Here is a 144,179-nt window from a genome sequence, read left to right on the forward strand (position 1 = left end):
TTTTGCAGGCCATCCTCTTCATAGGTCATCAGGTCCACGTGAACTCCTCTCCAAAGGTCTCATTCATTCTCCGCACGCACTCTCAACCGTGCATCTAAAACCAATAGAACACAGTAAACAAATGCATCAGTCTCAAATCATGCATATTCATAAAATTCATATAAAATCTCAACTTCACAACACCAACCCCAGACTGAGTGATAGTGAAGGGGAATTACAACCTTTGACCTTTATCACTTAACTTTATTGTAGTTGCCCGAAAGTTTTTAATTTCTTCTGAAATTACTGAGATGATTAGTATTATTGGACTATTGTGAAAACCATAGTTAAATTCCATCCACCTGGTTGAAAGGGGCTCAACATGGCTTTGGCTACATGTACTCGATGTACCACCCACAAACACCTACCCAAAGGTCATTATAATCAAGCAGTGACGGAAAAAGTACTCAATTGTCATACTTCAGTAAAAGTATAGATACCTTAATAGAAAGTTACTCAAGTAAAAGTGAAAGTCAGCTAGTAAAATACTACTTGAGTAAAAGTCTGAAAGTATTTGGTTTTAAATGTACTTAAGTATCAAAAGTAAATGTAATTGCTAAAATATACTTTAGTATGAAAAGTAAATTCCTTATATTAAGCAAAGCAGACAGCACCATTTTTAATTAATTTTTTATGTATGGATAGCCAGGGGCACACTCCCAACACTCAGACATTATTTACAAACGATGCATTTGTGTTTAGTGAGTCCACCAGGCCAGAGGCAGTAGGGATGACCACGTGTTCTCTTGATAAGTGCTTGAATTTGACAATTTTCCTGTCCTGCTAAGCATTCAAAATGTAACGAGTACTTTTGGTTGTCAAGGAAAATGTATGGAGTAAAAAGTACAATGTTTTCTTTAGGAATGTAGTGAAGTAAAAGTAGTCAAAAATATAAATAGTAACGTACAGATATCCCAAAAAACTACTTAAGTTGTACTTTCAAGTACTTTACACCACTGCAAGCAAACTACAAGTTTTGCATGTGATACGATCAGTGCACAGAGCTACAGTCATGTGAGTTCAAGTACGAAACGGAATTTTGGCTAGAACCTGTATCAAACTCATGAATACTGTTATTTTCAGTTAAACTGCCAATGCAGTTCTGATGAGGCAATTAGTAATACAACAAATTACTGGAGGCTATAGTAGCCACTCTAGACCAGGTGGGTGGAATTCAATGTCTGTTTTCATTTCTAATTTGAAACATGTAATATATAACTTGAAACATGCAATAGAGCCATATATGCACTTTGTATTCCAAGGACAGGGAGTAATACAGGAGTAATAAACCTAGTGTTACACAGAAACTACTTTTACCTGTTCTCTACTCTGGCGACCCTTCTTTGCATGGTTCTCCAAGATTGTTTCCCGTGTTCTCTGGTAAACCTGTTCGATACGCCCGCCTCACGTTCTCACAATAGGTGGCACAAGAACCTGCATATAAGTAAAAGGTTAATTTTATAGTGTTTTGATGGCCAGGCCACCGGTGCAGAGCCTTACTATCATATGTAAAAAAGAGCAATAAGCAAACCTTGACAGAATCAGTCTTTTTTTTAGTGTTTGAATGAGAAAACTGAGTACAACATTAACAGCCGGTGACGTGTTCGTGCTCTTTGATAATGCACAGACACATTGTGCCGCCCTTGCTGTCTCTGCCTTTCCGGTTCCCCTCTTTCCACTGGGATTCTCTGCCTCTAACCCTTTTACAGGGGCTGAGTCACTGGCTTACTGGTGTTCTTCCATGCCGTCCATGGGAGGGGTGCGTCACTTGAGTGGGTTGAGTCACTGACGTGGTCTTCCTGTCTGGGTTGGCGCCCCCCCTTGGGTTGTGCCATGGCGGAGATCGTTGTGGGCTATACTCGGCCTTGTCTTAGGACGGTAAGTTGGTGGTTGGAGACATCCCTCTAGTGGTGTGGGGGCTGTGCTTTGGCAAAGTGGGTGTGGTTATATCCTGCCTGTTTGGCCCTGTCCGGGGGTATCATCGGATGGGGCCACAGTGTCTTCTGATCCCTCCTGTCTCAGCCTCCAGTATTTATGCTGCAGTAGTTTGTGTCGGGGGCTAGGGTCAGTCTGTTACATCTGGAGTATTTCTCTTGTCTTATCCGGTGTCCTGTGTGAATTTAAATATGCTCTCTCTAATTCTCTCTTTCTGTCTTTCTCTCGGAGGACCTGAGCCCTAGGACCATGCCTCAGGACTACCTGGTATGATGACTCCTTGCTGTCCCCAGTCCACCTGGCCGTGCTGCTGCTCCAGTTTCAGCTGTTCTGCCTGCGGCTATGGAACCCTGACCTGTTCACCGGACGTGCTTGTTGCACCCTCGACAACTACTATGATTATTATTATTATTATTTGACCATGCGGGTCATTTATGAACATTTTAACATCTTGACCATGTTCTGTTATAATATCCACCCTGCACAGCCAGAAGAGGACTGGCCACCCCTCATAGCCTGGTTCCTCTCTAGGTTTCTTCCTAGGTTTTTGGCCTTTCTAGGGAGTTTTTCCTAGGGAGTTTTTCCTAGCCACCGTGCTTCTTTCACATGCATTGCTTGCTGTTTGGGGTTTTAGGCTGGGTTTCTGTACAGCACTTTGAGATATCAGCTGATGTACGAAGGGCTATATAAATACATTTGATTTGATGTAAATCGGCGTCAGAGAGAATGCAAAAGTGTTACATTTGTGTAAATGCTATAACTCAATTCAACAAGCTCTAGAAGAAACTACTTGTCGAGCTAATTGCCTTTACATAATGTATGTCTTACTAGGTGTGTATGTATGACACAACAGGTTTTGAACCGGTGTTGATGACAGATCTGACTGCTAACATCTGACTGACAGTCACACCGATCTGTGTCTCAAAAAAACTTTTGGATGTTGATTTGCTGCTTCTCTCCCACAACTCCACCGCATTAGTTACTGTTGCTAAAACTAACAGGCGTGTGGGACCAGTTCTCTGTAAAAGGGGAGACAGATCGGGTAAGCAAGGTGCTGAAACAAAAGCTAGCAACATGACGGCTAATATGTAGCTAGCCATCTTAGATAGCTGGCTATGGTAAGAGGCAACAGTTTGTTCTTGTTATAGTGTGGTTGAGTGGGCTGTATCACTTTGCTGTGTTTGTACCGTTTGTTCATGGCTGTACACCTTTTATTTATTCGGTTGAAAGTAAAAGGAAAGTAATGTTGAATTGCGTGTGGGCATTCCTTGTCAAGTTACTACATCTTTTTGGCGACGAGGATAAAACTGGATCAGCATGTATAGGGCGATGTGCTAGCTAACTAAGAAACAGTGGGGGTAGTTAGCTAGCAAGCTTAATGAGCAACGGAGAGCAGCCGCCGCTGGAGGGCAACGCCGACGGTGACAACCAGCAGCACATGGAAATCGCTGATGAGGATCATAGACAAGTTGGCGTTATAATGGCAACATTGGGACTATCACTGAGTTTGTGAACGACAACGAGGACTTGACGGAATATGTGAAAAGGTTTGGACACTTTTTGGCAAATGGAATTACAAATTCTATTGAGTGTGTGTGGAGCTAAAACCTACAAGCTAATGAGGAATTTGGCTATACCACGGAGACCGAGAGAAATTCCATTTGTGGATCTAGTTGCTCTCATTCGACTCACCATAATCCAAAGCCTTCAGTGATTGTCCAGAGGTTCAAATTTAACTGCCATTTTCAGAAAACAGGTCAGTCTGTTGCTAACTTTGTTGCTGAATTATGTGAGCTCTCTGAACATTGTGAGTTTGGGGCTATGTTAGAGGACATGCTCAGTGACAGATTAGTCTGTGGCATTAATGAGGACAGCATACAGTGCCGTTTGCTGGGGGAAGCCACACTGACTTTCAAGAGAGCATTGGATGGATCAAGGGATGGATATGGCCGCTAGTAATGTGAAAAATATTCAAAAGGCCAACAGTGTAAGTTGTGCAGTGCATCAGGTGACAAAAGAGGTGGCAGGAAAAAGGAAAAGCAGTGGAATGTTTCAGATGTGGGGGAACACATTAAGTTCAAGCATACTGTCTGTCACAATTGCAACAAAGAGGGACATTAAGGAAAAAAATGCAGGGGTCCTAGGAGCAAGCCAGAAAGTGGGCAAGCTGGGCAAGGCAAGTTCACAGCAACGAAGCCACAGTCAACACGCACAAAGGCTTGTTCAGGTACAACCGCTTGGTTTTCGGATTGGCATCCAGTCCAGCCATTTTCCAGAGGACAATGGACAATCTGCTGCAGGGGATCCCTCATGTAGCAGTGTACCTGGACAATATCCTGGTTACAGAGGAGGAGCACCTCCACCATCTGGACCAGGTGTTAGAGAGATTCTCCAAGGCAGGGCTGCACCTGAAGCGTAGTAAGTGCACATACCAAGCACAGAGTGTGACATACCTAGGTCACACTATCACAGTGCAGGGTCTGTGTCCTGTGGAGGACAAAGTCAGGGCAATCAAGGATGCTCCAAATCCCAAGAACGTGTCTAAGCTCAGGTCGTTCCTGGGCATGGTCAACTATTATGGTAAGTTCCTCTCGGAGCTGTCAACAGTGTTGACTCCACTTTATCAGCTGCTCCACAAAGACTGTAAATGGAAGTGGGTGCCAGCTCAAGAGAAAGCTTTCAAGGAAGTGAAAGCACTACTACAATCAGCACAACTGCTGGTTCATTTTGACCAAGACAAAGAGATCATTCTGTCATGTGACACCTCGCCCTATGGCGTCGGGGCAGTACTCTCTCATCAGATGGAGGATGGGTCAGAGAAACCCATTGGATTCGCCACACGCACGCAGACGAGTGCTGTGAAGGGTTATTCACAGTTAGACAAGGAAGGTCTGGCCATAGTTTTTGCTGTGAAACGCTTCTATCAGTACCTCTACGGTCGTCATTTCACCATATCCACTGACCACCAACCACTGATGAGCCTTTTCAGTGAATCAAGATGCATTCCTCCCATGGCTTCAGCAAGGATACAGTGCTGGGCCATCACACTGTCAGCTTACCAGCACACTATCGTGTACAGAGTGGGGAAGGATAATGCAAATGCAGATGCGTTCAGCCGTCTCACGCTACCAGAGATACTGTGGTGCCTCCCGAGACAATTTTCCTAATGGAGAGATTGTCAAACTCACCTGTAAATTTCAAACAGATCAAACAATGGACAGACCGGGATCCTATCCTGGCCCAAGTGCAAAGATTCCTTATGCAAGGCTGGCCTCCTGTAATAGAGGATTATGCCAAGTGCAAAACTGAGCTAAGTGTGCAGGGTGACTGCATACTCTGGGGGTCCAGAGTGGTTGTTCCACCCCCTGGCCATTCACAAGTCATGGATGAGGTCCATGAGACTCACCCGGATGCCTCCCGGATTAAAAGTTTAGCCAGATGTGGTGGCCTAACATGGATCAGGAAATAGAAAACAAAGTGAAATCATGTTCTGAGTGCCAGATCAACATCTGTGTGAGTGGCCTGATCGCCCATGGTCCAAGCTGCACATAGACTTTGCAGGCCCTTTTGTGGGCCACATGTTCCTTGTCATGGTGGACGCGCACTCCAAGTGGCTGGAGGCTCACATCATGAGCAACATCACAGAGACCACAACCATCGAAAAGCTTCGGCAGGTGTTTGTAACCCATGGTCTGCTTGACTCTCGTGTCCGACAACGCCACCTTTACCTGTGATTTGTTCCAAGAATTCATGCGGAAAAACGGGATTCGCCATGTCCGCAGCGCGCCGTTTCATCCGGCCTCGAGCAGCTTAGAGGAGCAGGCAGTGCAGACACCGAAAGAGGGGCTCAAAAAGATGACTGGGGGAACCATTACAACTAAGCTCTCTCAGTTCTTGTTCCAGTACCACGTCATACCACAAACAACAACAGGACAGGCTCCAGCTAAGATATTGATGGGCAGAAAGCCAAAAGCTCACCTGGATCTACTATGTCCGGACATCAAAGCACGAGTAGAATGGAAGCAGGAGAAACAAAAAGAGAGACATGACCACCTCGTGAGGGAGAGACAGTTAAAACCCAATGACACTGTCTACATCCGCAACTTCACAAGCAGCCGACGTTGGTTGCCAAGTACCATTCTGAATCAGAGTGGCCCAGTCTGCTTTGTGGTCAAACTGACTGATGGTTGACTCATGCGCAGACACCAGGACCACATTCGCCTGCGCTATGACAAAGAGAATGCCATGTTTTCAGACGGAACAGCTGAGGGTGGTAGTATACAAGTGGAAACCCCACAGGAAACAGTTCATGAGGAACAGAGGAATTCAGTGGTTCTTGCAGAGGGTGATGGACTTCCTCTAACAAACACCCAACCCGCTCCTGTGCCCTCAGACCCAGCTCCACTGGGACACGCCTTACCTGTGTCTCGTTGCACACCAGGAGTACTGCGCAGATCACAGCGTGGTCACGAGCCTCCTGAAAGACTAACTCTGTAGTTGAGACGAAGAGGCTTGTGGTGTTAGTGTTTGTTTGGAACAGCAGACTTAATTGAAAAGAAATAAGGACTGTCAATTTTTGTTTGTTTACATTTACAGTAACACTAACAGAAGTTCTAAAATGTTGAAAAGAAAACACTGATGGGGTTTTACTTGTTAATCATGTGTTCTTTTCTCACAGGGGGATTGAAATTAAGGGGGGAGAAGTGTTATAGTGTGGACACTATATAAATAATTACATTGAATATGTTATTGTATTTACCTGCAATAGAGTATGATTACTATTCATGTGTTCAAGGTTATTATTGGCATTGGCCTTGACCTTTCCCATTTGATGTCATCACCCAGAGTTGTAACTGGGCTGTATCACTTTGCTGTGTTTGTACATGGCTGTACACCTTTTATTTATTAGGTTAAAAGTAATATTGAATTGCGTGTGGGCATTCCTTGTCAAGTTACTACACACTGTAAACACCTAAACCAACCAAAGCTATGTAAATTATATGCTACGATTGGAGAAGAACACCCCTTCTTGTGTCCACGCCTTCTGGTGCAGTCAATGTACGGGTGAACGTCTGTGTTCTAATACAGTGCGCTGTCAATGACAAGATGGGAGTGAGTGAATCTATGAAGTGTCTTTTATTCTACCTCTGCATCTGTAGTCATGTTTCTACTGTGGACGCGTGGGAACTCACCCTGCTTCATACCAACGACGTCCACGCAAGGGTTGAGGAGACGAGCAACAGTTACGGCAAATGCACCAAGCCTCCGTGTTTTGCCGGTGTGGCAAGGAGGTTTACGAAAATACAGGAGATCCGGAGCCGAGAGAAGAACGTGATGCTGCTGGACGCAGGCGACCAATTTCAGGGAACCGTTTGGTTTAATGTATATAAGGGAGCCGAGGCTGCCTATTTTATGAATAAACTTGGCTACGATGCGATGGTAAGCAGTTTACATCATTCCAGTAGAATATTAATGTGGGCGACTGTATCATTTCATGACGGAGGATGCTCTCTGGGTGATCACATTTCAAATACCCAAATGCGGAACAACAGGATGATTAGGCACGACATTCTCCGTACCACTATTTCAAAATAGGCCATCATCACTGCCAATCGTGAATGATAATTCTTCACGTTTTACGGTGAAACGTGCAAACTGCATGGGAATATCTGCATTTAGAATTTGTGAGCAAATTAGAGCAGATGGTTTTAAACTTCCAGTATTTTATTTCAGTAAAAGCACATCCTGCTCAGTGACGCGCGCTGTTAAGTTTTGGCCATATATATATATATATATATATATATATATATATTTCAGCTATCTAGCTAACCATCCTAAAATCTCATAACAAATGAGGTGGTGTTTTTGGTGTAACAGTAACGTTATACTATGCTGTTATGTTTGTATCCGATATGTAGAATACTAATGAATCATTATGATATTCCAAGACATTGATTCAGCTTTGATCAAACTTTACTAAAGGACCACTATTGTGAGAAGTGGCGGTGCGACGCTAACCCTGCTCAGCTGTTTTGAACTAGCTAATTGAAGCGCACCAAGACAAGCCTACTCAAATACCTCGGGCAACATTTGGTGACGCAGAATCTTGACCACTGTGTGGCTGTTTTATGAAAATCTAGAAATATGTGGCCAAGGAAACATTTTCTGGTTGGTGTAAGGGAATGTAAAACAATTAGGAAATGATCCTTTTTAAAACGGGATTGAGTGAAGTTGCGGAAAATATGTTGAATGATCAACTAATTAGCTACCCTCTACCCTAACAAGTTTGAAGAAATTACCTTGTACACTATCTTTCAGTTACTTACTTCGGTAGCTCTTCGTCACAAGCACGCGTTTTGTAAGTATTATTGTTAGGCCTAACTGTCCTCTCCAAGCGTAGCTGGAATTTAGCCGCAGAATATCAGATCTCAACAACGATTGGAAAAGTCTCTAACGCAGCCTTTCTTAGAGTATGGGTCGCGGACCTGTTAATGGTGGGTCGCGACGTGTCAGAGTACATGTATCATTATTTAGTGAATTGATTTGGCCAAGTGCAACTGCGGAATTTGTTCAGTGCAGTGCGCTCACTGCTTAGCAGCGGTCTCTGCTCAGTTTGGCAGCTGCGGGTGTGCTTCTCGGTTTACCAGTTCTTTTTTCCTGGAGTTTTCTTGAAGATCACTCAGCGCTGTCGTTCAACAGCAGATGATGCGCTGTCAGCCACTGACTCAGTGATGCCAATTTAGCAACTTTTCAGACTACCCTGGACACTTTTTTTTTTTAAACAGCACCTAGCAACAAATGTAGCTACTTTTAGCAACTTTTGAAAAGTGACTCAAACGCTAAAATGCACGCATTTTCCATCTAAATGACAAAAACGATTTTCTTTGTCACGACACACGTGCCTGGCTGCAAAAGTGCATTGTGAGTGACGTCTACAGCAGGCCAGCAGCAATTTCAGTAAATTGCAAATCATTGTTGGCTGACTGCAGCAGCAGTTGTAGGGGTTCGACGAGCCAAACCCAATGAATATAGTTGGTCACGAATGTTTGATCTTGAACAGAAATTACAACATCAATCAACAGGTCTCAATCAAAATTGTACAGCCAGAAGTACAGAAAAGAGTGGGAGTTTGTACCTGAACAAACGTCAAATCGTATTTTTTGCGGAGATGGCCAGTCAATTTGAGTAATGTTATTGTGTAGCTACAAAATAACGCAGTTTTACTTTATCACGCAATGACATCACAACGTCATTTTGCAACTTTTAGCAGCAAATCATCCTGCCTCTAGCAATTTACCCTGAAAATGAGTTGGCAACACTGCACTGACTTGTCATTCCCCCTCGCCAAATGGACTCACGCTAGCAGCAAGTTATGACTGAGCTCAATCGTCATGAAAAGCCAATACACCGACGTTTCTTTCTTTCATACAAACTGAGAATTAACGAGGAGCTCCCTCAATGTGATTTGTGCGGGGAAGTGCTTAGTAACCTAATTAGTTAATCATAATGGAACAAATTCCTGTAACGACACGTCCAGACCAAACATCCACAGCATGGCGGTATACCTAGGGAATTCTTTCAGAACAGGGCAGAATGCTTCAGGAAACAGTGTTTCGACAGTGGAAAAGTAAGTCAGCTAGCAAGGCATTGTTGTCATTTTATAAAAGGTGATGATAAGCAGAAATAAGGGAGTACTATCTCAGTAGTATATGTGAGTTTCTCTTTCAAACAATCCTCTGGCCTTGTACACAGCTAATAGCTAACGTTAGGCAAAGCAAGTTAGCTAGCTACTGATAGTTCAACCCTAAGTAACAGTACAGATGAAGATGAAAAGTGATCGGGCCTACTGTACATCTTGCTGTAGAAATTATTGTTGAAAACAAGTCTAGGTTGGAACCGTTGCTGTCAAAATACAAGTCATTTTTATTCTGAACTGGAATAAACTGATTGAAGCAAGATACTTTGAGGCAAACACACAGTTCTGGGTTGTTCTACAGCAGGAAGCTGTCTCCTGCCTAACTGAGAACGCACTAGATGTTCTGGTCCTGTTTGGCTCCACATACCTATGTCAGTCAGGGTTCTCAACATGACCAGTACCACATCCTTATGATATATTTAAGCAATATATGGCCAATATACAATATGTGGTATATGGCAAATATACCATGGCTAAGGGCTGTTCTCAAACACGACAGTGCCTGGATACAGCCCTTAGCCATATACCACAAACCCCCAAGGTGCCTTATTGCTATTATAAACTGGTTACTAATGTAATTAGAGCAGTAAAAATACATGTTTTGTCATACCAGTGGTATATGGTCTGTTATACCACAGCTGTCAGCCAATCAGCATTCAGCGCTGGAACCACCCAGTTTCTAAATATTTTTATAAGCGCAATGTGACTGCAAGAGACGGGTTGGAATGTTGAATGAAATACAGGGCAAATTGACCTCTTCTCAATAGTTTTTTCTTGCTCAACAAACTTGCATTAGTAGTAATTTAAGGAAACACTTGTTTTGAAAAACTGAGTTGATTTTATCATTCTTTTTGTGAGTGTACATTTCTAAAGAGCTAATTATACAGCCCTCTGAATTTATCTGCTGTTGGCCTACTCAGTCCAAGTTTCATGTTTGTACTGAGGAAAATACAATTTGACAGGACTGTGTTAAATGACGGCTGTCATTTTGGTCTCAGAACGTTGATGAATTGTTCAGGAATCACTTGGGAAATGATTTGCGATTCACATGCTGTAATATGTTTTTATATTTTGTATTCATTATTTTTTGTGGAATTCAATTTGTTGATAAAATGTTTGATTGTGGGATGTGGGACAAAGGGCCAAAATGCGGGAATGTCTTACACAAGCCGAGAGAAGTGGTCACCCGTGGTGCTGGTCTTTGAGCTTTACACGCTTTTAATAATATTAGACCTTTAAAACATTGTAAACATATTTTTCCCATACAATATTGCATGATGGTTAGGCTTGGATATATTTGTTTTTTTCCAATCATACTGTATCTAAGACAGTTTACTAGTGGAGATCAATTAGCACTTTTAACCAACTAAACTCTTAGGCCCAGTGCAGTCAACTGCGATGTGTTTTACACATATTTCCACACTATGAGGTTGGAATAATATTGTGAAAATGATGGTAATCCCCTTTCAGTGTAAGAGCTGTTTGAAAAGGCTGCCTGACATTTCTGCCAGTTTTGGTGGGATGGAGTTTTGGCCATCCATGGTGACATCACCCTGCGGTAAATCAGTTAATAGACCAATAAAAAAGAGTTATAAACCCCTGACAATAAAAGCTAATTTTCAGTTTTTCCCTACCCACTCAGACCACTGCCAGACAGTCCTAGCAAAATTCTTGCTTGAGAAATTGCCCTTTGCTAAGATGCTATTTTTGTTTATTTTAGACCATTTTAATTGAAAACAATCACTGTAAGGTACTTAATTGTTACCCAGAAATGATTTAATAATGACATAAAAACAGCTGCATTGGACCTTTTTGTCATGATTTTAAATTTGAGCATCATTATTTCTAAACTCAGCAAAAAAAGAAACATCCTTTTTCAGGACCCTGAAATTCTTAAAAATCCAAATAACTTCACAGATCTTCATTGTAACGGGTTTAAACACTGTTTCCCATGCTTGTTCAACGAACCATAAACAATTAATGAACATGCACCTGTGGAATGGTAGTTAAGACACTAACAGCTTACAGACGGTAGGCAATTAAGGTCACAGTTATGAAAACTTAGGACACTAAAGAGGCCTTTCTACTGACTCTGAAAAACACTACTGACTCTGAAAAAGAAAGATGCCCAGGGTCCCTGCTCATCTGCGTGAATGTGCCTTAGGCATGCTGCAAGGAGGCATGAGGACTGCAGATGTGGCCAGGGCAATAAATTGCAATGTCCGTACTGTGAGACGCCTAAGACAGCGCTACAGGGAGACAGGACGGACATTGTCCTCGCAGTGGCAGACCACATGTAACAACACCTGCACAGGATTGGTACATCCAAACGTCACACCTGCGGGACAGATACAGGATGGCAACAACAACTGCCCAAGTTACACCAGGAACGCACAATCCCTCCATCAGTTCTCAGACTTTCCGCAATATGCTGAGAGGCTGGACTCAGTGCTTGTAGGCCTGTTGTAAGGCAGGTCCTCACCAGACATCACCCGCAACAACGTCGCCTATGGGCACAAACCCACCATCGATGGACCAGACAGGACTGGCAAAAAGTGCTCTTCACTGACGAGTCGCGGTTTTATCTGAATGAGCGTTACACCGAGGCCTGTACTCTGGAGCGGGATCGATTTGGAGGTGGAGGGTCTGTCATGGTCTGGGGTGGTGTGTCAGCATCATCGGACTGAGCTAGTTGTCATTGTAGGCAATCTCAACGCTGTGCGTTACAGGGAAGACATCCTCTTCCCTCATGTGGTACCCTTCCTGCAGGCTCATCCTGACATGACCCTCCAGCATGACAATGCCACCAGCCATACTGCTCGTTCTGTGCGTGATTTCCTGCAAGACAGGAATGTCAGTATTCTGCCATGGCCAGCGAAGAGCCCGGATCTCAATCCCATTGAGCATGTCTGGGACCTGTTGGATCGTAGGGTGAGGGCTAGGGCCATTCCCCCCAGAAATGTCCGGGAACTTGCCTGTGCCTTGGTGGAAGAGTGGGGTAACATCTCACAGCAAGAACTGGCAAATCTGGTGCAGTCGACAAGGAGGAGATGCACTGCAGTACTTAATGCAGCTGGTGGCCACACCAGATACTGACTGTTACTTTTGATTTTGACCCCCCCTTTGTTCAGGGACACATTATTCCATTTCTGTTGGGCACAGGTCTGTGGAACTTGTTCAGTTTGTCTCAGTTGTTGAATCTTGTAATGTTGATACAAATATTTACACATGTTAAGTTTGCTGAAAGTAAACACAGTTGACAGTGAGAGGACATTTCTTTTTTTGCTGAGTTTATATAGCCTACACCAGGGATTCCCAACCTGCAGAGCTTCCCTCCTGTAGGTTTTCTGCTCCAACCCCAGTTGAGTTTATCAACCAGCTTATTATTAGTATCAGGTGTGCTTAATTAGGGTTGGAGTAAAAACCTAGGTTGCTTTCCAAACATTTAAAAGACATCCCCTCAGCCCTCAAATTAAGTGGACACTTCTGATGACGTTTCATGACGTTTGAAGAGTATACACCGCTCGCAGGTGGCGAGGAAGGAAGGAATTATTTTTAAATGGACCACCCTTGGCCGGAAATTCGTCACGCGTTCATCCCTCTGTGTTTTCAGCCACTGGTAACTTGCGCTACAGTCAATTATGAGTGCATGTCTACTTATATTAAATATATAATTATTAATATATCTATGATAACTAGCAAATCAATTAGCTAACTGACGTTAGCCTGCCCAGTTGGAACTTCTGAAGAAGGAAAATTGTTTTATTTCTACACTTTCCAAAAGATAACCAAACAAAAACAAACTTTTTCCATAGTAGCAACATTTCTAACTTATTGGCATTCGTTTTTACTTACACTTGCATGTTGACTTCTCCATTGATGTTGTTTTTAAGTTTTCGCAGACATTTCTTAGCGGATATACAATTGTCGCGTATTGAATTATGGGGCGTTTCAGGCCCGGAGTGAACATAATTGTACACTCGCAAAGCCGACTGAAAACGAGGGCTGAGGAGCTTACGTTGCAAACTTCCCTTGCTTGGCTAATCATTTGGACCACCCTCCAAGATGGCGATGGAGATTCCCCCAAGGGCATAAGGCGAGAGTAAGTGGGTGTGTCTTAAGTGTTTGGACCACAGCCCTATAGGACGTTAGTTTTCCAGGAACAGGGTTGGAGAGCCCTGGCCTACACGTTCTCATTTTGAACTTCTAACGCGGGTGGGATGGGTGTGACTTTGTGACTTTAATGCAGGGAAACTTAAATCAGTTTTACCAGCATGTCACATGTGCACCCAGAGGAAAAAGAACTCTAGACCACCTTTACTCCACACACAGAGATGCATACAAAGCTCTCTCCCGCCCTCCATTTGGAAAATCTGACCATAATTCTATCCTGATTCCTGTTTACAAGCAAAAACTAAAGCAGGAAGTACCAGTGACTCACTCAATACGGAAGTGGTCAGATGATGTGGATGCTACACTACAGGACTGTTTTGCATAAATTCTACACATGGGTGGTCCCGGGAATCAACAAGTGCGTCGTCCCCACAGTGACTGTACGTACATAACCCAACTAGAAGCCATGGATTACAGGAAACATCCGCATCGAGCTAAAGGCTATAGCTGCCACTTTCAAGGAGCGGGACACTAATCCGGACAATTATAAGAAATCCCACTACGCCCTCAGATGAACCATCAAACAGGCAAAGTGTCAATACAGGATTAAGATTGAATCTTACCACACCGGCTCTGACGCTTGTCGGATGTGGCAGGGCTTGAAAACTATTAAGGACTACAAAGGGAAATCCAGATGCGAGCTGCCCAGTGACACGAACCTATCAGACGAGCTAAATGCCTTTTATGCTCGCTTCGAGGCAAGCAACACTGAAGCATGCATGAGAGCACCAGCTGTTCCGGACGACTGTGTGATAAGACTCTCGGTAGCCGATGTGAGCAAGACCTTCAAACAGGTCAACATTCACAAAGCTGCGGGGGCGGAAGCATTACCAGGACGTGTACTCAAAGCATGCGCGGACCAACTGGCAAGTGTCTTCATTGACATTTTCAACCTCTCCCTGACCGAGTCTGTAATACCTACATGTTTCAAGCAGACCACCATAGTCCCTGTGCCCAAGGAAGTGAAGGTAACCTGCCTAAATGATTACCACCCCGTAGCACTCATGTCGGTAGCCTTGAAGTGCTTTGAAAGGTTGGTCATGGCTCACATCAACAGCATCCTCCCGGATACCCTAGAACCACTCCAATTCCCATACCGCCCCAACAGATCCACAGATGACACAATCGCAATCGCACTCCACACTTTCCCACCTGGACAAAAGGAACACCTATGTGAGAATGCTGTTCATTGACTACAGCTCAGCGGTCAACACCATAGTGGCCACAAAGCTCATCACTAAGCAAGGACCCTGGGACTAAACACCTCCCTCTTCAACTGGATCCGGGACTTCCTGACTGGCCGCCCACAGGTGATAAGGGTAGGCAACAACACGTCTGCCACGCTGATCCTCAGTACTGGGGCCCCTCCTGTACTCCCTGTTCACCCACGACTGTGTGGCCAAGCACGACTCCAACACCATCATTAAGTTTGCTGACGACATAACAGTGGTAGGCCTGATCACCGATAACGATGAGACGGCCTATAGGGAGGAGGTCAGAGAACTGGCAGTGTGTTGCCAGGACAGCAACCTCTTCCTCAATGTGAGCAAGACAAAGGAGCTGATCGTGGACTACAGGAAAAGGCGAGCCGAACAGGCCCACATTCTCATTGACGGGGCTGTAGTGGAGCAGGTTGAGAGCTTCAAGTTCCTTGGTGTCCACATCACCAACGAACTATCATGATCCAAACATACCAAGACAGTCATGAAGAGGGCACAACAAAACCTTTTTCACCTCAGGAGACTGAAAAGACTTGGCATGGGACCCCAGATCCTCAAAGTTCTACAGCTGCACCATCGAGAGCATCCTGACCAGTTGCATCACCGCCTGGAATGACAACTGCTCGGCATCTGACCGAAAAGGCGCTACAGAGGGTAGTGCGTACGGCCCAGTACATCACTGGGGCCAAGCTTCCTGCCATCCAGGACCTATATAATAGGCGGTGTCAGAGGAAAGCCCATAAAATTGTCAGACTCCAGTCACCCAAGTCATAGACTGTTTTCTCTGCTACCACACGGCAAGCGGTACCGGAGCGCCAAGTCTAGGACCAAAAGGCTCCTTAACAGCTTCTACCCCCAAGCCATAAGACTGCTGAACAATTAATCAAATGGCCACCAGACTATTTACATTGACCCCCCCCCAATTTGTTTTGTACATTGCTGCTACACTGACTTGGTTACAGTACCCCCTATATATAGCCTTGTTATTGTTATTTTGTTACTTTTTAACATTTATTTTTTACTTTAGTTTATTTGGTAAATATTTTCTTAACTCTTCTTGAACTGTAGGCATTTCACGGTAAGGTCTACACTTGTTGTATTCGGCGCATGTGACAAAGTTTGATTTGATTTAATTATCAGGTAGAACAGAAAACCAGCAGGCTCCGGACCTCATAGGGTAAGAGTTGAGTACCCTGCGCTATACAGTGCACTACGTTTGACCAGGGCCTTTTTTGTTAAAAGTAGTACACTATAAAGAGAATAAGAACAGGGTGCCATTTGGGATGCACCTTGGTGTGTAGAGATATATTTTCCGTTGGGCCTTTAGGGATAGGGTACTCCGCGGTGTATTCATCTGTGACGTACAAGGGACAAGTAGCCTGGAGCAAGGTGTCAACGTAGTGGACAAGACTAGTCCAGACAAAGGTCTTCAATTCTCAGTGTGACACTGGCTGGAAATAATTGAAGCCATATTCATAATATGGTCAGGAAGCCTACCCCAGGAGGATGCTAATTAGTCATGTATAAAACAAATAATAGAGTTCTTTTTTCTTTCCATCGGTTGTTTGTGGACATGCACTTACGTAGCAATTAGATGAAGAAAAACATTAGATAAACTCATCTAAAATGGACTTGGCAGCACAATAACACCAGAACAGTATGGTTGGTTGAACATTGTTAATCGGGAAATATTGTGGTTGACCTTTGCCTTTGTTTGTAACTTTATAGGCTCTGGGGAATCATGAGTTTGACAATAACGTGGAGGGACTTATCAAGCCATTTCTCCAGGAGGTGAAATGCACAGTCCTCAGTGCTAACATCAAAGCAGATGACACACTTGCCCCACACATCAGCGGTCTTTATTTCCCATATAAGATATTTGATGTCGGCTCTCAGAAAGTGGGCGTGGTTGGATACACTTCAAAGGAAACACCTGCCCTGTCACAAACCGGTACAATTATGTTTTGACTTGATTGAAGTTTTAGCTTCTCTACATCCTCCTTCCTCCCCCCCTCTCTTAATGTATCTTCCTTCTCTCCTCAATCCTTTTATTCTCCCTCTATTCAGCTTCATATTCATGCATTCACTCCTCTCCTCCTACTCTCGTCACAATAATCCATGTTGATCGCTCTGTCCAGGTTGCTTCATGTTTGCTTCCAATATTTACACTATGATTTTAATAATGCCTTCCTCTAGATCAGGGTTTCTCAGACTCGGTCGTCGGGACCGCAAGTGGTGCACGTTTAGTTTTTTGCCATAGCACTACACAGCTGATTCAAATAATGAACTAATTGCCAAGCTTTGATCATTTGAATCAGCCGTGTAGTGTTAGGGCAAAAAACTAAATGTGCACCACTTGGGGTCCTGAGGACCGAGTTTGGGAAACATTTGAATAATTTCCCTGATATAAAATGTATTTTTGTTCCTCATTCTGTTGCAGGACCTAACTTAGTGTTTGAGGATGAGATTGATGCCCTTCAGCCCCAGGTCGACAAACTCATCACCCTGGGGGTCAACAAGATCATTGCCCTCGGTCACTCTGGCTTCGTTACGGACAAAGAAATAGCCAAAAGGGTGAAGGGTGTGGATGTGGTCATTGGAGGACACAGCAACACATTTCTGTACACAGGTACGGTATGCATTGTTTACCACAGAGTACTTTTGTTTAACACTTACAATTATAGTAATTTCATCTGCCAGCCAGGGCTCTCTCTGAGCTTGGGGACGAGGTTACAATCATAGTAGAGATTGTATTTCATCCAAACACCATCTTTTTAACTGTCATAAGTTTTTGTAAGGAATTGTGGAACCTACCATGAAGCGATCCAACCATGAAATCAAGTAACAAAAAACAGACTGGAAATATAATTGGAAGCATCAGCGGTCTCACTCTAACCACAGCACCAAAGAAACTCCAAAACAACAAACATGTTTTATGTCCAACCAAAGCACATACATTCTGCCTTCAGTCCTGAAGGAAGAAGGCTTACTAATAGCTCAACCAACAACCACACCATGCTGTTTTTGCCACACAGGCAGTATATTACTTTATGCCTCAGCAGCTCTTGGTCTGTGATTTGAGGCCATCCACATCCATAATTAGTGCAATATCAAAAAGCTGGAACAATGAGTATCTGCCACCTGTCTTACCTGATGCCGATCCTGGCCTTTTGTTTTTCGTGCGTCCCAAATGGCACTGCCTACAAAGAGATTAGGGTGCCATTTGGGATGTAGCCCCAGTTTAGCTTGTGCTCTGCTGAGCTTTTTCCACAACAGCAGCCATGATTCATATTGGTTAGAATCAGTCTACTGGCTGGTTCCCATGCTTGCAAGTTCAGTACCTATGCTATGCTGCTTCTTTTTTTTTTTAAAGAGAGGACTCTGTGATGGCTATAAGGATTCCCTTTGATGTGAGGCCTACACTTTAGAACAGTTCACTAAACCACAAACAGTAAGCCCTGTGTTTAGTAATTCCGGCTGTAAAGTCAGTGTAGTTCAGGCTGATGTGGTGGGAAAGTAAGAACATAAGAATCCAAGAAGTCTATGGCCTAGATTCATTCCATTATACAGCTGCTAATTGAAACCCAGTCTATATCTTAATGCATTCATACAGTTATTTAGGTGTTGTTTAATTGCTAGGCTGTTTTCTTAAGCATGATTGCAATGCAACTGATGATTGATATAGAAATCATTCATTCATTCCATTGTTTACATTCACTGTTTCGATAGGAGAGAAACCTTCCTCTGAGGTTCCGGCAGGTCCTTATCCCGTCATGGTGAAATCAGAGGATGGGCGGGACGTCCCTGTGGTGCAGGCCTTTGCTTTTGGGAAATATCTGGGTTACCTCAAGGTGACATTTGATGAGGCTGGCAATGTGGTCCAGTCTACAGGCAACCCCATCCTGCTGGACAGCTCTGTACCAGAGGGTGAGTACAGTACTACTGAGTAACATGAGGTGAAGTTGCCAGTAAGTGTGTCTTAAATGGCACCCTATTCTCTACAGTATATAGTCCACTACTTTTGAACAGAGCCTTATAGGCCCTTATCAAAAGTAGTATAGGAAATAGGGTGCCATTTCGGACCTACACAGTGAAATGGACTTCCGATTACATCAACAGTGCTGCTGTTATCTTATCACTTGTTAAGTAAGTGTAAAAATAACAAGTTTGGTTTTCTTGACTCTGTATAGCATGGTGATACTGTTCTATGAACATTACTGTGGATACATACCATTGTTGACCTTTTACTTCAGGCTTTTATTTCATATTTACTAATTCAATGAGAATGCGTTTCACTGTGTCTGAAGCATGAGTTCACTGTTACCAATCTGCTACTTATTAGAATTGTAACGTGAATACTACGTCAGTTTCAGTACCACTATCAGTATCATTTTTATTCATATATATAAAAGTATTCAACTTCATATAGTAGGGTCGTTCCACGAATTTAGTGCCTTTTGCGTCCCTTTAATATGTCTATCTCCGATAAGCTACCCAGGAAAAGACTGAAAATAGCCCATATTAATATATGTAGCCATAGAAATAAGGTTCATGAAATCAATAACTTGCTAACGTCAGATAACATTCATATATTAGCCATTTCTGAGACTCACTTAGATAATTAATTTGATGCATCAGTAGCAAAACAAGGATATAACATTTATAGAAGAGACATAAATGCTTATGGGGAGGAGTTGCTGTATATATTCAGAGCCATATCCCTTTAATGCTTAGAGAAGATCTTATGTCAAGTGTTATTGAAGTGTTGTGGTTGCAGGTTCACTTGGCACATCTAAAGCCTTTTCTTTTGGGGTGTTGCTATAGGCCACCAAGTGCTAACAGTCAGTATCTAAATAATGTGTGTGAAATGCTTGATAGTGTATGTAAACAGAGACGTCTACTTTCTTGGGGACCTGAATATTGACTGGTTTTCATCAAGCTGTCCGCTCAAGAGGAGGCTTCTTGCTGTAACCAGTGCCTGTAATCTGGTTCAGGTTATTAATCAACCTACCAGGGTGTTTACAAACACCACAGGAACAAGATCATCCACATGTATCGATCACATTTTTACTAATGATGTAGAACTTTGTTCTAAAGCTATATCCGTACCCATTGGATGCAGTGATCACAATATAGTGGCTATATCCAGGAAAGCCAAAGTTTCAACAGCTGGGCCTAAAATGGTGTATAAGAGATAATACAAAAGATTTTGCTGTGACTCTTATGTGGATAATGTTAGAAATATTTGTTTGTCTGATGTGATTAATGAGGAGCATCCAGATGCTGCACTTGATGAATTTATGAAATTACTTCCAGTTATTGATAAATATGCACCTGTTAAGAAAACTGACTGGTAGAACTGTGATGGCTCTGTGGGTTGATGAGGAATTGAAAAACTATGGTTGAAAGAGATGGGGCAAAAGGAGTGGCTAATAAGTCTGGCTGTACATCTGACTGGCTTACTTACTGCAAATTGAGAAATGATATGACTAAACTCAACAAAAATAAGAAACTATTATGAAGCCAAGATGAATGATGGAAAAAACTGGAGTACTTTAAATGAAATTATGGGCAGAAAGACATTCAACTCCATCTTCCATTGAATCAGATGGCTTATTCATCACAAAACCATTTGATGTTGCCAATTATTTTAATGATTATTTCATTGACAAAGTGGGCGAACTTAGGCAGGAAAAGCCCACGACAAACAGTGAGCAATTATATTCATGTATAACAAAAACAAATGGAAGAAAAGCAGTGCAAGTGTGGGAGAGGTGGAAAAATTAACTATCAATAAAGACAAACCTCCTGGCATTGACAACTTAGATGGAAAGCTACGGAGGATGGTAGCTGACTCTATAGCCACTCCTATCTGTCATATTTTTCATCTGAGCCTAGAGGAAAGTATTTGTCCTCAGGCCTGGAGGGAAGCCAAAGTAATTCCGCAACCCAAGAGTGGTAAAGCGGCCTTGACCGGTTCTAACAGCAGACCTATAGGCTTGCTGCCAGCTCTTAGCAAACTGTTGGAAAAAATAGTGTTTGACCAAATATAATGCTATTTCTCTGTAAACAAATTAACAACAGACTTTCATTATGCTTATAGAGAAGGGCACTCAACATGTACTGCACTGACACAAGTGACTGATGTTTGAAAGAAATTGCTAAGAAGATTGTGGGAGCTGTACTGTTAGATTTCAGTGCAGCCTTTGATATTATTGACCATAACCTGTTGAGAACTTAAGTGCTATGGCTTTTCAACCTCAGCTCTGAATCCACAATATGGCAATCTATCTAATGGAACTCGAAGGGTTTTCTTTAATGGAAGCGTCTCTAATGTCAAGCATGTAAAGTGTGGTGTACCGCAGGGCAGCTCTCTAGGACCTCTACGCTTTTCTATTTTTACCATTGACCTGCCACTGGCATTAAACAAAGCATGTGTCTCCATGTATGCTGATGATTCAACCATATATGCATCAGCAACCACAGCTAATGAAATTACTGAAACCCTTAGAGTTGCAGTCTGTTTTGGAATGGGTGGCCAGTAATAAACTGGTCCTGAACATCTCTAAAACTAAGAGCACTGTATTTGGTACAAATCATTCCTTAAGTGCTAGACCTCAGCTGAATCTGATAATCCATGGTGTGGCTGTTGAGGAGCTAATATTAATACTATGCATGCATGCCAGTCTCTCTCGGCTAAGAGTTGAGGAGAGACTGACTGCATCTCTTCTTATAAGAAACATTGTGTTGAATCCCAAATTGTTTGCATAGTCAATTTACACAAAGCTCTGACACACACTTATCCCACCAGACATGCCACAAGGGGTCTTTTCAGTCCCCAAATCCAGAACAAATTAAAGAAAACGTACAGTATTATATAGGGCCCTTACTCCATGGAACTTCCTTCCATCTCATATTGCTCAAATAAAACAGAAAACCTGCCCAACGCCTCTCCCTTATTTGACCTAGATATTGTGTGTATGCTTTGATATGTAGGCTACGTGTGCCTTTTTAAAAAATGTATGTAGTTCTGTCCATGAGCTGTTCTTGTCTAATGATCTGTATTATGTTTTGTGTGGACCCTAGGAAGAGTAGCTGCTGCTTTTGCAACAGCTAATGGGGATCCTAATAAAATACCTTGATTAAAGTAGAAATTGTGCACCAATATTGAATTTTAAAAGCCTGTTCTGTTAAATGAAGTGCACTTTAATATAGACACATGGAGAATTCAATAAAAAAAAATTATATGAATAAAGGCTTGCTAAAGTGCCAAAATTCAGCATCCGTCAAACCTGTCACTTCTAGGAAGATTTTAATCCACTGTCTCCAAGTTTCACCATCATTGTAAAGCCCTAGGTATTTTTCGACAGTCACTTCGGAAGATTACTATTTATTTCACGTGATTAGTGATTAATTTACATCTGACCCTTATTTTAAGGTGATCTGAACTCTCGTTTAAAAAGGTGAAACTATTCCATTGAACATCTAATAGTCAAATCACATAGTAAAAGCAGGTGAGCAAGTTCTCTTTTTGGCCATTTTCTGGTGGAAAACTGAGCGGGTCAAGCATAACACGTCAACCTAGTTACCCAGCTAGCACAGTGGATCTGGGCCGATTCCGGCTGAGAGTCAGACTCGGCCGATATCTTGTGGCCTGAGTCTGGGCCGCCTTCGGCAGTATTACTTATGGTTAGGATGCAGGGATTTGAACTCGGGCTGATTACAGTGTGAGTTATCTGGCCCAACTGTATTACTTGGGTCTCGGGCCGATTGGGGCTACTCTCTGGCAGATGATTACACGGGCTGCTTTATATAAATAACATTTCAACAGAAAAATAAATATATTCTCAATGTTTGATCAAAAAATACATATTAATTTCTTTAAGAGTCCTGTTTAAGTAGTAGTTTGATACTTTGTGCAAGGCAATTGATAAGCATTAACTTTGTGGCTGGAGCCTCCCGAGTGGGGGAGCGGTCTAAGACACTGCATTGCCACAGATGCTAGTTCGATACCCGTGCCGGCCACGACCGGGAGAGCCATGAGGCAACGCACAATTGGCCCAGAGTCGTCCGAGTTAGGGGAGGGTTTGGCCGGCCGGGATGTCCTTGTCCCATCGTGCTGTAGCGACTCCTGTGGCGGGCCAGGCGCATGCACGCTGACACGGTCACCAGGTGTACGGTGTTTCCTCCGACATACTTTTTCTTTTGGGTGGATGGGTATAATTTGTATGCATAAAATGTATAATAGTAATTTTGTATACATTCATTTAAATTTGCATCAGGCCGCTTCTGGGGGAATTCTGGTAAGATGCCGGCAAAGTTGACTGAATTCCAGTAGATGGAAATGGCCCGATGTACTTGGGCCAATTCTGGGCAGTCATTCATTTTGATTCCGGGCCAAGTCCAACACCCAATTCTGGGCCGACTCAATCAGTTACAGCCCCCCAGAAGAGGTCTAGTTTTTTTTATTTTCATTGCTAGCTGTTTTAAATCTGTCTGTTTTGTGAAGCTTGCATTCAATTGCCACTCCCTGTTGCACACAAGCTTCCATTCCCCGTGTCACGAGTTTCTTTATCATTGGCACTTACAATAGTCATTTTATTTAACCTCTTGAGATGGGGAAAACATGTCATTTAAAAATGTATCATGAACGAATGTTAAATTGAGGTGAAATCAAGTTACACTTCTCAAAAGGCACCGATTTAACCCAGTAACTGCATATGATTTCCTCTTGTCAGACCCCAGTATTCTTGCTGACGTAAATGAGTGGAAAAAGGCCCTAGCAAATTACTCCTCTCAGTATGTGGGGGAGACCCTGGTGTATCTCAATGGAACGTTTGAAGAATGCAGGTTCCGAGAGTGCAACCTGGGAAACCTAATTTGCGACGCTATGGTGAGTTAGGAGTACCCAGGACAGCTACCCAAACCTGGTACCTTTCGGTCAGTCTGTAGCCAACTGATGAAATCCTGTTGTTTTGCTGTAGGTACACCACAACATTAAATATGCAGATGAGCTTCAGTGGAACCATGTCAGCTCCTGCATCATCCAAGGGGGATCAATACGGTCATCCATAGATGAACGCAGCCGAAATGGTGTGTATGCCTTTTATGGGGCTGTTTCCCGGATACAGATTAAGATTAATCCTGGACAACAGCAGAATTCTATGGAGATTCTCCATTGAGCTTCTGTTTTTTGTTGTTGTCCAGGACTGGGCTTAATCTGTGTCCAGGAAACTAGCCTTGTGTGTTTGCCATTTCTGGGGTTTTTTCCCCTCAATGTGGAAACTGAGTGAAATGTATTTTGTTAGGTTCCATCACAATGGAAGACCTGATTACTGTGTTGCCATTTGGAGGCACCTATGATCTTGTGCAGCTGAAGGGCTCCACTCTGAGGAAAGCTTTTGAGCACTCTGTCAGGAGATATGGAGGGAACACAGGGGAATTCCTTCAAGTATCAGGTATCAGTCTTTCATTTTCATTGGTAAAGAGGGTCATAATGTGACCTAAACCAGTTGACATCAGGCACTTGTCTCCAGCTATCTATCCCCAAGAACCTGTGCACCTACATTTTTTTTATTTAACCAGGTAGGCTAGTTGAGAACAAGTTCTCATTTGCAACTGCGACCTGTCCAAGATAAAGCATAGCAATTCGACACATACAACAACACAGTTACACATGGAATAAACAAAACATAGTCAATAATACAGTAGAAAAAAGAAAGTCTACATACAGTGAGTGCAAATGAGGTAAGTTAAGGCAATAAAGGCCATGGTGGCGAAGTAATTACAATATAGCAATTAAACACTGGAATGGTAGATGTGCAGAAGATGAATGTGCAAGTAGAGATACAGGGGTGCAAAGGAGCAAGATAAATAAAATACAGTATGGGGATGAGGTAGATAGATGGGCTATGTGCAGTGATCTGTGAGCTGCTTAAAGCTAGTGAGGGAGATATGAGTCTCCAGCTTCAGTGATTTTTGCAGTTCGTTCCAGTCATTGGCAGCAGAGAACTGGGAGGAAAGGCGACCAAAGGAGGAATTGGCTTTGGGGCTGACCAGTGAAATATATCTGCTGGAGCGCGTGCTACGAGTGGGTGCTGCTATGGTGACCAGTGAGCTGAGATAAGGCGGGGCTTTACCTAGCAGAGACATGTAGATAACCTGTAGCCAATGGGTTTGGCGACGAGTATGAAGCGAGGGCCAACCAACGAGAGCATACAGGTCGCAGTGGGTAGTGTATGGGGCTTTGGTGACAAAACGGATGGCACTGTGATAGACTGCATCCAATTTGTTGAGTAGAGTGTTGAAGGCTATTTTATAGATGCCGAAGTCGAGGATCGGTTGGATGGCCAGTTTTACGTGGGTACATTTGGCAGCATGAGTGAAGGATGCTTTGTTGCGATATAGGAAGCCGATTCTAGATTTAATTTTGGATTGGAGATGCTTAATGTGAGTCTGAAAGGAGAGTTTACAGTCTAACCAGACACCCAGGTATTTGTAGTTGTCCACGTATTCTAAGTCAGAGCCGTCCAGAGTAGTGATGCTGGACGGGCAGGCAGGTGCGGACAGTGATCGATTGAATAGCATGCATTTAGTTTTACTTGCATTTAAGAGCAGTTGGAGGCCACAAAAGGAGAGTTGTATGGCATTGAAGCTCGTCTGGAGGTTAGTTAAGTGTCCAAAGAGGGGCCAGAAGTATACAGAATGGTGTCGTCTGCGTAGAGGTGGATCAGAGAATCACCAGCAGCAAGAGCGACATCATTGATGTATACAGAGAAGAGAGTCGGCTCGAGAATTGAACCCTGTGGCACCCCCATAGACTGCCAGAGGTCCGGACAACAGGCCCTCCGATTTGACACACTGAACTCTATCAGAGAAGTAGTTGGTAAACCAGGCGAGGCAATCATTTGAGAAACCAAGGCTGTTGAGTCTGCCAATAAGAATGTGGTGATTGACAGAGTCGAAAGCCTTGGCCAGGTCGATGAATACGGCTGCACAGTAATGTCTCTTATCAATGGCGGTTATATGTCGTTTTGGACCTTGCGCGTGGCTGAGGTGCACCCATGACCAGCTCTGAAACCAGATTGCATAGCGGAGAAGGTACGGTGGGATTCGAAATGGTCAGTAATCTGTTTGGGGGCTTTGGCGGGTAGTTGACCGGGGTAGGGGTAGCCAGGTGGAAAGCATGGCCGGCCGTAGAGAAATGCTTATTGAAATTCTCAATTATAGTGGATTTATCGGTGGTGGCAGAGTTTCCGATCCTCAGTGCAGTGGGCAGCTGGGAGGAGGTGCTCTTATTCTCCATGGACTTTACAGTGTCCCAGAACTTTGAGTTTGTACTACAGGATGCAAATTCCTGTTTGAAAAAGCTAGCCTTAGCTTTCCTAACTTCCCTGAAAAGTTGCATATCACGGGGGCTATTCGATGCTAATGCAGAACGCCACAGGATGTTTTTGTGCTGGTCAAGGGCAGACAGGTCTGGAGTGAACCAAGGACTATATCTATTCCTACATTTTTTGAATGGGGCATGCTTATTTAAGATGGTGAGGAAGGCACTTTTAAAGAATAACCAGGCGTCCTCTACTGACATCAATATCATTCCAGGATACCCCGGCCAGGTCGACTCACAGAAGTGTTTTAGGGAGCGTTTGACAGTGATGAGGTGGTCGTTTGGTCGCAGACCCATTACGGATGCAGGCAATGAGGCAGTGATCGCTGAGATCTTGGTTGAAAACAGCAGAGGTGTATTTAGAGGGCGAGTTAGTTAGGATGATATCTGAGGGTGCCCGTGTTTACAGATTTTGGGTTGTACCTGCTAGGTTCATTGATAATGTGTGAGATTGAGGGCATCAAGCTTAGATTGTAGGATGGCCGGGGTGTTAAGCATGTCCCAGTTTAGGTCACCTAGTAGCACGAGCTCAGAAGATAGATGGGGGGGGCAATCAATTCACATATGGTGTCGAGGGCACAGCTGGGTGCAGAGGGAGGTCTATAGCAAGCGGCAAGAGTGAGACTTGTTTCTGGAAAGGTGAATTTTTAGAAGTAGAAGCTCGAATTGTTTGGGTACAGACTTGGATAGTAATACAGAACTCTGCAGGCTCTTTGCAGTAGATTGCAACACCACCCCCTTTGGCAATTCTATCTTGGCGGAAAATGTTATAGTTAGGGATGGAGATTTCAGGGTTTTTGGTGGTTTTCCTAAGCCAGGATTCAGACACGGCTAAGACATCCGGGTTGGCAGAGTGTGCTAAAGCAGTGAGTAAAACAAACTTCGGGAGTAGGCTTCTAATGTTAACATGCATGAAACCAAGGCTTTTACGGTTACAGAAGTGAACAAATGAGAGCACCTGGGGAGTGGGGAGTACAGCTAAACAAACTGGCTGTCTAGCACGTTCGGAACAGAGTAAAAGGAGCAGGTTTCTGGGCACGATAGCATAGATTCAAGGCATTGTGTACAGGCAAAGGTAGGATGTGAGTACATTTGAGGTAAACCTAGGCATTGAGTAATGAGAGAGATATAGTCTCTAGAGACGTTAACCAGGTGATGTCATCGCATATGAAGGAGGTGGAACATGGTTGGTTAAGGCATATTGAGCAGGGCTAGAGGCTCTACAGTGAAATAAGACAGTAATCACTAACCAGGACAGTAATGGACGAGGCATGCGTAGCCAAGTGAACATGAGTCCAGTAAGTGGTTGGGCTGGCTGGGGACACGGCGATTCAGACAGTTAGCAGGCCGGTGCAAACAAGCTAGCAGATTAGCAGACCGGGGCTAGCAAGGTAGCAGATTAGCAGATCGGGCAAGCAAGCTAGCAGATTAGCCTTTGGGAAACATCGCGATAGAGGTAAGTCTGTTTTTGCCTCTGTGCGGTGACGTCGATAGACCAGTCGTAGATTAGTAGGGTTCCAAGTAGCTCTAGGTAGCTAGCAGGCCGCGGTTAGCAGAATGGGCCTTCAGCGGATGTCACGCCTGAGGGGCCTGTTGGAATCCTCGGGCAGATTATGTCGGTATTCCAGTCGTGGAGGATCAGCGGGGTTCCGTGCCCCGTACCGGCAGTAGAAGGGGTCCAGATATTGTAGCCCAGGAGCCCAAGCCGGGCTAGCTTCAGGCTAATTGGTGCTTGCTCCGGGATGGAAACGCGAGCCAGGAGAAGTCACCCGGGATTGCGGTTAGCTAGTTGCGAAGATCCAGATGAAAATGTTCAGTTTGCGGTAGGAATCCGGGGATATGGAGAGAAAAAAAAAATAGGTCCGTTATGCTCTGGTTTGAGTCGCGTTGTACGAACTGGCGAGAGCTCTCCGAGCTAAAGGTTAGCTAATGACCGCTAGCAGTGGTTTGACTGATAGCTGGTAGGTTAGCTGGCTAGCTTCAGTTGAGGGATTCCAGATCCGAAGTAAATAGAAATACTTTAGAAAGAAAAAAAAAAACAGATCCACGCCACATTGGGTGAGGCGGGTTGCAGGAGAGTATTTAGAAGTTGAGGTTTAGGAAAATCTTTTAAAAAGATATGCAAGGGACACGACAAAGACGTCAGACTGCTACGCCATCTTGGATCAAGATTGAATTTACTATCGTTTTGCTTTTCCCTCTTAGTCAAACTACATGGAGAGGAATGAGGACAAGTGTTTTGGACTGACTTTATTTCACTCCTATAATCCCAATAGGATTCCATGTAGAGTATGATATGTCAAGGCCCCCAGGGGAGCGTGCCAGGAGTATCAGTGTGCTCTGTACGAACTGCCGGGTGCCTGTCTATGAGCCACTGGACGACAGCAGACTATACAAGGTGGTCCTGCCCTCCTACCTGGTGGAAGGAGGAGACGGATTCTCCATGATCAAAGAGGAGAAGCTAAAACACGACAGTGGTGAGCTCACAGAATTGAATAGATTAGAACACTGGTTGTCTCCAATGGCACCCTATTCCCTGTATAGGGCACCAGGATTGGGGTCAATTCAGAAAGTAAACCAAATTCCACATTTTCCTCAAAGCATTAAAGTGTACTTCCTGAATTGTCTGCAATCTGAAATGTAATTGACCCCAACCCTGTAGTCCACTAGTCTTGACCAGAGCCCTGGTCAAAAGTAGTGCATAGGCCAGTGTGCCTTTTGGGACGCAGATAATGTATCTCTAGGGTTGAGCTCCTTTCTGCAGACTCATTACTTCCTTATGAACAGGAACCCCTTGAGCATTTTCTGTTGCACAACTATTACTTATCAGATAAATTGTTGGTTAACTGGTTCATGGGGATTGAAAATAGTTTCTTACAGGTGACATGGACATTTCGGTGGTGGCCAGCTACATTACTGAGAGGAAGAAGGTGCATCCAGCTGTAGAAGGACGTATCAAGATTTCCAACTCAAATTCAGGAGGATCTGGACACACAACTCTGTTAATCCTGATAGGGCTGGTGATAGCTCTGTCTAGGAGCCTATGAGATCCCTGCCTGCAACGCTAGCTCGCCATTGGACGTGTTCTTCCCAGCATCCAAGGGAAGAGCTCAACTCTAGTTAGTCTAGTGAGAGTACAAATTTTAAGGACACTGGTGAAATATCCATTAACAATGCGCTTAGATATTTCTATATAAATATGGCAGCTTGATATGCACTGTAAATGACACACTGGACATCTCCAGACAGGTTTTGCTTTGTCAAGTCTCATGTGAAGTAACTGCTGTCAAGCTCTTGCTCAGAAATTCTGTTTATATAATAGTACCAACATAAGCAAACTTCAACAGAGGTGGAAACAGATGACCACTGTCTGTTTTAATGTGTGCACTGGGCAGAGTATGCTTGCTTAACCAGCATTAGTTTATGGGAGAAGATATACAAACAACGAGCTCTGTTTTAAAGCTCTTTGGGACCAGAGAGGTATCTCGAAAGGAGATAAATGAGTTGGTGATCAACCTTCTGTAAATATTTATAGAATTCTTTACAGGGCAAATTAGCAACTTTTCTATGGTCATGAACGCTATACTAGCGTTTTTATATAGGATGGTCTAAAGTTGGTTAGCCTGTTTCAAATCCCCCTCTAATTCTAGAGAAATACAAAGAGGTCATGTAAATGGAGTTTTTGTCAGTTGTAAATAGCCTATGTGAAATGTCATGTTTTATATGTGGCTTAGTTGTGATGTTGAAATAAGCTTGGTAGCAGTACATTTAGACAGATGTGTCAATGTTTGTCTAGCAGATATTTCTGATGTGATTTAAAAGCTGATCTTGAACTGGCTCTCATGCAAAAAAAAGTACAATGCCTCATTCCATCTAATGTAGCGTTTCAAAAAGGAAACAATATGAAATCCCTCAGTAACTCAATTGTGTGAGTGGTGTGGCTCTCACCATTGATCAGAACTGTGTCTGGCTGGCACCAGTGGACTGGGAATGCACATGGTATTACCACGGAAAGTATCTCCTTTTCACAGTGGGAGAAACAAGACTCCAAGGGAGGGCAGATGCAGGACACAACCTCAATTTAGAAAACTGAGACGCTGACTTTAAACTAGGATGTGAGAAACTAAACATGCCCCTAACCCCACAGGTCTAAGCTCAGCTTATTGCTCCAGCCTGCATCTCTGCTGTAAAAATACACAAATTAAACCATAGTTACCATACCCTCTGGATAACAGTCCTCTTACATTGACACATCAAGATGGACCTGGGTGCAGCCGGCAAGGAATTAATTAAGCCAGATAAAATGACATTTGACCACCCAGTAAAATCAATAAATATATTTTATTATTGTACATTGGAATGTCGATATGATCCCAGAGACATTGGAATTTGCATTGCACTTTTGCTCCAGGGAAGCGTGCTGTTATCTACATCCACTTGCTATTATCGGCCGATGGCTCTCTCTGTCCCTGCTGAATAGACAACATTATCACGGTATCTGCAGGAAGGTACACAAACTACATCCTGGTACCTTCCTACTTTATAAATAAGCGTGTCGTAAATGTCTAAATAGTTTGGAAAATACATGGTTGGCCTGTGTATCCGATTCTTAGGAATTTACCTTGCCGAGCTCTGGAAAAAGTTCTTCGACAGCAATATCCATCAGAACGTAAGTCATCTGAGGGGCAGAGGACAGAAACGAGAGAAAACAGAATGCAAAACGAGAGAAAACAGAATGCACCATGAGACCTTGGCTGCAGAGAAAATTGTCTCATTGGTTGGCTTTCAGCTTTACCTGCTTGTTAAGAAGTGGCTGCTGAAAACCATCAAAGAGAAGCCTGATGCCCTCGTATTTGGCCTCCTGTCCGATGCACTTTTCCACAAAGTCTATGAGGTGAAAAGACAGAAAGACATCAATACAGTACAACTGAGGCCCACTTTATCCATAAAAACAACTATACCTTTGGCAGGTGATTCCATCAAATGATTACTATTTCCATGGATGATGCCATTGCACTTGTTCAACATGCAGCGTTTCTGCCAGGACATGCTTTCGAAAGTAGGACCAGGCTTCCAGAGATTAGAATGAAACTGATAATAAAATCAGGGAGTGTTCCAAATGGCACCCAATTCCCTTTATAGTGCACTACTTTTGACCAGGGCCCATAGGGGCATATGCACAGGCAATGGGACTTATTGAAATGATGAAATTGAAAATATCTGGGCTTGGAGAAAACTATTCTCTGTGTCTGGATGTAATTTGTCAACACAATGTAACAAAAAGGAACTTGCTCGGTGGCTAATGAACTGTGGTTAAGACATGAATCCATCATGCTGAGAGCTAGATATCTTGTGTAGAGAGTGCATACTGGATCTGTGCAACAGTTGGAAGCAGATGAATACGGCAAAAGAATACTAGAGAAAATATCAGTTGTCAGCCAATGCTTGGTAGCCTGAGTTCCAGTCTGTTTGTATAATAATTTGGTGGGTGCTTATATTTTCTTATATCATGTGTGTCATGCCATGACCAGGCTAAAAGCTTGGGTCTAACCTGGCAAATAATTAATCATCTCTTCGAATGCCTTCTTGGCTCTTCTCTGCTTGTCTCCTGTAGCGAGTTCCTCACTGGTCTCACAGAACACAGCATCTAAGATTGGGCAGAAAACATCATCATGAGTCTGGGAGAAGTGGATCAAGGCAAGGCAATTACAGAACTTAATGGACAGGAATTCACAACAACAACATAGTGAGATTGGCTAAGCACTGAAGTGGAACAGCATATCTACAGTGATTGTGTGTATTTCCCCAAAACCCTTTGGTGGAGCCTTAAGAAGGAAATAGGAGGGGTCGGGGATCAAAAACAGTCAAAAGGTTTATAAAAGGAGGAAACATTACTGAAGCAAAACGCACACCGTACCTCTGAGCATGGTGACGAGAGAGACGACATGGTGCTCCTGCAGGATCATGTCCAGTTTGTGCTGGATGTAGTTATCCATGTAGGCTTCCAGCGTGTTCTTGAACAAGATCCGTCCCCCTGACAGGATGTGGTGCAACCAGTCTGGCATGTGGAACACCACTCGACCTGTCGGTCAAACAATCATTTCATGAAATGTATTTTGTTACATGGGCAGTTGTCACAAACACAGTCTCTCAACACAGCACCAAACACAATGAGAAGAATCATGGCTGGGTAACCGGTGTGGGTCTGACAGTCCTGACATGCAAACCTTCCTTCAACTAGCGCTGTGACGGTCACAATTCTGTTGGTACACTTGCTTGCATGAATATGGTTCTTAATAAAAAGCTATTTTAAAAAGCCATTACACTTTGTTATTATCATCATGCCCTTTCATTATTATTATTATTCAGGTTACTTATAAATATGAATCAACAAATTAAGAAATGCCAGGTTGGAGAGTGTGTCGCATTTTCGTATTGACAACATTAATGGAGACAAAATAAATATATATGCCTACTTTGTCCTTGTGTTGGCTTTTCTGCATACCATTTATTTTTATATACAGATCCTATTTTGATGCACAAAACGATTCAAATAAAGTCTGATGGGTTTTCTCCCACTTTTTCCGAAATATTCGCATAACGTCACAAACCCTGCTGCTGTCATTAGATGGCATTGGCATATGTTCTTCAAAGAGAGGATGCCGTAATGAGAAAAATGTAGCCTAAGCTGCAGAAAGTCAAATCAATCAAAGCAAATAGGCCTTTTACAAGATTAAATCATGACAGGAGTATTTGATTTTTATTAAAAGAGAGAGTCCAGATGGGCTACTTTAGGAAACTTTCTGAATGGGCATATAGGCCTATAGAGAGAATCAGCGAACTCGCACACCCCTGTTAAAGCACCTGCCACCTGTCTTTATATCTTTTAAATAACAAAAACAATTGCAATAATAAATACACGCAACATAGCCTATTTATTTACAAGAAGCAGGCTAGGTACTTCTATGCGTGCTTAGGCGCCCACGCTCCGTCAACATTAACAGGACAGAGAAACCAGACAAATGCTCATTGCTAACATGGTGCACGTAAACAATGGCATGAAATCAACCAAAACTTTATTCTGTAGCAAGTTCTGAACTCCGCAAGCAACGTTTCCACTCCGAGATTGAAATTACTGTAATTAATACATGTATTAACAGAAATTAATGTAACCAAATGACAGGGATTAATGGTAAATTGACGGTTTTACAAACGGTTGGCTACCACATGGGCATTCATAAAAGTGCATTGCGGGCGAAACTGTATAGCTTAGGCTACTATTCTACTTTGCAGGGATAGGATGGCAGCATTTTTTTGTTGTCTCGCTTAGGGTGGCATATCAGCCAGGACCGGGCCTGATCAGCATTGATTAGTCTATAAATTAAATAAAGATTGTTATTATATCATACCAGGTTGGAGAGGATTGGCGCATTGTCCATTTTTTTGCACAACATTAACGCATTCTAGGCCTCAGAGCCAGATTAATCTTGTCAACTGCTGTTGAATAACTAATGAATAGTCAAACGCATCAAACCTTTTTTAAAAGACCCAATTTATTTATTTACTAGAAAACAAAAATGTGGATTGTATAACAAGAAATTCCACAAATCAAGCAATTTGTTTACTCAAGTGTCATAGCCTATAATGCTGTACACTCCTGCTCATCTAGTGATTAGCTGCTGTAGCATCAAAGGACAGATGGAAATAGGAGATGTAAAACGTTTAATAGACATACTAAGTTACAGAAACAATTCCTTATAATCATTAGTAAACACTCCCGCTATTAGGTCAAGTGTATCTACATCTCCTTTGCACCCCAGTATCTCTACTTGCACATTCATCTCCTGCACGTCTACCATTCCAGTGTTTAATTGCTATATTGTAATTACTTCGCCACCATGGCCTATTTATTGCCTTAACTCCCTTATTTTACCTCATAAGCACTCACTGTATATAGACTTTTTGTTTTCTTTTGTTCTACTGTATTATTGACTGTATGTTTTGTTTATTCCATGTGTAACTCTGTGTTGTTGTATTTGTCGAATTGCTATGCTTTATCTTGGCCAGGTTGCAGTTGCAAATGAGAACTTGTTCTCAACTAGCCTACCTGGTTAAATAAAGGTTAAATAAAAAAAATAAACATGAAAATAAAGTTCATTAAAAAAAAAATCAAAATACTAAAATGAATGTAGGCCTAAATAAAATGTTTAGACTGTTATTTTACTTTCATGTTGGACTTCATTCATTACCGTCAGTTACACGGCTATTCAATTACAGTCACAAGCCTACCTACAACCTTCATATCATTACATGTACTGTAGTGGCCATCACTGGCAATACTAAAACCCTCCATATTCTTTCACTAGATTCACTTCTAATGACAGCCGTATTATGCTCAAGATGTTTGTTTTATTTGTGTGACTACCATATTTCAAATCATGGTTCAGTCACAGGGGACTACTTCTTCCCTGGTGCCTGGTCACTTACCCATGAACATCATGTAGTCATACATCCCTTCCACTGAGATCACCTCCATAAAGCAGTTCCGGTTGTGTTTCTTCTCCAGGCCCTCGGGCAGGTTAGCGTTGTTTTTGTACAGGTCAGTGAATAGCTAGGGAGATAGGAATCTTTTATATTGACGAGAAATGAAAGACTACAAAACACACAACTCAGTCTTTCAAGGAAGTTCAGAGTGAATCAAACCAGTCAGTTAAAGCAGTTTCTAACTAACAGTCTGACACACTTACTTAATCATTTAAATCTGAGATTTTACATGCAACATTTCCATGGAATATGTTCTTTCAAAAGTGCTAAACCCTGGAATGACCGGAACATTCTCTCATTATGGTTAGTGGAAGGAACATGCAAATATTTATCATTGTGACTGAAATGAGCACATCCTGTGAAAGAGCAGAGCTAAGTATTTGACACTGTGACAAAAATATTTTTTTAAACGGAAGACACTAAAATATTTCGTTCCAGCATTCATCGTGGGGTCATTTGTAAAAGCGCCTGAGAGTTAAGAGAAATGGTTTTAATTTATTAGTTGGGGTCAAGGCCAATGCTTCTTCAAAATGTTTTTCGGCACTGAGCAAATTTCAGGTCTGCTGAGCACAAGCTTGTACGTTGTGAAAATGCAGTGCAACTTTCAGCGCTCGTTTACTGTGAACACTGAGGCTGTACCCACTTTAAGTTAGTTTCAGACAGAGGTCAAGTAGGCTACTGTGGCTATTTGATCATAATGTAGGCCTACCAGAAGGGCCTACCATCAAAAACAATGGAGTAAATTCATCCCATAACATTTTAACACAGAAATAGCTGTTCTATCATTCAGCCTACAGTAGCAGGCAATGTTTGGTGTTCAATGTAGACCCACATTCCAGGAGACTTCTGAAAAAAACATGTAGGGCTTGACATTAACCTGTTTATGCAGTTGTCCTTTAGACAAGGAAGGTGACTGAAAATTAAACCACTTTACAAAATAAAATGTATTCTTGTTCCCATAACATTATTATAAAGAATCAGAAATATTATGCTACACTTTGCCTATTGGCTACTTAGCTTATTCAAGCCTGTCTTTAAACTCGGACAAAACAGAGATGCTTGTTCTAGGTCCCAAGATAGAAAGATAACCCTAGATGTCCCTAGAATTTCTAAGCAAACAGCTGGAGGCAGGGCTTTCTCCTATAGAGCTCAATTTTTATGGAATGGTCTGCCTATCCATGTCAGAGACACAGACTCGGTCTCAACCTTTAAGTCTTTACTGAAGACTCATCCCTTCAGTAGGTCCTATGATTGAGTGTAGTCTGGCCCAGGAGTGTGAAGGTGAACGGAAAGGCTCTGGAGCAACGAACCGCCCCTGCTGTCTCTGCCTGGCCGGTTCCCCTCTCTCCACTGGGATTCTCTGCCTCTAACCCTATTACAGGGGCTGAGTCACTGGCTTACTGGTGTTCTTCCATGCCGTCCCTAGGAGAGGTGCGTCACTTGAGTGGGTTGAGTCACTGACGTGGTCTTCCTGTCTGGGTTGGCGCCCCCCCCTTGGGTTGTGCCGTGGCGGAGATCTTTGTGGGCTATACTCGGCCTTGTCTCAGGACGGTAAGTTGGTGGTTGAAGATATCCCTCTAGTGGTGTGGGGGCTGTGCTTTGGCAAAGTGAGTGGGGTTATATCCTGCCTGTTTGGCCCTGTCTGGGGGTATCATCGGATGGGGCCACAGCGTCTTCTGACCCCTCCTGTCTCAGCCTCCAGTATTTATGCTGCAGTAGTTTATGTGTCGGGGGCTAGGGTCAGTCTGTTATATCTGGAGTATTTCTCCTGTCTTATCCGGTGTCCTGTGTGAATTTAAATATGCTCTCTCTAATTCTCTCTTTCTCTCGGAGGACCTGAGCCCTAGGACCATACCTCAGGACTACCTGGCATGATGACTCCTTGCTGTCCCCAGTCCACCTGGCCGTGCTGCTGCTCCAGTTTCAACTGTTCTGCCTGCGGCTATGGAACCCTGACCTGTTCACCGGACGTGCTACCTGTCCCAGACCTGCTGTTTTCAACTCTCTAGAGACAGCAGGAGCGGTAGAGATACTCTCAATGATCGGCTATGAAAAGCCAACTGACATTTAGTCTTGAGGTGCTGACTTGCTGCACCCTCGACAACTACTGTGATTATTATTATTTGACCATGCTGGTCATTTATGAACATTTGAACATCTTGGCCATGTTCTGTTATAATCTCGGCCCGGGCACAGCCAGAAGAGGACTGGCCACCCCTCATTGCCTGGTTCCTCTCTAGGTTTCTTCCTAGGTTTTGGCCTTTCTAGGGAGTTTTTCCTAGCCACCGTGCTTCTACACCTGCATTACTTGCTGTTTGGGGTTTTAGGCTGGGTTTCTGTACAGCACTTTAAGATATCAGCTGATGTAAGAAGGGCTATATAAATACATTTGATTTGATTTGTCTCAAAATACAACACCTCCCCTTTAAGACAAGAAAAAGCTTTTTTACCCGACTCACTTTTCAAAGATGCTCTTGTAGGAAGCAATCACTCCCCCATTGCTGACTACAAATTATCTATAACTAGGCTAATAACTCCCTAACTAGCAATGGATATGAACAAATGTGCACATGTGGCTACATGCAGCTCTCGCTTTGATCTCAAAACAAGCCTTAGAGGGAACATTGGTCAAGGTTGTCCACTGAAGCAGGACACATCCCTAGATATATCTGAGCTTGATGGGAGGGATGTATACAATTAGTGTTCACTGTGAAGTGTGTACGTGGTCCCAGGGCAAATGGGGAGTTTTGCACCGTTGGCACGCACAGTAATTGTAAAGGTAAAACTAGGGAATTTGGGGGAAATGTGACCCTACTTTAGGATTTTTTTGGGGAATTGTGCAACCCTAGCCTCACCTTCTTGTTCTTCTCAGCAGTAGGGCTGAGCATGGTCATCTCTGGTCTGCTAGGTTTGGCTTTGGGAGATTCACAGGAGTTGAAGAAGGACTGGATGAAGGGCTCCAGGTTCTGTCCTTTCTGGCAGGCAGAGATGCAGAGGAAAATAAAGACAGAACATTGCGATTAATATCAGTCGACTGAGCCGGAATATTGTCTGATCATATCTACTTCCTTTTCAAGTTAAATTGAGTCTCAGAGATGAACTATAACATTGATATATTGGTATTGGCCGGAACCCCAAGAGATATTCTACTATTAAAAGCACACTGGAAAAATGCCTCTTACCTCTTTTATAATTTTTCCAGGGACAGACCTGAATATTTTACCTGAGAAGGAATAAAATCAATTAATCAACACAGATCCACATGGAGCTACATAGCTAATCAATAATGAACTTCTCATGTATTTCACCATGGCATTTTTAGTCCTATAAATTCTGTATGAATGCATGGCCAAAAGTAGTGCACTATATAGAGGATAGGGCGGCATTTGGGACGCAGAACATGTACTTCTCCAGGGCATCTTTAGCCCTCCTCGTGTTATAATGTATGAATGTGTTAGAAAATGCTCCATAGACGTTAATGATGTACTGTATGAATGTGTTAGAAAATGCTCCATACCGAGGTTTACATCAGGCAACATCTTGTCCATGAACTGAGACTCCATGCTGTGAGGCGATAGGAAGTCTGCCAACAACTGACTGTTACTTAGCTCTGGGTGCTGCATCAGTCTCTGTTCCCAACACACGCACGGATAAAGGAATGGATGCAGGCACGGATGCACGCATAGATGCACACACACACACACACAATACAAATATGCACATGCACAGGACTCACCAAAAGCAAGAGAGATGAAGATATAGAGTAATTTGATTGATTGTTGTTTAAAGCCTTGAATGCACTACAGTTACTGCACATTATGCAGAGCAACAGGCCTATGAATGATTACCTGCAAATATTCCTCAAATTCTTCCCTTTTGGATGACAAGAACTCATAGTTCTTTGGTCCAATAATTCTTTTCGAGGGAAGCTGTGCATCTGCAAATGAGCCTGTGCAAAAGTGAACAAGGTCAATTTACTAGTGACATTTACAGTGTCAAAAATGAAAAAAGTTCTGTCTGCATCCACCAGCCACAGGACTGAAATAAAGCCAAAAAGGTATACTTCCTCTGTTGAAATGTGTGAGAAAGTATAAGTGACATCTTACCATGGAACTCTGTGAGTTTATTTTCTAGAACGTAGAATTCCATGTATCTTCTGAAGATGGACCAGTTCTCCGTTTCATGCCCCACTGAGAAAACCGCTCAAGAGTCAACAGAATTGAAAACCAACATCAATATTGCAGTTGTATATTTCCCAATCCCCACTGTCACAATTCATCAAATGTATGGCTGCTTCCCAAATGGCACTTTATTACCTACATAGTAGGTAGGCCAATATATAGAATTAATTCGATTTATTTGAATTTATGCTTCAGCGCGATGTTCCAAACGCTTGTATCGCAAGAATCAAAAAGTACATTTTTTCCCTGTTTTTATGAGCGTTTATGTATTTTTGGTCTCATCTCCTTCGCTCCTTCTGTGCACCTTCTCACTCGCACACAGACACTAAGCACTAATGCCACTCACAACAACAAACGATAACTTTTTGCTCTCTGACAAGAAGCAGTTTAAACTTGCTATTTGCATTTGAGGTTTGGGCCAACAGAATGGGTCATATGGACACCGAAATACTTAAAGACATTATTTTTCTGTAATAGAGGAGAACGATACTCTTTTTATATGTCGCAACTCCCAACATTCATAACAGAGCAGACCCTACTAAAACGGGAGTGTCAATAAACATGACTGTGGAAAATTCATGCTCAGTTTCTGACTCGCTACTGCTAGCAGCATTTTAGCCACAGACTTATATACTAGCTGTCTTGTCTGGGTTTTTTTTATAAATGTGCAATGAGCATAAAAATAATAATTTATATAAGGAATTGGCAACTCATTGTCATTCTGAGAAATAAGCATCTTCTTATCGAGGTAGGCCACTTGATTTCAACAACTAAACAAAGTGAACAGGCTATGCTGTTCAAACAGTAGAGACGGACAGGACGGTCTATTCACCCAGTCTTCCCTATGGCTCAGTTGGTAGAGCATGGTGTTTACAACGCCAGCATGGTGTGTGCAACGCCAGGGTTGTGGGTTCGATTCCCACGGGGGGCCAGTACAAAAAAAAAATAATCATGAAATGAAATGTACGCATTCACTACTGTAAGTCGCTCTGGATAATGACTAAAATGTAATGTAAATGTATTCATAATAGTTCAACTGTTCTACCTTATTAGCAAGCAAATAGAAAGCTTATGGTAGAAGGCTTATATCTTAGCCTAGGTATAATTTTATACGCCCTGAATTCATTAGATTATTGCTGACTGTTTGAAATGCAGCATATTTGACCTTTAATTGTGCAACAAAGCTTATTTAAACGTTAAAAAAAGAATCAAGATATTTATCGTAGGGGTGGACGATATGAACAAAAATTCATATCACAATATTTTCCACTGTCCGGACGATAACGATATACTGTAAACAAAAAAACATTTCATGAGCCCTTCAAAGTTAATAAATGACAAAATATTGCTTTGAACCTTATAAAAACAAAGGGGGCATTGCACATTTTTGTATACATTTTTGTTTACTTCTGTGGTAAACCTGTGCAAACATGAAACAAAAGCTATACGAGTTAAATAAATATGCAGTAGAATTAAATACAAATATTTAATGCACTCAGGATTTAAAGAAAATGTATACTTTTTTTTGTTTTGTTTTACTTTTTCCTGCCAAATATAAGAAGTGCAGTCTTTTTTCCGCATAACACCGGTCATCGCCATCATTTCATTTCAGAACCTCCGTCTTGAACAAATGGAGGACCGGCTTCAGATACGACACACTCACGTATGTCTCTCCTGACATGGCATTTGCTCCCAAGTGGCGTAGCGGTCTAAGGCACTGCATCTCAGGGCTAGAGGCGTCACTACAGACCTTGGTTCGATCCTGTGTGGGATCGGGAGTCCCATGGCAGCACACAATTGGCCCAGCGTTGTCCGGGTTAGGTGAGAGTTTTCCCGGGGTAGGGCGTCATTGTAAAATAAGAATTTGCTCTTAACTGACTTACCCATTTAAATAGAGGTTAAATAAATAACATTCTAAAAATCCTGTGAAATCCTGGAGGTGCTGCCGTGATGGATTCAAAGACCTCACTGTCTTGCCAGGAGGGTGCAGGGTGCCGTGTATTTTGTCTGTTGCCAGGACTTGTGCGACGGCCTTTTCCTGCACCAGGACTCTTTCCATCATCTGCAGTCGAGATACAGTCGGGGATTCCGTGATGAGCTTGTGGAGGGGCAGGCTCACTTTATCCTGTGTACTTGTCAGGGCCTTCTGCTTCTTCCACAAGTAGGAAAATATGCTGACCACTTTCTTGCACACTCCTGTGGCCTGGGAAACCCAAGGTTCGTTTTGGACTCTCTTCTCTGAAAAATAAAAAGGTGAAAAAGATTTACATATTCATCACAATTATTCAATAGAAATAACATTGCATCTGCTGTAATTACAACAATTTAGAGCATGGACACTGGACATAATTACAAATTGAATCCATCTATAGATTTACATACAACTGTTGTGATTGAGAGCTTTGTTGCTTTAGAAAATGGGATCATTTATTGAGTAGGCTATTTATTATTGAAAGAGAGAAGAAAAATGAATATACTGAAACCATAGCCTAACGTATCAATATTAAATAAAAGCAATGTAATCCATGAAATGTTTGGATATTGCACCCATTTACAAATAAATATTATAGATTTGCATAGCTGTGTGTGTGTATGTGTATATATATATATATATATATATACACACACACACACACACATATGCAAATCTATAATATATTCGGCTTAACATATACTAGACTGCCTGTTGCTTCTTATAACTTCAAACAGATAAGGAATACAATAAGATATTTTAAATTGTTGTTTTTAAGTTACGTTATTTGTCTACCTAGCTCTGTGTGTTTTGGATGTTGAAACTTACCAATAGCAATGTGTAGCCTGTGTCCGAAACACCCTAGTCTTGTCCATTTGTTCAGCTCCAATGCCTTGACCATGTTCGATCCGCTGTCGGTAGTCATACATACTTGACGCGACTCTTTCAAGCCCCAGGTTGAAAGTGCCTCCCCTCAGCCCAGCTGCAACTATTTCTCTGGTGTGGTCGTCTGGGAAATAAGAGGTCTGAAGGCATTTGCTTTGCAGCTTCCAGTTGTCGTCAATGTAATGAATCGTGAGGCTATGTATTGCTCTTTGGTCCAGCTTGACCATAAATCGGCTGTGGTAGAGAAGAATGCAGCGTCACGGATTTCGTTGGCAACTCTGCCCCAACATTCTGTGTAGAGTTCTGGTAGACATGTTTTGCTGAAGTTTTTACGGCTCGGGATCTTGTCTCTTGGGTCTAGAGTTCGAATCAACTTTCTGAAACCATCTTTCTCCACAGTTTGATTTGGTTCCATGTCTTTCGCTATGTGATACGTAATTGCATTAGTTATTTCATTCCACTTCTTGTCATATGGATTACCACTAATGACTGATGCTTTGAGTGATAGCTGAGTGTGGTTCTGGCTTGAAGATGTCTTGGGACTTGCTCTGCTGCTCCGGGGGTTTGTTGCATGCATTCTGGTAGATTCTTCCTATTCGCGCACATGCAGGGTTTTCAGATGGTGAAAAAGATTGCTGGTGTTTCCACCTTTGGCTAGCACAATGTGTCTACACAACTTACACAATAGTGTTTGTTGGTTGTGGTCCGATATCATAAAGCCAAACCAGTTCCAAAACGACAGAGGCCCCCTTTTTTCGAACCAATTCTTCGTTGTCCTGCAAATCAACCTCAATAGCATTATTTTCCTCGTCTTCAGTCATCTGGACACTTTTGCTAACGAAAGGAGTTTACTTCACTAAATGTTTGCTTGCATGTTTGTTTGTTGACTTCGATTGGCAGGCAGATTGTGTGTAACATCCATGCTCCTACTTTTTTTCTTAGCTAAAAAAAAAGCTATGTAAAAGATAAAACAATTTGAACTAGCCCACTAGGCTATATCACTCGACAGAAATTTTTTAAACAAAAACGCCTTATTTCATACATTTATTAATTTACCATGATATGGCAAAATCCACATCATGGCACAACGTCATACCGGTATTCATGTTCATACCAGTATACCACACTACCCCAATATATCTTGAATCACCCATAACTATCTTTAGGCCATATCCCCCAGCCCTACTACATAGTGTCCTACTTTTGACCAGGACTCTCTGATCAAAAGTAGTGCATTATGTAGGTAATAGGGTGCCATTTGGGACTAATTCATAAACACCTCTGGGTTGTGCCCTCACCTTCCTTCCTGTCGTTGCGCTCCACATCGATACAGAACACAGGGACCCTCTCCCTATCGACCTCATCAACGTAGGGGATGGTGATGCTCCAGGCTGACAGGTTTCTCAGGACTCCTGGAGTACTGCAAGCCTCCACTGGGGTGTTATCCTCCACCACCATAGTGGCCTCCTCAATCTGCAACACATGGGAGGTGTGGGACAACAGTTGAACTAAGCTCATGAGGCACTTATAAGTTATATTCTTCTAGAATCATATAATTTACATAAAAGTCAAAAAATGTATGTACCAATAGCAGAATGCCCCTTTAATTGTACTTAGCTAAAAAAAATAAACCCTTTGGTGATAATAAACATGAAAACCACTTATTCATATACAGTGAGGGGAAAAAAGTATTTGATCGTGGTCCCCTGCTGATTTTGTACGTTTGCCTACTGACAAAGAAATGACCAGTCTATAATTTTAATGGTAGGTTTATTTGAACAGTGAGAGAGAATAACAAAAAAATCCAGAAAAAAGCATGTCAAAAATGTTATAAATTGATTTGCATTTTAATGAGGGAAAAAAGTATTTGACCCCTCTGCAAAACATGAGCAAAACCCTTTTTGGCAATCACAGAGGTCAGACGTTTCTTGTAGTTGGCCACCAGGGTTGCACACATCTCAGGAGGGATTTTGTCCCACTACTCTTTGCAGATCTTCTCCAAGTCATTAAGGTTTCGAGGCTGACGTTTGGCAACTCGAGCCTTCAGCTCCCTCCACAGTTTTTCTACGGGATTAAGGTCTGGAGACTGGCTAGGCCACTCCAGGACCTTAATGTGCTTCTTCTTGAGCCACTCCTTTGTTGCCTTGGCCGTGTGTTTTGGGTCATTGTCATGCTGGAATACCCATCCACGACCCATTTTCAATGCCCTGGCTGAGGGAAGGAGGTTCTCACCTAAGATTTGACGGTACATGGCCCCGTCCATCGTCCCTTTGATGCGGTGAAGTTGTCCTGTCCCCTTAGCAGAAAAACACCCCCAAAGCATAATGTTTCCACCTCCATGTTTGATGGTGGGGATGGTGTTCTTGGGGTCACAGGCAGCATTCCTCCTCCTCCAAACACAGCGAGTTGAACTGATGCCAAAGAGCTCCATTTTGGTCTCATCTGACCACAACACTTTCACCCAGTTGTCCTCTGAATCATTCAGATGTTCATTGGCAAACTTCAGACCGACATGTATATGTATTCTTGAGCAGGGGGACCTTGCGGGCGCTGCAGGATTTCAGTCCTTTACGGTGTAGTGTGTTACCAATTGTTTTCTTGATGACTATGGTCCCAGCTGCCTTGAAAACATTGACAAGATCCTCCCGTGTAGATCTGGGCTGATTCCTCACCGTTCTCATGATCATTGCAACTCCACAAAGTGAGATCTTGCATGAAGCCCCAGGCCAAGGGATATTGACAGTTCTTTTGTGTTTCTTCCATCTGCGAATAATTGCACCAAATGTTGTCACCTTCTCACCAAGCTGCTTGGCGATGGTCTTCTAGCCCATTCCAGCCTTGTGTAGGTCTACAATCTTGTCCCTGACATCTTTGGAGAGCTCTTTGGTCTTGGCCATGGTGGAGAGTTTGGAATCTGATTGATTGATTGCTTCTGTGGACAGGTGTCTTTTTTACAGGTAACAAGCTGCGGTTAGGAGCACTCCCTTTAAGAGTGTGCTCCTAATCTCAGCTCGTTACCTGTATAAAAGACACCTGGGAGCCAGAAATCTTTCTGATAGAGAGGGGGTCAAATACTTATTTCCCTCATTAAAATGCAAATCAATTTATAACATTTTTGACATGCTTTTTTCTGGATTTTTGTTGTTGTTATTATGTCTCTTACTGTTCAAATAAACCTACCATTGAAATTATAGACTGATCATTTCTTTGTCAGTGGGCAAACGTACAAAATCAGCAGGGGATCAAATACTTTTTTCCCCTCACTGTACAGATAGTGGAAGATGAGGAAGTGAAATTGGTTTCTCTTTGGGTGTCAGTTTTAAGTATTGCACTATATCGGGAATAGAGTGCCATTTGGAGGGGAAGCGCTCACCGCTTCATCTTCAGCGTTGACCATGGCGTACGGCAGCATAGTCCCCTCCATGGCGGTGCTTTTGAAGACACCTTTGATTTTGCTGCCGATCCTGCTTATCCCGAAGGACTCCCCTCGTTTTGAGATGTTCCTTCACAGGCACACACAAAAACATGCGTGAACAACACAAGTGAACACACCAACTAGGAAATGGAGAGTCGGAAAGGGAGCTGTGTGTGACTGCATGTGTTCCTGTCAACAGTTGTTGAGGCCACTTATTCAAACGTCTGATGTTATTGCAGCCTTGCCTCATGTCAAAATGCCATGCTGATTTCCAAATCCGAAAAACACACAACGAGAGCACACATTATGAAACGCTGCACATTCAACTAACGGACAGACGAAAACAGATGAGAGGCACTTTGAAGTTGTGTATTACAGGAGTCCATGCTTACAGACTGAGGCTCATAGCTAGCCATATGTCAATAGAAGTTAGAAATGTTAGATGGGAACGTTAGTACAGACCAAATATTGGGGACAACCAATGAGGGTTGAAGAGAGATGGCGTGAAATTGAGGCCCTTCAACACTGCCCCAAAAAGGTGGACTTGGTCGGGCAGCTGTTACGCACAAGAAAACTATGGACGCTCACACAAGACATGGATAGATAGACCAAGAGAGAAACGGCATGAGAAGAGATCAGTAATGGGGCTATGGGCAACTCCATCGTCCTCCTCTTCCTCCATTCAAGCACTCGCGACTTTGTATATGCAACTAAAATAAAGACCAATGCATCTATCCAAAATGTAACATAGGCCTATAACCCCAAATCTTGTTCAGTTATAGCAATTCAACACAGTAAAGAGTAAGTCAATACAAAAACACATACAAACACTCGATTGCAAAAGTCTACTGAAGACAAGTGCTTATTGCCCCACAATGCTTTTGTTCTCAGGCAAATTTTGGTTCCATTCACTTCATTCTGGGCATATTAAGTCGCATACCTTGCATGCAGCTAAATCAACAGCAGCCAGCCGAGGGACATTAGTTTGGCCTGCCTCATTCAAAACACATACTCACCTCATATCATCCAAACTCAGACTATTCCTGGAATAATAGGCACAATGAATTACAGGCTGCCAGGATAAAGAGGACCAGCCCACAAATAGTACAAATTAGCCTCAGTGCCCTTTGTGGGGATGTGGTGGGCGTCAACAACAAAAAACTAATACACCACCCTAATGTAGTGTTGATGTGAACTTGATTTAGACTTGGAGGCATTCTGTGTATTACATGAATGACATAATGAAACTAGTCTTAACACTTCTGTTTGGAAGAATATTAAAGCTCTCCAATTAAGTCTCTATTTAGATGTAATGGGAACATTTGTGGACTATATTATATGACAAAAAAATATATATATAAAACTAACTACACTACACACTTCAGCTTAGAGTAATATTAGACCTCTTTCCAATGTAGTCATTGCTATCAGGAGCACAAACCTGTTCATTCTGGAGTCCATTTTTGGAGACTCCACCCCCCTCAGAAGGTGTCTGAAATACTGCAGAGAAAGAGAGCTATAAATGTGGGAAAATATTATCCATTTGTCAACTTGCTTTTGTATACTGAAACTTGCTTTTGTATATCGTTTGACTCGGTCATAGTATGTTTGCACAATGTGCAATTTAGAACACAGACGATAGTATAGTACAGTGTAAGCGCTGTACTTGGGCTCACCTCATCGCTGTGGCAAAACATGGGTGTGAAGACTCTCTCCAGCAGGGACAGCACATGCTCATAGGCCTCAAACAGGCAGTGCATGGTCTGCAGCTTCACCACTCCCTCGTACGGCCCCTGTGCAACTAGTGCCAATTATGACAGAGCGCAGTAAAATAAATTTAAAATATTAAAAAGAGCAAGTCATATATTTACATTTACATACATTTTAGTCATTTAGCAGACGCTCTTATCCAGAGCGACTTACAGTAGTGAATACATACATTTCATTTTCATTTCATGCATTTAAAAAAAAAAAAAAGTATTTTATTTATTTTTTTGTACTGGCCCCACAACCCTGGCGTTGCACACACCATGCTGGCATTGCAAACACCATGCTCTACCAACAGAGCCACAGGGAAGGCTTGGCTTGTCAAGGTTTGTGGACTTCGAGAAAATAGCACATATCTGATTGAAAAAGGCTGCGCACGTCACACTATGTTGAACGATGATTGTGTACTGAGAATCTAGCAGAGCTTACTGTTTCGTATTTCCTCGATGATGAAGGGGTCAAAGCTGATCTTGTCGATGCTTTCTTCTAGGCAGTAGGTCTCATAGAGGTGCTGCACCTCTCCATGCAGACGCTGCAGCTCAGAGTCACTCAGCTCCGGACACAGGATCTTATCATTGAACTCCTCTGGAATGACATGAAGGAGAAGTAGATGAATGCTGCGTTTCATTGATTGATCAATGTTTCATAAAACTTCCAAGTTCACAGTAGCGGTGCGTGGGTAAAATCACTGGGGAAGCCAAACCATGGGAAAAAAATCCATATTACAACCTACGTGTTGTGATACTTGCATTGTTTGTTCTATAACCTGTTAGTTCATATGCCTTGCGACCCTGATATATAGGCTTAAAGGCCGAGACAATAAGGCACAGTGGCAGAATAAATTCAACCACACCTTTGTTTCAACACAAAACCGGAGAGCAACATCTGTCCGGTGAAGTCCACAAAACATATTGCATGTGACAAACAGTTACATGATCTACAGCACTGTCAACCAAGTTAATGTTTCCGACATTTTTCGGACTACTAAACAACTACTGATTTAGAACACCGTAGGGTTAACACAAGTCGCAAAGAAAACAGGGAGCTGCCTCCACTATTCCAGCACCATTTCAACATAATCAAATCACCTATGCTTAGTTAAATACAGTGACAACTAAAAGATTTCAAAAACAATTTAGTCCAATCAACATAAGCTAGATATGTGGCTGTCCATGGTACTGATGTGTGTGCGCATGTGTAAGTAAGTACGTAAAAAAACATGTCGACTCACCCTACATGTAGAAAACCACCAATGCCATCCTCTCTTTCATGTTGCCGAAACGGTCTATGATTGTCATATAGTACACACTTAGTTTTCGTTGTCCTAGGCTACCTGGCTAAACTGCTTGCTGGCTAATCTGACTTCATGGGCAACGATTAGCCAGCTCGTTAACATTAGCCTACTACATCTAGCTACATATTGAACTTCCATCCTCTCAGGCCTGAGGCACAATGTATGAATTTATGGTTGGATCAGAATCACCGTTATAATCACTGGCCAGTACAGAGAATTAAAGCCACAAGTCGAAATTCCTACCTCCGTCCATGGCTAATTTAGGAAAGGGCCAATTTCAGCTAGCTAGCTAGCCACCGGAGGACAACACAACGAGATGCAACAATTCAAGTTTCTTTCTGTCAATTAAGTTTGGCTTGATCTGATGGTGTGAAGCCAAATCCAAACTGGCTTCCCTTGACAGGTCTATTCACAGCTGCGCTCACTCAGTTTAGCTCAAAGCTGATTGCCTATTATTGTATAACTGTTTATCGAGGGAGGACAAATGCTAGCTGGCATCCCTTGCATTCAATGCTACAGGCGGCAACAGAGCTGTGGCGGTCACGAAATTTTGTCAGCCTGTGATTGTCAAGCAAATAACTGTCGGGCTCACAGTAATTGACCGTATACTAACATACACATTTAGCATCTCCAGGCTTCCACACATAGCCTTATAAATCCGAGTAATATAGGTCTAAATAAGCATTAGTTTGATGAATATCTAGTCTACTTCAGAACAGAATAGCATACTCTGAGTTGTCCTTATGTTAGGTCCTGATCTGGCTATGCCAAATGGCTGTGGGCTACACTAGTTCATTTAGCAGACAAGATTTGCTTAGAATTCCATGGCATTATTTTATAGTATGAAGAATACAATTGAACAAAGCTGAATAAAATATCTATATTTTTCTCCAACCGATTTAAGGGCGTGCGCACATGCGGCTATTCTGTGTTGAGCGGTTAACATAAATGAGGTACTCCTATATGCTTCATTTAGAGTTAATGTAACTTTAGTTGTTCTACAAACGTTGGTCTATATGTTTAGATTTTTAATACATTGTAAGGCTGCACGATGCAACTAATGATTTGGAAAAAAAAAAAATAATCGCTTGAAAGGCATGAGCTCTGCTTTGTTTTTTGCGCAAGCTGTACACACTTCATTAGTCTCTCATTCACAATTTGACAAGTACTTGATAATGCCTCGAATTTCACGGCGGCATCCCCTTTGTGTCCATAATGCACCCTAAAAAATACATGCCAGTGGCCATTGTGCCCTTGGCCCGGAGTGCTACGCTGTACCCTTCTCCCTGAGTGCTGTACGCTCCTAAGCCCCGCTCACTCACATGGCTCTCCATCACGTGATTGGGTCTTTCTCACAGGCTCCAAGTGAAGACCGACACATCCGGGACGCAACTGTGCACGTCCTTATCCAATTTCGAGGTGCATATTGAAGATATTGGAAGAACTGTCCACATTTACTTTTCGTCAGCCAACAAGATGAGTAGGCCTAATGAACAGCAAAAGCACTAGCCTATGTCAATCTACTATCCCCCACAGTACAAAAGTCGACATATTCTATTCTGTGCAAGAAATAAATATTCCAAACATAGTCTGGGACAGTTGTGGAATGCAATAGATCACAAATTAATACAACCACTAGCAATGTGGCTGATGCAACAGATCAGAACATTTAGCTTAACATGTTTATGAAATATCAGGCTATTTCTTCACATTATAAGCGCAGCAATGCGCACATGGCAGTAGGCTATAAGCGCTTATGTTCCATTAGCGGGAAAAAAACATTATCAAAAGTGACCACAAATGCGATTATGTATTTAATGCTTTTATTATAAAAGGTGCATTATTATGGTGAAAATTATCTTCCCCAAACTTGAAACTCACGCACTGCTTATGTATGCTCTAAACCCCTTGTAAAGCAGATTAATGTGCTTCATTTTTAGAAGTTATTTGGCCACTTTAGTTGTGATACAAACCTAATCAAACATATAGGCCTATGGGCTAGGCTACAGGATGTGTGCGACTATGATTAGAAAAAGTCAGGGGGAAGGCAGTTTCTTATGCTGGGCATCATTCAGAAGTGATAATATATAGGCTAATATTGCCAACCATCAGACTATTCTTGACTTAATATTGTCTTTACATGTACTAAATAATATATGTGTAAAATGTGTTTTGATTTAAAATGGCCCATTATCATGCACCTGTCACGAAACAGGGGCAGCGGTAAAAAATACATGTCATCTATGCACTTAAGTAGCGAATGGTTCATTTTAAATGCCAGCCAGGTAGGCTATACTCCTGTTGTAAAGATAAACAAGGTGCTTAATATTAGGAAAGTTGAGAAATAAACATAGTAGGCCTAGCCTATAGAAAGATGATGGAATCCTCCTCCTTTTAAAATAGAGGCCATCACTCTGTTTTCTCGTGCAATTGCATAGTCTATAGAAATGTTGTGGAACAGGAGCTCATGGCCTCTCCTGAAGTGTTCGATTAGATTTTCAAACACATTTGCATTGATGTCAGTGATTAGAGGGACAATAGAGCGCTGAGTACCAGGCAGTTAGCAAGTTTGGTAGGCTACTAATGACCAGCAGCAGCATCAGAGCTTGGAGAAGCCTAATTACCATGACTAAACGGTCACGTGGAATTTGACTGCCTTCATGACTTGTGACCGCTGGTGTGGCGGTAATAGAGTCCTCGCAACAGCCCTAGGCGGCAACAATATCATACTCTTTTTGGCCAGACATCATCAGATAGATGGGCTACACATACAGAGGGGCGCATTTTTAATTGCTACCTCTGTATTCCTATGGGTCTCATTCAAAGCCATGATTATTTATACCCATTTTAAATGGTTCTAGTTCAAAAAGTATATATAGTACCAACAGGTTTTTGACAAGCAATCTAAGTAGGGTCAGTCTGAACATCTCAATGTTGGTTTGGAGTTAATAACAAACAGTAAAAGGGTTGATAAGACAAGATTATTCTATTTAAAAAAAAAAAAACATTTTAGTCTATGGGCCGTTTTTTTGCGATTGAAATTAGAGGGGAGCTCATTTAAATATTGCAGTAGTTAAAAAAAAGTATAAATGCTATCAAAAATATTTTCTCAAACAATCTAAACTGGGGCAATCTGGTTTCGTGTTAATAGCTTACATCTTTTAAGCTCTAGAGTGGGCCTGAAGAAGTCGAATAAGAAATAGTGTCTTGCCTTCAGCAAGCACACTAATAAAGAAAGAGGAGTGGGGTTGAGTGTTGTTACTCCCTTGACATCACTGGCTATGGTTACTCTGTGTCATCATGGACTTATGGTCTTCAATATACATGCCTCTCAATATGGGAGTAGCATGCAGGAAAGATGGCAATAAAAATGTATTTCTGTCATGACAAACAACTCAATTCAAAAAATATTTTAAGGGGTGAGAATGTGGTAGGAGGCAAACAAAAGGCCTTTTATAGCCTTGTATGAGGATCTCTGAAAGTAGTGGTGTCCTTACCCACAGTGAGGCAGAACTGAAGAACCTGCACGGCCCCCTCCTGCTTCAGGAAGTTCATAAAGCGGAAGAGCAGGTCCTGTTGCTCCCGGATCTCCTTCAGCTCCAGCTTCAGCACCTGGGAAACCACAGGCGGGGGGACAGCCACAGAGTTCAGAAACTGTGCTTGTCCATGCAAAACTCTAAACCAATACTTTAACTATTGCCTTCATTTGTATTATTTTGTCATGTCTACTGTTTTAGTTCACTGACTACCTTTCTAATTGTGCTTATTAGAACTAGGAGGGTACAGTAGTACAGCTATTAATTGTCAGTGGAATGGATACATAACTAACAAGGGCTTTCTGTTCCAAATGCCGAAGGGACTAAGTGCTTACAGATGTCTTCTTGGTACGAGGGTCAGCGTATTTCTGCAGGAATGGAACCAGGGCAGATGGTGGATCCATGGCCAGCTCAGGCTGGGGAAACAATTTGAGGAATAAATCACAAATGCATTACAGCATGATGCTTCCACATGAGGTTTGGTAAAACGCCCAATTTACTTACTGGAGAGTCATCAACAAATATTAGAACCATGTGGTTCACAGTATCCTGAAAAGCAACAGGAGGAATACATCAATAAGATGGAATATGTCAACCACCGCTCAGTTAAATTGCTACCATTCCAGAAGTACATGATCTGCACATTTATATCCATATCCTATATCACTAAGCACACAACATTCTACTTACAGGATCAGCCACGAAGTCCAAGGTGGGGAGGAACACAGACCCTACCATGACCTCTCGCATCAGCAGAGCTAAAGATCTGACAATCAGGAAGACATTGGATTCTGATAAAGTGCCTTATTTCAAATGTATTTAACAGTAGAGTTCTACGTTTTTCCTTGAGGAAGATCTGACAGAAAAAATGTTCACTCAGTATATTTAGTGGTTAAGATAAACAGTTAAATGTCAATCATTTTGATAACAAGATAGTGATAAGAATAATAAAATACACTGCTCAAAAAAATAAAGGGAACACTTAAACAACACAATGTAACTCCAAGTCAATCACACTTCTGTGAAATCAAACTGTCCACTTAGGAAGCAACACTGATTGACAATACATTTCACATGCTGTTGTGCAAATGGAATAGACAACAGGTGGAAATTATAGGCAATTAGCAAGACACCCCCAATAAAGGAGTGGTTCTGCAGGTGGGGACCACAGACCACTTCTCAGTTCCTATGCTTCCTGGCTGATGTTTTGGTCACTTTTGAATGCTGGCGGTGCTTTCACTCTAGTGGTAGCATGAGACGGAGTCTACAACCCACACAAGTGGCTCAGGTAGTGCAGCTCATCCAGGATGGCACATCAATGCGAGCTGTGGCAAGAAGGTTTGCTGTGTCTGTCAGCGTAGTGTCCAGAGCATGGAGGCGCTACCAGGAGACAGGCCAGTACATCAGGAGACATGGAGGAGGCCGTAGGAGGGCAACAACCCAGCAGCAGGACCGCTACCTCCGCCTTTGTGCAAGGAGGAGCACTGCCAGAGCCCTGCAAAATGACCTCCAGCAGGCCACAAATGTGCATGTGTCTGCTCAAACGGTCAGAAACAGACTCCATGAGGGTGGTATGAGGGCCCGACGTCCACAGGTGGGGGTTGTGCTTACAGCCCAACACCGTGCAGGACGTTTGGCATTTGCCAGAGAACACCAAGATTGGCAAATTCGCCACTGGCGCCCTGTGCTCTTCACAGATGAAAGCAGGTTCACACTGAGCACGTGACAGACGTGACAGAGTCTGGAGATGCCATGGAGAACGTGCCATGGAGAACGTTCTGCTGCCTGCAACATCCTCCAACATGACCGGTTTGGCGGTGGGTCAGTCATGGTGTGGGGTGGCATTTCTTTGGGGGGCCGCACAGCCCTCCATGTGCTCGCCAGAGGTAGCTGACTGCCATTAGGTACCGAGATGAGATCCTCAGACCCCTTGTGAGACCATATGCTGGTGCGGTTGGCCCTGGGTTCCTCCTAATGCAAGACAATGCTAGACCTCATGTGCCTGGAGTGTGTCGGCAGTTCCTGCAAGAGGAAGGCATTGATGCTATGGACTGGCCCGCCCGTTCCCCAGACCTGAATCCAATTGAGCACATCTGGGACATCATGTCTCGCTCCATCCACCAACGCCACGTTGCACCACAGACTGTCCAGGAGTTGGCGGATGCTTTAGTCCAGGTCTGGGAGGAGATCCCTCAGGAGACCATCCACCACCTCATCACGAGCATGCCCAGGCATTGTAGGGAGGTCATACAGGCACGTGGAGGCCACACACACTACTGAGCCTCATTTTGACTTGTTTTAAGGACATTACATCAAAGTTGGATCAGCCTGTAGTGTGGTTTTCCACTTTAATTTTGAGTGTGACTCCAAATCCAGACCTCCATGCGTTGATAAATTGGATTTCCATTGATTATTTGTGTGTGATTTTGTTGTCAGCACATTCAACTATGTAAAGAAAAAAGTATTTAATAAGATTATTTCTTTCATTCAGATCTAGGATGTGTTGTTTAAGTGTTCCCTTTATTTTTTTTAGCAGTATATATACGATTGTGACTGACAGTGGTGCATGGACTGCCTGGTTGGGTGGGCCTACCTGCAGTCAGTAGCTTTGGGTGGCATGAGATAGGCAAAGAGCATCTCTGTCATCTTCCTGAGATAAAGCAGCTCCTCTCTGCGACTGCGCAGGGCAACATGCAGGTCAGGGCCATACTCATCCAGAGCAGCCTGCTGCAAACCTTCAGTGTTCTTCACTAGAACACACACAGAGTATTAAACCTTGCACAACCAGTACACATTTTGTTTTCTTTATTGACCAACATCTTGCAGTGCAGAATACTTATTGTAAACCTTTTTGTTTGGCCTTTGCAATGATTTCAACGTGCTTCATGGCAGCTTTCATCATTTTGCCAGAAATAAGTGAGGGAACATCAACCTGTGTGAAACAATTATACAGTTAGTGTAGAGTCTGAAAAATAGCCACAGCACATCAACACAGTATTAACCATTAGCAATATGTGGATTCAAATGACATACAAAACTCTAATATATGCTAAGGTGTCTTGACAAAGGTTACTACTATTCAAAGAACAGAATGTGTGTGAAAGAGATGAATAGACAGAACTATATATCACCTTCTGAGCGCGTCGAACTAACACAGATGCAAAGAAACGAAAGGTCATTCTCAGTTCATCTACACATGCCTCATCATCGGTGATGTCCCTATAAAGTAAAGTAATAAAAAGCATAATGAAATACACATTCCAAAATCCAGACAGAAAACCCAAGTCAAATCGTTCAAAACTGTGGTAGAAACTACTCACCTGTACCAGGGATATACAAAATTCTCCAGAACCAACTCGAGCAACTAAGGGCCAAATATCAATAATTATTCATTGCATTTGTGATTTTCAAAATTAGATCTTTGAAATGACCCATTACTGTACCTCTGACATAGAAGAATCCACTTTTGAGTAGACTTTCAAGTCCAACCATGGCTGATAGTTTTCTAGGAGTAATGTTGGTCTGTGAAGGACACCATATTTCAAGTTTTTTTTAATTATATTTTTACATTTCAATGACAATTCAGTCATATATTTACCACACAATCATTTACAAGCAATTAATGGAATAGTGATGTGTGAATGTGTCAGTCGGTCCTGTGCAGCACATACTTAGAGTAAGTTTACATGCAAAGTAATAATTCAATAATAAACTGATTATGGCAGTAGGCAGATTACACAAGTCAAGTAAACGCCTTACTCTGCTCATCTTAAAATCGGCGTACGGTCAAAATCAAAGTAAGCATACGATAATTAAAACACCTGGTTTTCTGAGCAATCTTTCAAATTATTAGGACATGTAAACACCTTAAAAATCGGCGTTCCAGCGGTGTATTTGATCTGCGCAAGTGCAACCACCAGCTGAACGAGCGTCCCTCTTTAGCCTGAGTGAAGTGAGTTTGGAACAACTGAATGCATGCGTCTTATAAAGTTTGTTTGTGAAAACTACTTCTATGTCCGAACTCAATCTGAAGTGCTTCCCAAAAATAACATGGTCACGGTGGTAGAACTTTTATTTTGATTGGCGATTTTCTGCCATCAGATAGCCTGATTTCAGATGTGTCCATGTAAACAAGATTATTAGGGAAATCGTTCTTCTTGCAAAGCATGTAAAGGTTTTAATCAAACTATTACGCTATATTAATCTGACAACTGTAATCTTGTGTCCACTAGATGGCAGATTAACTCCAGATGCACCTCTAACCAATGGGGCAAAAATCCTTCTTGGCATGTTACATTTTAGTCATTTAGCAGACGCTCTTATCCAGAGCGACCTACAGTAGTGAATACATACATATCATACATTTCATGCATTTTTTTGTTGTACTATGTGGGAATCGAACCCACAACCCTGGCATTGCACACACCATGCTCTACCAACTGAGCCACATGTTACTCATCAATGCCACTGCTGTTCATTGCTCAACACAAGATTTATTCTTAAGCATTCACAATGTAAACGTGAGTTGAGAGCTGTAGTGATGCGCGTGTCAGCCGTTTGCTCACACCCACACAATTGCTAATAACCCATCTGCAACTGCCAGACTATGTGATAAAGTGAAAATGAGCCCTGCTCCCAACCCTAATCCACAAATATTGAAATTGTGCTGCACAGTAAGAGATGTCGGTACAATTTTTTGACAGGGGTGTGGGATTATCTTTTTTTAAGACCAATTTAGATTGGCCTACAGTACAAGTCAAAAGTTTGGACACACCTACTCATTCAAGGGTTTTTATTTTTAGTATTTTTTACATTATATAATACTAGTGAAGACATCAAAACTATGAAAAAACACATACGGAATCATGTAGTAACCAAACAAGTGTTAAAACAAATCAAAATATATTTGAGATTCTTCAAAGTAGCTACCCTTTGCCTTGATGACAGCTTTGCACAGTATTGGCATTCTCTCAACCAGCTTCACAGGGAATGCTTTTACAACAGTCTTGAAGGAGTTCCCACATATGCTGAGCACTTTTTGGCTGCTTTTCCTTCACTCTGTGGTCCAACTCATCCCAAACCATATCAATTGGGTTGAGGTCGGGTGATTGTGGAGGCCAGGTCATCTGATGCAGCACTCCATCACTATCCTTCTTGGTCAAATAGCCCTTACACCGTCTGGAGGTGTGTTGGGTCATTGTCCTGTTGAAAAACAAATGATAGTCCCACTAAGCCCAAACCAGATGGGATGACGTATCGCTGCAGAATGCTGTGGTAGCCACGCTGGTTAACTGTGCCTTGAATTCTAAATAAATCACCGACAATGTCACCAGCAAAGCACCCCCACACCACATCCTCCATGCTTCGCGGTGGGAACCACACATGCAGAGATCATCTGTTCACCTAGTCCGCGTCTCGCGAAGACACGGCGGTTGGAACTAAAAATCTCAAATATGGACTCAGACCAAAGGACAGATTTCCACCAGTTGAATGTCCATTGCTCTTGTTTCTTGGCCCAAGCAAGCATCTTCTTATTGGTGTCCTTTAGTAGTGGTTTCTTTGCAGCATTTCGACCTTGAAGGCCTGATTCACGCAATCTCCTCTGAACAGTTGATGTTGAGATGTGTCTGTTACTTGAACTCTGTGAAGCATTTATTTGGGCTGCAATTTCTGAGGCTGGTAACTCTAATGAACTTATCCTCTGCAGCAGAGGTAACTCTGGGTCTTCCATTCCTGTGGCGGTCCTCATGAGAGCCAGATTCATCATAGCGCTTGAAGGTTTTTGCAACTGTACTTGAAGTTCTTGAAATTTTCCGCATTGACTGACCTTCATGTCTTAAACGAATGATGGACTGTCGTTTCTCTTTGCTTAATTTAGCTGTTCTTGTCATAATATAGACTTGGTATTTTACCAAATAGGGCTATCTTCTGTATACCACCCCTACCTTGTCACAACACAACTGATTGGCTCAACTGCATTGAGGAAAGAAATTGCACAAATTAACTTTTAACAAGGCACACCCTTTAATTGAAACGCATTCCAGGTGACTATATCATGAAGCTGGTTGAGAGAATGCCAAGAGTTTGCAAAGCTGTCATCTAGTCAAAGGGTGGCTACTTTGAAGAATCTCAAATATAAAATACACTTTTTTGGTTACTACATGATTCCATATGTGTTATTTAATAGTTTTGATGTGTTCAGTATTTTTCTACAATGTAGAAAATAGTAAAAATAAAGAAAACCCTGGAATGAGTAGGTGTCCCAAAACTTTTGACTGGTACTGTATATGTGCGCATGATCACGCAGCATCCAGCCAGAGTTGTTCAACTTTGCTTGGTGGGTTTGCAGTTGTTCTGAAGTTTACAGTGTTGTAAATGTATTTGCAGATCCAGCAAAGAGTTCAAATTTGATGGAGAATAAACCGTGAAAGAGAACAGCACTGTGCCCTTTGTCGATGAGCCATACGAGAGCCGTTACACTGGTGCCGTGACCCGGATGATCCTCATGATCAGCCTGATGCATATCACCGGGGGAAGTGTTGATCAAGTGTGCTCTTCTGGTCAGATTTTTGGTTTTATGCCATAGGGCTGCTGATTTCAGTGTTAAGTGTTTTTCCAGTTTTTACTTTCTCTGTCAATTTCTTTTACTTTTTCTTTTACATTTAATTTGTTTCATCTAAGGGCGGTGTCAGGGCTCACAAATCTTCAACTGATAGTGAAATAGTTGACGATTTTATTACTCCTACTATTGCCAAGGGGAGGGGTGTTTGGTTTGGCAAGCATACAGGTAGCAATGCGATGTCCAGTGGGTTTCCTGGTCGGGGAGTGGGGATATATCAGTCATTAGCTGATTGTGTTAGGAGTGCAGATACACAGTTCAGGAGTGGGTTGATATGACAGACTATTTGAAAAAGCAAAGATGTGAGGTGCCTGATCAAGCAGAAGAGATCATGAGCAGGTTAATGGGAAAAGCCAGGAATGTAGTGAAGAGTCGTTGGACATTAAACAGAACCTAGATCTAATCTACCCCATCCTCCTGCAGTACTTCCATAACTCCTGCCTTGGTTCAACGCACAGCAGCAGCCAGATGAGATGGACATGTTGGAACTAATGATGGAGAAAGTGCAGCAACAAAACAGTGGTTCCCGTGAACACAACCCCCCTGCACACAACCCAAGGTCTCAACATCATACCAGAGACAAGGCCTGCAGGGTCTGTAATGATACTAGGCACTCAACACAGTCTCATTGCATGGGAGAGCGTATGTGCTTCCTCTGTTTCACTCCTAGTCACATGCATGCCCCAGGCTTTTGTCACAGTCCAGTCCGGCTGAGGAAAACTAGCCAGTCTGTGTTTTGAGGGAGGCAGTACAGGTAAAGATAAAGATACTCCCAATGCCAAAGCTCTATACATGTCAGCCAAAGACTAATGACATGACTGGATATGTTGTGTACCAGAACACACATATAGTAGGAAGAAGCAACAGCCTGTTTTACACACCTGTTGGTAACAAAGTGACTCTCGGCACTAAGCTTGACAGTGGGTCAATGGCGGGCACAATGAGTGAGATGGCTGAGCTGAAGTTTATGATGCTGGGGTAGTTGATGTGAAAAGCCAGTTTAACTCAGATGTCGTACTTGTTGGCTGTGGAGGACACCTTGTGAGGCCTAAGTCTGCATTCAACATAAACATTGAAGTCTATGGATGCAAGATGGTTGTTCCAACCTTGGTAGTAGAAGGTCAACATGATGAACTAATACTGGAAACCAACGTGATCAAGCACATCCTCCGTGAATCAAAACAATGTGACAATTATTGGAAAACAGTCTCGGCCCCCTGCATCACAGATGACACGGAATCTGAGCAGTTTCTCACCATGTTAGGTAGAATCAACCCTGGAGAGGCGACAACATCTCTAACGAGATAGGAACAGTGAGATGTAACTCAGCCATTTGCCTTGACCGTGGTCACGAGTATCTGGTTTGGGGTAAGCTAAACAAAAACCACTGTTGCGTCTCCTGGCAGCGCGGTGATGACAGAACCTACTACGTCTCGCTCAGCACTATGGGGGATCATGTTGGCAAGGATTGTTACGCCTGTGTGGGGAGACAGATGGGTCCCACTGAAGCTGATCAACACGTCTGGCCGTCCAGTGTGGCTGAAGCGCAATGTAAAGCTTGCAGACGTCTTCCCATGTGTAGCAATGGAGGACATACAAGACACCGAACCAGAACAGTGTAGTTCACCTGGTCAGCTGTCCTCAAGCCACGTCTGAGGCCGATGTGACGGGCCACATGAGACACGTTCCACGGAAGAGAAGCTAAGACTGCTGGAGTTGAGTGCTTTGGACCTCAGCCCCTGTGATGTGTATAAGAAGTGCAAGAGTCAGCTGGCTGACCTAGTAGTGCGGTGGTTCCCACCGTGAAGCATGGAGGAGGAGGTGTAATGGTGTGAGGGTGCTTGCTAGAGACACTCTGTGATTTATTTAGAATTTAAGGCACACTTAACCAGCATGGTAAAATCATTCTGCAGCGATACGCCATCCCATCTGGTTTGTGCTTAGTGGGACTATAATTTGTTTTTCAACAGGACAATGACCAAACAGGCTATGTAAGGGCTATTTGTCCAAGAAGGAGAGTGATGGAGTGCTGCATCAGATGACCTGGCCTCCACAATGACACGACCTCAACCCAATTGAGCTGGTTTGGGATGAGTTGGACCACAGAGTGAAGGAAAAGCTGCCAAGAAGTGCTCAGCATATGTGGGAACTCCTTCAAGACTGTTGTAAAAGCATTCCAGGTGAAGCTGGTTGAGAGAATGCCAAGAGTGTGCAAAGCTGTCTTCAAGGCAAAGGGTGGCTACTTTGAAGAATCTCAAATATATTTTAATTTGTTTTAACCCTTTTTGGGTTACTACATGATTCTACATGTGTTTATTCCTAGTTTTGATGTCTTCACTATTATTCTACAATGAAGAAAATAGTCAATATAAAGAAAAACTCTTGAATGAGTAGGTGTTTCCAACATTTTGACTGGTACTGTATATATGCACATGATCACGCAGCATCCAGCCAGAGTTGTTCAACTTTGATGGAGATTGCTAGGTGGGTTTGCAGTTGTTCTGAAGATTACACAGTGTTGTGTATGTATTTGCAGATCCAGCAAAGTTGTTAAACTTTGGAGAATAAACCGTTAAAAGAGAACAGCACTGTGTCCTTTGTCGATGTGCCACATGAGAGCCGTTACACGAGTCAAAATGTACATTTGGTTAATATTATATTAGGCTATGTGAGAGGTTATAGACCTACAGTCAATGTCCATATTTCAGTTAGTATTATATTTAACCCATCTGAACAGTACAGTTCCTTTCATGTGGCATATTTGATGACCCTGTCTTGTGACTGTCCAAAACATTAGGCTACTGTTCTGACCCACCCTTCTCTTTATTTTTAACTCTCCATTTTGCAGCTTTTGTTATTGAATTGAACTGTGACAAAGTCCTCTTTGCCTCAGTGGATCAACGTTAACTTTTCTGCCCAAGTTCCCAAAAGCATTTGGCAATTGGAGTGTATTTGGCGCGCATACAGTTATAAGCCTAAGTGCGTATAAGCCTAAGCTTTAGGGCCTAACACCAAATAAAAAATACAATTAAGAAAAACCTCAATGTAGCAAACCTCAATGTAGCCTATAGAGATGAATTGTACAATAATTATACATTATGAATTTTTTATGCATTGTTTTCTCTTTATAAAACCTGGCCGCGACCCGCCCTTTACATACACAATATTTAATGATCCTTAACACGCAGGCGCAGGGACTGCGGGTTATGAGTCAACCCTAACATCACTAGTGTGCTGACATACCTGTGACGTTTGCACTTTACTTTCCCACACACTGCACAGCTGTGTCCCAACGGAAACAGCTCCTGTTGCTCCTGCTGCTGTAGAAATAGAGGGAGATCCTAAAGCTACAAAACGTACTTTTGGATATCCCACTGACAAATGGGAACTAACCCATTAGAATGTTAAGCAACTGAGTCACTTCACCACCTGAGTGACACTGCATTGCCCTCCAACTACTGGTATTTGTGTTTTTAACATTCAACTTACTTTGTTCTTGGGCTTCATAGTGAAGAGGATGTTGGGCAGGAGGGATTCTGTGCCAAGGGAGCAGTAGAATGTAATCACTCCAGCCAGGAAGGACCAAAACACCATCAGAATGTGGAGATACCTGGAAGAAAAACCTGGTCAGACACATATAGCTAGATGTCTGGTTAATACCGGAACTAAAAAAGAAACATTGTGAAATTATGAGTTTTAGACAGGATGCTGAACTAACTTTTCCTGACACTCCAGAATGAGCAAGAGAACTTTAACTACATGTACTTCAAATGACATTATGACTGAGTCAAAACATTTGACATCCCACATGAACAAATATCCACTGTATGTGCACAAAACCTACCTATTAAGAAGTATAGTTGATAAAAGCATGAACACCAGAAGAAAGCAAATGACAGGGTATTGACGTCCAACTTCCCTCAGGACATCAATTTGCAGTCCTTGCTTCAGCTTCTCCAAATAAACTCGAATACGTTCCATTTTACAATGGGGTCTGTTGAAGTAAACATTAAAAAGCTAGATGGATACCCTAAACAAGTGACCCATAACACCAGCTAAAATGTACTCGCTAGCTCTAAAGTTAAATAACGTTAGAAGCGTATGCTAAAGTTAACAAGGAAGGCTCGCGACTTTAGCTACTTACTAGTACACAATATAATCCCATCAACTAGTACTTCAAACAAGGAACCATGTCATAATTTTGTGCAGGTTTCACATTGTTATCTAATTTCTTCAACGACAGGTCTTCCTTTTAATTATGGTTAGCATTTTTGTTATTTCCCATTTTAGAAAGTGTTGTGTGATTTCCTTGACAGATCACTTTTCCTTAATCCGATGGTCGTCACTTCCGGTTCTAATCCTCACCACAGGAAGTGCCAGCAGACCAGAGGGAGGGATAGGCGAAGCTAATGGAAAATCTTTAGTACTGTAGTCTCAGCTAGTAGTTGCTTGGTATTCATAATCATAAACTATTTCATTTCCTAAACGAAATAGTATGTTTGAAAGTAACACGAACTTCAGTGAAGAAATTAAATTCATATTTAACCATTGCCGTAAATTCCATACCAAGGTGTGGTGCACAAAGCAGCATGTTGAATTGATTGCGTTATTCCATAACATCTACATTTAAATGTATACAACTATGTTGGACGAATAGTCATAAATTGATCAAATACAATATAAAATATAAGACAGTGATGAAAATCAAGACCTTTATTTTAAAAATAAGTTTCATGAGCCTCACTTAACAGTGTAAAACAATTGATTTCCAAGAAATGCAAAAACAATTGTTAGCCACCAACAATTCTTTAAACTGGTAAGAGCTTTTCAAATAATTCTTTGTGATGATAGAGGGAGTCAACTGTGTACAAAACCTGATCAAGTTGTTGTCTCCTTTATGCGATCCAGGAAATACATCTCTCTCTTTTTTTAAACTGCAGTATCCCATTTGAACTGGATAAACCAAGTCATATCCAGCTAACTCAGCTACTAATTACATGCTCAACATGATGCAGATTCAAGACACTTGTCACATACTTAAAATGTGACAAAAAGGCAGCTCATAGATGTCTGATCGACATTCATGTTATACATCATGATTAGGCAAATTTCTGTACACAAAGTAGACTGATGGCTCTCAAACTTAAGTGTGTATGCAACCTTCCAAATGGGTTGCCTGAAAACCCAATGTTGAATTGCATATAATGCTACATTGGGTTTCCAGGAAACCAAAAGGAATGGATCATATACAACATACTTACTATCCCAGAAAGAAAAAGGACACTGCAATGCTTCTGAAAAAAGCATGTCTTTCTTTCAAACTTTTACAAGAAGTACCATTTTCCTAAACTAAACTACATTATCTGAATAAGCACATAGCCAATTCAGTTCAAACCATATGAAAGCAGGGCTTGTTCCTTAATTTGCTCATTACATGAGATGATTTAACATGCCCAATTTGACTGTTAGCAGTGTTGGAATAATAGCATGCAGCACCTATAATAAACAAATTACTGGTGCTCTGCTGTTGCCCTTGTGCTCAGTACTGGGTGGAACAAGCCCTGCTTTCATCAATTACGTTTCCAAACTTACAGTAGACAGGGCAGTTGTATCCTTTGTACTGAGGTAGTTAACCAACCCTTTAAAGACAAACAACCACTTTCCTGGAATGCCTGACCATTTATGCCAGGTGGTTAAACCTAAAAACCTGCTAAACATTATATTAAAACCAATCAAAATCAAAATAGAATTAAATATGTCTATTCCATCGTAAAGTTGCATTATGCATCAAAATATATATTAGCGTCAAGCTCCTCTGAGCCACTTCAAATTTAGACAAAGTGCAAAAGGCATAACTACATTTCGGGATCAACAGTCCACTGGGAACTCAACATCTTCAATTGTCATTTTAAAATGGCATATTCTTTGGATACATGGGGGAGGTGGCACGCGTATAAAAACAACGGCGTGGCTGTGGTTTGGGGTTTTCTGGAACCCCACTTGCCGTGGATAATGGGATTTCTACACATGTGCAGTATTTATTTTTTTTACGTAACTGCTGCCCACAGTAGTCTGCTCAGTGCTCCGCTGCTGCTTCCACTTAAATGTTGTAGCATATATATATATATATATATAGAGAGAGAGATGTTTTTTTTACAGTCCATGCTTAAAACATGGTCAACATGTTCAAACTATGCTTTCCATGCCTCAAGCGTGACTTAATGTTTTTTTTTTTTCAGGAGGGGTGTTACATGCAGCCATCATGTTGCACACACACGACATGATCGATGTTCGTACAAACTTTGTCGGTTGTAACAGTTGTTTGTTGCAAACATAAGCAGTCTAGCGAGTCCATGTTCTTTTTACCTGCTGAGTTAACATGCAGTTACTTAGGCAAGAATATCAAAACACGAGCAAGACACACAGGCAGTCAAAATAGTGATTTAATGTTATTTTCTCATCGCAAACATTGGCTAGTTATTTTTCCAGCAATCATCGCTACGATATGGTAGTATACTATGAAGATTATGACAAATAGTAGGCAGTCTAAGCAGTAGTTGACATAACGATGCAAGCAACAATAGCGCGCCGGGCGATGCAAAACACATTCGCCCATTGTCAGACACTGGTTACGGGTCAAAATACATGCTCACCTGTCCAGAGTTGGAACAGCTAGGCCGCTTACTCGTGCGGTACTTGCATGTTCATTGAAAAGCAAAATAGTAGTTAGTAGGGTCTGGGTGTGGTTGAAACGCTAATGATTTTTTGCCCCAATGCAAAACTCAAGTGGGGAGTTCCATGCAGCTATTTATGAAGCATATCAAACAAGCAAGACACAGAGACGCAGTCTAATTAGCGATGTAATGTTATTTTCTCATCATTACAAGCATTGGCTAAGCAGGAGGCAGACAGGCAGTCAAAGTAGTAGTGTTATTTTTCCCCCCAGGAACTCTGGCTAGTGGCTACGATATGACTATGAAGCATTAACCTACTTCACACAAAAATCTGATTGTTTTCTCTCCAATGGAATAAATGTGTAAGTGCTGCGTCCTGCTTGTGCAACTGCAATATCCGTTACAGACGATGGTTGTATAGACTTCATAATATATTTTGGGGAACGTTAGATCAAATCACTTTGTCATATTTCTTAACAGCTGAAATAACCCCAAAGACATATGCTTCATCAGCATGGTCCAGAAGAGGGTGAGTAAAAAGATAAACGTGAGGGAAGTGTGAGCAGCAGCTACAGTGTGCGTAAAATAACATGCGCATGAGCAGAATATGATCCGGATCCTTAGCTTTGAGAAAGGTTTTCAGAGGTGTGTAAAACTATTTGCAGCAACGGTCTAAAAAGTCCAAGCAACAAGTGTCTTGAGTTTGCCCTTTTGATTATCTTCTAATCTGGCAGATATGCTCCTGTAAAGTTGGAATATCATTGGACCATTGAGTTGACCTTACCATCACTTCAATTGGCAGCTTCCAGTATAACCTCACATAGCAGGTCAGTCTTCATAGTGACAGGTCAGGACCGGCCTCGACCACTTTTCCCTGCTAGTCAGGTAACAAAAGGACGCAATTAGAAGATAGATCACAACAGATGACCACATAACATCCAGCTAGGTACCTACAAGTAACTACAGAACACAGTCCAATGCACATTAAAGACAAACAAATGAACTTGAGTAAGGAAAAAGCAAAGGGGTTTCTAGTCATTCACCAAGACTTCTACACCCTTCAACTTCACATGCAACAAGGCTATGCCTTCAGGAAAAGGTAGAGCAGAACTGTGGCCATGCTGTGTTATTTTAAAGGTGACCAGAGTCAAGTGGTTGGGATATGGAAAGATTGGGGGTTATGTCCAAACTACAAGCACTACGTACAGACAGTTCATGCATGCCAATTATTCCCATCGTTACTCAATTTGAGATTGAGAAACATGTAAGATCAGTGTTAAGGCTACCAATGACTATGTAGAGCCTTCGGGGACAAGAACATCTTCACAGACTAATTTCTTAATAGCCAAAGGGATATATTTGAACTGGCCATCAGAGAAAGACTCCACTTTCATGGCATTTCTTTAAAACAGGAATCCATTTCATTTGGGCTACGAAATTGTGAAATCTAAATCGAGAATGTTTGAGATACGGTCTCAAATTAAAAAACTTAACTCAAATGGTGTATGTCTCTACACATACGTAACACTTGAATTGTGGAATATGCCGACTACTGAAATAAGTGATAACATTTTTTATGCCATGCAAATGTGAAGTTGCAGCATGTGGGAAACATAGGCAAACATTTAGTTATTTTCTTCCTTAAGGATTAAGGAGCCTTAAATTTGAAGGCAATTTGAAGAGAGAATTTTCCGAAACATGAATTTGAAACACAATTTGAGGTTTTGTACACTTCTGCGTGTATGTTTATTAAAGCAGACAAATAGCAAAAAAATACAAGCCAAAATGTAAAGCCCAATAAATAGGACTAGTCTTTTTTCTTTTTTACAAGAGACGCCATTTCCTAGCATTATCTTCTGTAAAATACAAATTGTGGTTTCATTTGTTTTAAGTAGGTACATGTTTAGGAGACATAAGTTTAGTTGCTGTTAGCTACTTAAAACATGGAATCACTAAAAACATACATAAAACTACAGCCAAATAAAACAGCTGGATCACATGACTGCACATTTTTAAATGTTTAAACCTGATTATGGAAATCGCATTAATCAACTTTGAAAAAATAAAAACCAGTTAGCCAAAAACAGTTAGAAGTGTGACTACTGTTCAAGTCCAAGCGGATTATTAAAATATATACAAGATAAATCTTGCCAGATGTCACCAAATTGGAAAAAAAAGTGAGGCAACCATATGGATTTAGAGCCAATCAGATCAAGTCTCTAAAAAAGGATTTGGAATTAAAGCCCTAATGTTCTACTTCCACTGTTGCCCAAAATAATCCTGATAAAACTCCTGGTTGTCAGATTTGTAACCATAGTTACCAGAATGATCACCACCTTGGAGCGGTTGCTGAGCAATGGGTTGAGAGCCCCAGTTCTGATTATTGGTTTGGCGCCGCTTGGAATCTGGCTGGTTGTACTCATCAGCTTTGCGCTTTCCTCCTACATTTCCACCGCGGTCACCCCTCCCACCACGTACCCCGCCGCGGCCTCTCTGTTGCACACCTTCTCTGCTTGATCCTGGACCACCTCTGCCCCTGGGAGCGCCTGGCCTGCCTCTGGCTGGGGATGCCCCCCGTGCACCTCTGCCCCCTCTTCCTCTAGCGGGAGCCTGAAAGTCTTCATAGCCATAGTAGTCGTATCCCCCGCGGTAGTTGGGGTAATCATAACCATAATAATCGTAGTAATCATCGTAGCCATAATAGTCGGGTGGGTAAGAATAACCTCCCCTACCCCGGCCGCCTCTTGTGGGAGGGGGCAACTGAGGGGGGCCGTAGTTGTAATAATAATCATCATCATACCTATGGAAGAAAGAAGCAGAACCTGGCAAAAACGTTCAAGGCACTGAACACACATTACATTTTAGTCATTTAGCAGACGCTCTCATCCAGAGCGACTTACAGTAGTGAATGCATACATTTCATACATTTTTTCCCCGTACTGGTCCCTCGTGGGAATCGAACCCACAACCCTGGCGTTGCAAACACCATGCTCTACCAACTGAGCCACACATGGACTCATTGTTCTGATTTGATGACTATAGCATTGTTCACACTGGCAGTTTAAAGTGACTCAAATCCAATTTTCATACATATCCCATTACAATCTGTCTAAACAGCCCAAAATCACATGGAATCAGATAATTCAACACACATTTCAAACCTTCACATATACATTCATGTACATACTACCTCAACTAGCCCGACCAACCTGCATTGTGTCCCGCCACACGCCAACCTCTCTTTTACGCTACTGCTACTCTCTGTTTATTATATATGCATAGTCACTTTAACCATATCTACATGTACATACCACCTCAAATCAGCCTGACTAACCGGTGTCTGTATGTAGCCTCGCTACTGTTAAAGCCTTGCTTCTGTGTATAGCCTCGCTACTGTATTTTTCACTGTCTTTTTACTGTTGTTTTTATTTCTTTACTTAACTATTGTTCACCTTATACCGTTTTTCACTGTTGGTTAGAGCCTGTAAGTAAGCAGTTCACTGTAAGGTCTACACCCGTTGTATTCGGCGCACGTGACAAATAAACTTTGATTTGAAACCACCTTCTTAGGTGGTTTGAAATCAGATACAAATCTGATTCCTAGCCATGCAACTTTTCTGAATGGTAAAATATGATCTATTTGCGCCAAAATGTTTTTTTTTTTACTGTTATTAGGCATATCTTGTTGCCTGTTAGCTGCTCTGTTGACAGTTTGACAAGAACAAACTGTAGGTAACTAGCTTGTTAATTGTTTACAAACAAATGAGTGAATGTGCTAGAAAGACAAACAGCTACCTAGCTAGATAGTTGACTGCTGTGGCTAGACAAAAAGGACTCATTTTAAAAGGCTTTAAGTGTTGTTACACTATGACACTCTTTGAACTTTCAAAGCAACAGGGAAACATCCATGGCAGGCATTGTTGTTACCTTAGCTTGCTACGTAACTTCTGATTGATAGAAGGCACAAGCACCACCAAATCAGCCTACACCACTGCACACACCCATCATTGCTATGACAACTAGCATAGCCATGTCAGCAAATAACTGCCATCTGAACACCCACAAATCTGATTTGGTCACTTGTACCTTGCCATTTTGACAGTCAGTACTCCAAAACGGATTTGAACATTAGGGCCTGCAGTGTAAACAAGGCCTTAGAATCAGTCATGCACCAATTTCAAATTGGGCCTTGAAAAGTGGAGCGCAAAAAATATATTTTGTACAAGACATGTCTTACATGTTTGTTTTGGCTGCTTGTCTCTGAGCTTTGCGTTCCTTCCTCTTCTGATCGGGGGGCTTTGCAAAGACTATGTCAATGTGCTCTCCTTCCAGAACTTTGCCATTCATTTGAGCCAATGCCTGTGGAGATAGTGGCAAACTACAGTCATCATACAATTAAACACCCTCAATGTCATTTACTTACCACAATGTATTCTCATTATATTATCACTCAATATAAAGTACCTTAACTGCAGCGTCCCTCTCATCAAAGTGAACGAAGGCGTAATCTTTCAGCTTTTTCACTCGCTCCAGTTTACCAAACTGGCTGAAGGATTTTTCAAGTATTTCTTCCGTAACGCTGTTCGCAAGGTTTCGGACAAACAAAACTTTGACCTGTGGGTTGAAATGCACAATGGGAAATGTGTTAAGAACTTCAAGTACATGGGTTACACAAAGGCATCAGTGTGATCTGCACCCACTTAAAGACTAGTGGTTGTATTTTGTTAAATGAAAGACATCCAAGGTTGATCAAGCATCACCCGCAAGCCTATAATGCAAGACTTCAGGTTGGAAATATATCAATGAAAATCTCCAGTGTTGCTTACAGTTACAGTTTTGACTTAAAACCAGCTTGAAAATCTATGGCAAGACTTGAAAATGGCTGTCCAGCAATGATCAACAACCAACTTGACAGAGCTTGAAGAATATTAAAAAGAATAATGTGCAAATATTGTACAATCCAGGTGTGCAAAGCTCTTAGACGCTTACCCAGAAAGACTCACAGCTGTAAATCGGTTCCAAATGTGATTCTAACATGGGTGCGACTACATATGTAAATGTGATAACGGCTTTCATTTTCAATAAATTTGCAAACATTTCTAAAAATGCGTTTTCACTTTATCATTTTGGGGTATTGTGTGCAGATGGGTGAGAAATCTATTTAATCAATTTTGAATTCAGGCTGTAACAAAATGTGGAATAAGTCGAGGGGTATGAATACTTTCTGAAGGCACTGTATATAGTGCACTACTTTTGAGCAGGTCCAATGGGCCCTGGTCAAAAGCAGTGCACTATATAGGGAATAGGGTGCCCTTTGGGACATAACAACTTGCTTCTCCAGTGTTTCATCACTTTGTAGTCAGCAGATCACTTACCTTGGCCATAACCTCTGGATCTGGGTCCTCTATGGGATCTGCCCATTCCACAGTAACCACGTTCCCCCACACTTTCACCTTGCCACTCATTAGCCTGCGTCTGGCCTGAGCAGCAGTTTTATGGTCCTCGTATTCCAAAAAGCAAAAACCTCTGTTCTTCTTTTTGTCATCTGGCTGATGGTACAGTATGACATCATTAAGACCCTCTGTTAGAAATAATACAAGTTAAGCAAGGTTTGAGCAAAATGTGATCATGTATTTAATTACAACTACAAGACATGTCGTTGACTTAATCAAATGAAAAGGGCCCATCTCACCCATCAACAAAGATCTTTCTTACCTGTGACTTTAGCAAACTCCTCCACAATCTGTTCTTTCGTTTTACTCTTGGGGATGGAGCCGACGAACAGCCGGTTATTGGCAACAGATATACACACTCCAATGTGTTTGCCGGGGCGTATTTCGTTATTATTACACTGGGGAAAGAGGAACTCATCAACCAGTGTGACAAGGATAAATATGAAACAGCCATGGCACAGACTATGCCAAAGTTCATACTTCCAAACTGACTGATAGGCTGAAGAGACAGCCCATAACTGGAAGCATGGGGAAACACTGACCAGGTTTACAGCCTCCGAGGCAGCCTCTTTAGTGCAGAAGGTGACAAAGGCGTAGCCCCTGTTCAAGCCACTCAGGGGGTCCATCATTAGACGTAGATCCCAGATAGGTCCCGCCTTCTCAAAGAGGGGCACCAGCTCATCCTCAAACAAGTCTCGAGGAATTTTCCCAACAAATATCTGCAAAGGGAGGTCATGAAACAAGTCATGAAAAAACATGTGTGAGCAGCTAAGAAAGTGGTCAGTTCTGGAAATGTAAAATATTTATGGGAATCAAGGAGACGAGAGCGGGGAAAAAAACATATAATTTGGCCCAGTCAGATCTTAGCGGTAAGCTCTCAGTGTAACAAGAGTCACTCCAGAATTACAAACGTCATCATAAGGCCAAACAGAGATTTGTCGACATTTGATGGTCTTATTCAAAAGTGTTTGTTCCCTGAAAGATAAAGACCTTACCTCTGTTCCAATAGTGGGTTGAGCACCTGAATACACAGACTCTGGGGGGCCTCCATACTTCCGCTGACCCGTTGTCACATCAAGTGTATAGATGGTTCTATCAAGCAGAGCCTGTCATTATCAAAATAAAAATATTTAATGTTGCTGTAACCACACACAGACACCGCTTGATTTTCACACAACCACAATAAATCAACTATGCAAAAAACGGGACCGCGTAGCCTAAACTGAAAGACTTTTGTAACACACTGACGAGCTAAGTCAAGATCAAGTCTGCCAACAAATGAGCAAGACTCTTACAATTGGTTATGCCAAGATATTGGAAAAGAGGCATGCCTTCATCTCTACAAAGTGTAAACTTCCTTCCTGGTGTTGACATACTTTTATTTTCGCCTCATCTGGTCCTTTCGTGGAATCTGAAACTTTGGTCCCTTGCTTCTCCCTCTGTCTATAAGTCTTCATTACTCCACAGAGGAAGGCACTTTTGTTCTGAAAAGGAAAGTTGAAGCTTTTAGTACTCCCTGCGTTGCATTAAATCATCCTCAACTAAGTGTAACGCAGCGGCCACTTACTTGCACATGCGACAGATCACTTTCCTTAAATTCAAGCAGGACTTGTAGAGCACCTTCTTCGTTAAATTCTTTCAATGCTTCAATAGCCCTTTCATCTAGGTCACTGTGCGCTACCAGGCCTGTAGAAGGGTGACATTTCAAATATAACCACTGTTTGCCAATGAAATCACAAAGAACTCATGGGATTAAGTCCAATCAGATCTTAGCGGTAAACCATCACAGCAACGTTGAGTTGCTCCAGTATTTGAGTATAGAGATCATCATGTGGACAACCAAAACCCCAAAAAATTGTCACCGTTGCTAGAAATAGTAACCAGCCAGGCTAGTTGTACATTATAAAATATGAAGAATAATGATTTATGCTTACAGAAACCAAGGAAATGCACACGAACAAGCTCATCAAAGGAGGGAAAAAGTATCTCGCTAACTGCACCCACAACCAAAAGCATCAATCCTACTGCATGAACCAGGTCAGCTGTACATGCACAAATCAATTCAGACATCTGAACACCCCCACTACGCTTTTCTTTTGCTCCCCCGGAGACCATATCAAGACAACAACACAACACCCCCCCCAGCGTTGCAGAGTTCCATCCTTAAATAAAAACATGCTCCGGAACTTTGGTTGGCAATTACAAACATACTTTAAAGCTCCTGCTTTGGGCTGGATGTGTCAATGTGTAGTTTATACGTGCATAACCTATTAGCAGAATTAGTGTTAGCCATAGCAAAGCTCGTCAACTCCACCCAGAAACAATGCATTCAAATTCACAGTTTTGTTATGGTGGGGATAGCTTTGTTTGTAAATATATCACACAAAGTTGCTTAGGTAAATAAATACAAGTTTCTAATAGAAATACAAACTAAAAAGGAAGAACATGACAACAACAAAAAAACAGTTAGGTTATGCATAACATGCACTTACCTGCTATGTAAATTGCATCTAGTTTTTCTGCAACTTCCTGTGGTAAGCCAGCATCTAATAAAGTCTGGAAACTGTCTGAATGGATAACTTCAGCTGTAGCTGTGTCCACTTCAGTTATGCCTATTGGTTCCTCTGTACCATTCCCATTTACATGATCGGTCATCTGATCGGTCGCCATCTGTTTAATGCAATGATGAGTAAAATGATTTGAATGACTGTTCCAATAACAGTTAAGCACCTACTGCACTTAGCCAATTCAAATAAGCAAAACATAACTTTCAGGCATATCATCATTGCTTGCCTGGAAATCCGAAGTTGAATTGCATTGAATACCATGTTGGGCAGAAATGAGTGTTTGAATCAGGAAGGTTTCCTCCCTCTACAAGCCAGAGTGTTTAATAAAATTATATTTTAACGTACTTTACCGTTTGTCTGTGCAGTTGGTCCTTTTGGCGGCAGCAATGTGAGACAATATATTCACAGGAAAGTACAATTACATCAACTCTGTAAAGTGCTTGTAGTGTTCAGATCTCTGAAGCATGCACAGAAGCATGTAAACGAGCTCGACAAGTATGTATGCATCTCCTGCATATATTTTTTATATTGTGAGCATGCTTCAGGTGAATGATTTCTTTATTTCAGACGAAGGGTATTGCTATGGGATCCCCCATGGTTCCTAACTATGCTCATTTGTATGTGGGTTACATGGAGAAACAGTCCATTTTCAATTCTCTCAAAAATGTTTTCTTGCCTAACATCATTATTTGGAAACGGTATATTGATGATATTTTTGTTCTGTGGAGGGGTGATGCAAAACAGCTCCAGGTGTTCCATGCTTTTCTTAACTCCTGTTCTGAGCATCTGAGATTTACAATGCAATCTGATACACGTCAAATCAGTTTTCTTGATGTACTGATCTTGTGTGAAGATAATGTTCTATACACTGATCTTTACAGGAAACCTACTGATCGTAACAGTTTGTTGAGGGCTGATAGTTGTCACCCACTTCCCTTGAAAAACAGTTTGCCCTACAGCCAATTCTGTCAAATCAAAATAATTTGTAAAAAACAATCTGTTATTGGCTGAGACCAAAGAAAATTCAAGGGGAGGGGGTACAAAAATGGTCAGATTAATACTGCCATTGAGAAAAATTCAAAACAAAACATGACCTTTTTCAAGGTCAGTCTTGCAAAAATAAGCATTCTTGCGTTCTAACTACCCGCTATTCAAAGTGCTTTGAACAAATTAAGGGAATCGTTCACAAACATTGGCACATTCTAAGATCCGATGATAGTATCGGTAATGTGTTTTCGGACCTTCCCTTGGTCGTATTCTCGCGGGGCAGAAACCTCAGAGATCAACTGGTAAACTCTGATTTACCACCCCAAGATATCCCCGCACAACGTGTATTTGCTCCCCTACTGGATGGAAACTACAAGTGTAATAACGGCTGTGCTCAATGTAATGGCACTTATACATGTAGATCCTTCAAACACCCCCAAACAGGGAAACAGATCCCAATCTAAGGTGTTATCACGTGCTCCACTAAGGCAGTTATTTATCTTAGAACTTGTCCTTGTGGTAAAAAATTATGTGGGTAAAACAAAGCGCGAATTAAAAGTACGTATCTTGGAGCATCGTAGCACAATTAGGCGCAAAAACTCGACTTACCCAGTTGCGGCCCACTTTTTGGAAGAAAACCACTTGATTTCGTCTCTACGTTATATTGGCATTGAACATGTCACCCTCCCTAGGAACGGGGGTGAACTCGACAATTTATTGTTAAAACGAGAGGCTGCTTGGATCTTTAATTTAAAGACCCTTGCTCCCTTCGGTCTCAACGTAGACTTTGATCTGAAGCCATTCTTGTGATTGTGCTACTGTAAATGTTTGTAGGCTTATGTAGCCAAATTGTATCTATGATCGTACGCTATCCATTCGTTTTTTTTTATGCTATTTTAATATGAGAATTAACCAATGATATCAGGCCACACCCGGCCATGATTAGACACATGTGTGTCGTTTGACACTATATAAATGAGTCATCCCGCAGTGTTTGTCATTATACCCTGGTGAAGACAGCTTGTATGTCGAAACATTGGACATAAATATTTTTTTGCATCTGAGCGCCTAGATTGTGCGGCTCTCCTTTATTTTTTTAAGTGTTCCACTCCCCTAGCCAGCACCTCGCATAAATAGGTGTGCGTTCTTTCGCCTCTAGCATCTGAATGCACGACCAGCGCTCTGAAAAGTTGATGTAATTATACATTCCTAATGTTAAAAGACCAACCGGTAAAGTATATTAAAATATAATTGTATTCAACATTCGGGACTGATTCAAAAGCTAATTTCTGTCCAACTTGGAATTCAATGTAATTCAACGTCGGGTTTCCAGGCAACATTGCATACAAAGAAGCATTTAAATTGTCCTGGCAAGTTTAGTGCACAGGTGACAAATCAACCCGCTGACGCTAATCACGAAACTACTACAACGAAGACATAGCTAACGTCATGATAAAAACCATCAGTTATGTTACGTCGATGGTCTTGTTTTAGCTAGCTACTATAGTGCCTGAACAATTTGTCAGGACACCAGGCATATACTGAACATATTGCTACTTAACTGAATTGGAGTCATTGGCTAACCGTTAACTACATTCAGTTAGCTAGCATTTGGTTTGTTGTTTGACTACCTATTCGAGCAGAACCAGCTAGTTACTTACTGTAGTTAACGTTGCACGTGCTTTTGTGCACACCGGTATTTTTTTTTTCTGGCGAAGTTCTTACGGTCTGCTACTTAATTAGCTTCCAATGCATTGCTAAACAAGCCAGCCAGTGCAGCTTAACGACGTTAAACGTTACTGTAACGTACTTGGAAACAATTAACTAGCCAAGAAATGCTTGAATGTTAACGACTTAGCTAATGTTTCAAGACTAAAATGTTTGCACTCCCGTTAACCAGCCCATACTCGAGACATCCACGCCGCGTAGCCATAGTTAGTTCTACGTAACCGGTTGCTAACTAAAGCGAATAACAAGTTAGCTAGCTAACGTTAATTAACCTTTGTCATGCGTGTCACACCGCTTCCGCAACGTTATTGGAACTACTCCATTGGCGCCGGCCTGGTCTCCAGGCGCAAAATAACTAGCTAACTCTGGAATTCACTTTCAAAATGTCGAGTAGGACTCTTAGGAGTAACGTTACTTAGCTAGCTAACTACATTCCACGTTTTTAAAAACACAGCCAGAACAAGTCACCTATCCGCGTAAATTCACCAGTTAACACATGTAAATACTTACCATTCGATAGTTCACGAAGGTGCACGTTGCTGATTTGTCTGATTTCAGGGTGTTTAAAAAAAATAAATAAAAAAAACTACGATTCCCGGCATAAGGTTAGGTCATGCTCCTGTCCGGATAATGTGAAATGGCGGCTAGTTGACTGACGCCGTGAGTGTTACCACAGCCACAGAGTCAAAACTGAATATAAATAATGAAAACAAAAATGAGTTTTTGATCTTAATATAAGATAAGGTTTAGGCATATGGTTAGCAGTGTGGTTAGATTTAAAGTCAGATTTTAAAAACAGATTTAGTATAAATAGCCGAGGTTTCTGACTTTGTAGCTGTGGTAACTAATGACGTGCCCTCCGAGTGCTTCAACATATGGGGTTTCAGCAACTGCTAACCACGGGCTGGTGTATTTTCGCGGGACTGGGAGTTTGGGTGGGAGCATGCATGCACCTTTTGGCACAGAACAGAAGCAATGGCATAGTAACTTTATTTGTCCAGAACAAACGGAGACAAAGGTGTTAAATATTTAAGGCATCATAGCTATCTTCATCACTCTTCATGTCCCATGAATTAGTTTTTCTCACAAGAAAAGGTATCGGACATATGGACCCAAATTAAAGTGTACAGTTCATTTAGAAAGTATTCACACCCCTTGACTTTTTCCACGTTTTGTTTTACAGCCTGAATTTTTAATTGATTAAATTGACATTATTATTTTTTTGGCACTGACCTATACACTACCCCAAGATGTCAAAGTGGAATTAGTTTTTTTGACATTGCTTAAATGAAACGCTGGGGTGTCTCAAATCCAATATTCAACCCCTTTGTTATGGCAAGCCTAAATACATTTAGGTGTAACCACCCCCCCAGGCAAAATCCTAAAGGTTAACCTAGTACAGTCTGCTTTCCACCAGACACTGGGAGATTAATTCACCTTTCAACAGGACAATAACCTAAAACAGAAGGCCAAATCTAAACTGGAGTTGCTTACCAAGTTAGTTTTGACTTAAATCTGCCTGACAATCTAGGCAAGACCTGAAAATGGTTGTCTAGCAATGATCAACAACCAATTTAACAGCTTGATTAAAGAATATTGGCCAAATGTTGTACAATGCAAGTTTGGAATGCTCTTCAGATTTACCCAGAAAGGCAAATAGCTGTAATTACTGTCAAGGTGATACTAACATGTATTGACTCAGGGGGCTGAATACTTATCTAATCAATATACTGTATAAAAGTGGAATTTTTCTTCCACTTTGACAGAGTATTTTGTGTAGATCATTAACAAGAATTACAATTAAATCCATGTTAATCCCACTTTGTAATACAACAAAATGTGGGAAAAGTCAAGGGGTGTGAATACTTTTTGAAGGCACTGTAGGTGGACCCAAGTTATGTAATCTTCAGAACAGTCAGACAAATAAGCATTTCAAAAGCATTATTTTTTTCAAGGCTTCACATAATTTCATAAAGAAATGTAAATTATTCTGGACAAGACAACCATCACTTCATATTACATTATGCAGTGCTAGTACTGATGCTTAGAGCTAATTTAATCTCATTCAGGTTTATGCCTCTGTCTCGGGGTCAGATGACTTGGATAAGTCAGAGTCAGATGATGTATCCAATTTAATATTTGAATCTGTCTTTCAAGAGCGGTACCTGGTAAATTACCAGTACCCCACTTTCACCCCTTCAGGTCATCTATTGCATTTTACTAGCACCTAAGGTACACAATTTAAGAAACATTTTTAGGGGTGGTTTCCCAGACACAGAATCTTCATTGAAAGTGCATTATAGTCCAGGAAACTGTCCCTTGAAATAAAATGAAGCTAAAATGTATTTACTTTAAATTTGTAGCTGTGGTTAAAAACAGAGAATTAAGTCAACAGGAGGATGTTCCTGGATAGGTTCTGCCTGAGGACTTGCAACCTCTGGGGGACTATAGTCCCATGCTCTCCACCTGCCACTGTTCAGTTTTTGGGCCTGACCACAGCTACCTGGGGAGGGAGGGAACACAATTTGCATTGCTTCAGTTGTGTTGCTACAGTAAAATGAAAAACATAGCTATATTATTGCAAAGTGATGGAGGCCCTCCCCTATGACCTTTTCCAATGGCTTTTGAGAAGGATGGGGGGAATTGAGGAAATATGAATTGTCAAAGGTACTACCGTCCTTCTTACATCTCTCCTCTGGCTCCATGGGCCAGGGCGACTCTTCAAACCCAACATCACGTGGTTCATGCATGTCATTACGACCTGCTCCAAGTGCAACACCATCTCCTCTAAAGTCCATGGTAAGGTCCTTGGTAGGGGGGAGGGGACAGGACATATGTACTCATTACAACTGGAACTATTAGTCTAATATCTTGTAGATCTCCACGTTGTGGATAATAAGCAATGCTGTGGAAAACTTTCACCCTTGAAACATGTTTTGATTGATAAGGTCCATGTTGAGAAAGCCATGTGCAAAGCATTTTAAATATCAGTTGTCAAACCTTACCTCTACAGAATAGTCTTTCTCCATTCTCTCATGACAATTGCTCCCTCACCTTGAGGCACTTATGCCAAATTCATTAGAGCTGTGTCATACCACTATGAAATTGAATATGGCGTGTTCCTTAGGAATTACATATCCCCAATAATGATTCTTTAGAGGACTTAGCTCTGTAGAATTGAAACAATGACACATTTTGTCATTATAAGAGCAGACATGGTGAGGTCATTAGATTCCACAAGCCATCGTTCTCAGCCAAAGGAGAATGATGCTTAGGCGACAAACGCCTAAGCAGTGAAACAAAAACTCAAGACAGAATGCACTTGGCTAAATTATCTTTATTAAAAGAAAAGTTAATACAGTTAATCCACAAAACACTACAGTCAATATGAAAAAAAACTCGGCGCTAATTTAGTCCTTTAGCTTTGTAAATTAAAATAAAGCAAAGCTGTAGTCTCCACATTGCCAGTGATGGTCAGCCCAGTTTCTGATACAGATCACAATGAGTATGATTACATGCACACAATAATACGATTATTGTGGATAGTCAGATTAATATAATAGTTAAAACATTTACATGCTTTGCAAGAAGATCAATTTCCCTAATAATCCTGTTTACATGGACACATCTGAAATCATTCTACCTGATGCCATGGAACTTAAATAAATGCTGAAAAATCGGCAACCAAAATAAACATTCTATCACAGCAACCATGTTTTTTTTGTTGCAAAGCCTATTTGATTCTGAGTTCTGACATAGGCTATAAAGTTTGTATGTGAAACCTATTGCTACAATGTACATTGCCGTGAAAAAAGTATTTGCCCCTTTCTGGCTCCCACATTTTGTACACTTTTTTTTTCAACTAAAACCTAATATTAGATAAAGGGAAGCTGAGTGAAAAACATGATTCGATGTGTTATTTCAAAGTGTTGATGTCTTCACTATTATTCTACAATGTAGAAAATAGCCATAATAAAGAAAAACCCTTGAATGAGTCAGTGTGTCCAAATCTTTCACTGGTACTGTACTTCCCCAGTGTCAGATGAACACGTGGATACTATTTTTATGTCTCTGCGTCCAGTATGAAAGAAGATGGAAATGCGTGTGAAAAGCAGGCGGGAGGAGGCGAGATCATGTGGGAATATTCTAGCAAATGAGAGGGCAGATGCACGTGTGAACAACAGGCACAACGCCGCTATAAAATAGTTTTTCTCAAAGTTGCCAGAATGTCATGGTCGTTACACACTGAGTATACCAAACATTAGGAACACCTTCCTCAAATTGAGTTTCAACCCCCCCCTGCTTTTGCCCTCAGAACATTCTCAATTCATCAGGGGATGGACTATACAAGGTGTCGAAAGCGTTCCACAGGGATGCTGGCCCATGTTGACCAATCCTTCCAGCAGTTGTGTCAAGTTGGCTAGATGTCCTTTGGGTGGTGGACAATTCTTGATACACACGGGAAACTGTTGAGCATGAAAAACCCAGCAGCGTTGCAGTTCTTGACACAAACTGGTGCACCTGGCACCTACTACCATTACCCGTTCAAAGGCAATTAAATATTTTGTCTTTCCCATTCACCCTCTGAATGGCACACATACACAATCCATGTCTCAATTGTCTCAAGGCTTAAAAATCCTTCTTTAACTCACTTCCTCCCATTCATCTACACTGATTGGAGTGGATTTAACAAGTAACATCAATAAGGCATCATAGCTTTCACCTGGATTCACCTGGTTAGTCTGTCATGGAAAGAGCAGGTGTTCTTAATGTTTTGTATACTCAGTGTACATCCTGTAAACTCATAACAATCTAATAGTAAGAGTGCAATAGCATGGCCTCCATTAATCAATCCACGCAGTGAGTCCAGATAAACGTTTAGAACTCTTTGGTTTAATTCCACCTATTCATATGAAGTGTATCAGTCTCTTCTATTCTTCCTTTAGAATTATAGAATGTTTCACATAAACAATGTTCATCCACTAGGAGCAGTGGTATAGAGTCGAGAGTCTTGATAGTCAACACACCAAAACAAAAGCACCAGTATGGTGCCTCAATAGTCAATGTATGCAATCAAACACTGATATACTGTAGCTTTAGACTGATAACCCCCAATGAAAATAATAAAGAGCAGTGGACTGATTTCTCCAACTATCAGCATGAAACACAAAAAGAAAGTTGTTTCTCAAAACCACTTACAGTATTCAACAAAGGGTAACAAAGTATTTCTCACACTTAGTAACCCTTAATAACCAATACCAAAATAGTTTCTCACTACCTCGTTGGTGAAATATCCAAACAGTCATCCAACCCATGACCTTGTAGATAATCAACCTTTGATTATCAGAACCTGAAAGTCACAAAGAAAATAGTCAATAAAATAAAATAATAAAGTTGGTTTTGTTTCAACTCAGTCCCTGTTGACTTATTTATTTCTGTATAGACAGGAGTAGGCTCATTAGGCTATATGAGCCTAATCCTCTGTAAACTGGTCATCTCGCTATACCTCTTCGCAAGACCCACTGGTTGATGCTTATTTATAAAACCCTCTTAGACCACACTCCGCCCTGAGATACCTACTGCAGCCATCATCCTCCGCATACAACACCCATACTGCCAGTCACGTTCTGTTAAAGGTCTCCAAAGCACACACATCCCTGGGTCGCTCCTCTTTTCAGTTCGCTGCAGCTAGCGACTGGAACGAGCTGCAAAAAAACACTCACACTGGACAATTTTTTTATCTCCATCTTAATTCAAAGCTTCAGTCATGGACAGTCTCTACCTTCTTGCCCTTTGTGCTGATGTCTTTGCCCAATAATGTTTGTACCATGTTTTGTGCTGCTGCCATGTTGTGCTGCAACCATGTTGTCATGTTGTGTTGCTGCCATGCTATGTTGTCTTAGGTCTCTTTATGCAGTGGTGTGTCTCTTGTCGTGATGTGTGTTTTGTCCTATATTTTTTACATTTTTAAATTTTATTCCCAGCCCCCGTAGGATGCCTTTTGGTAGGCCATCATTGTAAATAAGAATTTGTTCTTAACTGACTTGCCTAGTTAAATAAAATAAATACAATTTCGGCATTTAATTAAATTGACTTGTTAGTCCCCCATAGTAGAAAAGTTGACCTATTCTATTGGTCAACTTGTAGAGAAAGAAATAGCACAGACTCTGGGACAGTTGTGGGATGATAGATCCCAAATTCATACAACCAGTAGGCCTGGTAGGCCTAGCTACATGGTGCCAGTTAAATAACCTCTCCCTCAATGTCAACAAAACGAAGGAGCTGATCCTGGACTTCAGGAGACAGCAGAGGGAACACGCTCCTATCCACATTAACGGGGCCGCAGTGGAGAAGGTGCAAAGCTTGAAGTTCCTTGTCGTACACGTCACTAACAATCTGAAATGGTCCACCCACACTGACCGTGTAGTAAAGGACAAACAGCGCCTCTTCAATAACAGGAGGCTGAAGAAATTTGGCTTGCCCCCTAATACCCTCAAACTTTTACAGATGCACCATTGAGAGCATCCTGTATCACACTGCCTTGTATGGCAACTGCATCGTCTGCAACCGCAGGGCTCTCTAGAGGGTGGTGTGGTCAACCCAAATGCCATCACTAGCCGGCCTACACCCAGTACCCTGCCCTGAACTTAATCACTGTCACTACCTGGCAACCACCCGGTTACTCATCCCTCATCCCTGTACATAGACATGGAACACTGGTCACTTTTAGGTTTACATATTGTTTTACCCATTTCATATGTACTGTATTCTAGTCAAGGCCATCATATTCAACTATTGATGTACATATACTATTCTATCCATGTATTCTTTAGATATACACTATATATTCTATCCATAATGTCTAGACAGCCCATCACTAATACATACAGTGCAGTCGGAAAGTATTCAGGCCCATTGACTTTTTCCACATTTTGTTGCAGCCTTATTCTAAAATTGATTCAATTGTTTTCCCCAACACAGAATACCCCATAATGACAAAGCAGCAAAAACAGATTTAGAAATGTTTGCGAATTTATTACTAAAAAAATATTTAAATTCTGACCCTTTACTCTGTATTTTGTTGAAGCACCTTTGGCAGTCTTCTTGGGTATGACGCTACAAGCTTGGCACACTTGTATTTGGGGAGTTTCTCACAATCTTCTCTGCAGATCCTCTCAAGCTCTGTCAGGTTGAATGGGGAGCGTCGCTGCACCGCCACTTTCAGGTCTCTCCAGAGATGGTCGATCGGGTTCAAGTCCGGGCTCTGGCTGGGCCACTCAAGGACATTCAGAGACTTATCCCGAAGCCACTCCTGCATTCATTTGGCTGTGTGCTTAAGGTTGTTGTCCTGTTGGAAGGTGAACCTTTGCCCAAGTCTGAGGTCCTGAGCACTCTGGAGCTGGTTTTCATTAAGGATCTCTGTGCTTTGCTCTGTTCATCTTTGCCTCGATCCTGACTAGTCTCCCAGTCCCTGCCGCTAAAAAACATCCCCACAGCATGATGCTGCCACCACCATGCTTCACCGTAGGAATGGTGCCAGGTTTCCTCCGGACATGACGCTTGGCATTCAGGCCAAAGAGTTCAACTTGGTTTCATCAGAGCAGAGAATCTTGTTTTTCATGGTCAGAGTTCTTTAGGTGCCTTTTGGCAAACACCAAGCGAGCTGTCATGTGCCTTTTACTGAACAGTGGCTTCCATCTGGCCACTCCACCATAAAGGCCGGATTGGTGGAGTGTTGCAGAGATGGGAAAACCTTCCAGAAGGACAACCATCCCAACAGAGGAACTCTGGAGCTCTTTCAGAGTGACCATAGGGTTCTTGGTCACCTCCCTGATCCCCCGATTGCTCAGTTTAGCCGGGCGGCCAGCTCTAGAAAGAGTCTTGGTGGTTTCCAACTTCTTCCATTTAAGAATGATGGAGCCACTGTGTTCTTGGGGACCTTCAATACTGCAGAAATGTTTTGGTTCCTTTCCCCAGATCTGTGCCTCAACAATCCTGTCTCAGAGCTCTACGCACAATTCCTTCAACCTCATGGCTTGGTTTTTGCTCTGACATAGACTGTCATCTGAGGGACCTTATATAGACAGGTGTGTGCCTATCCAAATCATGTCCAATCAATTGAATTTACCACAGGTGGACTCCAATCAAGTTATAGATACGTCTCAAGGATGATAAATAGAAACAGGACACACCTGAGCTCAATATCGGGTCTCATAGCAAATGGTTTGAATACTTATGTAAATATGGTATATATATATATACACTCCGGACTCTGACATTGCTCATCCTAATATTTCTATATTTCTTCATTCCATTACTCACACCCTGATCAGTTTCACCTGTTTTTGTGCTTGTTTCCACCCTCCTCCAGGCGTCGCCCATTTCCCCATTATCCCTGTGTATTTATAACTGTGTTCTCTGTTTGTCTGTTGCTAATTCGTCTCATCAAGCCTACCAGTGGTTTTCCCATACTCCTCTGCCTGCCCTGACCCTGCCTGCCGTTCTGTACCTTTCGGACTCTGCTCTGGATTACTGACCTCTGTCTGCCCTTGACCTGTCATTTGCCTGCCCCGTTTTTGTAATAAACTTTAGTTACTTCGAACTATCTGGGTCTTATCCTGTGGTCTGAAAGTACGAACTGGCCATGACTGACCCTGCAGACTCGGACCAGCTCCACAACGCCATCTCCTCCCAAGGAGCCACCATTGGGAGAGACGAGGAGTTACTTCGAGGTCTTCTGGACGGATTCCAGACCTTGGCAGAACTCCATGACTGTGCCTTGAATACATTGCTGGAGCAATTCCGCGGATTACCTATGAGACAGCCAGCCACCACAGTAGCCTTTCAGCCCCCCAGTAACACCGCTGTCAGCAGTGCGACTCTCCAGGACACCCTTGCTTCCCGAGAACCTTCTTACCACCTCCGGAATGCTTCGCTGGAGGGTCAGGATTAGGGTTGCACCTTTTGGGGAATATTCAGAGGTGGAAACCTTCTGTGGGAATTAACGGGAATATATGGGAATTAACTGAAATATATGCAAATTAATACCATTTAAATTAAGATGTTTTTTTGCATTGGATATATTTACCATATCATATGGAGACAGAAACATGAGGTAAAATGTTTATCATAAGTAGACATAATTGCAAATGATTAAATCCTTCCAATAGAAATTTAAAAAAATTGTTACGAATTTCATTTTAATTAAATTAGTTGACTCTTCACATGGGATGATTTCACTGAACAACAAAAGAAAGGGACTATTGAATGATCCCCAATGATCCATCGCATCTCCCAAAAAACTTTATTCAACATACATCTGTAAAATGACAGTCTAGAAACTAAGGCTTTAGTTGTCTTCTTCTCAGGCTTCCATGTCTTCTCCCTGGACCACCTCTTGAACATCAGACTCTGAGGCCTTATCTTCACTGTCACTTTCCAACCTTGTTGAGGATGGCTTGTTGTCAGGCTCAAAAAGCCTCATATTTGCCCGACTGGCCACCAATTTTTCAACCCTTGTACTGGTCAGCCTGTTGCGTGCTTTGGGGTGTGTGTGTTCCCAAACAAGGACCAGTTGCGCTCTGAGGCGGCTGACGTTGGTGGGATTTGGAGGATGATGGAGGCAACAGGGGAAAGAGCCTCAGATCCACAAAGTCCCTTCCACCAGGTGGCTGATGAGATGTGTTGGCACGACTGCCATATTGCATCTCCATCCCAAAGCCCTTGCTTGGAAGTGTACTTCACCAGACTACCAAGAACCTTGCCCTCGTCCAGGCCAATGTGGCGAGACACGGTAGTGATGACACCATAGGCCTTGTTGATCTTTGCACCAGACAGGATGCTCTTGCCAGAATACTTGGGGTCCAATATGTATGCTGCGTATGGGCTTTAGGCAGAAGTCTTCACGCTTTTTAAAAAATGTATTTCAGAACTGCAGTTTCCTCTGATTGGAGCAACAGTAAAGTGGGCAGGGCAGTACAGATTTATTTTCTTACATCTGCAAGCAGAGTCTGAACATCAGACAGGATGGCATTGTCTCCCTCAATTCGTGCAATGGCTACTGCTATAGGTTTCAGGCTGCTTACCACTCTCTTCCAAAATACATCCTCCAGGAGAATCCTCTTGATGGGGCTGTCCATATTGGCAGACTGTGATATGGCCATTTCTTGGAGAGACTCCTTCCACTCCAGGAGACTGTCAAACATGATGACAACGCCATCCCAACAGGTGTTGATGGGCAGTTTCAATGTGGTGCTCTTATTCTTCTCACTTTGCTTGGTGAGGTAGATTGCTGTTATAACTTGATGACCTTTCACATACCTAACCATTTCCTTAGCTCTCTTGTAGAGTGTATCGATTGTTTTCAGTGCCATGTCCTTGGAGTAAATTCAATGCATGAGCAGCACAGCCAATGGGTGTGATATGAGGGTAGGACTCCAGAAGTGAACCAGTTGCATACACAGCTCGAGCAAGACATTCGTCAGCATTTGTCTGACTACGTTCCTCCATTGAGTCAAACACGTCTGATTCCAGGAGGACCATGAGCTGTTGCTATCGATAAGGTGTCTGATTCATCATTTTCACCTCGACTAGAAGTAGAGGGACTTTTGTCAGAGGTTGTGAGCTCTGAGGGAACTTTATATGCACTTTGCCAGATTCTGTGTCTTATGTTCTTCACATATGATTTGGCACAGTATTTGCAAATGTACACAGCTTCTCCTTCTATATTAGCTGCAGTGAAACGTTTCCACACATCAGATAGTGCCCGTGGCATTTTCCTTTAAAGATTAGAAAAAATAGATTTAAAAAAACCAAATACAATTCCATGTACAGATAAATAGTTAATCAGTTAGATTAAACAACTCCTTTGTAAGATGCATGTTTCATTTTAAAACATTTATGGAAACCGTGTGGGCTCAATAGCATCTCATTAGGGTGCAAGATCTTGAGAATCAGCTGTACATGTGATGGAAGAATGCACTGTGCATGCAGAGGGTTGCGATTCCATTGAATTGGGGATAGTTTAACCAAAATATGCCACAAGACCTAGAATTGCCTTGTGTATCCCACAAAGGTTAACTGTTAAAAGTTAACTTTTTTTTATGAATTTAAGCAAAATTCCCAGGCTGAACTTCCCATGGACATTTTTTGGAAAAATTCTGGAAATTTACCGGAAAGTTTCCGACCCTTTGCAACCCTAGTCAGGAACCTGTTGGGTATTTCTCTCCCAGTGTTCCCTTATCTTCGAGCTGCAGCCCTCGTCCTTCCCCTCGGACCGCTCGAAGATGGCGTGTCTCATAACGTTAATGTCTGGGAGGGCTCTTGCCTGGGCTACAGTGGTGTGAGAACAACAATCTGCTGTGTGTTTCAGCCTGGAGAAGTTCGTGGCTGAGGTGAAAAAGGCTTTAGATTCTCTGTTGTCCGGGAGAGAGGCTGCCTGTAAATTACTCCAGCTTTGCCAAGACTCCCACAGTGTGGCGGACTATGTGGTTGATTTCCACACATTGGCTGCCGAGAGTGCCTGGAACCTGGAATCCCTGTTCGACACATTCCTTCATGGTCTCCGACCGGGATCCTCAGTTCTCGTCCCAGTTCTGCAAGGCGTTCTGCACACTCATTGGGTTGTCGGCCAGCCTGTCCTCCGGGTTCCACCCTTGGTCTAACAGCTGGTTGGAGCGAGCCAATCAAGATCTGGAGACGACTCTTTGCTACCTGGTCTCTGCCAATCCCACCACCTGGAGCCAGCAACTCGTGAGACTTGAATACGCCCGCAACACCCTCCCCTGCTCTGCCACCGGGCTCTCACCTTTTCGAGGGTTCCCTGGGCTATCAGCCCACACTCTTTCCGGAGCAAGAGGAAGCGGTCGGCATACCCTCGGCCCAGATGTTTGTCCGTCGCCGTACCTGGATGAGAGTCCAGTCGGCTCTTCTCAAGACTACCTCCAGGTATCAGCGACAAGTGGACTGCCACTGGACCCTGGCTCCCCGGTATCGTCTCGGGCAGAGGGTATGGCTGTCCACCCGAGATCTGCCCCTCCGGGTGGAGTCCCGCAAACTTTCCCCCCGTTTATCGGCCCTTTCCCCATCTCCAAGATCATTAGCCCCTCTGCTGTTCGTCTTCTGTTGCCCCGTACCCTCCGTATACATCCCACTTTTCATGTGTCTTGACTGGGAGGGTTATAGCCCGGAGGAGAGGTGCTGGATCCCTGCTAGGGACATCCTGGACCCAGGCCTCATCGCTGAGTTCCAACGTCGGCACCCTGGTCAACAAGGTAGGATGCCAAGTGAAATTCTAATAGTTCGCCTAATTTCATTTTATATGACAAAACAAGCAATGTATAGTGTAGAGAATCATTGTACCATCTAAACTAATGTGAAATATATTTTCAATAACCAGAAATATTGTATTTTTAGCTGTTTGAAGCTGGTGTACAAAACCGAAAGTAAAAGACGCAAAAATGAAACGTATGAACTGGATGCATAGAAATAGCTGACATGGAACAGTTCTACCGCTTCTTTGACTTGCTTTCAATGAGAGATATATCTATAACTCACATTTCTATGTGAATTTGGTCAGTCTCCCAAAAAGTTACATATTACAGCTTTAAAATCTGATTTTAAACCTAACCCTAACCACACTCAGTGTTGGGGAAGCTACTTAGAAAATATAATGTAGTTAACAAGCTACCAATTACTTCACACTGGAAGAAGTTAAGCTACACTAAAGCTACCCGTAAGAAAAATATAGTTTACTTAACTAAGTTACTTTGAGAAAGTAGTTCACTACATACAAACTACTTTGTGATAAATTATCATATTTAAATCTGAAGTGTCAGACAACAAATTGAAAGAATAAATCCCTCTGGAGTCAGATGTTAACAGAATGTGTAATGTAGCATATTAAACACATCAATTATGTTTCGAAGGAGAATTAGGCAGTTCTGATGCCGAAAAATAAAGGAAATTCTTCCCTACTTCACCCATATTTTATTTTTGCAAAACAAGTAGTGTGTAGTTTCAGTAGCTAGATACACAGCAAAACAGTAATTAACCACTGAAAGCACTACCATGATTTGAATGTAGTTCAACAACCACCATGCTACTGCAAAATGGAGTTAAATTAGTAGTGGAACTACATGTAGTTCACTACTCACCAACACTGACCACAATGCTAACCTTATCCCTGACTTTAAATTAAGACAAAAAGCATATTTTTGTTGTCATTCATTTTTAAGATATAGCACTTTTTTATTTGCACGTTTTGTAACATATTTATTGTCGAATTCATCAAACGATTCAAATTTGCAAATTCAGGCATTAGCGAAAGTATCACGTAGGTAATTATATATATTTTTTTATCCAGCCAATGAAATCGCGTTTACTCGCTCCAAAGGCGCTGATTGGATGCATTCATTTATGATGCTGATTTTTGACGTATCAGCTAGGCGCGGAATTTGAAATACCCTACCAGCAAAGTCCGTTCTTATTATAGCTCAGTGGCAAAGACAGTTTCACAGTACTCTGTGACGCCAGCCATGCTAGCGACACAGATAGAATAAGCCACCAGTGTCTTTGCTAGCGACGTGAATGTAATACTTGGTATTTAGTTACTGAATTAATGTAACTTAGATTTGCGCGTAATTGCTCATATTTGTGTTGTTGGAATTTGGAGTGGGAACCGCCAGTCTGCTGTTCAGTCCACACCATGAATGTTGGTTCACTTTTACAGTAAGTTCGCTAGCTAGCTAGCTAACTGATTTTATTTTTCCCCACCCAGCTAACGTTAATCCTGATTCCTAGCTAGCTAACTAATGTTAAGTAACTATTTCCTATTTTCCTGCTTGGTGAATAATACAATATTTGATACTAGAGGTTCTTTGCTGATACAACTTACAGTAACACTTTGTTTTGATTGAGATGAACATATTGTTATCCATGCTAGAAGTTAGCTAGCTACAGTAACAGTTAAGCAGAAGAGAAAGGGGTTCAAACTGCGGTTGAGTTTTTAATCAAATTAATTTGTTTTACAGGAGCTTTGAGGAAAGTTTAAGCAACTATACTGGAGACGACCCCCTAGATCCATGGGACAGGTACTGTTTTCATTTTTTATTTTATTTTTTACATTTTTTTTTTCTCACCTTTATTTAACCAGGTAGGCTAGTTGAGAACTAGTTCTCATTTACAACTGCGACCTGGCCAAGATAAAGCTTAGCAATTCGACACATACAACAACACAGAGTTACACATGGAATAAACAAAACATACAGTCAATAATACAGTAGAAAAAAAAGAAAAAAAAAACTCTATATACAGTGAGTGCTTATGAGGTAAGTTAAGGCAATAAATAGGCCATGGTGGCGAAGTAATTACAATATTGCAATTAACCCCTCAAATGGTAGATGTGCAGAAGAGGAATGTGCAAGTAGAGATACTGGGGTGCAAAGGAGCAAGATAAATAAATACAGTATGGGGATGAGGTAGGTAGATAGATGGGCTGTTTACAGATGGGCTATGTACAGGTGCAGTGATCTGTGAGCTGCTCTGACTTGTGCATGCGTTTTATTCCATTATTATCTTCATAGAGGGGGCCACCAACGAAAGTAAACAATTAAGGGTTATGCATCTGCCATTGATGGGATATTTTTGCATGCAAATCTCACTTGGTTTGGGAGCAACAACTTTTTTTGTGTGAATATTTATTGGTGTGTAACTATCTTTATCATACTTTTACATAATTTCAGATTTATTGAATATCTAGAGAAGAGATTACCTGCTGAAGACGCCAAGGGGATGTCTCTTGTGCTAGATCGTCTAGTACAAAGATTTCTCCAAGAGGAGCGCTACTCCAATGACATCCGATACGTAAACTACTGCATCAAATGTGCAAGTTATTATGATGAGCCCATCAAACTGTACAGTCACATATACAGTAAGGGTATTGGCACCAGAGCTGCAGTCCTGTATGTGGCGTGGGCTCAACAGTTTGAGCAGCAGGGCCTGCTTCAACAGGCTGACGCCGTCTACCAGAGAGCCATGGAGAACCAAGCTGAGCCAGCTGACACTGTCCTTCAGCAATACAGGTAACCTCCAACACTTAGTTAGAATGCAAATTATTGCATTTGAATTACTTGTCAAAATTAAGGACTCTATTGACTGAAACTGATAAAGTTTTAGCCTTTCCATGTTGTGTTTATTGTTGATACATCTAAATGTATTAACAGGAGGTTCCAAACCAGCTCTTCTAGAGGTGGGACAGGGGCATCAGGTGAGACTGTTTTCTTCCTTGTGGACTGGTTCTTTGACTAACGTATCCATAATCTAACCTGAATTTGTTTATGAAAACAGAAGGTGTACGGAATCCTCTTCAGACTTCTCACTTGGTAAATCAGCTGCAATCCCACAGAGAGCCTGGCCCACAGTACAAGGTGAGTTACCACCTTTTTTTGTCTTCAAAATGTTTATGAATTGCTTCAGAATCATTTCTCATGTTTGTTCATAGAAAGTGATCAACAGAGAAATATAAATGTTTCTGCCACAGGACCCCGAAGGTCTGTCCCAACCCCCTGCAGACAGAACAGTTCGCATGTAAGTCTTTAACGTAATAACAAACGTTTTAGTGTGTGTATGTGTGTGTGTGTATTATAATTAAAAAAAAAAAAATTTTAAGTTACATTGTATTCCCTCTAATGAAACGACTCTCCCACAGAATCTCCCGGTCTGAAAATGTGGTGGTAAATAAACCCAATCAAGGCCCGGCTGTAAACATGCAAACAGTGTCGATGTACCATACTGAAGACCTCATCTGCGAAGGGTCTGAACTTTGCTTCGAGGAGGTCCGAGCCAGACGATACTTTGTGAGATGCAAGCAAGTGGAGAAGCAGAGAGAGTTTGGTAGGATCATATGGCTTTCTAACGCAGCGCTATTGCATCCCATTCCTCTAACAGACTAGAAATGCAAGGCTGTATTTTATCGTATAGTCAGACATCAATATGAACTGGCCACATGACATCCTTTACAGACACCCTTTATCCAAATCAAATGCACCAACAGCTGAGTGTGTGTCTCACCACCACAGTGCCAACTGTGAGTTTTGACCAATGTTTGTTTGTGTTATATTACCAGAGGAACGTCAGAGGTTGGCTAGAGAGCAGGAGGAGGAAGTGATAAGGATGAACCAACTGCTGGAGGAGCTGGAGAGTAACCTCGGTGTGAGCTCTACAGTCCAGGGAAGCTCAGCCATTTCTCCACCAGTGCAGGTAAGAGAATCCACATGGTTCCTTAACTTCAGTTGTTTCTATTGTCGTGGTTCCCCTAGAATTTGTAGGACCCTTTTTTAAATATGGCATGCACTTCTGTTTTCAGGCATCCTGCACACCTGCAACAAGACTGAATCCTGGGTTCCTACAACAGTCCTTTAGGCACCCTCCACTCTCAAACAACCTCGGAATCAAACCCACTCCAGGCTTGAGACTGAACAGTGGACAGGACTCCAGAAAAGGCACGGTGAGGGAACCTGAGGCCCACTCTCAGCACGTCCGTCTCAGGGTTCCCATCACAGACACCCTGCACTCACAGATGTCCTCTCCCCCATCTGGACAGGTGGAAGAGGAAAACACCTCCCATAGCTGCTCCTTTCACCTGCCAAAAGCACCAATTGGTCACTTGCGTCAATGTACAGAAGCACCAAAACCATCTGCAGTTGCTCCCCAGGCATATTCTCTACAGGCCTCTCTGGTTCAACCCCAACCAGGACAAAACCCTAAGCCTATTGGATTGTCATTTGGATCGGCCCCACAGAAGCCAGCAGCCTATGAATCTGAGTTGCAGCACGGGGGAGATCCTCTCCAGGATGTTCGCTCCCAGTCCCAACTTGGTGGCTTAGTGAACTACCTCAGCAGCAGCTTCCAGCAGCACAATGGCAGAGATTCCCAGTAAGTTATGAGTCATCATGTCTCTAGATTAGTCCTGGTTTCAGATGTGTCATTATTCACAACCAGAATTTATTATGTCTCTCTAGCCTATTTAGCTCTGGCAGGGCGAGACACCTCAGATGTAGATAATGAATTTGTTTTTAATTATTTAGCCTCTTATCATCTAAGCTAATCATTTCCCTTTTGTTTTTCCAGTGAGGTGTCTGTCAGTGATGCTACTGAGTCGGAGGTGAAATTAGATGGTAAGTAAAATATCATAATCTGGGCTCTTTATTCCCCTCATTTGTTTTTCGTATGTGAATTAAAAGGTTTAACCTCACTCTCTCTGTCAGTGTCACAGGGAGGGACTGGGAACCAGTCCCATATCACTCCTAACACTTCTCTGGGACTGGTGCAAGCCACCCCGTCCAGGGTTCTCCCATCCCCCACAGTCAACACACGGGAGGCACTTGGTGAGTGGGGTACTCAACTCGTCTTAATTTACTGAAGTGAAGGAATTTCTTCATACATGTATTGGTCAATCAGTCATAGTGTATTGTGTTCAGATATTGGTGATTTAAATTCAAAGGCAGAAAAAAAAAATTGGTGCTCAAATCAATCACTTCTGTTGTGCTATCTGCTACACTCAATCCCTTTTTTGGTGGAGATATTCAAATGTATTACCATACATGTGTATGGTAAAGGCAGTACAACCAATGGAGATTTAGCATAGAGATCCTATTAAATTACTAGAGGGGCTATGTCATGAACCTGAATAAAAGTTTCAGAATGGGGTGAAAATGGCAGCCATATTGGTCAGGGAGGAATGAATGGCAGTACAGTGATAATCCTGATTTTACTTATGCAGGAAAATAAAACTAAGGCAGGTGATACAGTGCATTTGGGAAGTATTTAGACCTCTTCCCTTTTCCACATTTTGTTACGTTACAGCCTTACTCTAAAATGGATGAAATAGTTTCTTCCTCTCATCAATCTATGCACAATACCCCATAATGACAAAGTGAAACAGGTTTTTAGAAATTTTTGCAAATGTATTACAAATTAAATACTGAAGTACCTTATTTACATAAGTACTCAGACCCTTTGTTATGAGACTTGAAATTGAGCTCGGGTGCATCCTGTTTCCATTGACCATCCTTGAGATGTTTACAACTTGGTTGGAGTCCACCTGTGGTAAATTCAATTGATTGGTCATGATTAGGAAAGGCACACACCTGTCTATATAAGGTCCCACAGTTGACTGTGCATGTCAGAGCAAAAACCAAACCATGAGGTCAAAGGAATTGTCTATAGAGCCCCAAGACAGGATTGTCGAGGCACAGATCTGGGGAAAGGTACCAAAAACATTCTGCAGCATTGAAGGTCCCCTAGAACACAGTGGCCTCCATTATTCTAAAACGAAAGAAGTTTGGAACCACCAAGACTCTTCCTAGAGCTGGTCGCCCGGCCAAACTGAGCAATTGGGAGAGAAGGGCGTTGATCTGTGAGGTGACTAAGAACCCGATGGTCACTCTGAAAGAGCTCCAGAGTTCCTCTGTGGAGATGGGAGAACATTCCAGAAGGACCACAATCTCTGCAGCATTCCACCAATCAGGCCTTTATGGTAGAGTGGCCAGACAGAAGCCACTCCTCCATAAAAGGCAGATGACAGCCTGCTTGGAGTATGCCAAAAGGCACCTAAAGGATTCTGACCATGAGAGGCAAGATGTTCTGGTCTGATGAAACTTTGGCCTGAATGCAAAGCATCATGTCTGGAGGAAACCTAGGGAAAGATGAACGGAGCAAAGTACAAAGAGATTGATTTTTTACATTTATTTTTTTATTTTTCAACCCTTTTTTTCTCCCCAATTTCATGTTATCCAATTGGTAGTAGTTAGTCTTGTCTCATCGCTGCAACTCCCGTACGGACTCGGGAGAGGCGAAGGTCGAGAGCCATGCGTCCTCCGATACCCAACCTAGCCGCACTGCTTCTTGACACAATGCCCATCCAATCCGAAAGCCAGCCGCACCAATGTGTCGGAGGAAACACCGTACACCTGGCGACCGTGTCAGCGTGCACTGCGCCCAGCCCGCCACAGGAGTCGCTAGTGCGCGATGAGACAAGGATATCCCTGCCGGCCAAACCCTCCCCTAACCTGGACGACGCTGGGCCAATTGTGCGCCACCCCATGGGCCTCCTGGTCGCGGCCGGCTGCGACAGAGCCTGGACTCAACCCCAGAATCTCTAGTGGCACAGCTAACACTGCAATGCAGTGCTTTAGACCACTGCGCCACTCGGGAGGCCCCACAAAGAGATTCTTGATGAAAACCTGCTCCAGAGCGTTCCGGCTGGGGTGAAGGTTCACCTTCATACAGGACAACGACCCTAAGCACACAGCCAAGACAACACAGGAGTGGCTTGGAGACAAGTCTCTGAATGTCCTTGAGTGGCCCAGCCAGAGCCGGACTTGAACCCGATCGAACATGTCTGGAGAGACCTGAAAATAGCTCTGCAGCGACGCTCCCCATCCAACCTGACAGAGCTTGACAGCATCTGCAGAGAAGAATGGGAGAAACTCCCCATATGAAAGTGTGCCAAGCTTGTAGTGTCGTACCCAAGAAGACTCGAGGCTGTAATCGCTGCCAAAGGTGCTTTTACAAAGTACTGTGTGAAGGGTCTGAATACTTATGGAAATGTGATATTTCAGTATTTTATTACATTTCTAAAAACCTGTTTTTGCTTTGTCATTGTGGGCTATTGTGTGTAGATTGATGAGGGGGAAAGAACTATTTAATCAATTTTATAATAAGGTTGTAACGTCACAAAAAAGTGGAAAAAGTCAAGGATTCTGAATACTTTCCAAATGCACTATATATCAGATTGTGTAATGGAATTATCAACCTAAAATATTGTCATATAATTAATTATACATAGTTTATACAGGTTTTATACACGTTTTCTGTATAAATAGCCTTTAAAATATATGGAAACAGACCATAAATACTTCTGATTTTGTTTTCTTGGAAAACTGTGAGTGCTATTAGATGATAGAATATCAGTAGTCGTTGCATTTACAACATGTCTAAGTCCTATCATCAACTGATTTCAGCCAGTATATTGATAATGGCTGTGGATTGACTATATTGTTTGAATGGAATGTTGGCATATTGACAGTTAATTAGAAAAATGGATGGAATTATTCCTGTAAAACTAGCTGGCTAGCTGCAGTAGCTAACAAACATGCAGATGATAAATGATTCAAATTCATTATTTTACACTATCTTATCACAGCACTGGCAAACCATGGTTTACCAATTCCCTGACCAAAATGGCTGACCTTTATCATCCCATCCATAAGAAGGTTTATGTCCATTCTAGAATTCTAATTCCTAACGGTATGGTCCTTTTTAGTATCTCACCTCTCTTTACCTTCCCCTCCAGATGCGATCATGGACATGTTCCAGGCTCCAACCCTCATGCAGGAGGAACAGTTCCCCAGCATGTCAATGCATCAGGCGGAGAAGAGCTTTGATTCTGTCTACCAGAGAATGGGTAATTCAATTCCCCCTTCGATTGTAACTTCTCAACTTTTTGTTTGTCTGTAGGTCAAATCAAAAGTGTATTTACAATTGCAAAACACTTTACAATAAAATGAGAGGTAAAAGAAATGCATAATGGCAGGTTGCCCTTTTTGATTTTACATTGTGGTTAAATGTCTGGGTTTTGTTCCTTCTCTTTTTTTACAATTATTATTTAAAGGTGGCACCTCTTTGTTCAGCAAGCCCCCCGATGCAGTGCCTTTCGCAATCTTTCAGGATGAGAACGAAAACAAGGAGAACTGCAGGTGAAGCATGTGGTTCTTCTCCTGCATCCTATTTTCTTTGCTATCTCTTTAACTCTCAAAGTAAATTTATGAACACTGCTTTATGGTGCTTTTCCTGCTCCATTTAGTGCTACTATGGTGGACAAGGATAAGCCACCAAGGGCCCTAGCAGAAATCTCTGTATCTAAAAGAGAGAAACAAAATGTAAGTGCAAAATTACATGGTGACGTACCCATTTTCATTTCGCAAGGACTCAATGAAAGATATGGTTGGGTTAAGTTATGTACACAATGCAAACCTTTATCATTTCGTGTGTGTGTGTGTTTGCTCAGGAATCTCCTTTGGAATTGATACCAGATGAAAGCACTATGTGGGGAGCACGCTACAACTCCCTAGCCACCTGCCCCAACAGCACCAGAGACTTTTCCCTGTCTGCCCACCTGGTCTCCACGCCCTTCCAAAACAAAGCTCCTTCCTCCTGGAACTTTGAGCAGGACCAAGGTAGCCTTCTATCTGAGTTCATGCATAGGATGCATGCATCCCAATTGCCACCATAGGGCTCTTTTCAAAAGTAATGCACTACATAGGGAATAGGGTGCCATTTGGGATGCAATCATAAGCTGTTCAGAAATCAAATGCCCTCACCTGGTAAAAGGTGTCTGTAGTTCAGAACAACAATGTGGTCTAAAGCAAGTACTTGACCTTTTTTTGGCTGACTTTTTCTCTTCTCCCTCTAGAAAATGATCACCCCAGAGGCTTTAGTGGTCCAGAAGAGGGCCCTTTCCTGCGACAGCCCACTAAACTCAGGTACTTACCGGTAACCTGATATTGTAGACTACCAGTAACTGCAGTGTACTGTACGTTTTCACTCGAATGCTCGTTGGTGAATGTTTTTGAAGTGTAGTCAAGTGTTTGGGTCAAACGCATGTAGTTGCCTCCATGGTGGAGCTAATGAGTTTGTTTTCCTCCCTCAGCCCTATCATAGAGCAGAGCCCACCTGATGGGATACCTGAGACCGGCGCTGAGTGCTCTATGAGGGCGCAGGGCTTTGCTGAGCAGGGAACCATCGTGGGGGAAGGGCTAGCCCTGGCCCAGCGAAGCCTGGCTACCTGCTCCATGACTGAGGTGCAGCATCATGCCCCGGCCGCACTGTCCTTCAGAGACCAGACTGCCCCCCTGGTTCATACTGAGGGGGCAGGGGCCAAAAGCCCTCCTCCCAAGGCCTCTAAACCAGACTGGGATGTCTATGTGAGCCCAGAGCAGTCTTTAAAGCCAGCCTGTCCTCTCTCACAGCGTGCACCTGCGGAAGAGGCAACCCTTTCAAAGAGCCAGATTGATGCCTTCAAATCCAGCTTTGATGTTTCAACTAGTCCAGAGAAAGCCCCAACACCTGCTTTCGATATCCCAATGAGCCCAGAGTGTGCACCAAAGCCAGACTGGTTAGTGGTAAAAAGCCCAGAGGTTGGGGTTGAACTCGACCTGGACTTGGATGCCTTCATGAGTCCCTGTCAGGGTCAGAGAACAGATGGCTTCCCTCTGAAGACCATGGACATCCCTATGAGTCCAGAACCATCAAAGTTTGGCTCTGATGTTACCATGAGTCCAGTCCATCTGTCATCAAAGTTCAGAATGGATATTCCTATGAGTCCAGCTCCAGAGGTGAAGTACGGCATGGATATTCCTATGAGTCCAGACCAAGGGTCAGAGGTGTTCTCTGACCCCTGGGATGATGAGCTGATCTCCTCCCTGCTCTCCAAACTGCCCATGCCACTCACCTCCCAGCCAAACTTCATCACCTGGCAGTGCAAAGTCCCCAGCATCACACCCAAGATGACCATCAAGATGGGTAAGAAAGTCTTGGTGTGTTTACTGGCAGTGACTTAAAAAAAAAAATCGCCCTAATTTTTTAAATTGTAATCTAAAAATCGCTTTGATGGTCATCCACAGGTGAAGGCTCCTTACGGGTTGACTGCGTCCTCGGACAGGGTGCCTTTGCCACGGTCTACCAGGCAACTGACCTGACAACCTCAGAGAAGATGATTTTAAAGGTAGGAATATTAATTTAAACTTGGTAACTCCCCTGACCTTTCATGAATTGGGTAGTGACTGTTTTGGTGCTGCCATTAGGAAGGCCTGATAACATGACGGCTTTATAGTGACCTTATCCTCACAATTCGTGCCCTCCTATTGAATGCTTGATTGTCAATTCTTGTATGTATCTTGATCTGTACATGTAGGTACAGAAACCAGCCAATCCGTGGGAGTTTTACATCAACACTCAGCTGAATGCCCGGCTGCAGCCCAGCGTGCGCCACCTCTTCAGCAACATCCACTCTGCCCACTTCTTTCAGAACGGCAGTGTGCTATTGGGCGAGCTCCACAACTGTGGCACCCTATTGGTGGGTAGTAACCCCTCTTCATCACCCACCATATTTTCTCAATCAATTGAACATCAGGGCTACAATCCCTTCACTGATTTGAAAGGAAATGACTGGTAATAAAAATATGATGGAAACTCCCTGTAGCCCATGTCTCTACCAATCCAATGCTTTTAGATATGTGGGAAGTAATGAACAAGTTTACACGAAAGGTGAAAGGAGATTGGGATGCACCCAAAGACGCCACACCGGAGCACTGAATGGAGTTAAACATGTTTATTATTCCCCTCCCAGAACGCTGTGAACCTGTACAAAAACCTGATTGACAAGGTGATGCCCCAGCCTCTGGTGATTTACTTCACTGTCTGCATGCTGCACATGGTGGAACAGCTGCACAGCATTCACATCGTTCACGCTGACATCAAACCAGACAACTTCCTGCTGGGAGATAGGTAGGGATGGCTCCTTACTGGTGGTTATGTCTCTCGGATGTGTTTTTGTTTTCCCTGTAGTCATTTCTAGTAATGGGTGGATGCAGTACTCTACCAGGGATTACCAGTGGCTCTTCACTGTGCTAATTGTCTGTTGTGTTTTAGGTTCCTGGAGAACAAGTCTTTTCACCCAGATAATCTGGATCATGGCCTTGCCCTGATTGACCTGGGTCAGAGCATTGACATGACTCTGTTCCCAAAGGGCACTTCGTTCACTGCCAAGTGTATGACCTCAGGCTTCCAGTGTACAGAGATGAAGAGTGGGAGACCATGGAACTACCAGGTAAAGTGTGTCTGTCGGTGTCAAGTGCGTGTCCTGTAGTGATATGGGTGGATGTCCGATACCTGTTGAGAATATTAACTACGTTTCTTTGTGTTTTAGACCGACTACTTTGGGATAGCTGGAACGGTGTACTGCATGATTTTTGGAACATACATGCAAGTAACACAGGAGGGTGGTGTGTGGAAGACAAATGCAGTATTTAGAAGGTAACCCTTGAGTAGGAGTGCTAATGGATTTTATGGTTTCACTACTTTTTGTTGCTCCGAGTAATCGCTTGAATATTTTTGTTTGGGTTTTGAAAACGACTCCCCCTTTTGACCCAAAATATTTCCAGCATAGTTCAAATTCACACTACTTTCTCCTTCCCTCTCTCTCTCTTCTCCAGAAATCCCCACAGTGATCTGTGGACAGAGTTCTTCCACACTCTGCTGAATGTGCCTGACTGCAACTCCCTGCCCTGCCTGCGGAGCCTGCGCAGTAGACTGAGCACCGTGCTCCAACAGAACTACAGCAACAAGCTGCCGTCGCTGAAGACCCGCCTGGTCATCCAGCTGTTAGAAAGACGGTCGACACGGAGATAGAACTCCCTGAGAACCTTGATACTCCTGGGTGCTGTTCAGCAGGTGCAGAATGAAAGAAAGTGGTCCGAAACTGAGTGGAACAAGGAGATGCTGTGTGAACTTGTCCACTAAGAAACACTTTTTGTGTTTCGTAAAAAAACGTTGTCAACGCGAGCCTAATGAACACAACCCTGGATGATGGGTATTACTGCCGTGTCTCATCTCTACGCCATTTGTAAATACAAAAGATTTACTTTGAATTGGGTCTTGAATTGGCTACCTTGAATAACCATTTTATGCATTGTTTTATCTTTGTGATAATTTTTAGTCCATTTGTAAATGACATAAATAGGGAGATTGATGTTGGAGATGTTATGATGTATTTTCATTTGTAAATAATTAAAAAACCTTTTCAGTCTGCCAAGTGTAGTCATGGCCTCAGTTTGGCTTATAGTTGGGTCCCAACAGAGATCATTGGGGTGCGGTCCGCATTTCTGATGCTTCCGGGTGTGCACGTGCAGTCGGACTACTTTGGGATTAAAACATTTGTATTGTCCCGTAGATTATTTGGATATGGTCGTGTTTCTGCTTTGTATACGTTGGCCTACCTGTCGTATTACATTGAAATAGTGGGCTGCCTATCCGTGGGCAGAGAATCACGTGGCAGTTCTATTTTCAAGGAATGTAACTTAAAATGATTACACCACAGGAGGTTGGTGACACCTTAATTGGGGAGAACAGGCTGGCGGTAATGACTAGAGCAGAATCAGTGGAATGGTATCAAATACATCAAGCACATGGTTTCCATGTGTTTGATGCCATTCCATTAGCTCAGTTCCAGCCATTATTATGAGCCGTCACCCCCACAGCAGCATCCACTGGATTACACTATAGTTTACTACAGAGTCTGTAAATATATATTGATAATGGAAAAAAAAGTGGAGGGCGCTCAACCAACGTGAGCCAAGTGCAATCAAAACTTGATCAACATTGAAGACGCGAGCGCCAGCTACGAGCGAGCATTGCGCCTTTTAATGAACTATTGATTACCCATTTGTCTGCCTGCAAGTCGTCCTCCTAAAAGGTAGGCTATATGCACTATTTAGCTCAAGAGGAAGTGCGTGTGTCCGCTTTCATCATTCTTGCTTCAAGTTCCGTAGCCATACGTGCGAGATCAGGTGCGCCTGTGGTCTCAATTACAGATTAGGCTAGGCTAAAGTCTACGCATAGGCGGAGAAGAACGGGACAGTTATATTTTCAAGGAAATGTACTTCCAAAATATGATTAGGCTGTAGCTTACTACGTTTCCTATAAATAAATATTGATCACCTATATTTCTCTGTCTTAAAATCTTCCCACCTCTAAAAGGTAGGCTATACAAATAGCTCAAAAGGAAGTGCGTGTCTCCAACTCTTGCTCTCTTCAAACTACATCAAGCGTATTGGCTAATATAGCCCAGTAATTCCCATAGTCTAATATAATGGGCCACGTGAAAATCTGGTAATTTAAACTATTGTTGCGCATTTTAATATTGCTTATATGGCGCACAATTGCTGGGACCATGGCTAGAAAGTGAGCTGCGTCACATACGCTTAAAATAACATTGCGGAACAGTGGTTGGTTTTGGGACCCGTTTTTGCGATTGCAGATGCCGTATGAAAAGATGCGGAGTGGAATGAAGAAATGTGTCCAGCGCAGACCTCTAAATCCAATTTTAATGCAGGATGATGTCACTAGGCGTCGCGCTTGTTCATAAAGCTAAGCAAGGTGCCATAGATTTAGTGTGTAATTTTAAATCCGATATTTGATATCTAGCTAGATACTAATACAGCATATGTGTGTGTACAGTAAACCGAGTATTTCACAGGCCATTTACCAGTCATTTTCCTGAGACTACAGTAGAAGGTAAATGAAGGCAAGGCAATTATTAGTGATGTTTCCATACATGAACCCTATTTGGATCTAGCTGAGTCATGATTATAGATGGGTTAATGCACCAGCAGTATACAGCAATCAGATAATGGTTTTCATCCTCAACACAGAGCTAGAATGCATTCTAATGACTAAATTCTATTTCCATGATCTAGACTGGGAGAACATAACAGATCAAAACAAACGAAGCAGGTTCATGAAGCTTGTGTTCTGTTGTTTAGGCTATCAAAAGAAACACCAGGTGAAGATGTTAACTAGATGTTATCCACACTGTATACCTGAATCTGGACATGTATTATAGTGCGTTACATAATTGAAGATTAGGAGGAAGTCATATATGAAATGACCACAGTTGGCTCCAAACCAGATTTTTCAATTGGAGCAATTCAGTTTCGAGTCATACCAAATATTAAAAAAATGGGACCGATGCCTCTGCTTGGCACTCAGCATTAAGGAAATGGATTGGGTGATAAGCCTCTTTTTGGCAGACTAGCGTCCTTTCCTGGGGTTCTACTGGTGCATCAAACTGCCTCGTGCTACAGAACCAGGAGATAGCCTTCATAGAACGGCCTTTCTTACAATTTAGTTTGGATCCAGGCCACATACTTAGTTACCACAATCTGTGCCCCTACCATACAGTTCCCTCAGAAGTGCCTCTAGCTTTGCCACTGACTGTCCCATTGCCAGCCAGACTGTTTGACTCCCACTTACAGCTCTGGTCTCCCTCTGATGCCCTCTGCTCTCTGCATGATTAATGAGATTCTTTGTTGTGTTTGGTCACAGGGTCTGAGTTCTAAATATCAACCTAATTTCCCCGTTGGCCCTGGTTAAAAGTAGTGCACCATAGAGTGAACGGGGTGCCATTTGGGACGTATACAGCATTGTCAATTATGTCACTATCTGAAGCCTGGGAGATGAAAAGAGAGATGAGCGCAGCAGTGACGTGCTGCTCTTGGTATTGCTGCTAATTAAATCTCCAGGCAGCTGGAAAGGTGACGCTGCAACAGACCTGCCGTTTAGGGCGGACGCTAGAGTAAACCACCCTTTTCCATCCCCTCAGGTGCGAGTGATGTCAGAGAACATCAGAACAGGTGGTTCTCAATAAACTCGTGAGAAAGCGCACTTTGAAAGTGACCCTCTTTTAAAAATATCAGATTTTATGCCGTGGCTCACAGTGGGGTGTTTTACATACATTATCATGTTCTGCTTTGCATAATTTTGTCCATCCAGCGGAACAAAGAGCAGAGGAACAGAAAGGCAAAAGCCATTTGTTTGTTGAATAGATATACTGAAGGCGCGCAAGGACAAGGGTCGGGTGCGACTGATCATTTGAAATGCATCCAAAAACTTGAGAGAAGATAATTATCCAGTATATTCAAGCCACTGTGCTGACACCTTGTAATGAGAACCTAGCCACCCTAACGAATGGGGGGCATTTACACATAGCAAAAACCTCATAACATTGAATATTCATCAAGGGCAATGACTTTTTAATTTGGTGTATTCCATTGTGTGAGATATTAAATGTCACAAACTGAAAACGTAATTTATAATTGTGTGGTGGCTTTAATAGACAGCCTTGTGTGAGACTGAAGCCACAGGTAGCAGAAGAGGGATGTGTCATGCCTTGCTTCTGCTGGCTGACCTTAGTGGAATTATTACTTCCCATTTTAAGGGCATTAAGATGAACTGCAACAGTGTTGATTAATGAGCGGTTTCTGAGGGATTTGGGATTCCTACAAGTTTTCTTCCAATGTGCCTTGGTTCTGAGGGCCAGTTGCCAGCTGAAGTACCTCCCATGGTCTGCTGTGGTCACCTCAGAGCAGAGTAGTGAATCACAGTGACACTCCTGAGAGGTCATTTGATGTTAGTGTCCTTTTGGTTTGATGTTATGTGACTCTCTACCTTGGCAACAGCCAGTACACTTATGAAAAGAGCCACTGACATGAGAGATGTGGCTGAGCCATGAAAACCTCACCAAGGTAACCAATTATCAAGAAGTCTCCTTGCTTTTGTTTCCCCAAGGTCTCTCTGTTCAATGTCGTAGGGAGGATCACAGAGAATGGTATCGTTCACAGCACCACAGGAGAATGAAAGCAACTGTATTCGAGACAGTTTCCCCTGTACTGATGATGTGCTGTTGACGTTATCATTCTGACAACAGAGCTGTACCCTTGAGTGCAGGGCAGGGGGTATCAATATTACATTCACTTTGGAAAAGAGAGGAACATCAGCATCCATCCTGGCAACGTTGGGTCTATCATTTTGCCACCAGGAGGTTTTCTACAGAAATAGACTCATAGACACTCAGAATATACAAATCAAATCAAATTTATTTATATAGCCCTTCGTACATCAGCTGATATCTCAAAGTGCTGTACAGAAACCCAGCCTAAAACCCCAAACAGCAAGCAATGCATGTGAAAGAAGCATGGTGGCTAGGAAAAACTCCCTAGGAAAAACTCCCTAGAAAGGCCAAAAACCTAGGAAGAAACCTAGAGAGGAACCAGGCTATGAGGGGTGGCCAGTCCTCTTCTGGCTGTGCGGGGTGGATATTATAACAGAACATGGTCAAGATGTTAAAATTTTCATACAACTGATGATTTGACACAATGGTTTTGATACAGCTGATATTTTTGTGATATAACAGTTTTACACAACCATTGTACGTTGCAATTTATTTTTGTGCAGAATAACTCCATTGTGTCACAAGTGACTATTGTGCCAACTGTGTGATACATCAGTTCTGTGTACGGGCCATAGAGAGAGGCGTGATCTCCTTCCTGTACATCAGGCTCAGCATTTTAAAAGGTAACTCTGGGTCCCAGTCCAACACTTCATTTCACCCACAGCGACCAACTCTGTTGTTTCCTTCTCAGCCACAGCTGCCTGCTAGAAACGGTGTGCAGGGCTGTTTACTAAGCTCATCATTATTGGCTTTCTCATCAAAATCAGATTAGGGGCCACTGCATAATACATTGAATCACAGTATGTGTCCCATCTGTTGAAATGCGTATCTGAGAAGAACGCTCTTCTGGAATACCCTGGCATATGATGAATAAGACTGCGCCCCCAAATGGCACCCTATTCCCTATGTAGTGGACTACTTTTGACCAAGAGCCCAGGGCTCTTGTCAATTGTTTTGCACTATGTAGGGAATAGGGTGGCATTTGGGACACCGATGAGTTTCCATGCATGGCACAGGTGGCTCAGAATTGCAGGTTGTGCTCCTTTCTCTATTTATTGTGACCTTTTTACCGACGCTGACAACTGGGTTTTGGGATTCCCATTAGCATAAATATATTAATAGCAAGAGAGCACAGTGGGGATGTAAATGTTAGCTGTCAAAAGATGATGCAGCACACAGTTAGTGAGACAAACACCATCTGCCCCCCCTCCCTTCCCCATCCTACTCTCCTCTCCTTCCCAGTCTGCTGGAGTGTGTGACAGGACTCCAGGGAGAGAGCCATGGCCACTGTTCCTGCATCAGCCTCATCAAGGCACTGTATTCTAAATCTGCTCCGTTGTCTTTGTTGGAGGCTGAGTAACAAGGTCCTACTCCTTGATTCGGAGACTCGAGGCCTGTCCTGAATGGCACCCTATTCCCTACACAGTGCACTACTTTTGACTGGTCAATCCTAGCTGTTTATAGTAACACTCCAGCTAAAGTGGTCAGGTATAATTTAGCACGTACCCTTCTCTTTGTTCTGGTATTGTTCCATATGCACAAAATATAAATACTTGTATGTGGGGGGTGTGCGACAGGGAGTGGGAGTATAGCTCTGTCTGCTCTCACTGTCTCCAAGGTAGTGTCGCTTTGTTCTGACATCTGGAGGAATCCGCAAGCATAGACTGAAACATAACACAGGGGAATGAACTGGTCTGTTTATATCCATAAAGATAGACCTGCACCTGTCATTCCAATAGGCTAACTGGACAAACGGGTGACTGTGAAAAGAGCTCATTGGGCTAACGGCTCTGAGATGGAAATGGAAAGCGGCAGTAGACCTTCAAGAGGCACCACCTCAGACCAAAATAGCTCAACATGTCAGTTTGTTACTGTAAAGTGCATTATAGCATCAATATCCCTGCTATTTCATCTCCAGTCAGCTGTGTTTGCTTGTGTCTATGTGGCCATCTAAGACTCAGTTTTGACTTTGTGTATTTTAAACTATGCATGTTGTATTTAAAACAAACCTAAATGAATAAGCCCAAATTCATATTTATCAGGAACAGACACATACTCTACTCATAGAGTATCCCGAGTGGCGCAGCGGTCTAAGGCACTACATCTCAGTGCAAGAGGCGTCACTACAGTCCCTGGTTTGAATCCAGGCTGTATCACATCCAGCTGTGATTGGGAGTCCCATAGGGCAGCGCACAATTGGCCCAGTGTCGTCCGGGTTTGGCCGGGGTAGGCCATCATTGTAAATAAGAATTTGTTCTTAACTGACTTGCCTAGTTAAATAAAAAATCTAATACATTTTTTTTAAATAGAACAGAGTCAAATCATGTGAAATGCAAAACTGTGTATTTGGTAGAAAGAATACATACGATTCACTTCTGGATACATCTTTAGCTAAAATATGCAGGAAATGAGAGGAGGCCTAATCTAAGGAGGCAGCAGGAGCCCTCTGGACCTCAGTGCTGGATGATGCTGCTGCAGATTCACATGATGCTGCAGCATCTTCCCACCTTGACTGTGGCTGAGCTAGGCTTCACATTGTACTGCTGTGGAGCCTGCAGTGTCTTGCTCTCCCTGGCACCTTGTTCCAAACCATTCACTAGCACCAGCTGTTTAGTGAGGGCAGGGTAGGGATGTGAGACGGTGGTGCCAGTCGAGGTCTCTAGGGCCAGGCTGTGAGAGCTTTGCGAGAGGGCCGAGGCGGTTGTAACTCCCTGGGTGTGGGTCGAAGGGGTTGTCACTCCCTGTCTCTGAAGGTGCTCCATGTGTTTCATGATCAGGTTGTCCACCAGGTGCCTCAGCTCCCCTTGGTCCATGAATGATACCTTATCCCTCTGTCTGAGTGGGGTGGGGCATTTCGGAACAACAGTGGAGGCTTTTGCCACCTGGGTGGGCTTCCTGGTTGGCTGGCTAGTTGTCCAGGCAAGGGCGGAGTGGTATGACTGGGCAACAATGCCCGGGAAGTGTTTGAGCTTTACCTCCATACACTTACTCCTCATCTTCTTCTCCAGCCATTGTCTCTCCGGGGTCAAGGTTATCGCAGGGGAGGGCTGGTTCAGAGTGGCTCTGGTCTGGTGTGATTTAGTAGCATGAGTCTCGGCTGGCTGGAGCATGGTGCTGATGCTGGTAGTCTTCTCCACAGTTCTGGTGGCTGGTGAGGTGTCCTTTGCTGCAGCTAGAGCTGCAGTAGCCTTCTGCTCCCCCTCTGGCTTGGTAGTCTTGTTCTTCAACCTGAACTCTGTGTTGAGGTGCACTCGTCCAGAGAACACTGCCTGGTGGTCAGTCACGTTGCCCATGATTTTCCAGTTGTCTTCGCTGCAGGAGATGGGGAGCTGTAGAGGCATGAGGTCGCCCACATACCTGGTGACCAGCTTGGGGAAGCCCCAGAGGCGCTGGCTCTGCTTGCGGCGGACGTGGGACTCCAGCTTCTCCCGGACCTCCTGGGAAATTAAGGGGATCCTGGCACCCTCAGCGTACATCATAATGAGTTTACCCTCTGACCCTGGAAACTGGCATGGAGCCTGGGAGTGAGATGGAGGGTTTACACCCTGCGGGCAGAAGGCTGGAACGCTGACAGTTTTCCTAATGATCTCGGATCCTTTCTTAGCCTGAGAGGTGGTTGAGGTGTTGGAGTGTGTGGTAGTGGTGGACGTTGGGGGGGAGGTTGAGCTGGTGGTGCCTCCTCCCTTCAGGCTCTCGGCGAGCAGCCACCTAACGATGGAGATCATCAGCACGGCAATCCTCCAGCGATTGCGGGCCACCTTAGATTATAGTTCGGATTCGATTAGTTTTATTGTCTTCCGAGTATATGTTACTTTTCACAGACTTGTACATTTAGACGAACACCTAACCAACAACTCATCACCCAGACATTTTAACAGTAGTGGTTGTGTCTCAAATGGCACCCTATTTCCTTTATTTGTACACTATGTAGGAAATAGGGTCCCATTGGGGACGCAGATTAACAGTACATTTCTACAGACCTTCTGCGTCGCGTTGAGTTCCAGGCGTCTGCGGTGCCAGCGGTGCAGGAGGGGTGGGTCTGCTTTCCTCGGCACTACCTCAAACAGTTGTCTCACCGTCAGAATCTGTCTCACAGTCGGAGTCTTGGAGCGGTCTGGAGTGGTCTTGGAATGGTCTACATGGTCTGGAGTGGTCTGGGACCAGTTTGTATGGTCTGTGAGGTCAGCAGCTCTGTCTTTGCAGTCAGGGAACGTGACAGTAGAAGGAGCTGCCACAGGACTAGCCACAGAGTCCACTTTGGTCTCCGTCAAAGTCCAGTTTCGCCTCCAACCAGTAGCAGCAGGCTGACGAGGGCTGGGCTGGTATTCAAGGGGCAGAGGGGAGTCAGAAGGAGACACGTACCTAGAGGAGCTGCAGGAGGAGCTACGGGAGGAGAGCGTGGAGCCATGGTAACTGTCCTCATCATCCCCACCTCCTGGTAGCTGGAGGAAGGGAGTGGCCTTTGAGCCAGGACTACCCACTGGGCTAGGATTAACCGGAGGGCAGGGACTATCATGACTATCTGGACTACAGCCTTTCGGGTATTTAAACCTGTCAGTTGGAGGCCGTTTCTTACAGGTTTGCCATGTGCTGCCGTCACTAGATCTAGAGGATACAGAAGATCTAGAATGTGATCTAGAAGATGATCTTGAGTAGCATGAGTCAGAGCACAACTTGGATTCAGAGCAGCAGTCCAGGTCCATCTCAGAGATGAGGTCCTCTATCTGTAACTTCTTCATGTCCAGAAGTTCCTCCAGTTGTTTGAGGTAGTTGTAGTTGAGCTGCACTCCCTCTGTGAACTTATTGACCAGCTCTCTGCAAGATCAAATATAAGACTGGGTTTAAATTGAGTTCAGAGCTATTCATTTTCATTATTTATATTTTTTACCCACATGAAAAATCCCTTTTGAATTCACAATGAATTATGAAGGATGAAACTTACGGGTCAATCTCCCCGAAGACATCATCCTGTGAAGAAAAAAATGCATGGGTGTATAAGATAAGGATTTTGAAATATACATTCTAGTTCTAGTGCATGCATTTATATGGAGAGCTGAGGTCGTGGTCGTATAGTGGTAGTCATATAGTGGTAGTCACTCCGCAGTGCTAAAAGGACAGCGCCACTGCAGCTATAGTTCTCATGTTTGTGGGCATGGGACAGTTTGTGGGAAGTTTGTGACAGCCTGGCTGATAGTCCCGCGTCAAACACCATTACATAAAGAAGTAAAGTCTACTGGCGGTGCGCACTTACATCGTTTTTACGCAGATGGATAGCGCAGAACAGGAGCAAGAGGAGAATCAGGAAAAGGTTGAGCATGATGACACGATCTGAGCCGAACTCCTCCTCTGATGCTTGCAGGAGCTGGGGCACACGGAGGCCCAGGTATTCTACTGACGTGGCAAACATGTTAAGTTCTTCAGTCAGACATCGTCATGATCACTTGGATATGAAAGATACGCGTCCGCTTCGATCCAGTGCTGTTCTGGTGATTGCGCGTTCTTTTACCAACGTAAAACGTGTTGTTGAAGCAACGTTACTGCTCTGTCGGATAGAAACCTACAGTGTATCTGACCGTTACAGGTGGTTGTGGGCCACATAAGTAGCAGGTGTGCGCAACGCTATTATGACGCAAGCTTGATGCGTAGCATAGAATGAGGAATTAGAATACAATTGAATATACCGAATTGAATAGGATCTCTATGATGTGTAGTGCATCAAAAATCAAAGTAAACAGTAGATGGGGTATCCCAACGCATCCTGAATCGAGAACTCTATGGCCCAATATGCCTCAAAGAGAAACTCCCGTATACTGTGTCCCTTTATACGCGACTCTAATTGACCCTATGGACAATGTATTTCATAGGCTATTGCTGTTTGCTCTTATGGTAGACCTATCTATTGTGTTGTTTGAGAATTCCACAAATGAAAGCAAAACATAATCAACTTAGAATGTATTTATTTTTTCTTCCAGCGTGGGGTTTGCTAGGCTACGCAGTCTGATTTGGAATATTTTAATAGTCTGAGCCAGTAGGGTCGCTTGGGTTAACTATGTCTAATAGTGATTTTCCTTATTAAGGTCTATGTCCCTGGAGTTGGAAAATGTGGCATAGCGTTGCAGCAATGACAGCTTTCTGTGTGTTATCACTCTTTCTTTCATCCCTCCATCCCATTCACTTTTCCATATGTATTTAACCCTATGACAAAACATGTCAGTATACAACACGTTATTGCTCAAGTGTAGCCTACCCTTTAATTGTATATCATTGGAAAGCGTAGATCAGCTATCCACCAGAAACATTTTTGGAATGTAAAATTAGAATTAAATCCAATTTTATTAATCACGTACACAGTTTACAGCAGGTATAATAGGTGCAGTAAAATGCTTACTTGTGAGCTCCCTCAACAGTACAGTACAATGTCAATATCAATAATAATCAAAAGTCAAATAAAAATCGTAAGTAAGTATGCATAGTAATTCAACTGTACACAATAAGATATACAGTATAAATGATGAGTGCAATTTCAACTATGACTGTATTTATTTGACTGTGTGTGTGCCTGTGTGTAAGGGGTATATGTGTGGAGAGTCAGTGGAAATAGTCTCTATAAGGTGCAGGTCTGTGCAGGAAGATCGCTAAGGTTATATGTTGAACAGTCTGATGGCCGGATGCTAGAAGCTGTCTCAGAGCCTGTTGGCTCAATCAGGGGCATCATGCACTCCAAAAATCAGAGGGGGGCACAAAGTATGTGAGGATGGCTGGGGGTGGCCCAGGGGGGCTAGGACCCCCGATCGTAAGTTGGATAATTTAGCATTTTTCAAACACCTGAAACAGCTTTTTCCTGCAACCTAGAGACATAATCATTATTCTTAATTCAAAAAGATGTCTATTTTTCTGCATATCTAAGCATGCCTCTTCAGCTGTCTGTATCCTCCTGACTGGTGATTATTTTCTTATAGAAACTAAATATGCTTATCTAAACAACAAAAAATGCTATAAATACATCTGGGTAAAAGATTGAAAGGAATGTGAGTCTTATTCAGTACATTTAGTTATTGCTTGCTTTTCTAAAGGCTACTAACCTTGCCAGCAAGCATGCCAGATAAGATGCAGATGCTGTATCTTAATTTGATCATCCTGTTGTTGCAGGAAAATAAAACTTGTAGAGTATTCAAGGTTTAAAAAGGCTTCTAAAGTTTGTAATTTCCACTTAAAAATATCACCCTTGATTTTCACTAACGAAAAATTGATCAACCCTTATTATAATCTACATAATAATCCACATTTCCTGTTGCTGCAGGATCCTGCTGTAGCAAACTGGCTCAAATTAAGATCCTACATCTGTAGTTAGACAAGCCACCTACTCTAACTTGATAGCTAATAATGAGGTTGGGAGATTGGGAACCTATCTGGGCTAGCTAAAGCCAACTTCATAAAATTGCTAGGTGTCTAATAGTATTAGCGAGAACCAAACAAAACCAACAACAACAACAAAAAAGAAACTGTCAAGGTGGAGTAACAGTTTGGGTGCTCCTCAGACCCGCAGGTGACGAAGCAGAACAAGTCTGAAGACAGAAGTGCTAAGTGCTAAAAATAAATAAATGTAAGGAATATTTCTGTAACTCCACATGTCATCTGATTATGTGGGGAACGGAAAGTCAACACCATATTTTGCTTTGGCTATGTACTCATCTGTATTTTCTTTATTTGTATTGTACAAAGTCACTTAATAAACATGTGATAGACTTGCAATCATAAGAGATGCATGTTGATACTGCATTACTACGTTCGGGAATACCTATTATGTAGGCCTACTGAGATTTAAAGTTTAATTGTGATACTTATTTTGCTCTGTAGTTTAGTATTAATATGTTTTGCACTGTATACAGTCTCTAAGACTGTATATGCAAACACATGGTGCACACTAGTTCACAAACAATATGGAAAACAGGCAGGATGAAAAGTTCTTGCTTGACCTTAGGCAACAAAAGGAAAGCAACTAAAGAAAAGCAATTTGGGACTATCCCAAATGGCACACCTATGGCCCCTGGTCAAAAGTAGTGCACTGTATAGGAAATAGGGTGCCATTTGGGATGCAGACATAATCATAGTAACAACCATCTTATATCTCCATCTATACTGGTATGTTGCTAGCATACTTTAAAAAAACTCTTGAGAGACCTTTCCATTATATTGCCTGTGGTACTGGCCACTTCTCAAAAAAAAAAGAAATGTTTCACTCCACATTCCCTCAGCTTGTTACCTTTTATACAGGTAACAAACTGAGATTAGGAGCCACTCCCTTTAAGAGTGTGCTCCTAATCTCAGCTCGTTACCTGTATAAAAGACACCTGGGAGCCAGAAATCTTTCTGATTGAGAGGGGGTCAAATACTTATTTCCCTCATTTAAAATGCAAATCAATTTATAACATTTTTGACGTGTTTTTCTGGATTTTTTTGTTGTTATTCTGTCTCTCACTGTTCAAATAAACCTACCATTGAAATTATTGACTGATCATTTCTTTGTCAGTGGGCAAACGTACAAAATCAGCAGGGGATCAAATACTTTTTTCCCTCACTGTATCCTGCCTGGTTGGCCTGTCCGGGGGTATAGTCGGATGGGGCCACAGTGTCTCCCGACCCCTCCTGTCTCAGCCTCCAGTAATTATGCTGGAATAGTTTGTGTCAGGGGGCTAGGGTCAGTCTGTTATATCTGGAGTATTTCTCCTGTCTTATCCGGTGTCCTGTGTGAATTTAAGTAGGCTCCCTGTAATTCTCTTGCTTTGTCTTTTTCTTTCTCTTCTCTTGGAGGACCTGAGCCCTAGGACCATGCCTCACGACTACCTGGCCTGATGACTCCTTGCTGTCCCCAGTCCACCTGGTCGTGCTGCTGCTCCAGTTTCAACTGTTCTGCCTGCGCCCATGGAACCCTGACCTGTTCACCGGACGTGCTACCTTGTCCCGGACCTGCTGTTTTCAACTCTCTCTCTCTACCACACCTGCTGTCACTAACTCTGAATGATCGGCTATGAAAAGCCAACTAACATTTACTCCTGAGGTGCTGACCTGTTGCACCCTCTACAACCACTGTGATTATTATTATTTGACCCTGCTGGCCATCTATGAACGTTTGAACATCTTGGACATGTATTGTTATAATCTCCACCCGGCACAGCCAGAAGAGGACTGGCCAGCCCTCAGAGCCTGGTTTCTCTCTAGGTTTCTTCCTAGGTTCCTGCCTTTCTAGGGAGTTTTTCCTAGCCACCGTGCTTCTACATCTGCATTGCTTGCTGTTTGGGGTTTTAGGCTGGGATTCTGTATAGCACTTTGTGACATCGTCTGATGTAAAAAGGGCTTTATAAATACATTTGATTGATTTGATTGAGTGTAGACCTCACAGTGAAATGCTTACTTACAAGCCCCTAACCAACAAAGCAGTTTAAAAAATACAGATAAGAAATAAAAGTAACAAGTAATTAAAGAGCAGCAGTAAAATAACAATAGCGAGACTATATACAGGGGGTACCGGTACAGAGTCAATGTGCGGGGGCACCGGTTAGTTGAGGTAATATGTACATGTACACTACCGTTCTAAAGTTTGGGGTCACTTAGAAATGTCCTTGTTTTTGAAAGAAAAGCTACTTTTTTGTCTATTAAAATAACATCAAATTGGTCAGAAATACAGTGTATACATTGTTAATGTTGTAAATGTCTATTGTAGCTGGAAACAACAGATTTGTTATGGAATATCTACATAGGCGTGCAGAGGCCCATTATCAGCAACCATCACTCCTGTGTTCCAATGGCACATTGTGTTAGCTAATCCAAGTTCATCATTTTAAAAGGCTAGTTGATCATTAGAAAACCCTTTGAAATTATGTTAGCACAGCTGAAAACTGTTGGTCTGTTTAAAAAAGAAATAAAACTGGCCTTCTTTAGACTAGTTGAGTATCTAGAGCATCAGCATTTGTGGGTTCGATTACAGTCTCAAAATTGCCAGAAACAAAGAACTTTCTTCTGAAACTCATCAGTCTATTCTTGTTTTGAGAAATGAAGACTATTCCATGCGAGAAATTGCCAAGAAACTGAAGATCTTGTAGAATGCAGTGTACTACTCCCCTCATAGAACAGCGCAAACTGGCTCGAACCAGAATAGAAAGAGGAGTGAGAGGCCCCGGTGCACAACTGAGCAGATGACAAGTACATTAGAGTAGATTTTTTTAACACTTTTTAGGTTACTACATGATTCCATATGTGTTATTTCATAGTTTTGATGTCTTCACTGTTATTCTACAATGTAGAAAATAGTACAAATAAAGAAAAACCCTTGAATGAGTAGGTGTTTCCAAACCTTTGACTGGTACTGTATATATACAGTTGAAGTCGGAAGTTTACATACACCTTAGCCAAGTACATTTAAACTCGGTTTTTCACAATTGCTGACATTTAATTCTAGTATCTGAGTCAGGTTTGTAGGCCTCCTTGCTCGCACACCTTTTTTCAGTTCTGCCCACAAATGTTCTATAGGATTGAGGTCAGGGCTTTGTGATGGCCACTCCAATACCTTGACTTTGTTGTCCTTAAGCCATTTTGCCACAACTTTGGAAGTATGCTTGGGGTCATTGTCCATTTGGAAGACCCATTTGCAACCAAGCTTTAACTTCCTGACTGATGTCTTGAGATGTTGCTTCAATATATCCACATAATTTTCCTCCTCATGATGCAATCTATTTTGTGCACCAGTCCCTCCTGCAGCAAAGCACCCCCACAACATGATTCTGTCACCCCCGTGCTTCACGGTTGGGATTGTGTTCTTCAGCTTGCTAGCGTTTCCCTTTTTCCTCCAAACATAACGATGGTCATTATGGCCAAACAGTTCTATTTTTGTTTCATCACACCAGAGTACATCGACTCAAAAGTACGATCTTTGTCCCCATGTGCAGTTGCAAACCGTAGTCTGACTTCTTTATGGCGGCCTTTCAGGTTATGTCGATATAGGACTCGTTTTACTGTGGACATAGATACTTTTGTACCTGTTTCATCCAGCATCTTCACAAGGTTCTTTGCTGTTGTTCTGGGATTGATTTGCACTTTTCACACCAAAGTACGTTCATCTCCAGGAGACAGAACGCCTGTCTGTAAACAATTGTTGGAAAAAATTACTTGTGTCATGCACAAAGTAGATGTCCTAACCGACTTGCCAAAACTATAGTTTGTTAACAAGAAATTGGTGGAGTGGTTGAAAAAACTAGTTTTAATGACTCCAACCTAAGTGTATGTAAAGTTCCAACTTCAACTGTATATATATATATATATATATATATATATATATATATATATATATATATATAATTTTTTTAGCTAAAGAGGTAGGACTCAAAACAGGTAGGGCTCTGCCCACCTGCCCTGAATGACGGGTCACCACTGATCATTGTTAGAAAACCATTTGCAGGTCTTGCTCTAGATTTTAGTCAAAACTGTAATTCGGACACTCGGGAACATTCACTGTCTTCTTGGTAAGCAACTCCAGTGTAGATTTGGCCTTGTGGTTAGGTTATTGTCCTGCTGAAAGGTGAATTCATCTACCGGTGTCTGGTGGAAAGCAGAATGAACCAGGTTTTTCTGTAGGATTTTGCCTGTGCTTAGCTCCATTTCATTTATTTTTTTTTATCCTGAAAAACAATTACAAACATAACCATAACATGATGCAACCACCACTATGCTTGAAAATATGGAGAGTAGTACTCAGTACCCAGTCATGTGTAATATTGGATTTGACTCAAACATAACACTTCGTATTCAGGACAAAAAGTTTATTGCTTTGCCACATTTTTTCCAGTATTACTTTCTTTTCTTGTTGCAAACATGATGCATGTTTTGGAATATTTTATTCTCTACAGGCTTCCTTCTTTTTACTCTGTCAATCAGGTTAGTATTGTGGAGTAACTACGATGTTGATGATCCATCCTCAGTTTTCTCCTATTACAGCCATTAAACTCTGTAATTGTTTTATTGTCACCATTGGCCATGGTGAAATCCCTGAGCGGCTTCCTTCCTCTCTGGCAAATGACATTTGGGCAAAAAGGCAAAATTGTCTACATCATTCATTGAGTCAGATGCCTCATTCATCAAAAAACCCACTGATATTGCCAACTACTTTAATGATTTTTCATTGGCAAGATTAGCAAACTTAGGTATGACATGCCAGCAACAAACCCTGACACTATACATCCAAGTATATCTGACCAAATTATGCAATTTTGAATTCCATAAAGTGAGTGGAAGAGGTGAAATTATTGTCTAGCCACTGGGGTCTGACAACTTGGATGGAAAATTACTGAGAATAATAGTGGACAATATTGCCACTCCTATTTTCCTAATCTTCAATCTAAGCCTACTGTGTGCCTTCAGGCCTGGAGGGAAGCAAAAGTAATTCCCCTACCTAAGAATAGTAAAGCCCCCTTTACTGGCTCAAATAGCCGACCAATCAGACTGTTACCAACCCTGAGTAAACTTTTGGAAAAAATTGTGTTTGACCAGATACAATGCTATTTTACAGTAAACAAATTGAAAACAGACTTTTTGCATGCTGAGAGGGAAGGACATTCAACAAGCACAACACTTACACAAATGACTGATAATTGGCTGAGAGAAATTTTGTTAGACTTCAGTGCGGCTTTTGACATTATCGATCATAGTCTGCTGCTGGAAAAACATATATGTTATGGCTTTACACCCCCTGCTATATTGTGGATAAAGTGTTACCTGTCTAACAGAACACAGAGGGTGTTCTTTAATGAAAGCCTATCCAGCATAATCCAGGTAGAATCAGGATTTCCCCAGTGAAGCTGTCTAGGCCCCTTACTTTCTTCAATCTTTACTAACGACATGCCACTGGCTTTGAGTAAAGGATGACTCAACACTATACACATCAGCTACTACAGTGACTGGAATGACTGCAGCACTTCACAAAAAGCTGCAGTTAGTTTCAGAATGGGTTGCAAGGAATAAGCTAGTCCTAAATATTTCCAAAAATAAAAAAGCATTGTATTTTGGACAAATCATTCACTAAACTCTAAACCTCAACTAAATCTTGTACCTTGGCAGCAGCTAACGAGGATCCATAATAAATACAAATACAAACTGAGTTAGGAAAGACGCCTGTATCTTTGTAGTGACTGGGTGTATTGATACACTATCCAAAGTGTATTTAATAACTTCACCATGTTCAAAGGGATATTCAATGTCTGCTTATTTTTTTACCCATCTACCAATAGGAGCCCTTCTTTGCGAGGCATTGAAAAACCTCACTGGTCTTTGTGGTTGAATCTGTGTTTGAAATTCACTGCTCGACTGAGGGACCTTACAATTATGTGTATGTGTGGGGTACAGAGATGAGGGTAGTCATTAAAAAATAATGTTAAACACTATTATTGCACAGAGTGAGTCCATCAAATAAAATAAAACGTTATTTGTCACATGCACCGAATACAAGGGGTGTAGACCTTACAGTGAAATGCTTACTTACAAGCCCTTAATCAACAATGCAGTTTTAAGAGAATAAGGAATAAAGTAACAAATAATTCAAATAAGAGTAGCAGTAAAATAACAATAGCGAGGCTATATACAGGGGGTACCGGTACAGAGTCAATGTGCGGGGGCACCGTTTAGTCAAGGTAATTGAGGTAATATATACATGTGGGTAGAGTTATTAAAGTGACAATGCATAGATAATAACAGAGAGTAGCAGCAGCATAAAAGGAGGTGGGCAATAAAAGTAGTCTGGGTAGCCATTTGATTAGATATTCAGTCTTATGGCTTGGGGGTAGAAGCTGTTTTAGAAGCCGCTTGGACCTAGACTTGGTGCTCCGGTACCGCTTGCTTGGAATTACATATAGAGCAGAATATACTCTAATGAATAAAATAGTCCAAAAGGGACTTTTTGGCTTACTGTTTGGCTTGCTCCTCAATTCTGCTTTTCGATGCTTTGTCCCAGCTTGTCAAGATGTAGGCTAGATCCTTGTTTCATCTTACCACTAATCTTTTTTTTAATGCAATAGATTTATGAATAGTGCCATCCAAGGCAGAATTAGGTTCACAGCTGAGAGAAAGGCTATAAGCTGTGCTTGCCCATGTATGGTGCTCAGAGATTCAGCAGAGACCTGTCCTACCAGCCAGCCAACAGATATGGGCCTCACAGAGAAAAGAAAAATCACACCAATATCATGCCAAACTCACATTGTGGGGCCCGGACATAAGAGGAGTGAAAGAGACCAGATGTTTGTGGATTTCTCCTTCATTTGTTGGAACGTCATTCATACATTGCCCAAACCTGGTAATTGGTCATCAGACCTGTTGAACTCTGTAACATACTGTAGGCTACCATCTGTTAGTCTGCTTTGTCTAACAGTTATTGAACATGTTGTTGAAATGTTAAAAATGGGACTCTGCGTTTGCAGAGCAGCAAAATCTATTCCATGGGTTGATTATTGGGTTAAGTCCCCCACTGGTCCAGTCAGATGAATCATAATCACTCAGAGAAAATCCATTATGCTTCTCAGAAATAAAGACGAGGAAAGTAGGCATGGTTGTAATGACATGACATTGACCATTGATTGAACCTGGAGTGGTTGGGTCCAGTCTTTTGGAAATGTCCTGTGAACCCTCAAGCAATTTACTCTCTAAAGGGATTTTTAAATGCAAAATAAACTTTTAATAATGTAGTGTTAGCTGAAATGATATGTCATAGCTCAAGGATTCAGTCCTTTTCTGAATATGAATCCCCTTATGGCTCAATTAAAATAACAATCAGAAACATTTTGGGATCACGAATCATGAACAAATGTCCTGTGAACCCTTAGCAGTTCACTCTCCAAAGGGATTTGTTTTAATGTAAAATTAATTGCAAAAATTATTAGATCATGAACTCTTGAAGGAGTGGTTTTGAAACAAATCTCTATTTTTGCATCCAGACACTTTTTTTACTTGGTTTTGAGAAACACCACACCAGCAATTACTTTCTTATTGCTCGTTCTGCAGTGGATAAACATGAACAAAGGCTCCAAAAACACCCAAATACGGCTATACGGCAAAGCGCTCAGTGTAGTGATGCAGGTCTTTAGATGTTGTACATTTTGTAATTCAGAACTTTATCTTCAACATTATGTTCCAATTTGTTGGACTCAAGCGATACTTTTCTGTGTGAGAGCATGCGCATGCTTTCCCATTGTGGTGATACGAGAAAGCATGTGCATGCTCGCATACGGAAATGTATCGCTTGAGTCCAACAAAATGGAATATAACGTTGCGAATGAGGAAGTCAGTTGAACGGTGTGTTCTCCGACACATTGGTGCGGCTGCCTTCGGTTTAAGCGGGCGGGTTGTTAAGAAGCGCGGTTTGGCGGGTAATTTTTCAGAGGATGCATGACTCGACCTTCACCTCCCGAGCCCGTTGGGGAGTTGCAGCGATGAGACAAGATCGAAATTGGGGTGAAAAAGGAGGTAAAATACCCCCCAAAAAATATTTTTAAAAGTCAACTACTCCTTTAATAACCTCTACGAGATCGGTCCCCCCCACGGGACGGTTGAGCTAACGTAGGTTAATGTGATTAGCATGTGGTTGTAAGTAACAAAAACTAGAAAATGTATTAATAAACTAATTAGGCACATTCGGGCAGTCTTGATACAACATTTTGAACAGATATGCAATGGTACATTAGATCAGTCTAAAACTTTGCTCATACACTGCTGCTATCTAGTGGCCAAAATCTAAATTGTGCCCGGGCTGGAATAATACATTATGGCCTTTCTCTTGCATTTCAAAGATTCATTTACCAGATCTAATGTGTTATATTCTCCTACATTAATTTCACATTTCCTGAGCTACTTCCTGAGCTGAGTTAGATTTGGGTATGTCATTTTAGGCAATTTTTTTTTTTAAAGGGTTGGATCCTTAAGAGGTTTTAAGCTGTGACCACTCGTGCTCATTAGCCCCAACCCAAGGCATAATAACAGTCACCACACCGGACTGGAGCACCAATGGGGAACCCTAACCAACAACCAGACACTTTTAAGTTGTACACTACAGGGTTCAAACACTAAGCCCCTTTGAGATTTTCAAAACAAATATGACAGTTGGGACCTAATGAATGATACTCTGGTTTGGTTTGATCCTTTAATAAATCTCTGGGGGTTTTCTAGAGTCCCTCATAATCTCTGGAATGAGCAGCAACATGCTCTAAAATACTCTAACACATTTTTAAGACAGGCACAATTATTTTGTTGTGCTGGCTGGTATTTTGTTGTTTGTTTTATTCACTTTATTTGACACTATTGTGTGTGACTTCTTTACGTAGGCCTGTCAAATCATTGAATTTCCAAGGGAAAGCAACAAGTGCCATGATCCCACGGGAAAGTTTGGACAAAGTTCTCCGGAATTGAGAATATTAGCATCCTGTATAAACAACACATCTTTTCAGGGGGGAAGGGTTTGTTTATTGAGTTGAAGATTCTGTGGAAGTTACTTCACTGTCTTTCCTCAAAGATGAAATTGCATTGAATCAAATTAATCATTTCCAATTAAGTTTACCACACATAAGGTTGAGTTGCTAGGAGTAATTTAGAGCCACAACGTCACATGGTGATGGTCATACTGTTATTGTCTGTTTGGGGACATTGTTCTTTGCTCTTGGAAGAGAACTGGAAGACAGAATTGGAAGACAACAGATGGAAGTGGGCCCCTAAGAGGTTGTTAATGTCATCGATCCATAACAAGAACACTTTTTGCTACTGCCATGGATTATTTAACACAGGCTAATTCCATTTCGGACAAAACCCCAATATCTGTATTAGCCAATTATTCAGTGTTGTTAAGTCTGGGATTTTGACTAATTTGTCTCTGTAAGACAGGCTTTTATAACATAAATCCAAATCCTTTCTGCAATTGTCTCATTTTGTCCTCACAATAACAATTATTTGAATAAGCAGAGTAACTGTAAAATCCAGCATTGCAAATTACGGGGTGCCAGCAGGGGGCTAAACCCCCCTGAATGAGAGATGAGCCCCCTTAAATGCAACAAAAGTCCAACTTTGGACTAATTTAACCATTCTCCTTTTTGTTAAAAAGGCCATTTGTACTGCTGTAGTGGTAAATATGAAAATAAAAGCTTATTCCAAATTTAACAAACACCTCTACCTCTGTGTCAAGGTTGAAACAATTTTTCCCCCATGTGTCTGCACTTGTCATCCCGGGAAAGTCCCGTATTTAAGCCCCTTTTCAGGTGTGCGAAAAGGTCCTTTTGTCAGCAAGACGCATCAATTAATTGAGGCTACAATAGTGTAGACCCAATGACAATCGCCGAATGTCATTACACTTTTTGGTGTTTTGTAACAGATGTCTCTTTCCATTCATCCAATGGCTGGTGCACAGTGCACTGTTTGGATGCTGGAATTATTTTGGCGTGGATGAACATGTGCAAGTAGCCTAGTTTTTGAAGTGATTTGTTTGACAATGAGATGAAAACATCATGACTGGTTGTGTTCATGCCAAATTAAAAGGTAATAATATATTTTTTACTGTTAATGACGTCTTTAATATTAGGCCCATAAAAAAATTGTGCACCAGAGGTGCCGTGAAAAAAATGTGGGCGGTGGCAACAAATGGGTGGTGGAACAGGAGATATTGATTGGAAGGCACTGTCACAATTCTTCTGAATACAGCACTGTTTTATCTAGTTGTCATTCAGTCCCTTCTTGGAACGTGACGTGCTTTTCAGAGATCTATCTATAGTTTTGCGATAGGAGCCTTTGAAATGTACTTTTTGATTGTGGATGGATTGTTTGGCGTGTTTTAGGGTTCGGACTGAAAAATAAAACGCAACAATATTTAGTGAGAGTGAGAATGTTCTTTTAAATAAATAGCTGCGTATAAATAGGTTTGAGAGAGAGTCTTGAACACTGCACCTTCTAAAACTATTATCTCTAAGTACTTGTTACTCCTATTATTACAGCCATTACCACTCACTGACACCTCTTCAGTTTGTAAATGAGACAGCATATACATTACCATGCATCATTTACATAAATCAATCCATTTAACTGATAATTGACACACTGATTGGCAGTAATCTAACATAATCACACCACTTTTCCTCTTTGCGGGGCTGATTTCCAGAAATATCTATATTTGGCTGTCTGTTGACTCCATCTCCAGATCCCCTGAGACACAATGTATAATCCAACCCACTATCACTAATTATTGTGAAATAGACACAAATTACTTATGCGAAATTTGTGACAGACACATGAAAAGTATTTTTTGGGGGGTCCACAACACGATTCTGTATACAGTGCATTTCAATCACAGATACAGGCAGTAGAAACGATAGGAGGGAGGTTGGCTGTGTTCATAATCAGCCTGATGGAGCCTTCCACCGAGATGCAGCCATGTGCTGTCAATTGGCCCCAGCATCGCATAATGCCTACTGTCTGTGGCCCAAATGGCATCCTCTTCTCTATTTAGAGCTTTTATTGACAGTAACCAACAAATGTAAATGCCTGGAGCTTGCTAAATGGCATTGGCATGTGGACTGGAACCAAGTTCTATGGTGATATGAGATGGTATTAAAGGTCTTTGGCCAAAGAAGGATGTGTATGCTGAAAATAGCCTCATACCTACTGTAAAATTTTGTGCCGGATATTTGATATCATGGAGCTGTTTAGTTTCCACTGGTCCTGAGGGGTATCTTACGAAGCAGGTTTGAGGAGTTAGCGAGGTATCTTCAGTCAACTCTGAGTTCAACTCGGATAACTGGCCATAACAAAGTGGCTCACCTTTAAGCCAGGTACATTTCTATGGCAACAAATCCTCCAGAACTAACCTTCTCCGGGGCAGGCAAACTCCACTTACCTTGAATGAAAGTACTGAGGCACGAGTTGAGGACCAATGAAATCAGGTTCCTTCCCTTTTGAAAAGATTGCGTTGTCATCCCCTATGTTTGAGGAAGACAAATGATGAAATATTTTATTAATTCAATGTTTATTTGTGTAATTAAAAAATATATATATCACATTACACATTTAGTAATGGCAGAATGCATTTTAAACTTCACACAATGTAATGCTTTTGTATGACTTAAAAAAATCTATAGGAGTGGGAAAAAAGGTGCTTGTGCATAGATAAGCACACCAAAGATGGCATTAAGGATAAGTAAGATAAGTTCCTCGGTGTCCACATCACTAAGGATCTATCATGGTCCACACACACCAACACAGTCGGGAGGAGGGCACGACCTCGCCTCTTGCCACTCAGGAGGCTGAAAAGATTTGTCATAGGCCCTCAGATCCACAAAAAGTTGTACATCTGCACCATTGAAAGCATCTTGACTGGCTACATTGTAAGAGAGTGTGTAACTGGCAGCAGGGAAGTCAGGCGCAGGAGAGCAAAACTGGGTAATCAACAGAGCAGTTTTATTCATAAAACCACCGGAAACCAGAACAAACAAATGGGTACAAAACCCGTCGTGCACCAGAGAAAAACGTGCACATGCACTTACAATAAACAATTCTGCACAAAGACATGGGGGGAACAGAGGGTAAATACACATGTAATGAGGGAAATTGAGACCAGGTGTGTGAGAAGACAAGACAAAAGGAAAATGAAAAGTGGATCGATGATGGCTAGATGACCGGTGACGCCAACTGCCGAGCGCCGCCCGAACAAGGAGAGGAACCAACTTTGGCGGAAGTCGTGACATACATCACCTCTTGGTATGGCAACTGCTTGGCATCCGACCACAAGGCACTACAGAGGGTACAGCGTAGGGCCCAGTACATCACTGGGGCCGAGCTCACTGCCATCCAGGACCTCTATACCAGGCGGTGTCAGAGGAAGGCCCTAAAAATTGTCTCCAGCCGCCCAAGTCATAGACTATTCTCTCTGCTACCGCACAGCAAGCGGTACCGATGCACCAAGTCTGGAACAAACAGGTTTTACTTTTCTATTATTTCTCTATTGTCTTTCTCTCTGCCTTTTTGGGATGGGCCTGTAAGTAAGAATTTCACTGTATAGTCTACACCTGTTGTTAATGAAGCAATTGACAAATCAAATTTGATTGGCAATAAAATAAAGATGGCACTCTGAAAGCCTATTTCACACCATAGCCTGTTACATTTGCAAGATAACTTTTCTTTCATTTGGATTTCGGCACAAATAATGGTCACTCCTTGCATCCATAGCTATGTCTTTGAATTTGATAGTGTCATGGTTGTGTGGAGAGACGGACCAAGGCTCAGCGTGCTCTACGTTCCACATCTTTATTTAGGTGAAACTTCCAAAAACAAAAGGAAACAAACAACGAACCGTAACATCAGAGGTGCTACATGCACTAACTCAAAACAAGATCCCACAATACACAGTGGGGAAATGGCTGCCTAAATATGATCCCCAATCAGAGACAATGATAAACAGCTGCCTCTGATTGGGAACCATACCAGGCCAACATAGAAATAAAACACCCCCCCCAGTCACACCCCGACCTAACCAAAATAGAGAATAAAAAGGCTCTCTATGGTCAGGGCGTGAAAGTACCCCCCCAAAGTTGCGGACTCCGGCCGCAAAACCTGAAACCAACTGGGGATGGTAGGGGGGGTGACTAGTGTCGGTGGCGGATCCGGTGCGGGTCTTTGCCCCCACCCAGACCACGGGTCCAGCCATGGAGCCGGGTAGAACGCCGTGCCCGGACTGGGCATCGGCGCAGAGGAAGGGCCCCGGCCATGGAGCTGGGTTGGACGCCGCACCCGGACTGGGCACCGACGCCAAGGAAGGCTCCAGCCATGGAGCTGAGTTGGCCGCCGTGCCTGGACTGGGCATCGGCGCAGGGGAAGGCTCCGGCCTTGGAGCTGGACTGGACGCCGTGCCTGGACTGGGCACCGGCGCAGAGGGAGGCTCCTGCCCTGGAGCAGGACTGGACGCCTTGCCTGGAAGCTCCGGACCGTTGACCCCCGCTGGAGGCTCCGGAACGTTGACTGTCGCAGGAGGTTCCGGAACGTTGACCGTCGCCGGAGGTTCCGAACTGGGGACCGTCGCCGGAAGCTCCGGACTGGGGACCGTCGCCAGAGGCTCTGGACTGGTGACACACACTTCAGGGCAAGTGCAAGGAGCAAGCACAGGACGTACCGGACTGGGAAGGCGCACTGGAGACCTGGTGCATAGAGCCGGCATAGGTTGCACCGGACTGGTGACACGCTCTTCAGGGCGAGTGCGGGGAGCAGGCACAGGACGTACCGGACTGGGGAGGCGCACTGGAGGCCTGATGCGTGGGGCCAGTACAGGTTGCACCGGACTGGTGACACGCTCTTCAGGGCGAGTGAGAGGAGCAGGCACAGGACATATCGGACTGTGGAGGCGTAATGGAGGTCTGGTGCGTAGAGCCGGCACAAATTGTACCAGAATGGTGACACACACCTCAGGGCGAGTGTGTGGAGGAGACACAGGACGTACTGGACTGGGGAGGCGTACTGGAGGCCAGATGCGTGAAACCGGTGCAGATGACACCGGACTGGTGTCACGCTCCTCAGCACGCCCATGCTGCAGCTCTCTCATCGCCACCACCTATCTCCGGAATCTTTCATCGAGTTCCTCCTTCCACTCCCTGACGGTCTCTGGCTCATTTCTCGGCTCCGCCGATCACCCCGTGTGTCCCCCAAAAAAACTAATTCGGGCTGTCTTTTGGGCTGTCTTTGTGGCCGCGAACCCCGGCGTCGTCGCTGTCCTCCCTTCTCTCCTTGCGTCTGCTTCCACGGCAGGCTTTCGTGTCTTGCCAAGATTTCCTCCCAAGTCCAGGATATTCTCTCCTCAATCTCCTTGTAAGTCCAGGATGCTATCTCCTCCTGGGCACGCTGCTTGGTCCTGTTGTGGTGGGATCTTCTGTCACGGTTGTGTGGAGAGACGGACCAAGGCGCAGCGTGTTCTAAGTTCCACATCTTTATTTAGGTGAAACTTCCAAAAACAAAAGGACACAAACAACGAACCATAACATCAGTGGTGCTACATGCACTAACTCAAAACAAGATCCCACAAAACACAGTGGGGAAATGGCTGCCTAAATATGATCCCCAATCAGAGACATCGATAAACAGCTGACTCTGATTGGGAACCATACCAGGCCAACATAGAAATAAAAAACCTAGATAGAAACACCCCCCTAGTCACACCCCGACCTAACCAAAATAGAGAATAAAAAGGCTCTCTATGGTCAGGGCGTGACAGATAGTGGTTACATTTCTCCAGCTCCGTCCCTCAGCTTTTTACTGAAGCAGTGGCGGGAAGACACACTTTGTTATTGTTTCACCTGCTGATTGCTGCTTTAAGGTCATAAAGTACCATGACATTTTAGCTAAAAACCTGGTTGCCTCTGCCAGGAGGCTGAAACTTGACCACAAGTGGATTTTTCAGAAAGACAATGACCCCAAGCACACATCAAAATCACAAAATTAACCTTTTGCAATGGCCATCTCAGTCTCCAGACTTGAACCCCATTGAAAACCTGTGGTTTTAATATCAAGGATCTGTAAAGATTCTGTATGGAGGAACGGTCTAAGATCCATCCCAATGTGTTCTCCAATCTTAAACAACATTATAGAAAAGGGCTCAGTGCCATTACCATTGCAGCGGGAGGGTGCACAAAGTATAGAAAAACACAATTTAAACATAAAATACATAAAAACATCATTTTGATACCTATCTTTTAGAAAGATAAAAGTATTACTTGTAAAATAAAATCTCTTTCTCTTAGAATGTGTTTTAGTATAAGATAATCAACATTTCTACATTTTGGGAGCATACAATTTAGCTCAGTATTTGTATTATTTATTTTATACAGTCTTTATGAAGGGTGGCAAATGTGATCCAGTTGTCAACTTGCCCTGCCCTTCTGTCAATGTTCAGTTCCAGTGATGACGGAGCCGGGAGCAGACAGAGTCACAGTCACAGGACTGCTGCCAATTTGGAGCATTAGCTACAGTGGACATTTCCTCAACACCTTTAATAAGCAGGTGTGGCGACTGCTGCTGTCTAAGCCAGTTACTGTTAGCATGTTAGCACATTCTCACTGTAGCCACGAGTTCTTCTTAATTCACATTAAGAAGAACCCGTGGCTGAAAGAAGAACCTGTGGCTGAAAGTGCAATATTGAATAGGATGCAGAGTAAATGTATGCCTAAGGAAGGCATTTAATGCAAATGAATTTGCCTATGGAATGTTTTCATCTTCAATGCTGTGAAAATATGAAAGGTGTGCACCTGCCAATGGAGAGCCATATATGCAGATCTAAATATATGGCACTGTGCCAATGGAATATTTCAGAATGCAAACTGTGAGGATCTACTGTCAGAAACCATATTTCTTCCGCCGTTACTTCGCTCAGAGAGTAATGATGAAACATCTTCATTTTCTGTTTTGCTTAGAAATAAATCCCTCACACCACTGATTTGTTAAATTACAGTACTATAATAAGCTTTTTTTTAATTTTCTATGAGGACAATTCAGTTAGCTAGCCAATCTGCATCATTCTGAATTACTTTTGTTTTCAAGTGTCGGGCTACAGTACATCTGGAAGACTTAGGGGATTTAGGACAAGACGTCCAAAATCGTGAAATAATCGCTGCACGCAAGAAATAGTACTGGGAGAGATATGGGGATGTGGATATGTATGTGGATATGTATCCAAAATGTAAAAAAACTTGGGCTCTGGTCAAAAGTAGTTCACTACTGTATATATAGGCAATAGGGTGTGTTTTTTGGAGTCTCAGGATCCTGCACAGTTCAATGGTTTCGGGTTTGGGGACAGCCAGAGCCAGAGAACCCCTGCAGATAAACGTGCAGAAGCACAACTGCAGTACTGCAACGCTACTGTACTTCTGGCATACACAGCTTGCTCAGAATCTGCTAATACAGACAGAGAGGTTGTATTGTAATTATGCTTTCTCTTTGCTGGCTCTTTCACCATACTACAAAAAGAGACCCACTGTGAATTGTATTCTGGCTTTCTGAAATGAAGTCTACAAGATTAAGTTTGGCTGCCAAAAAACAATGTTCTCATTCCAATCATCATTTAGAGCACAAATTAAACAGGTTCACTAAAGGGCAGAGAAAAAAATACAATAATCTAATTGTCTATATTTGAGCTGAGCAATCAGAGACTCTGGAGAGTCTTCGAAGTAAATTGTTACACACAACAATCAAGCTGTTCCTCCATTCCAAACCTGACAGACTCAAAACCAATCTCCCAAACTGCATCCCAAAAGGCATCCTATTCCCTAGTGCACTACTTTTGATCAGAGCCCATGGGATGCAGACCCACACTAACTGACTACTGCTGAACAGGAACAGGCTGCTCTGAGGTCAAATCCTACAACCAGTGCACTGCGATGTCAGAATCATTTATCTTCGTGTACATGTGATTTATAAACAACCTTTTCATCTGATTATCCTGAAGGGAAGCATGCTCTGCCCTCAGAGAACAATCCAATATGATTGACAAAACAAGAGTTCTCCGACATCTATACCCACTAAGCATTTACAGGCGCTTGATTTCAACGTCCAAGAAAGTTGATTTTTGATCGGGTCCAGATCAGTCTATAATTAGTTCAGATTTGGTCTGGTCCGGGTTGGACCAAATCTGAACCAATCATAGTAATTTATGTTTCACAAGTTTGGACAGCACAGTACACCACAATACAGTATAGTAGAGCACAGCAGAGTACAGTACATTACAGTACATTAAAGAAAAATAAAGCATAGTACATTACAGAAAAGTACAGTACAGTAGAGCACAGTAGGGTACAGTAAATTGAAGTAAAGTACAGTGTACTCTACTCTACTGAATTAACCCTCCTGCTGTGTTCCGGTCGAATTGGACCAATTTACAAGTTCTCTCTCTGAAAAATGTCGCTCATTTAATCTGATTGTCATAATTTTCCATGACTTTGTCCACACAGGGCATCTGAACACACAACATACATTTTGATGATTTTCAGAACATTTTGGGTGTTTTATTTAACTTTTGTACACCTGTGGTGTTTCCAGTCAAAAATGACCGGTCATTAGAAATGAATGGGTGAGACTACAATTAGTGTATAAAATTGAGTTCAGCCACATGCCCATTCATCAGATGGACACACTTTCTCTCCCGGACTCCCACGTGCATGTATGTTTGAGCACACACACACACACACACACACACACACACACACACACACACACACACACACACACACACACACACACACACACACACACACACACACACACACACACACACACACACACACACACACACACACACACACACACACACACACCTCACTCCCCTTCTTGGCTTCCATGGCAACCCCCACGGGAATCTTTCCCCAATAGAATCTTTCCCCCACGGGAACCACACCTGTTGGCATTCTCACATACAATCACAATATTGTTTCAATAAAATATAGAACTTTTCTCACAGCTCTGGTATATAAAGCTTTTTTGAGGCCTTGCTCACAATTCATTCTGTGGCAGCACAATGACCAAACGATATACTGTATGTGAGACTCTTGATCATATCTTTTATCATGACACTGGTGAGGAGGAGAGAGCCCTTGTTAAACTTTGACACAAAGTAGTCTGTCATAAATAGCACAATATGTTTCATCTGAGTACTTGTTATAGTAAAAATTATCTATACATTATGCTTTTTTTAAACTCAAAAACTAGTTGTATGAGCTGAGGTCATGCAGGCCATAAATAGCAAATAGAAGTTCAAAACTTGTGATGTTCACAATAACTTAAGTTGATAAAAAGATCTAACACAACATTAGGTAATAATTTATGTATTATTGTGGATTTATAATCATCTATAATGGGGCGGTCATTTTGGACCGGGAACACAGAATTAATTAACATGAAACGAACACAACAGGAGGGTTAAACTGTACTGGACAGTACTGACTTAAACCATACTGTACTGTACTGTTCTCTACTGTACTCTACTCTACTGAATTAAACTATACTGTACTGTACTGTTCTCTACTGTACTGTACTCTACTGAATTAAACTATACTGTACTGTTCTCTACTATACTTTACTGAATTAAACTATACTGTACTGTACTGTTCTCTACTGTACTGTACTCTACTGAATTAAACTATACTGTACTGTTCTCTACTATACTTTACTGAATTAAACTATACTGTACTGTACTGTTCTCTACTGTACTGTACTCTACTGAATTAAACTATACTGTACTGTACTGTTCTCTACTGTACTGTACTCTACTCTACTGAATTAAACTATACTGTACTGTACTGTTCTCTACTGTACTGTACTCTACTCTACTGAATTAAACTATATTGTACTGTACTGTTCTCTACTGTACTGTACTCTACTGAATTAAACTACACTGTACTGTACTGTTCTCTACTGTACTGTACTCTACTCTACTGAATTAAACTATACTGTACTGTACTGTTCTCTACTGTACTCTACTCTACTGAATTAAACTATACTGTACTGTACTGTTCTCTACTATACTTTACTCTACTGAATTAAACTATACTGTACTGTACCGTACTGCACTCTAATCTACTGAATAAAACTCCACAGTCCTGTACCATACCATACCGTACCGTACTCTACTCTACTGTGCTCTACTGTACTAAACTGTGCCGTACTGTACTCTGATGTTCAAACTTGTAAAACATAGCCTAGACGTCCATGATTCGTTCAGATGTGGATCTGATCCGCACCGACCAAATTTGTACTTGTTTGGGAGTTTTTCCTATATTAAGAGGCTTGTGCTATAATGCACACTTAATTGAGAATGTTTGTGCAGTTGAAATTTGGCCATAGAATCAACGACTGAAAAATACGGATTTTCCACATCGGGAAAAAAGAAATGAAAAACGTATACACCTTTCATTCAGCACCTAAAATGCACCTGACATCAACGCAGGGCTGTCAGAAAACGTGTGGCGAGGCATCATTTTCCACAGCACTTTTCAATCAGGTGTGGCATCGCAACACCTCTTTTTAGTTCAGTTTAATAAAATATATTGACACAAAGCGCTGTTTTTCAAATCGATTTGCTTCATGATTTGTCAAATCCCGCACAATTTCTCTGTCCTTCATATCGGAGTGCTGTTGTTGGCTTTTTGCGTGTCTTGACCAATCAGATTCATGGAAATTTGCTGGTACGGGCCGGGCAACAATACAAAAAAGCTCTCCACTTTCCACCAGTATTTTTTGTCCGGGGAACTGGCATTCAACTTACTCTTGAAAGTTGTAATAGTAGAATGCACAGGGTGCAATTTCAAAAATGGGTAGTGCATCATCAGTTTTCCTCTTGTCATGTCAGTCATTGTATACCTCAGAGAGCTATTTATAACTTGAAAGAAATGTCCAGATAAATTAGCCCATGTCAGCTAATGTTTTTTAGCTAGGTTTTTTAGCCCATAGATTTTATTGTAATATTTGAGTCACTCAAATATTACATGAATACACATTAGACATGGCAAAATGTATAGAATTGCACACAAATAAGCTTTAAAATGGCAAAATGTTCTCTGCACCCCATGAAAAAACGTGTAGAATTGCAGGAAATAAGCTTTAATTTAAACCTGCATAATTTTCTCTGCCAATAAGAGGGGTGTGAACAGTTTGTTTCATTAACAGTGCTTGTGCCCATAGAAATAGACGTGGCATGCACACGGGCGGTTCCCCAATGGTGGAAGGAGGAAAAAGTTTGGGAACCGCTGGTCTAGCCTACTATGCGCCATGTCCCTCTGGCCAGGGTAAATTAAGTCGGTAATGTTGTGTAATTATAGCCCATTTGTTTGTGAGAAAATGTGAATGGGATCAAATTTGGTTTATATTCAAACGTGGGCTGACTAGGCTACCTAGACTTTTTCAATCCAAAATTATTAACTGGAATTAATGAATAAACACAACAGCTGACATAGACTGTGAGTACATTATTAGGCCTACAGTTGCATAGGGCAGTACTACATGATGCAAACCTGCATAAAGCAAGCTCAGCCCTGTGAGTTTTATTTACATTTTAGCAGACACTCTTACCCAGAGCAACTTACAGTAGTGAATGCTTACATTTCATAAATGTTTTTGTTGTACTGGCCCCCCGTGGGAACCGAACCCACAACCCTGACGTTGCACACACCATGCTGGCGTTGCTAACACCATGCTCTACCAACTGAGCCACAGGGCTCAGTTGGTAGACCATGTTGCAACCATGTTGCTTCCTCTGTGTCTGTGTATAGGAAACCCCTATAGTCCTTCTTTAAAATATAATTCATATGAACAAGTACAAGGTTGCTGCAGCTTAACAGGGTTTTCATCCTCCTCAAGGCCAGGAGTTTTTCCAGGAGTTTTTTCAAACCATGTGACCTGATTCGAAAATCTTCGGTCCCATCATAGCCCATATTAGGGCTCCCGAGTGCCGTAGCGGTCTAAGGCACTGCATTTCAGTGCGAGAGGCGTCACTGCAGTCCCTGGTTTGAATCCAGGTGGAATCACATCCAGCCGTGATTGGGAGTCCCATAGGGTGGCACACAATTGACCCAGCATCGTCCGGGTTTGGTCGGGGGAGGCCCTCATTGTAAATAAGAATTTGTTCTTAACTGACTTGCCTAGTTAAAAAAATAGTAATATTAAACCTTTTTACAACAGATTAATCACGTCATACCGTATAAGGTCTGGAGTTTTACCTGGTTAGATCAGGAAAAACTATGGGCCTCAGATTATTTTTCCCCACACCACTCTGGGACCTGACATCTGTCTGGAACAGACAACTAAAAGATGGCTTTTCAATGTAATTTTTCTTTATGGGTACAAGCTATCTGTTTTGCTCGGAATGTCTGGAAAAGACACCTAAAAGACATCCTTTCAACTTAATTTTGCTTACTGGGTACAAGCTATCTGTTTTGCTCGCAATGTCTGGAAAAGACACCTAAAAGACGTCCTTTCAACTTAATTTTGCTTACTGGGTACAAGCTATCTGTTTTGATCGCAATGTCTGGAAAAGACACCTAAAAGACATCCTTTCAACTTAATTTTGCTTACTGGGTACAAACTATCTGTTTTGCTCGCAATGTCTGGAAAAGACACCTAAAAGACGTCCTTTCAACTTAATTTTGCTTACTGGGTACAAGCTATCTGTTTTGCTCCTAACTCCAACCAAGGTCATTAGACAATCATCCAACTCGCCAGCTTCATAAAGGCAGTGGATGCATCACAAATGACACCCTATTTCCTATATAGTGCACTGCTTTTGGGCCCTGTTTCCATTGGACAGTGCCTCTTGTCCTGACCAGGGCTCTGGCTCACTCTCATCATCAATGCAGGGCTTCTGGCAGCAGCACAGTCAGTCACTTTAGTGAGGTGAGGTGAGTCAGCCATACCCACCTCAGTTTTCAGCTTTCAAGTCTGAATGAAATATGTCTGCACCATGGATGATTGGCTCACTGACGGCAATGACTGTCTAAACTTGTCACATCATTAAGGCAATGTTAATGCTGCTCAAGGTCAAGTGTGTCATAGCCACAGAAATATAATCATTTAATCAATGGAATAAAGTGGTTCTTTGTGCACCCAGATTTTGTCCTGCTTAACATATAGAAGCATTTTCAACTTATATGATTTATGTTTTCTATTAATATCTTCTATGAACAACTACTAGGAATTGCCCTCTGCTACATTAATATTCACCACTACCTACCTGTGTTTTCTTTAGGGCAAAGCACAGGCTAAAATTACACTTTTTCATCAACTTATCCATTTTGGGATATTTTGGTACCTACAAAAAGTAAAAATGTAAAATATTAGTACTTTCAAAAAGTAAAAATATATATTTTTTTGTTCTTGTGTTTATCATACTACCATCATCAAAATGTAATGTAATCAACCATACATAATTTAAAAGCCCATTTCATAGAGAATGTTACAAACTGAACTATATGTAGTAACTTAGTTTGAAGAGATTGTGATTGGGTCCAATTAGCCATTTAGCGATTAATAGGCAAAATATATTGTACTTCTCTTTAACTGCCATTTCCCGAAAGTCAAACTCTTCCCACACGCCAACATATTTCTCTCAGCTTCAGAAGCATCTGCCTTCACACATTTTTTTGTGGTTATCCATAGATATATTTTCCAGTCTTGTATAGAGACAATTGTTAATATGTTGTCAAAGTTTGATTGTAGATAAAATTGTTTTTGCAAATACGCAACAAAAAAATGCAGTCTTTAGTATTTTACAGCTAGAAAGATGAAAAAATGATATATCCACAATCTGCTCTACAAAAGTTTGGTCCTGGAGTGTCTTAAGAAAACTTCATCCCGTGTCCAGAAAAATGTATTTGCGGTATATGCAAACATGCACATATTTAATGAAATATTGCCTCATTTGTATATTTTAATACAATATTTCAGAAAAGTTGTAAAACAAAAAAGTATTATTAAGTTAATTGTGATATGATTAAGGGGAAAAAAATATCCTATTAGGTGTGATGCCTCACCAATCGCCATATAATTAATGTAGGTTAACCAGAAAAATTTGGCGAGGATAGAAACAATCTAATCACTCTAATGAGCTCTTTTCAGCCTGCCACCCATGATGTTGAGTCATGGGCTCCCTCCCAAATGGCACCCTATTCCCCTACATAGCGCTCTACTTTTGACCAAGGCCCATTGAGCACATAATAAGTCATGCATGCACAGACTGTGGGCTGATTTCCCGGGACAGAGTTGTAGTGATTTATGGTTCTGTGGAATCCTTGCGATGGTTGACCCATGGAGAACCAATAGGAACCTGCTGTCTACAGGTGACATTTATGCCTACGTGGCCCTCCTTTCCTAAGTTAATTGTGATATGATTAAGGGGGAAAAAATATCCTATTAGGTGTGATGCCTCGCCAATCGCCATATAATTAATATAGCGTGTCAATTGTACACGGTCTAATGAACAATAGCAGCCATATCAACCATTTCCTCTTTAGATAGATTTATCTACAACATTAACGGGTACCCCAACAACAATAGGATGATTACATTTTGTGCTCCGTGGTAGACATCTCAGGGCGGCATCATATTTCACCCCCACGGTGTTTTGCTGGGCTCAGAGAGCTGTTAATGGAAAAATATTCGTCTGACCTTGTCGCAGACATAACTCTCCCAGACTCCAGACTTAATTTACAGGCTTGGACTGAGTAGGAACTTAGTTTATCTTAAAGCATATTCCTCACAAAGTACACATCCAGGAAACCATTCTTATGCACACAATGCAGTGGAGATTGGGACATTTTGACCTACTGCTTCTTTTCTCCACAACAATGTTTTGTGTAGTGTTCTTCTTGTTTGCACTCCAGTATCGAGGTAGCATCTGTCTGATGCAGACTTCCATATATAGACAAGTACTGCTGCCCATTAGATCCTTGTGCTGTACTCATGTCTCTTTTCCTGATTTCCTGACGACAGGTGACTGGTCAAAGTAGCAGCGCAGAACTGAGTTCCAAAGCTCCCCTCTATCAAGAATTGAAAACACCATTTCTAGTCTACTCGGCTATAGGTTTATATTACTTTCACACCCTGAGAAGCTGTGGATGTGAACCCATTTGAATAATGCAACAGCAATCACTACACTAACCTACGTATTCGTTTTCTAACTGCATCTGAGGTAGATGTTAGATGTTCTACTCTCCCACTGATCTATTCACCTGTCTGGTAGTGCATTGGCTTATGGGTACTGACAGGAAAAGGGGGACTGTAAATCAGTCCTGTGGTGGACCTGTAGTCGAATTAAATATTCTCCCTGGTGAGCCACAGGCTTATTAGTGATAAGCTCACCACAAGAGAGAAGAGAAATGAACACAAAATATATTAATAAATAAATCATATTAAAGGCCCCTACTGTTCAAAGCAAAGTTAGAGTTCAAAGGGAGCCATTTTAAATTAATGAATGGTGTGCATAAAGGATCTATGTAGAGCAGCGCTGGGTGAATTAGCTCTAGACTACTACCTGAGAGATAATGATAGAGATAATGTTTAGTCCCTGAGAGATAATAATATAGATAATCAAGTGTGTGTCATAGACAGCGGGCTATTTTGTTTACCATGGTTATGTATGGATGCTGTCTGGATGCTGTTACCATTATTGTTGTTTTTTGTTTTCCCGATAATTCTTAAACAATCATCACACATTGGACGCTCTTTTCTATGTAGTTAGATACTCTTAGATTTGGGTGATACAAGGATACAGGAGGAGGGAGATTATAGTGAACAAGAGAACAGCAAATCAGATTATGTTGTTTTATTCTACGATCAATTCTGGAAACTGAGGTTTTTAAAGATTAAATTCCATGTTTCATCATTCCATATGGAATAGAATAATTAAAGTTATAATATGCTGTTTGAACAACTTAGATAATGATTGTAGGTAGGGTAAGGGCTTGTCAAACTCAAAATGACTAAAGACACTAAGAATAAGCTTGAGAAGAGACTCTTGCTTTGGTATGACTCAGTTTGCAGTGGACAATTAGTATAGGGAAAAACCCAAGTTTATTTACCGTAATTTCCGGACTATTAAGCGTACCTGAATATAAGCCTGAATTACACTGAATTACATTTTTTTTTTTTTTTGAACATAAATAAGCCGCACATGTCTATAAGCCGCAGGTGCCTACCGGTACATTGAAACAAATTAACTTTACACAGGCTTTAACGAAACACGGCTTGTAACAAAAATAAATAGGCTTTAACAAAACACGGCTTGTAACAAAAAATTTGCAGTAAGCTTTAGTTGTCTTTTTGCACTGAGTCAATTCCTCACGCTGCTGTTTCCAACGTCTTATCATCGACTCAAGACCAAGCTCCCGTGCAGTAGCTCTATTTCCTTTTCCAACAGCCAGATCAATCACCTTCAACTTGAAAGCTGCATCATATGCATTTCTCCGTGTCTTTGCTATGATGAGGGTGACAAAATGACTACCGTAATCAGAATGATGGGAAGTTTGAGAGCGCTCGATTTAATCTAAACAGTAAACAAAAAGTTGTTTGACCTTAACCCGTTCGGCAATTTCATTGGTCTAATGAAAGCTTCATGCCGCCAAAAAACTGAACACGTCACAGAATGTGTTTTTTTGAGAAAAAAAATTGAAAGCGGGAAAAATCCATATATTAGCCGCGTCATTGTTTAAGCCCCGAGGTTCAAAGCTGGGAAAAAAGTTGCGGCTTATAGTCCGGAATTTACGGTAAGTCAAATGCTGGTTGTTGTCAGGCAGTATTAGCTACTGTTTCCACTTTGGTGAAGGATATTTTAATTTAATCTCCATCCCACTGGGCACAGATGTCAGTTCAACGTCTATTCCACGTTAGTTCAATGTTATTTTATTGACATGGCATTGGCAGCACTAATGATGACACACCTATGGCCACTGCTCTGCATGTGACTTCTTTTGACTAATCCTCAGCAGAGGAGAGTTCCTAAAGGCATATAATTAGAATAAATAGAACAGGCATTCCCATTCAGGTCAATTATACCATAATGGTCAGTGGTTCCAAGCCTGTTCTACTCATTCTATTTCTATGCTTAAAGTTTGTTCCTCTTCTGTTACGTCACATCAATGTGAAATATGGCCATCATAATGAACGGTTCAGGTTAACCAGAAAAATTTGGCGAGGATAGAAACAATCTAATCACTCTAATGAGCTCTTTTCAGGCTGCCACCCATGATGTTGAGTCTCAAATGGCACCCTATTCCCCTACATAGCGCTCTACTTTTGACCAAGGCCCACTGAGCACATAATAAGTCATGCATGCACAGACTGTGATTTATGGTTCTGTGGAATCCTTGCGATGGTTGACCCATGGAGAACCAATAGGAACCTGCTGTCTAAAGGTAACATTTATCCCTACGTGGCCCTCCTTTCCCGAGTTACCGAATTAGACGCAAGGAAACCTGTTCCTGACCTAATGAACACTCAGAAGTAATCAATTAACTTGAGAGGGATGGATGACGGCCTACTCCAGCAGAAATGCTCCTCGGAGTCAGACTCGTTCTTTGTTAAAGCTATCCCCCCCTTTCTAGCCCAAGCTCCTCATACTCCCACTAGGCCAGACGGAGTCTTAAAGGGTGATTGCAATGTCTCACCGTTCCATGTCAACTATGACATGCTATAATTAAGGGAAGACATCAGTCCAGTCCCAATGTGGACAGCTCCTCGCCCATTCTGCACTGTTCCAAATGGACAAATTCCATATCGTGCCCCAGTTTACATCTCCAAAGTTTTGATAAGGTTGTTAATAAGCAATATATATACAAAAGTATGTGGACACTCTTCAGATTAGTCGATTTGGCTATTCAGACGTACCCGTTGCTGACAGGTGTAAAAAATCGAGAACACAGCCATGCAATCTCTATAGACAAACATTGGCAGTAGAATGGTCTTACTGAAGAGCCGAGTGCTAAAGCCCGTAGCGCGTAAAAATTGTCTGTAACACTCACTACCGAGTTCCAAACTGCCTCTGGAAGCAATGTCAGCACAAGAAAGGTTCGTAGGGAGCTTCATGAAATGGGTTTCCATGGCCAAGCTGCCGCACACAAGCCTAAGATCACCATGTGCATTGCCAAGCGTCAGCTGGAGTGGTGTAAAGCTCACAGTCATTGGACTCTGGAGCAGTGGAAATGCGTTCTCTGGAGTGATGAATCACACTTCACCACCAGTCCGACGGACAAATCTGGGTTTGGGGGATGCCAGGAGAACACTACCTGACCCAATGCATAGTGCATTAAAGTTTGGTGGAGGATGAGGAATAATAGTCTGGGGCTGTTTCTCATGGTTTGGGCTTGGCCCCTTAGGCGAGGTCCATACAGAAATGGTTTGTCAAGATCGGTGTGGAGGAACTTGACTGGCCTGCACAAAGCCCTGACTTCAACCCCATCGAACACATTTGGGATGAATTGGAACGCAGACTGCGAGCCAAGCCTAATCGCCCAACATTAGTGCCCGACCTCACTAATGCTCTTGTGGCTGAATGTTAGCAAGTCCCCGCAGCAATGTTCCAACATCTAGTGGAAAGCCTTCCCAGAAGCGTGGAGGCTGTTATAACAGTAAAGGTTGGGAACAACTTCATATTAATACCCATGATTTTGGAATGAGATGTTCGACAAGCAGGTGTCCATATACTTTTGGTCATGTAGTATACATACACATTACTGTTATCAAAGTAAGATGCCGTAAATAGACTTCCTGATATGGCTTTCCATTAAAAGTGTACAGCTCCCATGGGATCTTATCCCCAAACTAATTCAACAATGCACATGCTGGTGGCACACTACACAACTGGCTACATGGGTGATATATGCAAACCCTGACATTTTATCACTCCAGTATTGTTTTACTTGGAAATAGGAATTCCTGGAGGTCCTCCAAGATGTGCTTCAATAAACGTAATTGTATAGGGCTGAACCAATTATCTAGACCAAGTCAGTTGGATCATGTTGATACTTTTAAGAGTTTTTAAAGATATTCCTTGACTGCTGGATGCAGTAATATGTGAAATATTGGGACCTAATACAGCACTTTTTGTGAGCAATAGCCATCTTGCTTTAGATAATGACCAAGAAATGGCAATGATAATTTCATATGAGTGATGGACGCAATGGGCTTTCTGTCTGTGTGAAGACTCCGCTCTCGTCCTCTCTCCTTGATTTACAATATTACGGTGGGAAGCTGTGTTTTCTTTTATTCACTTAAAAAATATATTTGACTTCCTCATTTGCAATTCTAATCAGATTATCAAAAAGTCGACTGTTTAGTATTTCGACCAACATTGCTTTCGTCTTTTTGCAGCTGGGATATTTTCCTCATCCTCTGCCTAGGCATGGGGTGCGTTATGACGGTGATCGGTAGAACCATAGAAATCTACTTTTTTTTTGTTCTGCAGGAAGAACGCAATACGTTACAGATACACTTTAACTCACTGTCTAAGCTGGTAAAGAAAGAAACATGAGCTTTCCTTAATCACTTCCGCACAATCTGAGGCTATTTCTCACACTGTCATTTTCACACTATTAACATCTACTCATGTGAACACCTATTTTTCTATAATGAGATGCCATGACATTAACGGAGTTCTTTCCTCCAATATTAGCTCACACCATCTGTTATCCTTGAGTTATCCTTGTCACAGGCTTGTTTCAATGACTTAAACACCAACTTAAATGCTCCCAGTAATTCTCCTTATTGTTGTCAAGCAACCTGGTCTCAGATAAAGATACAGTATAATACTATATGTAATAATAATATATGCCATTTAGCAGACACTTTTATCCAAAGCAACTTACAATCATGCGTGCATACCAATGATGTATATAAACCCTGGATTGCTGATGCTATGTACTGGGCAATGAGAGGCTTTGAAGCCAACGGTCAGCCGTATTGGAACTTTCAAAAAATGATACTTTAGGAAAATGTTTTTATATACTTAACTTTTTTATGTTTAGCTCACATGATCTAATTTAAAAGCATGCATTAAGGTGTCTGTAATATAATGCATGTGGCAAAAACAAATGTATACATTAATAAATACATTTATGTAGCTTTCATAATATCTTTTACAATGGTGCCATGATGGTGGCATGGTGGCTTCAAAACAGCACCCCCTGTTGGTCATCTAGTGTATATATAAATCATTGGTGCATAAATTTTACACATGGGTGGTCCCGGGAATCAACAAGTGCATCATCCCCACAGTGACTGTATGTACATATCCCAACCAGAAGCCATGGATTACAGGAAGCATCCGCATCGAGCTAAAGGCTAAAGCTGCCACTTTCAAGGAGCGGGACACTAATCCGGACGCTTATAAGAAATCCCACTATGCCCTCAGATGAACCATCAAACAGGCAAAGCGTCAATACAGGATTAAGATTGAATCTTACTACACCGGCTCTGACGCTCGTCAGATGTGGCAGGGCTTGAAAACTATTAAGGACTACAAAGGGAAATCCAGATGCGAGCTGCCCAGTGACGCGAATCTATCAGACGAGCTAAATGCCTTTTATGCTCGCTTCAAGGCAAGCAACACTGAAGCATGCATGAGAGCACCAGCTGTTCTGGACGACTGTGTGATAAGACTCTCGGTAGCCGATGTGAGTAAGGCCTTCAAACAGGTCAACATTCACAAAGCCGCAGAGCCAGATGAATTACCAGAACGTGCACTCAAAGTATACGCGGACCAACTGGCAAGTGTCTTCATTGACATTTTCAACCTCTCCCTGACCGAGTCTGTAATACCTACATGTTTCAAGCAGACCACCATAGTTCCTGTGCTGAAGGAAGCTAAGGTAACCTGCCTAAATGACTACCGACCCGTAGCACTCATGTCGGTAGCCATGAAGTGCTTTGAAAGGCTGGTCATGGCTCACATCAACAGCATCATCTCGGATACCCTAGACCCACTCCAATTCGCACACCGCCCCAACAGATCCACAGATGCCGCAATCTCAATTGCACTCCACACTGCCCTTTCCCACCTGGACAAAAGGAACACCCATGTGAGACCGCTGTTCATTGGTTACAGCTCAGCGTTAAACACCATAGTGCCCACAAAGCTCATCACTAAGCTGAGGACAGTGGGACTAAACACCTCCCTCTGCAACTGGATCCTGGACTTCCTGATGGGCCACCCCTAGGTGGTAAGGGTAGGCAACAACACATCTGCCACGTTGATCCTCAAAACGGGGGCCCCTCAGTGGTGCGTGCTTAGTCCCCTCCTGTACTCCCTGTTCACCCATGACTGCATGACCAAACACGACTCCAACACCATCATTAAGTTTGGTGACGACACAACAGTGGTAGGCCTGATTACCGACAACGATGAGACAGCCTATAGGGAGGAGGTCATTATGTTTATTATCTATGCATAGTCACTTTACACCTACCTACCTATACAAATTACCTCGACAAACCTGTACCCTCACACATTGACTTGGCACTGGTAACCCCTGTATATAGCCTCGTTATTGTTATTTTATTGTGTTACTTTTGATAATTTTTTTTACTTTAGTTTATTTGTTAAATATTTTCTTAACTCTTTTCTTGAACTGCATTGTTGGTTAAGGGCTTGTAAGTAACCATTTCACGGTAATGTTCATGTTGTATTTGGCGCATGTGACAAATAAAGTTTGATTTGATTTGATCTTATCAGCTAGCCTGGTTTAGCATCTGCCCAGGACTGATAGGCAAACGTCTGGCAAATGTCAGATCTTTATTTCTCCAATTATCCCCCTGTGGAGGGTGTCCTTTCACTGTTTCACACTCCGGCAACATTCCAGATGGCTTGTTAAGTTGGATGGGGCCTTGGCTGGCTCACTGCCAGACACCTAAAGATGACTCTGTACTTTATAAACAGTGCTTAGCAGAGGTTATGATTACTAAACACCCTCCAGGCATTCCGTTAGAAAGTGTCCAGGAGGCAGAATTGATAGATAGGCCAGCTACAAAGTCAAAATGGTATATATTATAACAATTCATGAATTCCTAATTCTTAATTTAAGGTTAAGGTTACGCATTAGGGTTAACAGTATGATCAATGTTAGGGTTAAGGTTAGAGTTAGGTTTAAAATCAGATTTTATTACTTTGTGGCTGTGCCAGCTAGTGACCACCCTGCAGAGCTTCCCCCAGAACATGATTCATGACGAAAAACGCAAACCTGCTTAGAAATTGTTCTTCTTTGGACTGCACAGCAGCTTTGTCTCTCCTCTGCATTCCCATGATGCAGTGGTTGTGAACTTTTTCTCTCTCTTGCTCCTGTGTGTCTTTGATCTTGGGTAACCTTTTGGACTATTAAGTCTCCTCACATATCAGATATGTTTCCTTTCAATGGCAACATGTTGGCGTCCAAGAATTGTTTCACTGCCTTGGTTTTCAGAAGGCTGCTACAGGGGTGCTGCACTGTAGTTGACCTTGTGCTCCAACCTTAAGGTGGCTGGCTGTATGAGTGTGTGTCTCGGTGGGGTTGGTATAATGCAGAGAGACATGTTTCCTTTTCCTGTGGACATAGACAATAAAGTAATCTTCTCTCTTAATTGTGAGTGAAAAATACAGATACTAGGGGAAAGATCCGGTTTAGTACAGTGTCAAATGGTTTGGGTCATTCTAACCTCATTTTAAAATCCATGAAGAGTTATCGTAGCTAATTCCACAAGTCATCCCGACTTGTAGCAGGCCTGAAATTAATATCCTACTAGACTAGACCATGCACACACTGCCCCGGATAACATCACATAATCCAATGTAACGCAACATGATGCTAACAAGTCCCCTGCTTGCCTGACACTCCCAAGGAGATGTTTCCTGTTTAGAGCACTCAACACTTAGCTGCTCCGCCACTGGGTCGGGTCACCAAGGTTAATGGGTTCTGATCCGATCCATGGCCCTGCGCTGCGTCCCAACTGGCACCCTATTCCCTACATAATGCAATACTTTTGC

At 42.3% G+C, this 144,179-nt stretch overlaps 5 protein-coding genes across 15 annotated transcripts; 2 read left to right on the top strand and 3 right to left on the bottom strand.

Moving 5' to 3' along the window:
- Positions 1-6,725: 6,725 nt before the first annotated feature.
- nt5e (5'-nucleotidase, ecto (CD73)) lies at positions 6,726-32,927 on the top strand. Of its 2 annotated transcripts, XM_014204939.2 has the most exons (9): positions 6,737-7,413; positions 16,792-17,014; positions 17,504-17,692; positions 18,793-18,990; positions 23,802-23,956; positions 24,048-24,156; positions 24,372-24,521; positions 28,729-28,929; positions 29,333-32,927. In XM_014204939.2, exons 1-9 carry the CDS (start codon positions 7,081-7,083, stop codon positions 29,497-29,499), a joined length of 1,725 nt encoding a protein of 574 aa, XP_014060414.1. In that variant the 5' UTR covers positions 6,737-7,080; the 3' UTR covers positions 29,500-32,927. The 2 variants fall into 2 exon arrangements, with proteins under 2 accessions (XP_045576719.1, XP_014060414.1); XM_045720763.1 differs by lacking the exon at positions 24,372-24,521 and having other exon boundaries at positions 6,726-7,413.
- On the bottom strand, positions 30,775-63,026 carry LOC106607698 (sorting nexin-14). 6 transcript variants are annotated; one of them, XM_014204932.2, is made up of 30 exons: positions 62,810-63,026; positions 62,510-62,659; positions 62,155-62,275; positions 61,909-61,985; positions 55,490-55,568; positions 55,367-55,410; positions 55,178-55,265; positions 54,894-54,978; positions 54,640-54,796; positions 52,737-52,812; positions 52,551-52,595; positions 52,382-52,462; positions 52,008-52,122; positions 47,646-47,801; positions 47,126-47,250; positions 46,891-46,949; positions 46,466-46,492; positions 45,408-45,537; positions 43,333-43,507; positions 39,103-39,198; positions 38,845-38,945; positions 38,514-38,625; positions 38,179-38,219; positions 37,852-37,971; positions 34,940-35,063; positions 32,370-32,534; positions 32,004-32,099; positions 31,248-31,339; positions 31,074-31,130; positions 30,775-30,924 (listed from the first exon to the last, which is right to left on the bottom strand). In XM_014204932.2, exons 2-30 carry the CDS (start codon positions 62,644-62,646, stop codon positions 30,880-30,882), a joined length of 2,826 nt encoding a protein of 941 aa, XP_014060407.2. In that variant the 5' UTR covers positions 62,647-62,659; positions 62,810-63,026; the 3' UTR covers positions 30,775-30,879. The 6 variants fall into 6 exon arrangements, with proteins under 6 accessions (XP_014060407.2, XP_014060409.2, XP_014060408.2 ...); XM_014204934.2 differs by having other exon boundaries at positions 39,103-39,186; positions 62,810-63,020; XM_014204933.2 differs by having other exon boundaries at positions 30,775-30,921; positions 62,810-63,020.
- Positions 63,027-65,090: 2,064 nt separating this feature from the next.
- Positions 65,091-76,842, bottom strand: LOC106607700 (heterogeneous nuclear ribonucleoprotein Q). Of its 4 annotated transcripts, none has more exons than XM_014204944.2 (12): positions 76,585-76,842; positions 73,285-73,462; positions 72,360-72,478; positions 72,169-72,276; positions 71,788-71,898; positions 71,335-71,511; positions 71,055-71,190; positions 70,715-70,920; positions 69,804-69,953; positions 69,577-69,698; positions 67,844-68,139; positions 65,091-66,213 (listed from the first exon to the last, which is right to left on the bottom strand). In XM_014204944.2, exons 1-12 carry the CDS (start codon positions 76,585-76,587, stop codon positions 66,188-66,190), a joined length of 1,632 nt encoding a protein of 543 aa, XP_014060419.2. In that variant the 5' UTR covers positions 76,588-76,842; the 3' UTR covers positions 65,091-66,187. The 4 variants fall into 4 exon arrangements, with proteins under 4 accessions (XP_014060419.2, XP_014060418.2, XP_014060416.2 ...); XM_014204943.2 differs by having other exon boundaries at positions 65,091-66,216; XM_014204941.2 differs by lacking the exon at positions 65,091-66,213 and having other exon boundaries at positions 67,055-68,139.
- Positions 76,843-89,555: 12,713 nt separating this feature from the next.
- On the top strand, positions 89,556-100,945 carry bub1 (BUB1 mitotic checkpoint serine/threonine kinase). Of its 2 annotated transcripts, XM_045720765.1 has the most exons (24): positions 89,556-89,802; positions 90,105-90,164; positions 90,816-91,154; positions 91,296-91,339; positions 91,420-91,499; positions 91,613-91,659; positions 91,781-91,965; positions 92,198-92,331; positions 92,438-92,578; positions 92,675-93,006; positions 93,202-93,248; positions 93,339-93,458; positions 96,428-96,538; positions 96,746-96,830; positions 96,938-97,013; positions 97,142-97,310; positions 97,547-97,616; positions 97,784-98,655; positions 98,757-98,857; positions 99,047-99,208; positions 99,482-99,639; positions 99,784-99,961; positions 100,061-100,167; positions 100,347-100,945. In XM_045720765.1, the coding sequence occupies exons 1-24, from the start codon at positions 89,780-89,782 to the stop codon at positions 100,540-100,542; spliced, it is 3,837 nt and encodes a 1,278-aa protein (XP_045576721.1). In that variant the 5' UTR covers positions 89,556-89,779; the 3' UTR covers positions 100,543-100,945. The 2 variants fall into 2 exon arrangements, with proteins under 2 accessions (XP_045576721.1, XP_014060420.2); XM_014204945.2 differs by having other exon boundaries at positions 92,438-93,006.
- A 6,176-nt stretch (positions 100,946-107,121) lies between these two features.
- On the bottom strand, positions 107,122-110,048 carry LOC106607906 (uncharacterized). The gene is made up of 4 exons (XM_014205386.2): positions 109,893-110,048; positions 109,584-109,609; positions 108,622-109,456; positions 107,122-108,399 (listed from the first exon to the last, which is right to left on the bottom strand). The coding sequence occupies exons 1-4, from the start codon at positions 110,046-110,048 to the stop codon at positions 107,122-107,124; spliced, it is 2,295 nt and encodes a 764-aa protein (XP_014060861.1).
- Between the last annotated feature and the right edge of the window lie 34,131 nt (positions 110,049-144,179).

The sequence above is a fragment of the Salmo salar genome, chromosome ssa06, assembly GCF_905237065.1.
Source record: "Salmo salar chromosome ssa06, Ssal_v3.1, whole genome shotgun sequence".
In the NCBI taxonomy this organism is placed as follows: domain Eukaryota; kingdom Metazoa; phylum Chordata; class Actinopteri; order Salmoniformes; family Salmonidae; genus Salmo; species Salmo salar.

Coding starts and splice junctions, on each gene's coding strand:
- nt5e (XM_014204939.2), top strand. CDS start 7,081: ATGGGAGTGAGTGAATCTATGAAGTGTCTTTTATTCTACCTCTGCATC. Junction 17,693..18,792: donor CAACACATTTCTGTACACAG/GTACGGTATGCA, acceptor CTGTTTCGATAG/GAGAGAAACCTTCCTCTGAG. Junction 28,930..29,332: donor GAAGCTAAAACACGACAGTG/GTGAGCTCACAG, acceptor AGTTTCTTACAG/GTGACATGGACATTTCGGTG.
- LOC106607698 (XM_014204932.2), bottom strand. CDS start 62,646: ATGGAACGTATTCGAGTTTATTTGGAGAAGCTGAAGCAAGGACTGCAA. Junction 55,569..61,908: donor GTAAAGTGCAAACGTCACAG/GTATGTCAGCAC, acceptor TGTCCTTCACAG/ACCAACATTACTCCTAGAAA. Junction 35,064..37,851: donor CTGCTGAGAAGAACAAGAAG/GTGAGGCTAGGG, acceptor CTATCTCCCTAG/CTATTCACTGACCTGTACAA.
- LOC106607700 (XM_014204941.2), bottom strand. Junction 71,899..72,168: donor CAGATGAGGCGAAAATAAAA/GTATGTCAACAC, acceptor TGATAATGACAG/GCTCTGCTTGATAGAACCAT. Junction 71,512..71,787: donor AACCCACTATTGGAACAGAG/GTAAGGTCTTTA, acceptor CTCCCTTTGCAG/ATATTTGTTGGGAAAATTCC.
- bub1 (XM_014204945.2), top strand. CDS start 89,780: ATGAATGTTGGTTCACTTTTACA. Junction 89,803..90,104: donor AATGTTGGTTCACTTTTACA/GTAAGTTCGCTA, acceptor TTTGTTTTACAG/GAGCTTTGAGGAAAGTTTAA. Junction 97,014..97,141: donor CTAAAAGAGAGAAACAAAAT/GTAAGTGCAAAA, acceptor GTGTTTGCTCAG/GAATCTCCTTTGGAATTGAT.
- LOC106607906 (XM_014205386.2), bottom strand. CDS start 110,048: ATGTTTGCCACGTCAGTAGAATACCTGGGCCTCCGTGTGCCCCAGCTC. Junction 109,610..109,892: donor TCCATCTGCGTAAAAACGAT/GTAAGTGCGCAC, acceptor TTTTCTTCACAG/GATGATGTCTTCGGGGAGAT. Junction 108,400..108,621: donor AACTCAACGCGACGCAGAAG/GTCTGTAGAAAT, acceptor CTATAATCTAAG/GTGGCCCGCAATCGCTGGAG.